At 38.0% G+C, this 125,930-nt stretch overlaps 19 protein-coding genes, 2 long non-coding RNA genes and 1 pseudogene across 29 annotated transcripts; 10 read left to right on the top strand and 12 right to left on the bottom strand.

Annotated features, from left to right (window-relative positions):
- Positions 1–2,653: 2,653 nt before the first annotated feature.
- Positions 2,654–3,857, bottom strand: LOC120004506 (white-opaque regulator 1-like). Its single transcript, XM_038853862.1, has 2 exons — positions 3,096–3,857; positions 2,654–2,948 (listed from the first exon to the last, which is right to left on the bottom strand). Exons 1-2 carry the CDS (start codon positions 3,709–3,711, stop codon positions 2,839–2,841), a joined length of 726 nt encoding a protein of 241 aa, XP_038709790.1. The 5' UTR covers positions 3,712–3,857; the 3' UTR covers positions 2,654–2,838.
- Positions 3,858–7,588: 3,731 nt separating this feature from the next.
- LOC120003425 lies at positions 7,589–8,477 on the bottom strand. The gene is made up of 2 exons (XM_038852412.1): positions 8,169–8,477; positions 7,589–8,092 (listed from the first exon to the last, which is right to left on the bottom strand). The coding sequence occupies exons 1-2, from the start codon at positions 8,332–8,334 to the stop codon at positions 7,695–7,697; spliced, it is 564 nt and encodes a 187-aa protein (XP_038708340.1). The 5' UTR covers positions 8,335–8,477; the 3' UTR covers positions 7,589–7,694.
- Positions 8,300–10,344, top strand: LOC120003424 (UPF0481 protein At3g47200-like). Of its 2 annotated transcripts, none has more exons than XM_038852410.1 (3): positions 8,300–8,439; positions 8,715–8,795; positions 8,953–10,344. In XM_038852410.1, exon 3 carries the CDS (start codon positions 8,974–8,976, stop codon positions 10,261–10,263), a length of 1,290 nt encoding a protein of 429 aa, XP_038708338.1. In that variant the 5' UTR covers positions 8,300–8,439; positions 8,715–8,795; positions 8,953–8,973; the 3' UTR covers positions 10,264–10,344. The 2 variants fall into 2 exon arrangements, with proteins under 2 accessions (XP_038708338.1, XP_038708337.1); XM_038852409.1 differs by having other exon boundaries at positions 8,360–8,487.
- Positions 10,345–16,990: 6,646 nt separating this feature from the next.
- Positions 16,991–18,096, bottom strand: LOC120004631 (sericin-2-like). The gene is made up of 2 exons (XM_038854006.1): positions 17,332–18,096; positions 16,991–17,200 (listed from the first exon to the last, which is right to left on the bottom strand). The coding sequence occupies exons 1-2, from the start codon at positions 17,960–17,962 to the stop codon at positions 17,091–17,093; spliced, it is 741 nt and encodes a 246-aa protein (XP_038709934.1). The 5' UTR covers positions 17,963–18,096; the 3' UTR covers positions 16,991–17,090.
- A 5,742-nt stretch (positions 18,097–23,838) lies between these two features.
- On the bottom strand, positions 23,839–25,006 carry LOC120004570. Its single transcript, XM_038853935.1, has 2 exons — positions 24,562–25,006; positions 23,839–24,482 (listed from the first exon to the last, which is right to left on the bottom strand). The coding sequence occupies exons 1-2, from the start codon at positions 24,866–24,868 to the stop codon at positions 24,091–24,093; spliced, it is 699 nt and encodes a 232-aa protein (XP_038709863.1). The 5' UTR covers positions 24,869–25,006; the 3' UTR covers positions 23,839–24,090.
- LOC120004569 (UPF0481 protein At3g47200-like) lies at positions 24,924–26,670 on the top strand. Its single transcript, XM_038853933.1, has 2 exons — positions 24,924–25,063; positions 25,237–26,670. Exon 2 carries the CDS (start codon positions 25,258–25,260, stop codon positions 26,575–26,577), a length of 1,320 nt encoding a protein of 439 aa, XP_038709861.1. The 5' UTR covers positions 24,924–25,063; positions 25,237–25,257; the 3' UTR covers positions 26,578–26,670.
- A 1,690-nt stretch (positions 26,671–28,360) lies between these two features.
- Positions 28,361–30,433, bottom strand: LOC120003921. Its single transcript, XM_038853079.1, has 2 exons — positions 29,554–30,433; positions 28,361–29,018 (listed from the first exon to the last, which is right to left on the bottom strand). The coding sequence occupies exons 1-2, from the start codon at positions 30,200–30,202 to the stop codon at positions 28,921–28,923; spliced, it is 747 nt and encodes a 248-aa protein (XP_038709007.1). The 5' UTR covers positions 30,203–30,433; the 3' UTR covers positions 28,361–28,920.
- Positions 30,434–32,555: 2,122 nt separating this feature from the next.
- On the bottom strand, positions 32,556–33,469 carry LOC120003922. The gene is made up of 2 exons (XM_038853080.1): positions 33,219–33,469; positions 32,556–33,145 (listed from the first exon to the last, which is right to left on the bottom strand). Exons 1-2 carry the CDS (start codon positions 33,436–33,438, stop codon positions 32,772–32,774), a joined length of 594 nt encoding a protein of 197 aa, XP_038709008.1. The 5' UTR covers positions 33,439–33,469; the 3' UTR covers positions 32,556–32,771.
- A 2,572-nt stretch (positions 33,470–36,041) lies between these two features.
- LOC120003920 (tubby-like F-box protein 3) lies at positions 36,042–39,433 on the top strand. Its single transcript, XM_038853078.1, has 5 exons — positions 36,042–36,932; positions 37,922–38,009; positions 38,268–38,397; positions 38,546–38,725; positions 38,883–39,433. Exons 1-5 carry the CDS (start codon positions 36,582–36,584, stop codon positions 39,349–39,351), a joined length of 1,218 nt encoding a protein of 405 aa, XP_038709006.1. The 5' UTR covers positions 36,042–36,581; the 3' UTR covers positions 39,352–39,433.
- A 3,078-nt stretch (positions 39,434–42,511) lies between these two features.
- LOC120004356 (protein TRANSPORT INHIBITOR RESPONSE 1-like) lies at positions 42,512–46,748 on the top strand. 2 transcript variants are annotated; one of them, XM_038853686.1, is made up of 4 exons: positions 42,512–43,205; positions 44,337–44,829; positions 45,083–45,893; positions 46,224–46,748. In XM_038853686.1, exons 1-3 carry the CDS (start codon positions 42,742–42,744, stop codon positions 45,878–45,880), a joined length of 1,755 nt encoding a protein of 584 aa, XP_038709614.1. In that variant the 5' UTR covers positions 42,512–42,741; the 3' UTR covers positions 45,881–45,893; positions 46,224–46,748. The 2 variants fall into 2 exon arrangements, with proteins under 2 accessions (XP_038709614.1, XP_038709613.1); XM_038853685.1 differs by having other exon boundaries at positions 45,083–46,748.
- A 1,576-nt stretch (positions 46,749–48,324) lies between these two features.
- LOC120004615 lies at positions 48,325–49,316 on the top strand. Its single transcript, XR_005469564.1, has 2 exons — positions 48,325–48,707; positions 48,972–49,316. It is a non-coding gene; the product is annotated as an uncharacterized LOC120004615 (long non-coding RNA).
- A 909-nt stretch (positions 49,317–50,225) lies between these two features.
- On the bottom strand, positions 50,226–60,652 carry LOC120003449 (zinc finger protein CONSTANS-LIKE 13-like). The gene is made up of 5 exons (XM_038852441.1): positions 59,882–60,652; positions 58,869–59,081; positions 58,173–58,453; positions 57,786–57,899; positions 50,226–50,435 (listed from the first exon to the last, which is right to left on the bottom strand). Exons 1-4 carry the CDS (start codon positions 60,437–60,439, stop codon positions 57,809–57,811), a joined length of 1,143 nt encoding a protein of 380 aa, XP_038708369.1. The 5' UTR covers positions 60,440–60,652; the 3' UTR covers positions 50,226–50,435; positions 57,786–57,808.
- On the top strand, positions 50,442–57,771 carry LOC120003450. Its single transcript, XR_005469350.1, has 2 exons — positions 50,442–50,691; positions 57,721–57,771. It is a non-coding gene; the product is annotated as an uncharacterized LOC120003450 (long non-coding RNA).
- A 3,884-nt stretch (positions 60,653–64,536) lies between the features above and the next one.
- Positions 64,537–65,177, bottom strand: LOC120004500 (glutaredoxin-C13-like). The gene has a single exon (XM_038853858.1). The coding sequence runs from the start codon at positions 65,032–65,034 to the stop codon at positions 64,726–64,728; it is 309 nt and encodes a 102-aa protein (XP_038709786.1). The 5' UTR covers positions 65,035–65,177; the 3' UTR covers positions 64,537–64,725.
- A 2,877-nt stretch (positions 65,178–68,054) lies between these two features.
- LOC120004180 (glutaredoxin-C11-like) lies at positions 68,055–71,141 on the bottom strand. Its single transcript, XM_038853452.1, has 5 exons — positions 71,026–71,141; positions 70,439–70,556; positions 69,956–70,134; positions 69,021–69,062; positions 68,055–68,864 (listed from the first exon to the last, which is right to left on the bottom strand). The coding sequence occupies exon 5, from the start codon at positions 68,736–68,738 to the stop codon at positions 68,430–68,432; it is 309 nt and encodes a 102-aa protein (XP_038709380.1). The 5' UTR covers positions 68,739–68,864; positions 69,021–69,062; positions 69,956–70,134; positions 70,439–70,556; positions 71,026–71,141; the 3' UTR covers positions 68,055–68,429.
- Positions 71,142–71,238: 97 nt separating this feature from the next.
- Positions 71,239–78,816, bottom strand: LOC120004179 (transcription termination factor MTERF15, mitochondrial-like). Of its 2 annotated transcripts, XR_005469464.1 has the most exons (3): positions 78,604–78,816; positions 71,943–73,669; positions 71,239–71,526 (listed from the first exon to the last, which is right to left on the bottom strand). XR_005469464.1 is itself a non-coding variant. In XM_038853451.1 (2 exons), the coding sequence occupies exon 2, from the start codon at positions 73,612–73,614 to the stop codon at positions 72,403–72,405; it is 1,212 nt and encodes a 403-aa protein (XP_038709379.1). In that variant the 5' UTR covers positions 73,615–73,669; positions 78,604–78,816; the 3' UTR covers positions 71,828–72,402. The 2 variants fall into 2 exon arrangements, 1 of the variants encoding a protein (XP_038709379.1); XM_038853451.1 differs by lacking the exon at positions 71,239–71,526 and having other exon boundaries at positions 71,828–73,669.
- Positions 78,817–79,274: 458 nt separating this feature from the next.
- LOC120004540 lies at positions 79,275–80,412 on the top strand. Its single transcript, XM_038853904.1, has one exon. It carries the CDS (start codon positions 79,654–79,656, stop codon positions 80,068–80,070), a length of 417 nt encoding a protein of 138 aa, XP_038709832.1. The 5' UTR covers positions 79,275–79,653; the 3' UTR covers positions 80,071–80,412.
- A 7,075-nt stretch (positions 80,413–87,487) lies between these two features.
- LOC120004541 lies at positions 87,488–89,322 on the top strand (annotated as a pseudogene).
- A 975-nt stretch (positions 89,323–90,297) lies between these two features.
- Positions 90,298–98,479, top strand: LOC120004234 (peroxisome biogenesis protein 6). Its single transcript, XM_038853508.1, has 16 exons — positions 90,298–90,738; positions 91,085–91,714; positions 91,818–92,061; positions 92,175–92,316; positions 92,502–92,685; positions 93,040–93,231; positions 93,708–94,136; positions 94,341–94,412; positions 94,733–94,819; positions 94,937–95,059; positions 95,201–95,311; positions 95,396–95,434; positions 95,536–95,657; positions 95,764–95,908; positions 96,535–96,615; positions 98,136–98,479. The coding sequence occupies exons 1-16, from the start codon at positions 90,469–90,471 to the stop codon at positions 98,223–98,225; spliced, it is 2,961 nt and encodes a 986-aa protein (XP_038709436.1). The 5' UTR covers positions 90,298–90,468; the 3' UTR covers positions 98,226–98,479.
- A 635-nt stretch (positions 98,480–99,114) lies between these two features.
- On the top strand, positions 99,115–109,179 carry LOC120003821 (cysteine-tryptophan domain-containing zinc finger protein 3-like). 2 transcript variants are annotated; one of them, XM_038852930.1, is made up of 15 exons: positions 99,115–99,681; positions 100,422–100,494; positions 100,598–100,728; positions 100,883–101,284; positions 101,375–102,723; positions 102,929–103,383; positions 103,474–105,422; positions 105,497–105,651; positions 106,243–106,394; positions 106,761–106,918; positions 107,404–107,986; positions 108,104–108,129; positions 108,258–108,367; positions 108,471–108,593; positions 108,822–109,179. In XM_038852930.1, the coding sequence occupies exons 1-11, from the start codon at positions 99,502–99,504 to the stop codon at positions 107,593–107,595; spliced, it is 5,196 nt and encodes a 1,731-aa protein (XP_038708858.1). In that variant the 5' UTR covers positions 99,115–99,501; the 3' UTR covers positions 107,596–107,986; positions 108,104–108,129; positions 108,258–108,367; positions 108,471–108,593; positions 108,822–109,179. The 2 variants fall into 2 exon arrangements, with proteins under 2 accessions (XP_038708858.1, XP_038708857.1); XM_038852929.1 differs by having other exon boundaries at positions 107,404–108,129.
- A 429-nt stretch (positions 109,180–109,608) lies between these two features.
- Positions 109,609–116,433, bottom strand: LOC120003822 (cullin-1). 5 transcript variants are annotated; one of them, XM_038852933.1, is made up of 20 exons: positions 116,150–116,433; positions 115,503–115,661; positions 115,301–115,400; positions 114,362–114,547; positions 114,137–114,184; positions 113,805–114,008; positions 113,625–113,702; positions 113,371–113,460; positions 113,194–113,274; positions 113,043–113,105; positions 112,294–112,323; positions 112,143–112,229; positions 111,903–112,052; positions 111,764–111,819; positions 111,517–111,637; positions 111,281–111,442; positions 111,006–111,149; positions 110,662–110,880; positions 110,382–110,549; positions 109,609–109,980 (listed from the first exon to the last, which is right to left on the bottom strand). In XM_038852933.1, exons 2-20 carry the CDS (start codon positions 115,634–115,636, stop codon positions 109,879–109,881), a joined length of 2,223 nt encoding a protein of 740 aa, XP_038708861.1. In that variant the 5' UTR covers positions 115,637–115,661; positions 116,150–116,433; the 3' UTR covers positions 109,609–109,878. The 5 variants fall into 5 exon arrangements, with proteins under 5 accessions (XP_038708861.1, XP_038708862.1, XP_038708860.1 ...); XM_038852934.1 differs by having other exon boundaries at positions 115,503–115,637; positions 116,150–116,432; XM_038852932.1 differs by having other exon boundaries at positions 115,503–115,674; positions 116,208–116,432.
- A 594-nt stretch (positions 116,434–117,027) lies between these two features.
- LOC120003820 (zinc finger protein GAI-ASSOCIATED FACTOR 1-like) lies at positions 117,028–120,258 on the bottom strand. Its single transcript, XM_038852927.1, has 3 exons — positions 119,864–120,258; positions 118,881–119,277; positions 117,028–118,480 (listed from the first exon to the last, which is right to left on the bottom strand). Exons 1-3 carry the CDS (start codon positions 120,069–120,071, stop codon positions 117,400–117,402), a joined length of 1,686 nt encoding a protein of 561 aa, XP_038708855.1. The 5' UTR covers positions 120,072–120,258; the 3' UTR covers positions 117,028–117,399.
- Between the last annotated feature and the right edge of the window lie 5,672 nt (positions 120,259–125,930).

Here is a 125,930-nt window from a genome sequence, read left to right as displayed (position 1 = left end):
GTGTGTTTGGATTGAGGGATTTGGGGAAAGAGAATAGAAGGAAAATAGAGTTTTCTTTCAATTCTCTTATTTAAATAGTTTTATAAAAAAAAAATTAAGGGGGGGGATTTGAGGGGATTTGGAAGGAAGATTTCATTAAAATTTTGTCACGATTCTTTCCTCCCAAAATGGAGTTATTTGAAGGGAATGGATGACTAATTAAGTTATTGATAAATTAAAAACCTATTTTAGCTCTGTACGTAATACATAAATATTAGAAGTAAGGATAAATTATTAAATTAAACCACTTTTATTTCCTTTCTTTTTTTATCTATCCAAACATGAGATAGGGAAATACATTCTCCCTTCCATTCTCTTCGCTTCCCCCAAGCCCTTCAATCCAAACACACTGCCAGACTTAGAAGTGGCGCCTTTTCCTCTGCCTTTCTCTGTAGCTCCAGCTTGCTGAGTGCTAGCTGCCAATTTGAATTGAGGGTGTTGCCTTTGCTCAATCGTCCGTACTTCACAGGAACAAAAGAAGTTGCGGCCAATTACACGGTCGTAATTGGCCACGTTAATGAATGGATCGGAGCAGTTCCGTCTGGGAATTCCTGCCATTCGTCCATGTCGCGACCAAGCCTTGTAGTCCAAGCTACTCCAACAATATAAGCAATAGATAGATCATCTAAACTAGAGTCATAATAAGATAATCCAGAGTCATAATCGCAATCAAAATCATATAGAGGAAACATTGTGCCCCTGTACACTTGGTAGCAAGTCCACTCGGTAGCTAGTCCAAGCTGTCTCCGAAATCCTTTGGCCCCGCCCACTCGAGCCGCCCACTCAAGTCGGGAACTAAAGTCGGGAGCCACATGGTTTGCCTGAATCTTGTATTGAAGGCCGTCAACCAAAACTTTTGGAGCCCAATCCGATCACCGTAATCTATCTCTCCGCGAACTACCACCATCTTTGAACTTGCCTTATAGAGTTCTATAGGTTTCAATGGACTTGGTCAGGACACTCTTCTTATCAAATAAGGGTTGATTATACTTTTGAGCACTCAAAAATCAAAAGTAGGGTTTTTTACCATTCAGTCATCATAGGTGCATTTGTTACAACAAAATGAGACGAGACAGAACACTCACTCGGACAGAATGATCACATTTCTGGACAGGCTACCCACTAATGTGGGCAGAAAGTCAATAACAGCTTATCAACAAATTTACTTACGTTACTGTAACTAATTCCATAACAGTCATTGAAAGATAAAAAAAGAAAATACAAACTAAGCATCGTATGGTATGTATGATGTGAAGTGCTAAATGTAAATATAAAGCAAAACCCCCATAAACAAATATTTGGGTATGGATTAACCTGGGTTGACTCAGAAATAATAGGTCTTTTAAATATTAGTTCCACAGAAGTTTCTCATTCCTAGTTTCCCTGAACAATGCACATGGGACTGTCCCTTAATCTGCAATTAATTTTGTAGGGTCGGTCATTAATAACTTTGTGCTGATATTAAAGAGTCTTAAAATTTCTAGGTTTGGTGACTTGCTCGCAATAGGTAGGTTTCCCTACTTGCCTTTGCAGTTGAAGGACCATTTATTGTTGAAATTGATTTGAGGATGTAAATCACATCCCTATTCACATTATAATCTTTTCACATTGTTTACTGTCAAGTTGTAATCCAATTTTGGCCTTTTGGGCAAATATCTTTAGATTAAGTAAGTAATTAAAAATCCAAATATTAGGTTGGGGTCTTCTTCTTCTTCTTTCATCATCGATCATCCACATCATACTGTGAGTTCATTGGGAAAATTAGATTTCAAGTGTTAGCTACTCCTACATCATAACAAAAAGTCAACTAAATGCATGCTTACGATCCAACGTTTATCATGACTTGATAAATTTGCCAGAGTGTATGTTTTGTACCTTTACATCCAAAATTTTGCGTAATCAGAATACCAAGCTTTGACAAGTATTGTCATGTAATGTGAAGACAACTATCATTATAATACAAGAGTAACCAATCGGGTCCTAAATGCGTTGGCACTAATATCATCTAAATAATGAAGCATATAAAAGAAGGAATTTCAAATAGTGCTATATATTTTCATTCGAAACGGAGTCTTCTGAGGATTCACAGGCAAGATGTCAAGGTTCAATTCCCATGTCCAACTGATTTCTTTTCTATGTATCAAAAACTCTATAATTGCCTGATACATAGGGGTTTACCATGTAGGGCAAGGTTTACTGTGACTAGGTCTTGGATGGATTACCCGTATTTAAAATAAAGCTAAATCATTCATTGCATACGGTTAATTTTGCACATACAAGTAGCAACGATTCATTACACTATAGTCTATACATGGGGGTATTATTATTTTTGTTTAATATAGGAATATGTGGATCAATTAAATATAGTCTTGGCATGCGCCGTTAATTCAGTACGGTGATGTTTCCATGTAATGAACAATTGGTTAATCTTGATAAAATCCTTCATGCCTACAGCCTACGATCCGACGACCCAACTAGGTCTATAGGCCCAATGTGGTTCCGGCATGGGCCCACGGCCCCAGAAGCACAATACCTTTGGGTGTGAGTGCGGATCCAACTGCGGCTCCGGCCCAAAAAATCCCTTCACAATTATGATCGACAGGAACAATTTTGTGTACTGACATTTTGATTAATCAAATGAAAGTTTTGATCTAACTTGAGTCAGGCTTACCCTTCTGTAAGGGAGATCCATACAAAACACAGAAATGGAAGAGCTCCATAAAATAGAACAGATCGAGATCTCAAGAAACTAGAAAGCATTATTGTACGAATAACTAACGAAGAACATCGCGTAAAACATTATGAATTAGAAGGCGGAGGAGGGAGAGAGGAAACTGCTTCGAGTATGGTTTGTTCACAACAATGCTGAACAGAGTTGCCGCAGTTTCTGCATTTGCTCCGCAAACGACCTGTACGTATATTTTTATAGCAACAAATATTAATTGTTTACATATTGATCATCAATAAATTAATTAATAAGAAATCAACTTCCTTGAAATCTTAGTCTTAATTTGCATACACAAGAAATCTAAGAGATTCAGTTAGATGAGATTTACCTGCGTCGATGGCAAGCTTGATAAGACGTTGCAACTTAGGGAAATCAGTGCTAGATATGCGCGCCTCCGATGACGATGATGATGATGAGGTAAGTTGTGGTGGGTTAATGGCGAATTTGAGGTTACTACTACTGAGCAATGATGGGTCATACTTTAAATTGCCGAACTGAAGCGGAATTGATAATGAGGAGGAGGAGGAGGTTGAAGGAGGTGTATTAATGGGTACGCTGCCACCATTACCGCTACCGATATTAGTATTAAGACCCCAGCCGTCACCATTAGCGTTGCCAATAGTAGTATTAGGAGCTCTGCCGCCACCATTGGCACTACTAATAGTAGTGTTAGGAGCTCTGCCGCCACCATTAGTGCTGCCAATAGAAGTATTAGGACCTCTGCCGCCACCATTAGAGGTGCCAATATTAGTAGTAGGAGCTCTGCTGGAGGTCGGGGGATTCGGATTCTGGTTCTGTTGCTTATTCATATCTTTTCGAACAACTTGTGCGTAGGTCCTGATGTAATCGGAATAAGGATCGGGAGATTTTGGTGGTCTTTGATGATCTGTGAAATCAAAGACTGCTCTCCTCTTATCTGGATCATCTCTATCAACCACTGTCATGATCAACCAACCTCAATCCCAGCTCTCTTTTCTCTGTTGAAGAAGAAAATCTCAATGCAGCAGAGCAGCTGATTGTTTTTCTCTTCTTCTTCTTCTTGTCTAATATCAAGGATCATAAAAGAAGCAATATTTTGGGTATGGATTAATCTCCCTTGACTCAAAAACAGGTTTTTTAAATACGAATTCCACAGAAGTTTCTCAAATACAATATTGCAAGTGTATTCCTAATTTCCTGGGAAATTGATGCACATGGGACCCTCGTTGCTCGACTTTTTCTTTTTTTTGAAATATCGGTGAGAAATATGTTTCTCATTGGAATCGAGCCTTAGTCATAGATATGCCTAACCCAACCGATTACTAACTAAGTCACCTCTCATTGGTCCCTCGTTTCTTGACTTAGTACATGCATTCTACACCTTGTATAATATTATCTATATCTTGAACATTATTTTTGTCAGTCTTTTTATATACGAGTCATTATTTATTAAAAACTTAGTTGAATGTGATGTAGGTTTAGCTACCGATGGGGAGCAATTGCACCCAAAATCATATAAAATCATGATCTAAAATGTGAACGCCAAAATTCAAGGTTATACATAAATCTTCAATTTTCCTATTTCCAACGGTTTTATGCAAGGATATTCTTAGTAATTGTTAATGCAACTAGGTATATAAATGATCGGTTTCGATCAATTTTTTAACAAGAATTTAATCAATCAATCAGTTATCGACGGTTATTCGGTCAGTTAACCGTTCGGTTCTCACTAAATACCTTTTGAGATAACCGACCGTTTGGTTCGATTTTTTTGGGTAATTTCTTAGAGCCCTAAATGCAACATGTTCCTATCCTCCGTACGCTATTTTCGCAGAAAAATATGATGATTTAACATAATTTTAAGGAGAAATTGCAGCCAATCGAAGTTGTAGCCCATCTACGTGTGATGTGGATGATAATATTGTAAATTTACTTATTTAATCTAAAGGTATTTACACACAATTGGATTACAACTTGATATTAAGCAATGTGAAAAGAGTATGATTAGTGAGAGTATGAACTTGAATTGTACATAAGATATATACTAGTTTTATTTAGGGTTTAGATTTAAATATGATCTACTTACTCCCATAATTCACATAAAAAGCCAGGTTGTCACAGGCAAAAGTGTTGACCAAAAACTTACTATAATTCCCAAGTAATAAAAGAAAAAACATTTTTTTATGAATTTATCTGCAGTGACTCAGAAAATATGTTTTTTGGGTATGCTGCACAATGCACATGGGAGTACATGTACATGCATCCTACTTGCTACCTTCTTTACTATTCTATCTTGAACATTATTTTTGTTAAGTCTTTTTAAATTCGAGTCTTTATTTATTTAACTTAGTTGAATGACTTTTTGTTATGATGTAGGTGTCTATAGGGATTCGTGGATGCAATTACATACAAAATCATATTAAATCATGATTTAAAAATTAATATTTTGAGTGTTCATAATGTTACAATATAATATAATAACCTTAATAAATGTGAATGCAACATGTTTCTATCATCCATATGCCGTTTTCGAAGAAAAAGATTGTGATTTAATATGGTCTTGAGGAGGAATTGCAACCAATTTCAGCCAATTGGAATTGCAACCCTCATTTGAAATCTAATTTTTCGTAATGAGGACTTCACAGTATGACGCGTAGGGGTGTCCATTCGGTATTCGGTTCGGTTTTTAACCATAACCGAAACGTCCGAATCGATTCAGTTATGATATTTTAAAATTCATGACCGAACCATATAGTTTGGATAACTAAACCGAAATAACCATATTTTTCGGATCGGATCGGATCGGTTTTCGATTTTTAAAGAAATGAAAAAGTATGAATAAATCTTAAATAGAGTAAAGAAATAGCTACGATCGACTCCAACTCCATCTAACAAAGTTTGATAAAAATTCATGATAATGATAATAAATATATTATTTCATCACAATTAAACAAAAATAAATTTACAAGACCGAGAGAAATAATATGATAAGAAAAAAAAAGAAAACATACATGAAAATGTCTCCCCACTTTCACTTTAGCAATAATCAATCTTAATTGATATGAATTTTAAAATGATAAGGTCACCATGAGTTTCAACTAATCAATCTTAATTTATAATTTGTGTAATGATTAGGTTAATTGGTATCTAAATTTATAATTTGTTACGAAGATATAATCAGAGTTTTAATCTAAATATGTAACTTATATATATATAATGTATATAATGTTTGGATATTTATATAATATATATAATAGATCATATATATCATAATGTTTGGATATTTATATAATATATAATATATATTAATATTTTTCATTTTTCGGTTATTACCGTAACGGTAACCGAAATAACCGTAACCAAAAAAATATCCGAAATTTTACTAAAATCATAATCATATTCGAAACTGTAACCGAAAAAACTGAACCGAAAATCGAATAACCACGGTTATGGATCGGTTTTCGGTTTGCAGATCGGTTGTAGACACCCCTAATGACGTGGATGATGATGAAATCAAGAGTTGAGCCAATCCAATATTGGATATTTAATTATTTAATTTAAAGATATTTGGGCAATTGGATTACAACTTGACAAATTAAGTAATGTGAAAAAGAATATGTTTAGTGAGAGTATGAACATTTGACTTGTACATAAGATAATATTTTTAGGGTTTAGATTTAGATCTGATCTAAACCAATAATTCACATAAAACTATAAAAGTCACGTTGTCATAGGCAAAAGTGTTGACCAAGAACATGATCTATTTTTATTTTTATTTTTTGTCTTCTCTCCATGGAGGAGTTTGCATTTCTCCTTCAATCAAAGTAAGTACTTGCCATAAAAAAAAAAATTTAACATATTGGCTTGGTTGGTACAAGCATAGGTGAAATTATTTTTTTTTTTAAACGGAAGAAGGATTTGAACCCTGATCACCAAGTGAAATATTTAATTCTTCTAAACAATTGTGATTTTAATTCTCTAGAGTCGTAGAGTTTGCATGATTTTTAATAATTCATCATCTAAGACAAAATTCTCTAAATTATGGGCCCATTTGGTAAATCTTTTTTTTAAAAAAACTTCAACTTGAGCTTATAAACCGTGAAAAATAAGTTTCCTTGTTAGGTGGGACTTGGGAGATAAATTGTTAGGTGTTTGGTAAAATTTATAACTGATGCTAATTTATAGTTGTCGGGAGATAAATTTTATGGAATTTATTGCAAGTCGCTACCTGCACTGAGTTTCTCTAAGCCAGATGATATTGCGAGAGGTTTCTACCCAGTGGAGAATGAATACTAGATGGGAGAGTCGTGTTTATATTTTCCAGTCAACAATTAACATTTTCCAATTTACGTAGTCTCTAAATAAAGCAAAATTCTCTGATTGATTTGCAGAATTCTTTGGTCGATTGAATGAAATGTTTTGGAAGTGCAAAGGTTATTGCGCAAGAAAATTAGATTTGGCAAAATTCTATCCGGTTCGGATGATCGAATTATTCAATCAGTATTAAACTATGTTTGGACATAAGTCATATGTCCGAAATCTGGGTCCAAACACAAAAAGTTTGTCCGGTTTATAACCGAGTTTGTGTTCAAACACAAAAGTATTGTCCGATTTACTTGTCCGAACCCTAACTCAGATTATATTATTGTCCGATTTACTTGTCCGAATTTAAATCAATTCGAATTTCGTCAATTAGGTACTTCAAAATCCAATATGTAAATATTTCATAAATACGTGTTACTATTCGACCCTAAACCTATTTTTTGCAACCCTTAAGGAGAATTGTGAATCAACGGCGATCATGATAATCTGTTTGTTTGTTGTGCGTTTCTGCTCAGTTAATTAGAAAAAAGTAGTCACAATCATAGCATTCAAGTTCAACCCAAACACACAACCAGAATCATAATGAGTAAAAACAGAGGAAAGAAAGCAAAAACAGAGGAAACAATCAGTGATCCTTGTTATCATGGGGAGACAGGGAACGAAGCTGAGAGAGCAACTTTTCTTGGGCGTCTTTCAATTGGATCATTCCTTCCTGTAAACTAATTACTCCTTTACGACTCGTCTGACTTATGTTGCCAATTTCCACGAATACCGGGTCCGAAGGATTCAGTGATTGGAGGAAATCGACTGCATCTGCAATCTCTTTTCCTACACTAGGTATCTGCTCCATCTCCGATAACTTCTCTAGTCGGCTAATAATCTTCGGTTGTAGGCGCTCTTTAAGTGCAGATCTTTCTTCAAGAGTCTTGCAGTGCTCCAAATCCCTGCGAGCTGAAACCAAGTCCAACGCCTCCTGAGTGCTCTTGTTCTTCTCCTTCCCGATACTGGAATCAGGTATTGGATCTGCATTCGCATACATACGTACACAATAATCATGAACATATGTAGGTATGTTAACGTGAAATCTGTAATGATTTACCTGGTGAAGTGGTTGGCACTCCGGAGGTTCCTCTTTGCAAGGACGAAGTTGAGGATGAGGACGGCTTCGATTTGGAGGAGGATTCAATTGATTCAATATACTCTGCGTAAGGATTTGATGAATTCTGATCGGTGGACTGCATCGTCTTCCCTCTTTCACCTTTCATCTGTTTAATGTCTAGATGAGTGGATTCAATTCTTCATTGAAGAATAAATAAAGACCATCATTCATTGAAGTTAACAATGGCCAACTAGAGAGAGACAAGTTAGAGGTGGGGCCCTTGCACGTAAAATGGGGCATCGCTCCCAAACCATCAAATGTAATCGTTGTATCTTATTTATTTTATTGTTCTTAAATGTCTCACTGACTGGTTTATGATTCGTTAAGGCCGTTGCATGTGAAACGGAGCATCGCCAACCCCCACCCCCATAGTTGACCGACGACTCGATGTCCTTAAAAAATAAAAAAATAAAAACAAGTTGTCACATGCGTTGAGAGTTTGGAGAAGCAGAAACAGAAACACTCATGTATGAATATCATTTGCAGACTGGTTTAGTTATCATAATTGAAAGGAAAGAGAGCAACTCCGTCGGAAACCTTTTGCTGCGGATCTTCCTATTATTCCAGGTAACTCAAATAGTTGTACAAGTCAAGTCCCTTGATCTTGATCTCACCATTGAAAGCCAGCTAGTTTCAGCTTTAGATTCTTGAACTAATTGTATATGAAGATCAATAAGGATGGAATATTATGTGGGATTGCTGAATTGTTTTGAGTATTTGGCAGGTTATTATTGTTTGATTTAATATGGGGGAACCAGAACCAGCTAATATGAATCCTCCTCCAATGAACAATTGGAAGATCGACATTATAAGGGGGCTCAGTGAAACACCTCCAATATCTTCGACTTGGAGCATCTGCAAAGTTCCCATGAACCTTCGATCGGTAAATGAAGACGCTTACACTCCTCACATTGTCTCAATTGGACCAATCCACCATGGAGAGAAAAAGGTTTTTCCTATGGAGGATCACAAACGGCGGTACGTACACTCCCTCTTCAAGCGTACGAAACAACCTATAGCAATTCTAGAGGATTGTTGCGATACCATCGTAGGTCTTGATGAAGATGTCCGTGCTTGCTATATAGAACCAATCCTGTATGATAAACACAAGCTTGCAAAGATCTTATTACATGATGCAGGGTTTATGCTTGAGCTTTTCTTCAGATACTCTGAAATGGGGTCAAAAGTAGAAAATGATCCCATATTCACGACTTCTTGGATGATCATGACGCTGCAGCGTGACTTGGCGCTTCTGGAGAATCAGATTCCTTTCTTTGTTCTAAAATCTGTGTTCCAGCATATAGCACCGCGTGGTGCAGCTGGTCTTCCAACGCTCAAAGAGCTTGCTCTGCAGTTTTTCAAGTCAATTTTGAATATCAGTGAAGAAGCATTCGTCGCAAAATGCAGGCAGAAGGGCAACCACTTGCTTCACATGTTGCACAATTGTTATCTTCCTTCAAATCCTATAGATTCAAGAAGCAAGGGAGCATGGGAATTCATACGTTCTGCAACATCACTCTCTCAGGCTGGGGTAGTGTTTCAAAAGGGTGCGACAAATGACTTGTTCGACTTAGAATTCCACAATGGCACATTCAAAATTCCACCTCTGCGCGTTCATGACTCTACTGATTCACTCTTCAGGAACCTTGTAGCATTCGAACAATGTCAACAGGACAGCAAACATTATATTACATCATACATCATGCTCATGGATAGACTGATCGATACAGCAGATGATGTCAAGTTGCTACAGCAGGAGCAAATCATTCTCAATGATTTGGGTGATGGAGATGATGTTTCAAATCTCTTTAACAATATCTGCAAGCAAATAGTTCTGAAAGACTTTTACTTTGCAGGATTATGCAATCAAGTTAATGCCTACGCTAAGACCCGTTGGCATCGTTATATAGCTTCAGCGAGACGGGACTACTTTAACAATCCATGGAGTATTACGTCCTTCGTGGCTGCCGTTCTACTTATTGTTCTTACTCTCTTGCAGACCCTGTATTCTTTACTTGCTTATTACAAAAGTTGATACTTGTTCTGCACTTTGTTCTGGAAATACTTGTCGTTTGTTCATGTTGAATAATCAAATGTTCAAGTCTTAGAATTTTTTATTTGTACACTTATGATTCCCTTATCGATGTTTTGTTGTACTAAGAACATATGGGTGAAGGTAGAATCACTGGAATTGCATATTCTAGAGGTTTTTAGGCTTCCGATTATTAGATCTAGTTACCAATATGATAATATCAAAATAACCTCCACTGAGATCTTGACATGTGACACATAAGGCTTGGGTCCCACTAAGTAAGGCAAGGTAGCATCCTCGGTTACCGACCAAGGTAAAACCGAGGACATCAACCGAGGAAAAGATATCCGAAGGTCCACATAAGGCACGATATACAAGGAGAGAGCATATCAACAAGACCGAAAGACCCCCTAATGTAATATAGAGCAATAGCATACCTCCTTCGTAACCCATGATGACAAAACACCATAAGAAAACCAAGAGTCCAAATGCCGACCAACTCCACTTTGGAAAGGAATCGGGATGTGATTCATTTTCTTGTGAATCCGTCAAAGATCAAGAAGAGGAAATATACTCCTACCAAAACTAGAACTCATCCGCCTCATTTAGAAGGAGAGGCCCCACTGCACTTTTTAGTTGCTTGAGAGAGAGCTCCAAACATTGAGTACTCCCATTTTATAACTTACTTACTTGAGAGTCGGAGAGGACCCCCTAGCACATACCTAGACCCCATAACTTGCATGTTCTCCTGTACATGCAATATATTCAACAATGATTTTAAATGACTATGGTCATCAAGTTAGCAATATATTCAACAATGATTTTAAATGACTCTAGGTAGTCTAGTTAGCAACAATAATTTAAAATGACTCTAGGTCATTTAGTTAGCAACAATGATTTTAAATGACTATAGGTCATCTAGTTAGCAATATATTCAACAATGATTTTAAAATGACTATTGGTCATCAAATTATTCTTAATTGCTCTGCTTAACCAAAAGACTTTTACAATTATAAGATGAAGCAAGACCAATGCCATAGTTGACCGACGAGTCTACAACATGGTTTTTGTCTCATAGATTTGAAGTACATTGTAGTTAACATAACAATGCTAATTATTGTAAATGCCCGAATCTACAATTAAAGAAAAGTCCAAGATAGATGATGTGGGCTATCAGCACTCCAACAAAATGAAAAGAAATGATGGGTGGTTGGGACCTGTTGTAAATTTTTTACAACTGGTCCCGCTGTAATGGCTCTAAAGTCATTATAAAATTTTATTTTTTCTTAAAAAAAATTATGGACATGTTTTGGTCAGGATTACAAGTTCAACTGTATATATTTTTTTATCCCAAACAAAAAATCAAATTGAACATGAAAAAGACATGAAAATTGCGAACCATTGAATATAGACTCGAAACATCCCATGTCTATTTTGTGATGAATTTAATTTTTATTTGGGACAAAAAAAAATACCCTCATACCCATAAGCACGATCAAAACTCAATTATAATTTTATTTTTAAAATTTTTTTAAATGATTTATATTTATTAAAGTGGGATCTGTTGTAAGACAAATTATAACATACCTCTAGCACTCAGAAATGACAGCACGTGGATAAGTTGATGATAATAAAAGACTAATGAATGATGAATACAGAGACAAGTCAACGGTGGGTTGGGGTGGGCCCATGCCCGTGACATGGATTTACGTAATAGTTTAAGAATTTCGTAGTCTGCAATTCATATCATACGACTAATATATTGCCACGTTTTATCATCCCAGAGCTATAAATCACTTAGTTTTCAAAAGGCTGCTGTTATTGTTATCCAACCACACCACCACTTCTAACCATTTAAGAATTAGACAACTCATCAAATCTTTTATTAATATATTTAATTTCTTTTCAAAAATAACTTTCATTTCCCTCTCATCCTTCCAAGCCTCAAAGTCCTTGTCATCGGTGAACAGCAAAACACAGCCACTTTATCTAATCTCACTCTTTTTCATAGATCTGAAATATCAGATATGGTTTATAGGTATTTTCCGGATCTGAAATTGAAACATTAGATGTGGGATTTATTCTCTGTTAAGGATTATAGGTTTAGAGGAGTTAACATCAATGAATTTCACCGGATTTGAACAGCAACGAAGAATCTCCCATAATATCACCGGCTTTCACCTCAAGTCGACCATAAAATGAAAGGAAGTATCAGCCCGCAATCACCGCTTATCGGCCGATCTTAAATATGGTAATCACCGACAACGAAAGATAGTTACTGAAAGTAAAAGGTACCATGTAGGTTGTAGCTTGTAGCTTGCCTGACTTGTATTTTGCACATCTATGTTTGCAACTACCAAACACACCATTTTTTATTTGAACGCCCCCGCGTTCGGACAAAAATTTGTTTATTCGAGTGGTGCATTACAATATCACCGCACTATGGTGATATCGAAGCTGAACTTGTAGGGAACTAATTCATTCCCAACGCAACGCGGTTGACTGCATTTTCAATGCCAAAACACAAACGAAAAGTCTAAATGTCCCAGTAAATTTGTATCCCAACTCTATTCCAGTCTATGTGACAAGCTTATGTCAACATGGCATAAATTAAATATAAAATTTATTTCTCATTTTTAATGACCCACATACCCTTTTAACCCTAACGCTCTCTCTCTCATTTCGTAGCTATCCTCTCCCTTCTCTGTCTCGCTCTCTCCCTCTGCTCCGCCCATCCATCGTCGGTGTTGATCTGTTGGGCGTTGATGGCCTACGGTATGCTACTTTGACTTTCCACTAGCGGTGGGGACTGAGATGGACGGTGAGTTGGCTGGGATGGAGATACAAATTGGGCATCGCACCAGAGTGAGATGGCGACGGTGTCTGTGATGACCCCCCTGGGCCCCCACGCATAATCCAAGGCCCAACCCTCACACCCACGAATGGGCCGGGCTGTGGCCAAGGCCCTCATGGGCAGGGATAGGGGGAAGAGAAGCTCATCCCATGAAAACCTTGGTTACAGTGGGAGGAAGGCTCTCCCACTTATATACTACACTGGCATGCCCACATCTTCCGATGTGGGATCATGACAATACCCTCCCCTTCAAGACCAACGTCCACGTTGGTCAAGCACCCTGGCCGGCCCCTCCGAAGCACAGTCGGTCCGAAGACACACCTCCGAGGCCCTCGCCTGCACGGGCCCTCACCTGTCCACGCATGGACCAGTAACCACGTGCCAGTAACCAGGGAAGATCTCCACTCCGTGGGTCGAGCACCAAGGCTGGCCACTCCGCAGACGTGGCCCCAAGGTCGGGGTACTGGACTCTCAATGAAAGCACCAAATGTGATGACCCCCCTGGGCCCCCACGCATAATCCAAGGCCCAACCCTCACACCCACGAATGGGCCGGGCTGTGGCCAAGGCCCTCATGGGCAGGGATAGGGGGAAGAGAAGCCCATCCCATGAAAACCTTGGTTTCTGGTGGGAAGACCGAGTCTCCCACTCAGATGTTAACGCTGGCATGATCCTAAGGGATCATGACAATTACCCGCCCCTCCAAGACCAACGTCCGCGTTGGTCGAGCACCATGGCCGGCCCCTCCGGCAGGCCCTTGCCCCCGTGGGTCGAGCACCATGGCCGGCCACTCCGTGGACGCGCCCCGAGGCTCGAGAACCGGACTCACAACGAGAACACGATATGGGCCTCCCAATCCTTGGGCCCCACACATACACACAAGGTCCAACCCACCACCCACGTATGGGTTGGGCTGTGGCCAAGGCCCGCTTGGGCAGGGATAGGAGGAAGAGACTCCCATCCAAGTCAAACCTTGGTTACAGTGGGAGGAAGGCTCTCCCACTTATATACTACACTGGCATGCCCACATCTTCCGATGTGGGATCATGACAATACCCTCCCCTTCAAGACCAACGTCCACGTTGGTCAAGCACCCTGGCCGGCCCCTCCGAAGCACAGTCGGTCCGAAGACACACCTCCGAAGCCCTCGCCTGCACGGGCCCTCACCTGTCCACGCATGGACCAGTAACCACGTGCCAGTAACCAGGGAAGATCTCCACTCCGTGGGTCGAGCACCAAGGCTGGCCACTCCGCAGACGTGGCCCCAAGGTCGGGGTACTGGACTCTCAATGAAAGCACCAAATGTGATGACCCCCCTGGGCCCCCACGCATAATCCAAGGCCCAACCCTCACACCCACGAATGGGCCGGGCTGTGGCCAAGGCCCTCATGGGCAGGGATAGGGGGAAGAGAAGCCCATCCCATGAAAACCTTGGTTTCTGGTGGGAAGACCGAGTCTCCCACTCAGATGTTAACGCTGGCATGATCCTAAGGGATCATGACAGTGTCAGTGGGGAGGAGGCCGCACTTGCAGATGCGATTACGTGTCTGGTGAAGTGTTTACAAAAAATGGAGAAGAGCATCCAATAAGCCAGGAATCTGAAGTTACGAGACTGGTGTCGAGTCTTTGTGCGCTTCGTCTTTTCCCTTCTCACAAAATAGGGTAAGCATATCAATGCCCATGTTAACTCATAATTTAGTCCACTATTGTTCTGATATGTAGTTAACAGAGTCGAATAATGAGAATTCGTACTTCAATTTAGTCCTCTATGATATTATTGTTCTGATATAGTATTGTATGATCTTGGAATTTGAGAAAATTACAGGCAAAGGAAGTGTGGACTCAAGTAGGTTTTATTTTCATTTTTTAAAATGCTTGTTATTACTTTTTTTTGAGTATTACATATTTTGTTGTTACATTGTTTTTAACTATTTAAGGTCGTGATTACATTGTTTTTGGGTGTTCAAGATTGTTATTACATGTAACTCAAAAATAATGTAATTACAGTATGATAATGAAAAATAATGTAGTTACATTGTTTTCAAAAACAATGTAATTAAAAACTATATGTATAACTCAAAATAATGTGATTATAGTCCGACAAGGAAAAAGGTGTAATTACATTGTTTTTTTGTGTTTCAGATTCTCATTACATTATTTTTCAAAACAATGTAACTAAGAAGAACTTGATAAAACATATCGACAATGGATCTTGTTGTGAAGAGTTTTATATGTTGATTTCGAATATATAATTTTTTTTAAAATCTAATATGTATTTTGAAATATAAAACATTTTTAAATTTCATTTAAAAAAAGTAAAATAAAAAATAGTGAGGTCATCATGGCAGTTTGTGTGAGAAAGAAATTAGACAAAGAAATAAGGGTATTTTTGTCTTATAAAAAATAATAAGTGGTATATTTTCCAACTCCGCCATCCAAATCAACATGACACATAGACTGCGCAATTGCTAGGATGAAAAGTGCTGGGATATGTAGCACAGCCGCAAACACAAATTTTTTTTCCATTTTTATTCACAATTAATTTTATTATTCTATTTATATTTTTTACAAAAAATAAATTCATCAAAAATTAATTGATATCATTGAAAAATATTCAATTTGACCCTCACCTCGCCGTAATATTTTTAATGACGAGACAAACACTTCACTGCAACTCACTTCACCTCACTTCATCACAGTTTCGGAACTCACCTCACCTCACCTCACCTTAGAAGGTCAAAATACACAAGACTCCTAAACAGACGCTATATATATATTCCTCATCCCTTTATTTCCTTTTCCATTATATTATTATTTCCTTTTCGAATTTTCATGACCAGCTTCTTGTTTCCCACAATATTATCCATAAGGATCAGGGTTTGTAACTCATGCTCCAAATCCACAGGAATGCCAAGCCATTTTTCGGGAATAAGGTAGTCTTCACCTAATAGGGGGAATAGGCTTCCTGTCAAACTAGTCGAGTGGTTTATAAGTAAAACTCAACTTCTCTCACATTCAAGACGTATTTTATGGGCCTAAGAATCAATATGGCGACGACCCATGGAAAATAAATTTGTGCGGGTTTGTAGCTCAGAGTGAATAATATCATCAATGTGTTTAGGTTGAGAATTTCAAAACATTACCAAATGGAAGAGACCTGTTGATATTTCTCATTCAACAATTATCTTATTGGTGATTTAAAGTTATCCCAATGATCACAGTTGCTAAGGTGTATTGACGAAAAATGAAAGTGCATGTGGAGCCAATCACATGCACTTTAAATGTTGTACATACATCTCAGCTACTGGCCAGTTGTTGGAATGTCTAGCAATGTTGTTGGTCATATCCGTGCCACAGGTGTGGGACAACGTTTTTTCTGAGCAAAGAGAGGTGTGGACCCCACACATTCAAAAATAATAATAATAAAAAACACTTTATCCCACACGTTCTCATGTGCGGGATCCCGCACCTGAGAAGTTTCATAGGGATAAGTATTTTGAAAGTTATAGAGAATTTAAAGTTAACACGTGTCATATTTTCATTGGTCATGGATACGTGTCTATCACCACGCCAATAATGATAAGAAAAAAACAAAAAATACATTTTATACATTTAACGGCCACGTCAACATCATATAACGGAAATAAGCAAAAGGCCCAACATTCAAAATACAAGTGTTTGTTTAGCTCAAAACAAAGTAGATGGCTTAGTTGACCCTTTTTTTTTTTTTTTGAAAGTAATGTGTTGTAGACGAGTCACCGGGAGCTGGCTCAGAACAGAGCTTCACCAAGGCAAAATTGTTAAACCATCCATCAGGCCGGACAACTTTTTGAAGTGAGTCTACCTTTTCTCTTTATTTCTCCGAACTAAATTACAATGTCCGCATCAATAACTACTGTAAATTACTAAATTTGGTCAGAGGCTGAGCTTCAGATTATAAAAAATATACCATACATACAACACTAATTACTAACACATTAAGAATTAGAAGGCGGAGGAGGGAGAGAGGAAACTGCTTCGAGTATGGTTTGTTCGCAACAATGCTGAATAGAGTTGCCGCATTTTCTGCATTTGCTCCGCAAACGACCTGTTATAGCAAGAAATTAATTGCGTACATATTGATCATCAATAAATTAACTAATAAGAAATCAATTTTCTTGAAATCTTTTTAATTTTCTTTCACAATTAATCTAAGAGATTCAGTTAGGTGAGACTTACCGGTGTCGATGGCAAGCTTGATAAGATGTTGCAACTTAAGGATATCAGAGCTAGATATGCGCGCCGCCTCCGATGATGATGATGATGATGATGAGAAGGAGGTAATTTGTGGTGGGTTACTAGGGAATTTTATGTGACTAGTATTAAACAATGATGGGTCATACTTTAATTTTCCGAAGTGAAGCTGAATCAATGAGGAGGAGGATGATGAAGGAGGTGTATTAACGGATATGCTGCCACCATTAGCGCTGCTAATATTAGTATTAGGAGCTCTGCCGCCACCATTAGCGCTGCCGGTAGTAGTATTAGGACCTCTGCTGCCACCATTAGCGCTGCTAATATTAGTATTAGGGGCTCTGCCGCCACCATTAGCGCTGCCGGTAGTAGTATTAGGACCTCTGCCACCACCATTAGCGCTGCCAATAGTAGAATGAGGAGCTCTGCTGGAGGTTGGGGGATTGTGGTTCTGGTTCAGTTGCTTATTTTCCCTATCTTTTCGAAGAGTTTGTACGTAGCTCATTGATGCTATGTAATCGGCGAAAGGATCGGTAGATTTTGGCAGTCTTTGATGATCTGCGACAGGAAAGACTACTTTCTTCTTCTCTGGATCCTCTCTAATGATCCTCCCCATGATCAACCAACCTCAATTCCTCTCTTTTCTCTGTTGATGAAGAAGATCTCGATGCAGCAGCTGACTATTTTTCTCTTCCTCTTTTTTGTTTTTTGGTTCTAATATAATGTAATGAAAGAATCAATATCTGGGTATGGATTCATCTCCATTGACCCAGAAAGTAGGAGACTCTATCAAAATCTGCCACTCGTTGGGCGACGCCTTCCTTTCTACGATCCGTTCCACCAAACGTGTGGGGGAGCCCTCCACCAGTGGGTTCGCTGAAAAAACTGTGGGGTCCACTGACATTTTTTTTTATCAGGGGGTCCACTGACATTTAACAATACTATTTGTATGCTCGCGCTTCGCGTGACACATAATTAATTTAGAAAATAAAGATTTTTGATAATTTTTCGATACTTTGTTACCATGATGAACAATATAGCTTGAATTACAGAAAATGAAGATAATTGTGAGATGAACAAATAACTATAATACATTTTTCTCAATATGCTTAGAAATAATTTTCTAAGAGGGAGTGAAAAATTTGATGCATAAGGAAAAAAATATGCTCAGAGTTTAGCAATTCTTGTTTGCGCTGCTTTTTTCTCCAAAGTGTCAAAGGTCACTAAGCATAGTAGTAAATGGACAAATTATGAATCTCATTCTAAACTTGAGTACTTAGTAACATCAATAAAGCGAAAATATATGTCCCCATTTATTCACGCGACTAAAAGGTAAAACTAAAAAGGTTTTTAAAAGTGACCAAGTTTGAAGTGCAATACACTTCACAAAGATTTTAATTATAATGCGAGTACATTCAGTAGCAAGATAATAGCACTTCTATATATAACATGACATTATTGAATGGTAACATATGGTTGATCACATGAGGCGGAAAATGCGTGATGATTGAAAGCGTTTCTTAATACAACTTCAATTTTATTTTATTTTATTTTATTACATATGGCAGCTTTTAAAACACTTTAATATTTTGTAATACACTTATCTTAATTATATGATTATGATTATGATTGTTCAATTGCATAGCCGTTACTTTTCATTATTTTACCTTTTTAATCACTTTTTGTTGTTCCTATTAGTATTTATGCACATTTAATTGGTGCTTAGCCGTTACTTTTCATTATTTTACATCTTTTTATCACTTTTTGTTGTTCCTAATAGTATTTATGCACATTTAATTGGTTATCATTGAAATAATATTGATTTTCCCGTAATTAACATCTTTAATATTATGTTTATTTAATTTTTTAACATCTTTAATATTATGTTTATTTAATTTTTGGTGGATCTTTATTATTAGCATTGATGATTTTTCCATAATTAAGGGGAAGCTTTTTACCCCTCTTTTTGTTATTCTCCACAATTCAAGGGGAAGCATCCTTTAGTCCTCCATTTTATATATATATAATTGATTGATATTTAGATTTTTTCTTTTGTCCATTACATTTTGTTTTTGTTTTTTAAAAATAATTCTCATTACTCAAGCTGCCAATCATTCCCTCTTATCAGTTTTGATTAGAAAGTGTAGGCTATTATTCAATATGATTTTAAAATTATTTGAATATTAATAACCGTATGTGGTTGTGGGTCTTAAAGTTATTCAATATATTTTAATTTTTTCTTGAGTCCGTTACATTTTGTTTTTGTTTTTTTAAATTAATTCTCATCACTCAAGCTGTCAGTCATTCATTTTTATCAGGTTTGAGTAGAAAGTGTGAGTTTTTTTTTGTTGCAGCATCCACGTGGCGCCGGCAATTGAGGAGAGAACTTTTGAATCCTCCGTTGTATATATAGATTGATTTTATGTTTATATTTACAAAAGTGGACCCTACTTTTGTTATAATTTATATTTAATGAAATAATTATTTTATAAAATAATATTCTCAGGATAATATAATAAACATATTTAAAATATAGTGTTATTAACTTTTAAATTTATTAGATTAAATTTAATAACAAAATAATAGAACAAAAATTGTAGAATAATAAAATATAATATTATAAAGTTTAAGATAATACTTTTGTTAAAATGCTTATAAACTAGCATTAGTTGTTAGTTCGTCAAACATCTCATAGCATATTACAGGCTTTTATTACAGGTTTTTTCCACATCTTTTAAGTTAGGGTTGAATATCAATCCAACCGCTCAACCACACAGATCTATTATTTATTTAACTTAATCGAGTGAATTTTTGTTATGATGTAGGTTTATCTGGGGAGGGGCCTCAGATAAGGGTCACCATTTGACCCGAGAGTTCGAACCCGACCCGATGCTTTGGGCAGGCCTGGGCTCCATTTATGGGGTCAGGCCCGGCCCAAACCCGACTAGGTATGATACATTATTTATATACATTTATAATATATATGTATGTGCACTGTCTGCACACATATATAGATATATACACATATATACATATATACATATACATCATATATATTTATATATTTTTAGGTACTGTCTATGTGTATATATATATATGTGCACTGTCTATGTGTTTATATATGTGCAATGTCTGTGTATATACATATACATATATATAATACATATATATTACACGTATGCATATATATAATACATATATAAATATTATATAGTCAAAAATCGGGCCTGACCCAAAGGCCCAAAGCCCGAGGCTCGAGACTTAGGGGCTTGGGCCTCATTTTGAGGGCCAAGCCCGGTCGGAAACCCGATTATCAAAATTGGGCGTGGGCCGGGCCGATACTGACCCCTAGCTCCAATTCAAAAAGGTCGGAATTGCAACAATTCTAACAAAAATCATATTAAATCATGATTTAAAATGTGTCATTTTTTATTTAAATTCAAATGGCCTATTTCACTCACATGTAACGCCAAAATTCAAGGCTATACATAAATCTTCAACTGTGCTTAACACGATTTTGAAGAGGAATTGTAGCCAATTCCAACCCACATTAATGTGTAGCTAACACTTGAAACAATAAATAATTTTCGCAACCACGACCTCATAGTATGACTTCGATCATAATGAAATAAGGAATTGACCCCAACCTAATATTGGATATTTAATTGTTAAATCTAAAGATATTTGTGCAATTGGATTACAACTTGACATTAAGCCATGTGAAAAGAGTATATTTAATGAGAATATGAATTTCACTTGTACATAAGATACTAATTTTAGGGTTTAAATTTAGATCTAATCAACACCAATAATTCACATAGAAATCATATTGGAAATCATATTGTCACACGCAAAAGTGTTTATCAAGAACATGAGACGTATTTTCTTTTCTTTTTTTGTCTTTTTTTGTCTTTTCTTTTTTCGTCTTCTCTAGATGGAGTTTGCATTTCTCCTACAATGTAATCAAAAAAATATGCGCGCATGGTAGAGTTTACTCACATGGGTATATTTTCGTACTTTTCGGGCAGAATTAATTGAGGTGAGTAGGTGACATTAAAAAATAAAATAATTAATTTTTTAATTGATGTGGCTTGTATTTGCCATATTTTCCAAAACAAATTTAATTACACATGGAAAAAATGAACAAAAAACAATCAAAATCCAAAATACCACATTTGACTTCTTCTAGAATGAGCCTCACGCGGACAACGGAGAGAAAGACGAAGAGAGGCACAACCCTCTCTAAAATTCAAGCACATAACAAAAGTGTTGGGCCGGAGGAGGTCGGAGGCAGATTTGCGAAGGAAAGAGGGATTTCGGGATGAGAGAGAAGTGGTGGGCTTGAGAGGGGGGGGGTTGGGATGAGAGAGAAGAGTTGTGCTTGACAAAGAGGGTTTTGGGATGAGAGAGAAGGATGGGTGGTTGGGACCTGCTGTAAATTTTTTATAGCAGGTCCCGCTGTAAGGACTCTAAAGGTATTAAAAAAATTTATTTTATTTTTAAAAAATTATGGATGTATTTTGATCAGATTTACGAGTGTAACGGTATATTTTTTATCTCATACAAAAATCAAATTGAACATGAAAAAGAGATGAAAATTGTGAACCATTGAATATAAACCCGTAACATTATATGTCTATCTTGTGATCAATTTGATTTTTTTTTTGGGATAAAAATTATACCGTTAAATTCGTAAACACGATCAAAACACATTCATAATTTTATTTTATTTTTAGAAAAATTTTAAACACTTCTTATTTATTAAGGTGGGGTCTGCTGTAAAAAAAATTACAGGGGACCCTCGACACCCGAGAAGGATTGGAACGAGAGAGAAGGGTTGGTCTTGAGAGACGGGTTGGGATGAGAGACAAGGGTTGGGCTTGAGAGAGAAGGTTTCGGGATAAGTCGTCCTCGATGAAGATGCCGACAGAGATAGCTGGTGATGGGGTTGGATGAAGGATGGGTGGAGGATGCCGACCGACGATAGGATTTTCACTTTTATGGATTTTTCATTTTTTATTTATGTGCCATTATATATTTTTTAAAATATATAATAAATATTCAACTCATCAATTTATGGGGGTACTGCTATTCACACCCCTATTTTTACTACTTAAACCCCTATTGACATGACAACCTAAAAGACAATATCTTACAGACTACTAAATTTGACTCAGATTCACCCATTGAGATTCTTGAACCTGAAGACTCGTAGCTTAGGAGCTGATTTTAACAATGAAATGGAAGAAGATTGGGTCTTGTTAATGGGTTCAACGGGGAGGAATTTTCTTTTGGAAATTGTTTCAGTCGAAGACACGGACAGGGTCTGTTGTGGGAGCTCAGTTTTAATGGCTGAATTCTTGAGTGGTTCTTGGTTAGAGTCAATCACTTTCTGGGTCATCGTTGTCGTTATTGTAGTCATCATTGTTACTGGCCGTGGTGGTTGTCTTCTTGTTGGTAATGGTGGTGTCAAAATCAGGAGCATTGAACTCCAATTAAAAAGCGAATCATACTCATCATGCTCTCTGTTCTCACCAGATGATTAGTAATTTTGGCTGTTCTCTTTGTGACTGTTGGTGGTAGTTCTCCAGAACTTGAGTAAGTACAGAGCTTCCATGGTTGAGACAGAGATAGAAACAGAGAAAATTGGATAAGCATTGGGAGCGTTATGTGAAGGGTTTTTAAAAAGGCAGGGTTTGAGAGACTTTAGAGAGAGAACGTTGTTGACTGTGCACTTTGTTTGAGGGTTTAGTAAGCAGTCAACCGTGACTTTCAATGAGCTAAGCTTTTGCTCAGTTTTTCAATATAATATAACATAAAAAAGGATAAAATATGGGATCATTTCATAGACTAGGGATAGACTAGGGGTGAAACAAGTAAAAAGAGGGGTGAATATAGTTTCGCCGTTTATGAGGCCACATCAACGAAAATTAGTTAAATTTGACTTTTCTCCGCCACATCACAGGTTTGATTGTCCGAAATAGTGAAAATATGTCCGTGTGACTTATTTGAAACAAATTCAATTTTTCGATTCTCATATTGGAACATTTGTAAATTGAGTGACTGAGTTGGAATTTGATTCAAATTTCAGTGACCAAAAGTTGTATAATCCCGTAGAGTTTATTTTTTAATTTTCAATGCTAATTTATAAGTTATGGAAAATAATCTAAGTTATAAGTTGTGAGGTATTTAATGAAACATTTATGATTTATCTCCAATGTAAACACTTGCCATGAAAAATATGCGCCTATAGTACATTTTATTTTTTAATTTTCAACACTAATTTATAAGTTATGGAAAATAATCTAACCAATAAACTCATGATGAAGTTTTATCGCAATGGTGGCTCAATAGCAATCATAATAATGGATTGGGTGAGGACCTATGTATTATGCATTGAATTTTTTTTGTAAAATTTTCAAAAATGACAAATATATAATATTTTGTGTAACAAATCCAACTATATATATTTTATTCGAAACAAAAATCAAATCATTCCAATTATGCTCTTATATTTGCTATAATGGAAGGGGAAAAAAATAGTTACATTCACACCATTCAAGTTTAACCCAAACATACACCCGAGTCACATAATTAGAGTGATAAAGATATGTGTATACTCTCATCACCTCACCAGGGTTCAAATCCCCTCCTGCTCGTTTAAAAAAAAAAAAAAAAATCAAACCAAACACACAATCAAAACCATAATGAGTAAAAAACAAGAGTCGAAAACAGAGGAAGCAATCAGTGATCCTTGTTATCGTGGGGAGAGAGGGAGCGAAGCTGAGAGAGCAGCTGGTCTTGGGCTTCTTTCAATTGCATCATTCCTTCCTGCAAACTAATTACTCCTTTACGACTTGTCTGACTGATCTTCCCAATTTCAACGAATCTGGGGTCCGAAGGATTCAGTGATTTGAGGAAGTCGACTGCATCTGCAATCTCATCTCCTACACTAGTTCTCTGCTCCATCTCCGATAACTTCTTTAATCGGCTAATAATGATTGGTTGTAGGTGCGCTTTGAGTGCAGATTTTTCTTCAGGAGTCTTGCAGAGCTCGTATGCCCTGCGAGCGGAAACCAAGTCCAACGCCTCCTGAGTGTTCTTGTCCTTCAAGTTGCTGAAATCAAGTATTGGATCTGCATCCCATACATACATACACAATAATTCATGAACATTTGTAGGTATTTTGATGTGAAATCTGTAATGAAAATTTACCAAGCGAAGTGGTTGGCACTCCAGAGGTTCCTCTTCGCAAGGACGAGGACGAGGACGAGGAGGAGGAGGACGATCGCTTCCACTTGGAGGAGGATTCAATTGAGTCAATATACTCTGCGTAAGGATTTGATGAATTTTGATCGGTGGTCTGCATCGCCTTCACTCTTTCACCTTTCATGGTCAGGTGTAATGCCCAATTTGAGTCTGCATTCAATTCTTCAGTGAAGACTATACAAGGGAAGGCTCGCGATGGCCAAATAGAGAGAGACAAGTTGACGGTGGGGCCCTTGCACGTGAAATGGGGCATCGCCCATAGTTGACCGACGACTCAAACTCTGAAAGACTGAAACCAAACAAGTTTGTCAAGTGAATTATACTGCAGAGTTTGGAGGACCAGAAACACCCATATATGGCTGACTGAGTGGCTTAGTTACCAGATCTGGAAGCAAATAATAGCAAATCCATCGGACCCTTTTTGCTGCGGATCTTCATATTATTCCAGGTAACTCAAATATTGTCCTTGTAGTGCTTTACTGGTTTGAAAGTTCCACCATTGTACGCTAGTTTCAGCTTCAGATTCTTGTTAATTGTATATGAACATCAAATTATATGAGATTCTTACCAATAAGGATAGAATATTATGTAATTGCTGAATTTGCTTTGCGAATTCGGCAGGTTATTATTGTGTGATTTAATATGGGGGAACCAGCTGATAATCCTCTTCAAATGGAAGAATGGATAATCGACATTGTAAGGGAGCTCAAGGAAACATCTCCAATATCTTCGAGTTGCAGCATCTGCAAAGTTCCCATGAACGTTCGATCGGTAAATGAAGATGCTTACACTCCTCACATCGTCTCAATTGGACCAATCCACCATCAAGACAAAAAGTTATTGCCTATGGAGGATCACCACCATGGAGACAAAAAGTTATTGCCTATGGAGGATCACAAACGGCGGTACCTACAATCCCTCTTCAAGCGTACACAGAAACCTATAGCAATTCTCAAGGATGCTTGTGATACCATCTTAGATCTTGATGAAGATGTCCGTGCTTGCTATGTAGAACCAATCCTGTACAATAAAGAGGAGCTTGCGAAAATCTTATTATATGATGCAGGGTTTATGCTTGAGCTTTTCTTCAGATACTCTGAAATGGGTTCGAAAGTACAAAATGATCCCATATTCACGACTTCTTGGATGATCTTGACACTGCAACGTGACTTGGCGCTTCTGGAGAATCAGATTCCTTTCTTTGTTCTAAAAGCTGTGTTTAAGCTTATAGCGCCGCGTGGTACTGTTGGTCTTCCAACGCTCAAAGAGCTTGCTCTTCAATTTTTCAAGTCAATGTTGAATATCAGCGAAGAGGCATTCCTGGCAAAATGCAGGCAGAAGGGCAACCACTTGCTTCACTTGTTGCACAACTGTTATCTTCCTTCAAATCCTATAGATTCAAGAAGCAAGGGAGCATGGGAATTCATACATTGTGCAACATCACTCAGTCAGGTTGGGGTAGTGTTTCAAAAGAATACGACAAACAACTTGTTCGATTTACAGTTCGACAATGGCATATTCACAATTCCAACGTTGCACGTTCATGACACTACTGATTCACTCTTCAGGAACCTTGTAGCATTCGAGCAATGTCAACAGGACAGTAAACATTACATTACATCATACATCATGCTCATGGATAGACTGATCGATACAGCAGATGATGTCGAGTTACTTCAAAGGGAGCGAATCCTTGAGAATGTTTTGGGTGGCGGAGATGATGTTTCAAATCTCTTTAACAATATCGGCAGGCAAATAGTTCTGAAAGACTTCTATTTTGCAAGATTATGCAATCAAGTTAATGCCTACACTAAGTCCCGTCGACATCGTTATATAGCTGCATTGAGACGTGACTACTTTAAAAATCCATGGAGTATTACGTCCTTCGTGGCTGCCGTTGCACTTATTCTTCTTACTTTCTTGCAGACCCTGTATACTTTACTTTCTTATTACCATAGTTGATACTTGTTCTGCACTTTGTTCTTAAATTCTCTGCTTAACCAAAAGACTTTTATAATAATAAGATGGAAGCCAGACCAATGCCATTATGAGCCACCGACAATCCTGCGAAATGAAGAGAAGATGACAGACGGAAATTTCTCGACACCGGTCAATCTTGGACAGCCTGAAAGTGGACAATAATTCTGCATGGTTTAGCTACTCAAATTAAGTTCTACTGCTTGCATACTTGCTTTTCAATTTATTATTAGCTTGTTCATGGATATATCAATGATTTAATAAAAGACTGTAATGACTAATGAATAATAGACAAGTCAACTGTGGGTGGGGTGGGGCGTCCCATGCATTTCCATCGCAGGTTAGAGAAGCCGTTGCTTCCTCACCGAATGCCATAGTTGACTGGCATTCAGGAGCCTTATAGTTGACCGGCTGGTTTTATATAGAGGTGGTAAAACTCTGTTAGGTCCACATGTTGAATTTGTTCGATCTATATTAAACCAAGTTTAAACATAAGTTATATGTCCGAAATCCGGATCCAGATACAAAATTCTTGTCGGGCTTAAAATTGGGTCCAAGTCCAAACACATAAATCTTTTCCAGTTTAGTTGTTTGGGGCATAACTAAGATTAGGTTATTGTCTGATTTATTGTCCGAATCTAAGCTAATCCATATTTGGTCAATTAAATATGTCCGAAATCAAATCCGAATTAGAACCATCATGTAAATATTTCGTAAATACATAATATTATTCGACTTGGAACCAATTTTTTCTACCCCTACTTTTACAAACCATTTACTCACTCCTTTATTTTTATCCTGGTTCATCATTATATATTTCGCAGTCCTTTCTTGAAACCAACCTTTTTTTTGGCAAGTGGAACTCACTCAATTATCCACTACATAATTGATTGATAAACCTTGGGCCGCATGGAAAATTTCGCAACTCTCATTGACCAGATAAGAGTATAAGACCATGATCAAGATAGGTGGCTTTCGCACATGCTAGACTGAGTAAGAACTTACTCGCAAATTGTGATAATAGGAACACCCACGATACTTAAACTCACAACCTTCGGCTTACACTAAGAGTTATCACGGTCAAGTTCTTAAGTTAATATTTCATAAATTTGTAATATTGTTCGATTTAGAATCGATTTTTTCAACCCCTACTTTTACTCTTTTACAAACCATTTACTCACTACTTTATTTTTATCCTAGTTCATCATTATATATATTGCGCAGTCCCTTCTTGAAACCAACCTTTTTTTGGCAACTGAAACTCATTCAATTGTCCACCGGATAATTGATATGGATAAACCTAGGGCCGCATAAAAATTCTACAACTCTCATTGACTAGATAAGACCTTGATCGAGACAGGTGGCTTTCGCACACACTAGGCTGAGTAAGAACTCATCTCACAAATTGTGCTAATAGGAACACCCACGATATTTAAACTCACAACCTTCGCCTTACACTAAGAGTTACTACAGTCAAGTTCCTATCTCCGCCAACGACCTATGAGGAACTTGCTTCCTTCCAACTAAGCCAAGTACTCTTATACATGGCTCCAAAACTAATCCGATACTACGAATAAAACTATCAAATCCGACGACTCCTATCCATAAGGATCAAGGTTCGTAACTCATGCTCCAAATCCACAGGAATGGCAAACGTAATCTTCATCTAACGGAGGAAAGGCTTCCTGCCAAACCGAGAGAAATTTGAAGCCAAAAACAATTCCCCAACAAATTCTGCTTACAGTACAATCTAATAAGAGATGATGAGTAAAAGAGAACAAATTTCTTGCCCTGGACGTTAGTTATCTAGATCCACGTATGCACAATACTAATGAAGCAATACAATGAAAGAAGAAGTTGACCTATCAATGGATACCAAGAGAGATGAACCAAGTTGGATCAAATGCTTCAGAACATATACAAATACGGATTCGAAGTCCGCGTAGCATCAGCTTTCTAGAATAAATATACAAATGTACACCCTCAATTCTAGTAGTTCAGATTGAAATCTGATGCCTCCGCAAATGTTATTCTGAAACGTCAACGCTCACTGGCATTCTAGATGAAAAGGAGCAGAGTAACAGCATATGCAGAGGAGCACAATCCGCAAAAAAAGAAGAAGAAGAAGCTTTATGAACAACATGAGAAAATGTAGTATTTCCCCTCAAACTCATATCATTTCCCCATTAGCCTTCATTGCCAGTATGACTGAAGATTTAGCATGGCCAACAATATCTCAGAATGCTACCTAATTAGTCTTTGTTATGATTTGGACAGGTCTTGCAGGCTCCAAAGTCCAAACCTCCTCCAGCCCATGAGGAATGCATTTTATGGGGCGGGAGGGATAGAGGAAACCGCTTCAAGTATGGTCTGTCCACAACAATGCTGAGAATTGCCACAGTTTGCACATTGTCTCTGAAAATTACCTGCATTTTTATCGTAGCAATCCATTAAGTATTCTCGAATAAATTAACGATGCTGCCCATTAATCGTGGCAATAGAAAGAAATTACTTTGCCTATAAATTATATGGTGATTTCTCATATGAAAATGTAAACATTACAGAACAAAGTAATGGTTCTCAGGCCTATAAAAAATCGATGCACATGTATTTATCTGGCCTAAATCCATGAAATCAATTAACGTTTCAATTATGTTAAAAAAATTTGCTAATTCAATTCACTAAAGCTAAACCTGTTGGCTCCAACAAATTATCAATTCCAACTCTCCAAACCCAAAAAGATTGGCGCTTTGATTGATCGAAAATCTCAAATCGGCCCGAGTTACTAGTTTGGAACAAATTCAAACTTCATGTTAAGTTGCAACTTTTCAACAATGAATTTGGAAAATGACCAATCTTTCGGTGACGAAACGTATACTTAACTTAACCCATGTATATATATACACACAAACTCAAAAGCAATATGAAATTGAAGATAATAGTTAGTTAGAAGAGACTTACCGGACTCCATTGCACGTTTGATCAGACGTTGCAACTCTTCTCTAACGATACCAGAATTGGATACGCGCGACGGAGAATAAGGAGGAGGAGGAGGAGGAGGGAGTTTTCCATTACTGGTAGTTTTCAGATCAGTACAAGTAGAAGAGAATTGATAAGGAAACGATTGGGGGAGTGATAGACAGCTTTTAAGTTTTCCAAAATACAAGGGATTAATTGAGGCAGAGGGATTAGAAGAGGGTTCAGTAGTTGCAGAAGAAAAAGAAGAATTAGGGAAATCATGAGCTGATGAACTGTTGTTGTTGTCGTTCTCTGTTGGGGAGTCTTGACTCTCGAGATCTGGAGACGAAATCGAGTGAGGCAGTGAAGGCGTGGAGGGTGCTGAAGAGTCAAAGGAGGGAGTCGAGTAAGATCTCGATAGATTTCCGTCCGATTGGAACGGAACAGCCGTAATCGTGCCGGAACCACCTAGTGCGGAATTCAGGCGGAGAATCTCCAGATTTGTGTGACCTAGTCGAAGAGCTTCGGCATAGGAAACTTTGGATTCCATGTATTTAGCGAAGTGATTGACGAAGGTGGGAGGTGATTGTTGCTTCCTGTCAGTTCCATTATTTCTCTTGCCATTTCTGCTGCCTTCGTCTCTTTCGACCATGATTAGATTACAGTCTGACAAACAATGGTGAAGGGAAGGAGGAGAGAAAACCAGTGATGTGATGGATAAGAACAAGGTATTTGGAATAGCTACTGAATAGAAGTTCAACCCACAAACGAAACCGTGGAAGGAGTCAAAACTCTGTTTGTGTAAGAAAGATTTGATGATATCCCATTTGGAAGCATCTTGCTGGTTTCCTTATTATGTAAAAAAAACTCTCTTCGTTCATGAATCTCTCTTTTTTCCTGGGATTTTTTATTTTTTATTTTTTGCATGATGTCGTATAAATGTTAATTTTCATCGCTTGCAACTCAGTCGCTTATGTTCTAAATGTTCCAAATTGATAATTGACCTTACTGATTCATTCCACTGTCAAATTTTGTATTATTTCATTTCGTCAACATATTGACCTGACATATTAACCAAACAAAAACCGTGAAAAAAAGGACATGACAAATGTTTAGCCTATTATTTGTATCAAAAATAACCCTTACACGTAAGTTGACACAAGACAGGATGTGGTGCATACTTGTCATATGCCAACCAATCCCCAATTGACATGTGGCATGAGTAGGACTTTCATATTTCTAATGTTTATTCATTTTATAGATTTTTTTTGTAATTATTGACCTGCAATCCAAGGATTAATTACTGAATATCGGGAATGTCCAAAGATTACAATCAAGTGAGTTATTGTCTTAATGGTTTATCCTCTCTCAAATTAGTTTGTTGAGGAATAACCGAGATTTTAACAAGATTATCTCAAAGAAAGTTCAGGAGAAATTGGAGTTTGTTAATCTTACGTCCCTAAATTTTTTCTCAAGCACGCCTCCAGCTACTGTACAATACTAAGAAGCCAAGGCAACATTTGTCCTACAACCTAAGGAAAAGGACATTTTTCGACCACCATTCGTGCAGGAGTATCAACAAAATGACAATTGTTAGCCATGTTTCCACAATTTCAAGCACGAAATCTGCAAACCAGGAAGGTGGAAGATGTCTTCCTAGAATTTCTACATCCACCTTGAAGAATGAGTGCGACTAGAGAGATGCTACCATCATCCCTATTTCTAGGGGAATGTTGCGGTTATCAAGACCACTAACCCAATCACTCAAGCAAACACCATGAAGGTAGTTTCCCATGTTTTCCCGCAACAAAATATGTGAGGAAAGTGCTTGAAAAACAGGAGGAGATATGTCACCATGTTCATCACAAGTGCTATAAAAGGAGAAGGAAGAAAAGTCTACAACCCCGAGTCAATCACGTACTCGGCGTCTTCAAATCTTTACTGTTTACTTAGACAATCACTCTGGTCACTTATGTTTTTAATTAGCATGGCTCAGGCCAACTAGTTTTAGATTTGTCATTTTCCTTTTCACAAAGTCCCCGCGACTATGCCTTTAATTTAGCTTGTAAAGCACATCCAAATACATTCCAAGATGCGTTCCTTTTCAATGAAATTCTTAATGCATTCTAACAATGTATTGTTTTTCATTTCCTTTCATTAGAAGTTCTTTCATTCCGGTGATAGTGTTCTGTCTCCTACTTTTTTCCAAATTGATATAACACAAATTTTAAATCATTTTCCAGGAAGGCAGCCTCAAGCCAACAGCTTTGTGTTCTTTAGCTGCACATAATCCATCTAGTGAAGAGGTTGGACTTGGTGTAAACCCTTATCAAAACCTTTGGACTAACAGCAAGTCTCGTCGTCCTGTCACACCTAAACACACATCATCCATAACCCCAACACTTATATTCCCAACAATCGGATTTTGGATATCTCCTATCTAGCACAAAGACATAGAACACCTATGTATCTCTGTTACTCACAACTTTTGTGTGGCATGAGTATTAGGGTTACACTTGATTGGCATACGAGGGAAAGACATATCAGAGACATTAAAGAGACAATTTTATCTGTAGAAGTTCTAACCCTAAATTGCAGGGTTGGTAAAAAAAAAGGCGTAGAAATTGAATCAATCAATTGGTTGATTACTTTAAAAAAAATTCACTTAGAGCTGATCGGAATAACTATCAATAACAAAACAACAAAACGTTGATTAAATTCATATAAAAATTAAAAAAAAAACCGTTTATACCCTATTAAGTTGAATCTCCATTCTTGCACCGTTGAAGAGGTTTGAAGACTGAACCAGGAAATTGAATCTCCATTCTTGCGCCATTGAAGAGGTTTGAAGACTGAACCATAGGAATTTAAGAACTCATTTTGAATTCACAAAATAAAGTGTCAAGCCCTTTTTTTTTTTTTTGGGAAACAAGAGAGAGGAATTCGAATCCTGATCATCAAAATGATACACTCAAATTTTACCACTCCAACTAATGATTTGAGAGTTTGGGTGTAAAGTGTCAAGCCTATGATTCATGATTCATCCAGATAGAGATAGGTTAGAACATGATTACAATTAATCAAAATATGCACATCTTTGGGACATTTCGTCCACAACACAAATTTAACCACAAAATTTTTTTTTTTTTTAAAAAAAAACACCCTAGAAAGACTGACCCAAGGCACAAATTCTGGAAAAAGAAACCAAACAGGTATATACATCATTCTGTAGCTGGAAGAGACATTTTGGCAAGTTCAGATTGCAATTTCTCTTGCGATTCCTTAATCCGCAACGTTCCTTCGTGCAGTCTAATCACTCCTTCACGACTCGTATGACTTATATTACCAAACTCCGCGAATTTCGGATCTGAAGGATTTAGTAACTTGAAGAAATCAACCAACTCTGCAATTTCAGCCCCTACATTACTCTTCGCTTCCATCTTCGACAACCTGTGCAAGTGATCAAGAATTACCGGTTGCAGACGCGCTTTGAGCTTCGCCTTTTCGTCAGAATTCTTGCAGTTCTCAAATTCACCTCGAGCGCCGGTCAAATCGAACGAATTCTGAGCAATTACATCTTTGTTTGAATTGTTTTCTGCAATCGAGATCAGATTAAAACATATATTAATGAAATCAATAAGATCTTTACTCGTTTTCACGAAGCTTACCAGTTGAGGGAACGGTTGCAGGAGGATCTGAAGATTGGCATGGAGGAGAAGTCGGCGATAACGCTGTTTTCAAGGGCACGTGCTCACTGGGAGATGACGATGACGACGAAGACGGCAAGGTAAGCTTAGATTTGGAGGAACCGACTGATTCAATATATTTTGCGAACGGGTTTGACAGTTTTGGAGGATCCGTGATGTACGATCTCCCAATTTTCACCATTTCTTGTGTTGAATTTGTAGCGACTAATGGCGGATTTCAAAACTTTTTAAAGTCTGAAAATTACTTGAACAGTACGTTTATTCGAATAAGCGGTCATTGTGAGGTCCCACGACGCACGCGGTATGTGCTAGTGGGTTGACGACGAGACTGTGGATGGTATTTGAATGTTTGATTGAAGACTTAATCACATTTCCTTAAAAAATAATTAAAATGACTTTTTTTTTAAAAAAATAAAAAAAATGTTGTTTTAAGGATAACCTAACCGTGTGCTCATAACTCAACTTGATTAGAGATTCTGGGGTTTGAAACAGCAATCTTGCTTTACAAGTTTGGTTGAGTTTCAGGTATTTCCAAGAACAAACAGAAGAACCTGTAGATGATTGAACTACAAGGGAAAAGGAAAGTTAAAAGTGGGCTACCGGTGACATGCAAGTTACGTGAACAAAGATAATCGGAGAAATCTTGACATCGTAGGTGTCGGTTAAAGAAGTTTTGACGGTTAAGTTAATAGGATGGAGTCCTGTGAGTGAGTATATTTCACGGTCAATCCTCCCATCTTTGGGAAGAAAGTTTGGTATTTATAGTTTATGTAAAGGAAATACGTACAGATGAAATGTATCAGAAAAGGGGTGAATGTGATTGGAAAAGGAATAAGTCTTTTATTATAGCTCTAAATAGGACGAATGTAAGTCTCGAGGTTGCTTAGGGTTGATAACCAAGCAACCTCATAGTTGAAGGTTGAGTTTTGATTGGTCGATCCCGGAGTTGTCGAGACCAAGATCAAGTCCAAAATAAATGATGAGGGTGAAATAAGGGGAACAAGTTGCCCGAAGTCGCCTGTCTTGGACAGAGGCACAGGGCCTTGATATGCATGTGATACAAGCTGAAAATATAGAAGTCTTAGTTGTCATACCTTAAGCGAGTATTAGTTAATCAAAATAGTTGACTTGGTTTAATCATACCTGATTAAATGGGCCGTGTTCATTTCCAGGTAAGGCTTGCTTCATGGTGCTTTTGTTGGCTTCAACTCTAGATTAATTACTTATACTGATTTTACCTTAATACTGTAATTGTTTTGCTTATGCTTCCTGGCTAGATAGTGAACTGCTGAAATGTTGGAATGTGCTGATAGTGTTGATTCTTGTTTGTGGTTTAAAAGCATTTTGTTTAGGAAAGAGGGTCTAGACTAAAACTAACATACAATTAGTCTATTAAAATTTCACACCCCATACAACTAACTAATTATATTGTCCGTTTTAAAGTTTCGATTCTCGTGGATACAGTGGATTACCCGTACGGGTTTGTTGTTCCTAAACCCAACTCACCAAGGTAGGAAAAATGTCTAACTAATTATAAATATGTGGATTTGTCCTTATAAAGAAGAAATAATCCACACATCTTGTCGATGTGGGATAACACACGCCCTCATTTATGAGTTGGGTTATGCCAAACCCAACAAGTGGAGTAGATGTCAGGTCCAACTAAACCGAATTGCTCAATGAAACTTGTAATTCCAATCTTGTGCAGGCAGTGGACTTCATTAGTTTTGATTTAATGAGGGAACCAGCGGCTGATGATCAGAATGCAGTTAAAGCATGGATTATCTCCATGATAGAGGATCTATCAAGATTATCACAATTATTTTCAACTTGAAGCATTTGCAAGGTCCCCAAGAGACTCCGGTCAGTGGAAGAATTGGATTCACTATGGAGAGAAACATTTGTGTTAAAACGAAATCCCACATCGCTTGGGTACAATTTGTTGAGTTTGTCTATTAGATGGGATGTCCCCCTTCTTTGTAAACTGGTTTGTAAAAGAAACATCGAGGCCACGTTTCTTTACATGGGTAACACTGGCCTCCAACTTGTCCATGGGGAGTATCGGTTCTTCACAATTTGCACCCTCCCGATGGGGGATCACAAACAGTATTACCTTCCATCTCTACTTCAGCAAACACTTGATGCTGTAGTATCTCTGGAGATTTGCTGCAGAACCATATTAAAGTCTCGATTCAAAGGGTCCGGGATTGCCATGGAGATCCCATTGAAACTAACAAAGCTTAAACTTGCAACAATCTTGTTACAAGATGCTGGTCTTATGCTTGAATTGTTTAATGTACTCTGAGATGGAGTCGAAAGTGCACGATGATCCTATATCCACAACCTCTTGGATGATCTTGACATTGAAGCGGGATGAACTTTCTTACTATCACCATTGATTTTGTACCAGTTTTGATGCATAGATACTAGCTTTTGTCAAGACATTCAGATATCTCCATATCTAGGTAGCATATGTTTCTTTCCATGGTGAAAAGTCCCGATGGCCAATGGAGATAAGTACTCGTTTTTTTGAAGGTCTGATCTGGGTTTTCTGTGCCAAAGGCCCAAAATAGTCACAGATTGGGCTTTGAGGTCTTCATGAAGGATTTATTGGTGGATCACGTATGTACCAGAAGCCTTTCACCTGAACTGCCAACAACTCAAATCAACTCAAGGTGTTCCACTGTTTCAACACTATATTATAATTCTACGAAAGAATGTATTTTTTTTTTTGTTTAAAAATGGGTATATTTATTATGAATTTAATGCAGATATGAGGTATTGAGTTATTTCTTTACAGAACACTTAGGACAGCAAGTGTTGGATAAAGGGCGCATGCGTCCCCTCACCGTCTTGTTGTCTCCGCTGCTGATTCCTCTCGAAAGAAACCTTTCATCCAAACGGGTCTCAAAATCTAAATGCAAGGCCGCATTTTTCTCATCTGGAGATCCATGTACAGTATTTCTGTTTAATTTAATTGTATAATCCTCTGTTCAATTGCTGTTTCTGGAAATGGTGGCTATTCAGTTCAATCGTTGGGAGACAGTGTTAGCTGTCTCTGATGGTTGTTTTTGAAAATTCACCGTCTGTAGATAAGTAATCGGTGAAGTATGCTTCTCTTTCATATTTTGGGGATCAAACTGGGGTGGTGGATTTCATAAATCATGGAGTTTCAGCTTTTGAGGTATCTGGGTTTCGTTAATTAGAGATTATTTGCTTCAATCAGATGGGTAAAAATTATACATTTGGGAGCAAATCCATGTAGATTTGATCAGACATTTCGAACTACTGGGTGTTTAGTGAGGCAACGATTGAGGCGGCATAATGTCTATTAAGAGTATGTTTCAAGACTTGAAGGCTGAGCTTGGGAGCATATCCAGCAGAGGATTTGACATTAAGTTTGGATATGGGGTTCGATCCAGGTCACAGCGTGTGGTACGGGATAGTTCAGTGACACTAGTTGATGCATTTAAGCAGAGCTGTTGGGCTAACATGCCACCGGAACTTTTGAGGGATGTGCTCATGAGGATTGAGGCTTCCGAGAGTTCTTGGCCTCCACGGAAGAATGTAGTTGCTTGTGCTGCTGTCTGTCGAAACTGGAGAGAAATTATGAAGGGAATTGTGAAAATACCAGAAATTTCGGGCAAGTTGACGTTCCCAATCTCCTTGAAGCAGGTTAGAGCTTTATCAATGATGTTTATTTTTAGACATTGTGGCTTATTAGTTGATTCAATTTTGTTTTCTTTAGTATGTTATGATTATGATGAGTATAAAGGAAGCATTGTTTATGCGGTAAAGAGCAAAAGGCCTGGTCTTCTGGACTATACATTCAGGGTTAAGAAATGAAATTTGTTTCTGTTAAATTTCTTAGAATAAGGAAACTAAGTTGTTTACGGCGTTAGAGTTCCTTTACCGCTAGAGGATCCTGATAAACATTACCCAGAGGCCTTTGAATAGCTAATCTAGGCTTCCAAAGTATCAAAATAAAGATAATTGATAAAACATTCAATCTTGTGTCTGCTCTCATCTGTTGTACTCATGGCAGTTAGCTGGAATGAGTCCAACCTATTCTCGCTGACATAATTTTGCTTTTAAATGTTTGGGTGAAGTGATTGTAAATGAAATGGGGGCTAGGAAAACCATCTTTTTAAATTTTATCACATGTGCAAACTAAAAGTTTGGGTTTGACTACATGAGTATATGAGCAAATCAACGGGGATCTACTACATGTATCCGCTTCCGCCATGGGATGATGATGATGACATGTGCAAACTAAACCATTCATAAGATGACTTCTGGACTAAGTATCTTCAATCTCTTTGAGATTGGTGCCAATACCGTGATTGATTTTCATAACATGTTGTGCTGTTTATACTGTCAACCTAAGGGCTAACTCTGGACCCAGTGGTAAAGTTGGTCCCCATGCTCCGGCTCTAATACGGTAGCCATGTGCAGTGGTGTCGTTTATGTTTCTTTATAATGTAAACCTCCGTTGTTCCGGTCACCAATGAATGCTTGAGATATTGCTCAGAATTTTCACTTCTATTTCCTTTTCCTATGGTATTTGAAAGATTGAGCTTAGAGTTCAATGGCATAAATAAATTTTAAAGCGTTTACTTGTCTTCTCCAGCTAATGTTTAGAACATTGGTTTTTTGTTTTGCAGCCTGGTCCTAGAGATTCCCTTCTGCAGTGCTACATAAAACGAAATCATAGCAATCAAACATATTATCTTTACCTAAGCTTAAATGGAGGTTAGACAGTGAAAACAATGTGTTTCTTTTTCTTTACTATGGTGTATTTCTCATTATATACAAGTTATTAATTTTTTTGTGCATTCATAAGTTTATGTGGTTGAAATTAGATGTATCGATAAATTAGTAATCCAACTGAATAAATGAAGATTTTTTTCTTTCTTGGTTCACCGAGTGAACTATTTACACATTTGTTTGGTTGTCTTTTTCAAGCTGCATATGACTTCAACCCGTTTGCTTTCTATGATGGTTTCACAGCTTCATATGATGATGGCAAGTTCCTTCTTGCTGCACGGAAGTGCCGGTGGGCTACTTGCACCGACTACATCATCTCATTAAACTGTGATAGTGTGTTTAAAGGGAGCAGCACATATGTCGGAAAATTGAGGCATGTTTAGTTGGCTTGTGATTTTACTGATTCATGCTACTCACTCGATCTTAGTTTATTTTCTTGAATGTTTATTTGTCTTGTGAATTGGATGGTTTTTACTAATCATGTCATCTAAGTTTATGATTTTCCTTTCTTTGCTTGGCAGAGCTAACTTTCTGAGAACTAAGTTCACAATCTTTGATGCCCAGCCTCCATATCCTGGGACTGGAGTATCCAAATGTCGCTCCGTAAGGTTAGTTAACATGAAACAAATCTCCCCTAGAGTCCCTGCTGGCAATCATCCTGTCGCCCACATCTCATATGCATTAAACGTCTTGGGTTCGAGGTAAGAAGAATGTTTGTACATTTTTTTTTTCATTGCAAAAGAATATAACATGGCCCCAAAAGAAGAAACTAGAATGGGTAGAGTCGGTAGACACCATTTGTTTGTTAATGCTGCTTTCATTGTATATAAACTTAACTGGGCATCTGTTGGTTATCAGAGGTCCTAGGAGAATACAATGTGTCATGGATGCCATCCCTTACTCTTCTATTGAACCTGGAGGAGTCGCCCCCACACCCACCGAGTTTCTACTTAGTAGTCTGGATACCTTTCCGTCCCTTCCTTTTTTCAGATCAAAATCAATCCGCACAGATTTTGAATCTGGACCTTTGCCTGTCCAAGGAGAGGGAATGCTTGTGTTGAAGAACAAGGCACCCAGGTGGCATGAACAGCTGCAGTGCTGGTGTTTGAACTTTAATGGACGAGTTACGGTTGCTTCAGTGAAGAATTTCCAGCTGGTTGCATCTCCAGAAAACGGGTCCTCTGGGCAGGAGCATGAGAATGTCATACTTCAGTTCGGAAAAGTGGGAAAGGATGTCTTTACCATGGATTATCGGTATCCAATCTCAGCTTTCCAGGCATTTGCCATATGTCTTAGCAGCTTCGACACCAAGATTGCTTGTGAATGACAGAAGCTGCTGTTTTTGTTCTCCTCATGTCTTGTCCTCTTGATCATCTACCTGAGAAATGTGGCTGCTTATCTATGGCTAAATTAAATGATCTTCGCATTCAAACGAATCAGCGAGCTTCCGTAACCACCGTTGCCAAGCCTTCTCTTTGCAGCAAGCTTTTGGATGAGTTGGACTGTTTTGGTTTTACAGAAATATGAACAATTAGGTTTTCTATGGGCCTGACCTGTATTACCAGTTTTCTATGGGCCTTATTTATGCATAAAAATGTTAGATTATGTAATTGAAGCGCTTTTACCTAAAATGTTAGTCTATAAATTACTAGGTTATTTAATCACGTAGGAGTGGTCGAGTTGGTTGGAGATAAATCATTTCGACTAAGAAACTCAAGTTCAATTCTCGACATCATCGACACCCATGCGACTTATCAAGTACTTGGATTTTATAATTATGTGCATGTATGGCACAGTGTGATCGCTAGTGGGATAAGTGCTGCCAAACAGAGGGGGCATTCGCTAGTGGTTTTCATTTGGATGATAACCTAGTCGTGAATCTCTCATGATCAAATTGTAGGGACTCGGAAGGTCATAAGCTCGATTCCCTCTAGGAGCACTATCCTTGTAGCCATGCAATGAGTTTTGGTCCAACTTACTCTGAAGTGTTAGAAGCTTCTATTTGCATGGATCTCATATCAGATGTCCACGGCGAATGTATTCATTGTTTCACAATTTATTGATTTCATTATTTTCTTCTTTCACAATAAACATTGGAAAAATGACTAATGTTATTAGATTAATTTATTTTAGTCTGCTAGAATTTATTTCCAAAAAACATTAATCACTTAAAATATAATAATAGTTATAGTTATACAGCGGAGTCCACGCTAATTCCACTCGTGGACTTAATAAATCAAATCTATAGTTTTAATTTTTCAACTAATCACGATTCCTCATGACTTAACAGTCAACGTACGTGCAGGCCAACTCAGCGTCCTATTTATTAATTCCATTTTATGACAAATTATTAAACTAATTAAATAATAAATACCTCAGAAAACTGTTTAAATTATTATAAAATCTATGGACTCCATGCCGAGACACTGTGATGAATATCCACTACACGTGATGAGGGTCCAAGTCGAATATTATAAGTTTGGGTCTAACTCTCTATTGAAAACCTAGATTGACAATATGAGGTTTGTCCTCCTTTATAAACTATACTCCAAATCCATCATCTTCCGATATGAGAGTCTCATCACATTGTGTTAATCCATAATACCATGGGCTATCAATGTTACCCCTTTTTCTTAAACAATTGACAACGATGACATATACGTTTGTTATTTGAATGTTCGATATTGGTTTAAATTTAGACCGTCAAACTCGTACACATAAATTTTTCACGTAATGAGATGGTAAGTTGGACAAAAACCCAACGAGTAGTTACAAAGATATTGCTTTTAGTGAGAATCAAACTCACAACATTCCAAATCTATACAATTTTGTTCCAGATAGATTCACCACTTGGGAATCACCCAAGTGATTGTATTCTGTCAAACATTACCCCTAACTACGGGCATTTACGGTCGGTTTATTCGGTTTTATCTATTTTTGATATAAATTTAACTGATCAAACCATGAATTTTTTTGGTCGATTTCGATTTTTAATATAGAAATATGTAAACTTTGGGAAAAAAAATTGAACAATCGATTCGGTTATGATTAGTTGCGGGTTCCGCAGTTTTTTTGAACTCACACACTGTTTAATAAGATGAGGGTCACTTTCGTCTTTCTATGCAGTACTGTCATATGCTATGAACGTGCACCTGATGTAATTGTGGGGTCACCTTTAGCTCCTTTTACCGTTGACAGCAAAAAACAAAGTGGTTTAATTTACCTAAACACCCTTTATGGGAGACTGTAAACTCTTAATCCGTACTCTGCAAAAAGAGTTGTCAATCTGATTAAGATGCTGCGGGCACTTATTTGTATGTTATTATTAACACAAAGCTTTCGCTGTGGTCAAATTATGAGGAGAAGATCAGGACTGTTGGGATAGATCAACGGTGAATGATAATCTACCTAATGATAAGCTCAGAATGAAAAGCGTCATTTTTATGTATGATTGGATTTTGACGTCTCTGATGTCATGATAACAAAATTTCCGACAAAAGAGTACTTTTCATCCCTCAACTATTGATCGGATTTCATTTTCATCCCTTAACTTTTTTTCTTCCCTTTTTCGTCCCCCAACTATGGGAAAGTACCATGTTTATCCCTCGAATAAATCCGGCCATTGAAAAATCCTACGTGGTATCATGTTGTTCGTCAGATCAGGTTTTTCCGTACCTCAATATTACTTGAAATGACGAAAATGATACTTTTCAATAGTTGAGGGACATAAATGGGAGAAAAAAAAGCTTAGGGACAAAAATGAACCTTACCCCATAATTGAGGGACGAAAAATATCTTTTTGCCCAAAATTTCCACATCTCTGATCATTCAGCTTGTGTGGTCCCGGAAATATCGAACCTCTCTGATCATGCCGTGCAATGCTAATCGTGAGATTCCCTCACCATTACTCTAGTAGGCATCATCGCACTTTATAAACTCTCTCTCACCCTGAGTTTTCCTATTTTCCCGATAAAGCCACCGGTGGGAAAAAAAAATGATCATGTATTTATAAAATATTTATATGTTTGAACCTTAATTTATATTGGATTGAATTTTAGACATAATTAATTAAAGAAATATAATTTAAATTCAGATAAATAAATCGGATAATAATATAATTTGAATTAGCATTCGGATTAATAAATCGAACAAAATTTTTATATTTGAATTCAGACATAATCTTAAAACCGTGAAATTTTTTTGTTTGGACTCGAATTTCAGATATATAATTTATGTTCAAATTTGATTTAATACAGATAGAATACATTCGATTATCTGGTTTGGATAGAGTTTTGTCACCCTGATAAAGCCATCTCACGCGATATTCTTACATGCACCCGTTCTCTGCGGCTGCCCTTCGTCGCCAGTGGATTAGATCATTCTGTCTACACGTGTCGCAATCATATCTGTTACTGAACCCTCCACTAACCCTAGTTAGAATCTAACTCCACCAGAGAATAACATGAAGCTTTTATCCTCTCTCGCTCGCTTTCTCCATCGGACTGCGTCACTCATTTTCTATTCAACAGCTCTCTCTGTCTCTCTCTCTGATTCTCTATCTCTGCAGCAACAGTGAGCTCCTGTCAAGCAATGGCTTCCCAGATCTGATTGTCTCAGATTCTCTGTTATTCACATTTGCCAGTCTGCAACACCGCTGCGATAGGTGTTTTTTTGGGACCTGAACGGAGTTTAAGGAAAGCAAGAAGAGGAAGCGTAGATGTTGAGAATGGCGAATTCGTTTCCGGAGGAGGCGCTAGAACATGTGTTCTCGTTTATACAGTCGGACAAGGATAGGAATTCGGTGTGTTTGGTGTGTAAGTCGTGGTACGAGACAGAGAGATGGTGTAGGAAGAGGGTTTTCGTCGGAAACTGCTACGCGGTGAGCCCAGGAATTGTAATCAGGCGATTCCCGGATGTTAGATCGATAGAGCTTAAGGGGAAGCCGCACTTTGCGGACTTCAATCTGGTACCGGACGGCTGGGGAGCCTACGGTTACCCCTGGATCGCCGCCATGGGCTCCGCCTACCCATTCCTCGAGGAGATCAGGCTCAAGCGGATGGTGGTTACCGATGAGGCCCTTGAACTCATTGCGAAGTCCTTTAAGAATTTCAAAGTTCTTGTCCTTTCCTCTTGTGAGGGATTCTCTACTGATGGTCTCGCGGCCATTGCTGCCAATTGCAGGTTTACTTCTTTTCTGGTTAAGGTATCTTTGGTCGGGGAGGAAACGGTTAAGCTGAAGTTCGAGTCTTTTTTTGTTTGACCCGTTTGAATCCAGTTTGCTAATTAGGCTTCTTTTTTTTGGGATCTCTTCTTGAATTTCTGAAGAACTCATTAGCCATACAGCCAAACTTGTTGCTATTTCAGAGTTTGATACTGTAGTCGAGATTACATTATTTTCGCCCTCCAGCTGAAAAGTTCACATTTTGTGACTTTTGTTGCTTTTGTCAGCTGTGCCCATTATTCGTCTCTTCGAGATTCCTTGAGTGATTAATGATGATTGTGGCTTTTTGGGATTTCAATTCTTTGTGTATTTTTTCAAATTGTTTCTTTGCAGCCAATTTATTATTTTTCTCTTCTCTGCTCATTCTGCTTAATTCTCCCCAACCCCAATCATCAATGAAGCCCACTTCTTGTAAGTGTGAGTTGGACTCTTGTTGACTTGATTGGCTTGCTTTATCTGAGCTACTATATGTTGCGAAATGAAAACCTGTTGATCTTAACTCTTTAACTTGTTTTTGTTGGAATATTTCTGCTTTATCGCTTTTAGGCCTTGGGCATATTTCTTCACATGGCCGCTGAAGTGCAAAAACTAGTCAACATCACTTTGCTTGCCTTTTTCTATGGCTTCTTTGTTTATATGGAGGAAAAGGATTGATGGTCTTCGTAGTTCATGTCTCGACCATTGTGGCTTTCTATTGGAATCCTTATCTAGATTCTCTTTTCCTTGCTATTCATTGGTTGTAAAGGAAATTAAACAATCCCATTTTATTTTGCTTTAGGCAATGATTTTTATACCAATTTGTTAGTTCAAGAAAATGTTGTTTTAGTTTTTGGCATTCTATTCACGATTTACAAGTTAGTGGGATGGTCTGTTGTCTTGACTTGAGGTCTGATTTCTTGGAGTCGTATTATGTGATAGAGGTTGGTGACTTAACAGAACATAGAAGAAACTTGTGAGAATGAATTTACTCTTCTTATATACACTGAGATTTTTTTGATCTGGACATTTCTGTTTGGCACACCTCAGCAGAACTAGTGCCTGTTTGCCAGGTTTATGTTAAATAGTGTGCTGATTGAGCCTGTCGCTTGCAGGAATTTGAGAGAGTTGGACTTGCAAGAGAGTGAGGTGGATGATCTTAGTGGCCACTGGTTGAACCATTTTCCTGATACATTCACGTCACTGGTGTCTCTTAACATTTCGTGTTTAGGCTCTGAGGTAAACCTTTCAGCCTTAGAGCGACTGGTCGGTCGGTGCCCAAACTTGAAGACCCTCAGGCTCAACCGTGCAGTGCCACTTGAGAGGCTCTCAAGCTTGCTTACACGGGCTCCTCGGCTGGTTGAGTTTGGCACAGGTACATGCTCAACTGAGGTGCGGTCTGATGTGTTCTCTAACCTGGCAGGGACTTTCTCTAGATGCAAGGAATTAAAGAGCCTTTCTGGGTTTTGGGATGTTCTCCCTACTCATCTGCCGGCTTTTTATCCTGTTTGCTGTGGTCTAACATCGTTGAATTTGAGCTATGCCACAATTCAAAGCCCTGATCTTATCAAGCTCATTAGCCAATGTCTGAGTTTGCAGCGCCTATTGGTAAGTCAGCCATTCTTATAATCTACTGCAAAAATTGTTTTTTTTTTTCTTTAATTTTTTAGTGCCACATTGCATGTGCCAATATTGGATACTGAGAAATGGAATAAAATATGGTCTCATGACTTGCTTTAAATGTTATATCCGTGTTGTTCGGATATGTTTTCCATCTGGGAAAATAAGTCTATGTTCACGCAATTGCAAATACTTGTCTCTTCCTGTTGCTCGTTTTATACTTAAAGTTACATGCTCACAGGTACTCGACTACATTGAAGATGCTGGACTTGAGGCTCTTGCATCATGTTGCAAGGACCTGCGTGAACTGCGGGTGTTCCCTTCGGACCCATTTGTTGATGTCCCAAACGTATCCTTGACGGAACAGGGACTTGTATCCATTTCCTATGGCTGCACCAAGCTCGAGTCAGTTCTCTACTTCTGCCGCCAAATGACTAATACGGCATTGGTTACCATTGCCAGAAACCGTCCAAACATGACACGTTTTCGTCTTTGTATTATTGAACCACGTACACCGGATTACCTAACACTTGACCCGCTTGATGTGGGTTTTGGTGCTATTGTTGAGCATTGCAAAGATCTCCGGCGTCTTTCCCTCTCAGGTCTTCTTACAGATCGTGTGTTTGAGTATATTGGGACATATGCTAAAAAGCTGGAAATGCTCTCTGTGGCCTTTGCAGGAGATAGTGACTTGGGACTCCATCATGTGTTATCTGGATGTGAAAGCCTCCGGAAACTAGAAATACGGGACTGTCCTTTTGGTGACAAGGCTCTCTTGGCCAATGCTGGAAAGCTGGAGACAATGCGATCCCTTTGGATATCGTCTTGCTCAGTAAGTTTTGGAGCATGTAAGTTACTAGGTCAAAAGATGCCTAGACTTAATGTTGAAGTTATTGATGAGAGGGAAGCTCCAGATTCCAGACCTGAGGGCTGCCCTGTAGAGAAGCTTTATATTTATAGGACTGTCGCTGGGCCGAGGTTAGACATGCCCGGTTTTGTTTGGACGATGGATGAAGATTCTTCATTGAGGCTTTCTTGACAGATCTCTTAATGGATGAAGCACTCTGATAGGCCCATTCCTTACTTATACAAGAGAAAGGGGCCTGCTGCTCAAGGAGGAATCATGTCAGCTTCTCAAGGAGGGATCATTCCTGAAGAGACACAAGGGTGAATTGCAGTGGAACATTTTTATTAGTATTTTGTTATTCTAGTATTTGTCCTTTCTTTTATAAGGTAGGCGATAGGCGTGAGAATAGCAGACTTATACCAGAATAACAAAATACTAATAAAAAGGCTACAAATGTTCCATTGTAATTCAGCCACGTGTCTCTTCCGGATGATCCCTCCTTGAGCAGCAGGCCCCTTTCTCTTGTGTAGGTAAGGAATGGGCCTATCACACTCTCTAATCTTTCCCCTAAGGAATGGAAATGGATATCGCAGGTATATGTTCCATATGCTTCTCATTGTTTCACATCTAATTGTGTAGCTTGATACAGTTGCAGTCCTAATTGGAATGGGTATGTGGTGTGGAGTGGGGTATACAGAGGCTCAATTGCCATTTCTTTTACGCATGGCTGAGCTATGGGATACCATTACTCCATTAATGAGGCAATGGAAATTCTTGTTCCTTACGAACATCGAGCTGTAACTAATTCAGAGGATAGTCACACTGTACACTATTTGCAGATTTTGAATCTTTATGCACTTTTTAAAACCATCCGTGGAAGTTTGTTTTGCGCTTAATTTTGTCATTATATTTATCCCATGTTGACGAGGAAAGATTCGGCTTAGTTTCCGAAAGGTTCTGCCGGGTTTCTTGTTAGAATTATTGCTGTGTCAATTGTGGATCTGAATTCAATGTTGAATTTGCAAGCCATATTGGTTCTATTACAAGACTCCTTTATATGTGCTGCACTGTCTCTGCCTGTACGGTCTTTGCTCATGATTAACGATGTTAGGTAGCTGGGATTCTTTGTTGACAAATTAGCATTCTCTCAATGATTATTGAGTGTACTTATCCATCTGTGTGGACCTACTTTAGAATCAGAGAAGAAACAGATATTTAGAACCAAAACAGAGAAGAGGTCCTCTGTTTCTGTTGCGGAGAGATTCAAAGTCTTGTCCTCATAGGGCACCGGCAACTTGCCGGAGATCACATAGTAGACAGTCGAATGAAAGTTTGATGTCAGTCTGATGTGAGCCGAGGAAGTTCCGATGGCCAAATTAGTGGAATGACACAGAATTTGTAGTGAGACAAGTAACTTTAGAGAGAGGGAGAACAACTGGTACCTCCAAACTGTGAGGGGAGGGACCTTGGTATTTATAGGCATCTGATCCACATGAGTGTTATGTTGGAATTGCAGAGGTCGTGAGTCTGCTTAGTTGACCTTTCACTTGGGTCATACGATCATGCCATGAGCCTGTTGGGCTCTTCTGGACCGAGGCTTCTAAAGTAGATTGCCCATGCCATGGGCCTGTTGGACTCTTCTAGAGCGTGGGCCTTTTTCGTTGGAGATAACCTTGACACACACACACACACGATAAGCATTAGAAGCGCAAATGTATGTATGGTGTGTACATGTTTGGCACAACAGAAGGTGTGATGGAAAGGAAACAGTCAATTCAGGCTCTCCGTTTATTGGCCTAACTAGTTTTAATGTTCAAACGTACGACGACGGGAGACTTAAGTCAAGTCTTTATGCCTAGGTATTGAGTATCGATTACTTCGGATCCTTTTGAACGGCATAATTGACTGGGAAACTCTTGGATTTCCCCTGTTCTGGCAACGCTAATTGTCTTTCTTGCCCTACAAATTTGAACACGTCGGTCAGTCTTGCCCTCCATTAAAAATATTAAAATTTTCCAATAAAGGACACTCAAATAAGGTTGTTTTTTTTTTTCCATAAAATTCATAAAGTTTATAATAATATTTCGTAAAAAAAAAAAAGTTATCAAATTTTGTTTTATTGAGATAAATACCATCATCTTCTCATCTCTCCCCATTTGACCCAAATATGAGCTTTCCTCCGGCGATTATTCCGGCCAGCCAATGGGTGGGAATGGTGTGCGTAAATCTGGGTTACACTCCCATGGTGATGGCTTGTAGCAGTGGCGTCTACGGCAGTTATCAGACACTTTTCTTCAAGGTTGCCGGCAACTTCAAGGTCAAAATCAAGTGGAATCAGCAGCTGACGCGCAACAAATGATGGCTGGGCGTTGGTTGTGGTGCTCTTGGTGGGTCGACGGCCTTGATCGGTTGTCGGATGGTGGTAGTCCACTGCCACAAATCTGTTAATTTGTTATATGTTTCAAAGTATTGATATGTTATTTGTTTATAATATATAAGTGTGATGAAACATATAACATTGTGGGAAAACATATAACATTTCAACATATCCAAATATAAATAGATCCAAAACAGATCCATCATAACCAGAAGAAAAGGAAAATACAAAAAATGAAGAAAGGTGATGCGCCCTTTTCAAATATAATACCAAAATAGATATAATATGAGAAGACTCAAACACACATATATAATTTCAACAGATGACGTTTCAAAATTTATTTATCCATTTTCTCTCTCTATAAGCGTAGATATGATTGAAGAAGAAAGATCTACAGGAAAAAGATCAATAGAGGAAGAAGAAGAAGAAGTGTTGACCCTCGTAGCAAGCAAAAAAAGAAGAAGGAGAAGCACGGGAAGAAAGAGATTGTGGAGGGCAGATCAACGAAAGAGATCTGATTGATAGTGAGTGTTCTTCGGCGTGAAGTTTGTCATCGAGATCTGATGGAGGGCGTTGTAAGGTTTGGTTCGCAAGTTTACAATGAGAGAGCTTTTGGTGTTTTACAAAGGAAGGGGTATTTAGGTAAGTTTGTCAATTTTGTAATTTTTTCGAAAGTTTTTTTTTTTTTTTTTTTTCATATTGTTATGGTTAGAATACAATTTTTAATTTTTGTCTTTACATGTAAAAAAGTCTTAATTATTATTTAAAATCAGCAATTATTACAAACCGAAATTGCAGCTAGTGAGCAAGACTTAATGAGAAGGTGACCCTCTAACATGTTCCACAAGTGAACCTGACCTTACGCCATGTCTTTATATGTAATCTTGACTACTTTCTTTCTTTCAGTTTCACCACTAATTTTACACAGGAAGAGAAGAAATCAGACACATTCATGGGGAAAGTCTGCTGTTCAGAATTAAGTGAAGGAGTTGGTTTGGATCTCATGGGACTATTCATGGCGCTTGTGATTGCTCTTGTGCTCCTAACAATCTGTGTTCCGCCACCTCGCTCTAGGTTCGTCGTGTATCGCGTCGCTTGAAGGTTCTTTATCCACCACAAATTTGTTCTTGACTCTGTTTTGAGAATCACTGAACTTTTTATTTTCCTTACAAAATGTTTGCGATCATATGATTTATGTAACGTTTATTCAGATATTTTATGCCTCTACACCAGTTCAAGTATTCTAAAAGTTTACATTAGGGTATATTTTATGCTTTGTTGGATTAGGCCAGGAAAAAAAAAAACAGATACGGAGATACTTGTAATTTTTGGGTCTGGATCTGCCCTGTCGATGTGAGCTCTTGGGGAAGATCAGTCTATTATCCCTATAATTTTTATCTGTCCAGAGACGGCCTTTTCAAAATGAATCAACCCATAAAATAGAAAATTTAACAAAATGCACAACCATAACCATAATCATCCTGGACTTGCCCATAACATCAGTGATGTTCTCCGCCACTGGAGCTGCCATGGCTGTTGGACTCCACGTAAAGTGGAACTAAGTCTGCAATGTGTTTGGTGCTTCTTTCCCTATTGAAATTGAAGCTCCACAAGAGTACATCAGCCTAGATTAGACTACTCTAATTGATTGGTCACTATTACTCGTAACTACTATGTACTTCAACTACCTACAGGGTAGTACCTACAGGGTGGCCATATTGATTGGAGATGAATTTTTTCAGTTAAATTCTGTATCAAAACACTCCGACTCGACTTATCAGATACTTGGAGAGAATGGGATAATTCAAGTATTCTTAGTTGTCCATGGTTTTTCGTCATTAAAAAGAAGAATGGATTCATGAAACTCTTTATTGTGAGTTTTGACATATTTTGTTTTTCAAAGGAGTAACCTTGGATTGGAAACAATATGAGCAATTTGTCAAAACAACTTATGTGCATCCAATTCCCTTTCCCTACAAACTCTCAGTGTCTCAACACCACTCAAACCATAATAACCAGCAGACCAACGATGAATGATCGTGCAGAACAATATTACAGCTAGAACGCAAGACTACAGCTTGTCCTGGTAGTAGCTCAAATTTTCTTAGTTTTTTCTTAGTTATATTATATATATATTCCAACAATCAGTACAAGGTGAAGAGAAACCAAACAAAATCACCATTCTCTACATTATGCAAAGAAAGCTGCAAGTCCATATTTGAGCTTAATGATTCCCAAATACACAACTTCTTCACCTGAACCCTGGCACGTAACATTTCAGAATGCAGTGGTCCTTCCAAGCAAAGAAATTACCCGATTCGAGCTGTTATCTAAGTCAAAACTCACAAATCGATAGGCCATGCTTGTCAGCTGTTATTTTTTTCACAATAAAAGAGTCAGTTTACAAGTTAAAAGTGGATTAAGGACGGAATGGTATCTAAAAAAAGGGAAGTGTGTCCATCTCATGCAAAGTAGGTGTGTTCTAGACAGTCCAATAAGGAAATCCAATTTTTCATGCACATGCAATGTTTCATATCAAATCCAGTGCACAAGAATCCCAGAGTATGGCAGGGATCGGGAGAAGACGAGAAGTATGCAGTCTCAGCCTGTCCTCCATCATAAAGAGGTGTGACCGACACCAAAGTGTGTGTGTGTACTTACCCCAAGTGTAGGGTATCGTCAAGTAATAAACCGGTGAGTCCGGTATCGATCCACGAGGAAGCAATGCAAATTTGAAGTGAATGATATGCAAATGACTAGCTAACACTAATAAACACAATGAATATCAAATAAAAGCAAGTAAAAGAAATGGGCCGAATGACTCGGTAGCATGAGCGATTTTGTAATCAAAGTAAGCACAAATTGGATTTAAAACAATTAATTAAAAACCTAGTCTCTAGTTCGTCCCGGTGGCTACTCGGTTCTCATACTCAAGGCATCATTGCAAACACACACAACCATACACAATGCATTGTGTGATACTATCGATCATACATATGCAAAGAGAATTGGGTTATAAGACTTCAATTCATACATGTAGGCCATCGGGTCTCTTAATCTACGATGAACGCAAAGGGATAAGCACCTAATATTATGAATTAATGTTCCCCCTTGGGGCTTGGCTTGGCTAACACCCTAGTTTCACACTCAAAGATCAATTAACCATAACTCTCCCATGCATATTCCTAATTTAACCCAAAACTCCATCATCAATACACATAATTAATAGCTATGCAATGAAAAACTCAATTAATTAAGGAAATCATGCAATGGGTTTAACAATTCTCAATTAAACACATTAGATGCAATCCCTAGACTAGACAATCCGAAAATACCATCAATATGTCATTTCCATAGATCCAATCACACAACTATCACGAAATTAAAAGAGAAAAATCGAAACTACGATTCTTTGAACATACCTTGAGTAATCGAAACCGAGCATCCACCATTTGGGACTAGAAACTAGAAAGGGAACTTAGCCACTCATCATAATGGGTATAAACATCAATTTTATAGATGAAAATCAATGTTTACAAACAAAATCACGAAAAACCAAGAAAAACTTAGAGAGAGAAGTAGAGAGAAAACAATGGAGGCAAGAAGTTGGAGAGAAGATGAATTGTTGAGAGAGTCCCCCAATCTTAGGGTTTTCTCCTCTTTTACAAGTATAATGACCTATTTACCCTTACAAAGCTTTCTCCCATTGGTTACATTTGAGAGATACCCAAAAACCCAGCTCAATTAATCATTCTCGGAATGCAGAAATCGGGCGACTGTCCTGACGGTTGAAATCTGTGTGGACAATTAAACCCTCTGGTTCTAACTGTCCAGACGGTTGAAATCTGTTTGGACAGTTTGTGCTGATTTTCATTTTTAGCTGTAGCTTCATGATTCTTTCACCTTTTTGCCCTTTGATTCAATTATCCGAACATCCAATGAAGGTGTCCGGACAATTCTTCATCTCTATGAACTTTTCTTCAATCCCGAGAGCTTCTAATTTTGTCGGTTTAATCATATTTTCTGTAAAACCAATGAAAGACAATCATAAGAGTAAAACTAACTTATTTAAACACAATTACATTACTTAAGATACTAGAACTCCCTAATTAGATGGTATTAGGATCTCAAAATAGAGGTCCGGTCACACCCCCCAACTTAGACGTTGCTAGTCCCTAGCAATGCAAACACTACCTAAAACTAAAAACCTAACTCACTGACGTAGGAATCACGGTTGCATTTAGCATATGCAACAAGCCTTTAAACCCCTAGGTCACACTAGTGGACGAGTTGTAGTCTCGTGAGGGCTTATCAGAGCGATACCCACAAACACTTGCCAAGGGATCCACCATTACTTTGAAAGCACCATAAATGATTCTTAAATTCTCACATGCAAGAAATAGAGCTAATCTCTCAATTCCCCCGCTTAGTCAAAAACATGCAAAATCTTTGGAAAATCACTCTCAATCCCCTTAAAAATGACCAAGAACATTTTATAGTATGAAAAATATATGTGCAATCAAGCAAGACAACTCAACACATTCACACAAGTAAAACCTTGTTATGGACCCTTTTGGTGTTCATAAATCCCCAATCCCAAATGTACACAAAAACATGAAAGCATTGTGCTAAGTGAATGACTTACACAATTGAATTAAATGTATGTGTTTATAAAAGATAATTTGGATGGGCATAGCTTTGAGAAAGAAATCACCTACAAGAGCAATTAATGCATCCACCAACTCACTTGCTTACCTTGGATCAAATTCATCAAAAGGTTAAATGGTTTGTAATGTGGCTAAGGGACAAGGTAGGAAGAATTTGGAACTAGGTAATAAGTTGCAAGGTTAAGTTCAAACATGTGAGCTAAATTCTCATTTTGTCACCCCTTCCATTGCACCACAAATCCAAACACTTCTCATCCTTTACACACAAAGGATTAACTTTATTATATACACCTCTTTTTGATTTTTTTTTTCTGTGCACCTTTTTTTTTCTTTTTTCTTCTCTTTTCTTCTCGAAAATGAACAACATTTGAACAACAACCCTCAATTTTTTTTCAACATAAGAAAGGGTAATATCACTACCAACTTATTTTTTTCAAGCTCCTACTCAACCTTGCAACCAAAGGTGGGAAGTATTTAAGGAAGTGGTGCACACGAGGCTTGTAAGTGAAATAAAAAGGCTTAAAGAAATTTAGGCTTGTAATCACTCACAAATGAATAGGCTATGCTCAAATCTCTCAACCTAATGAATCATTCAATCCTAAGTTCACAGGCAAGTGGCAAAATACAAAAATCACACTTCTCAGTAATCAAATGTAATGGATGCAAAGCTATTGAAGAACACGCGCATAAGATGTCAAATGAATATCAATGAATAGCATCACCCAGAACCCAATGTATATCAAGGAAGAATGGCTCAAAAGAATGAGAAGGGATAAAAGGTAGTTTTCCAGACAAAAGGATCCAAAAACGTAGTCATACAAATGCTTCAATGCCAAGATGCACACTTAATCACAGTTTTGATATCAAACTAGGTCTCAATCATCCCAAGAAAGATTGATCATAGTCATCCTACTCAATCACATGCATCGACTTCACAAAAGAAATCAAGAAACCTACTCTACACTTGCACGTTCGAACAAGAATAATAAATTAACGTTGAAATTGGTAGTGAATCCCAAAAGCATCTACCATTCCCTTCCTAAAGTCCATTTAGCATGTATGAACAACAAAGCACAACACAATAGGATAGAGGGTAGGAAATCATACCATACTCTTCAAAAGTGATCGGAATCATGAGAAACGAAGCATATCCTGAAAAAGTTAATACCAACCACACTATCCAAGCATGACACAACAAGAAATTAATTTTTTTTTCTTCAAATTTTTGATATTCACAAAAGCACACCAAAATAAAGCAAATTTCACAATGAATTCACAATTCCCTCACCCCCCAACTTAAATGAGATATTGTCCCCAATGTCAAGAATGGAAAACAAGGCAAAAACAAATTGTGAAATGCATTGTGAACATACAAAAACACACCAAAATTAAAGGGTAAGAAAATCAAAACATAACACACAACCATGTCACAATTCTCACCCCCCAACTTGAATAAGTGCAAAAGGAGCAAAAATTGTGAAATGGATTTTGAGTATACGAGACACACAAAAATAAAAGTGATCTCTAAACCAATCCTAAACATATATGTACAAAAGTGGATCAACCATAACACAAGAGAGGGATGGGATCCTTGAGATCCCAAGAACATCCTCAAAATCACTACTCCCACTTTGAGGAACATGACGAACCACACATGATTCGGTCCCCTTTTCCCCAAACTCACCTAAAACGAATTGTAATCGTGGTTTGGGATGCCACACTTTTCTAATTTTGGTAAATATTTTATGTGTGACATGATGTTTAGAGGATTCTTTAAATCCACTTGCAAAAGGTAACGTTGTCAATTCTTGAGGATGCACTTGGTATGCACCGACTTTGATTGGGAAGGCCTCTAATGCTCCTAAATGAAGGGGCAAATGTTCTACACTATAAATAGTCAAGAACTTCAAAACTTTTTTCATAATATCTCCCTCAATCAAAAGTCGACTACCTTTCTTAATCAAAACTAGCACACCCTCAAATGAATTCTTTGCAAGTGTCATCTCTAATTTATCCTCAACATGAGAGTGAATATAAAGCTTAGGGATGTACTCAATTGCCCTCCCACGGTCTAACTCATTCCCTTTTGGTCTCACTTTGTTCTCCTCTTTCTCTTCATTTCTCTTCTCTTCACTCTTTTCCTCAACCTTTTCAACTTGATAATTGTCCTTGTCTCGACATGATCTATCTCCAACTATAACATTTTTCACCTCACCACCCACTTCTTCCACTAATTTCTCATCCTCACTTACCTTAGGAGTCATGGTATTGTCAATTACTATTCCACTCCTTGAGGTAATGATGGGTTGTTCTTGTTCTTGCACATTCAACCCCCCACTTGAAGTTTCGAATTGAGATTCTAATGTTTGAGTGATCTTTGTCAATTGGCTTCTTAAATCTTCCAAGGCTCTATTGGTTTGCTCACGAAATTCAAATCTCCTTTGATTAACCTCCAATTGAGCTTCCATGAATATTTGAAGCGTATCCTCAAGTGATCTCTCTTGGGGTGGGGTGCATGGTTGGTAAGATGGTGGAGCTATACTTTGGTGTGGAGATTGTGCTTGCCTAAAGGGTTGGTACTCATGTGCATGAATGTAGTCAAAAGGAGGAGGAGGAGCATGCACATCATGCCCATAATATGCATATTGTGGAACTTGGGGCGCATGAGGTATATAATGCATGAGTGGTTCATTGGGATGTTGAAAATCATGTTGGGGTGAATTTTGAAGTACATGATCATGTGGAACATTTATGGTCACATTTTGCAAATGGTTATCCTTTTGGACAATTTGTGGCACATTTTGCAAAACATTACCTCCTTGGGCATTTGGTTCATGCCTAGGATTTGACAATTCCTTTATGTTCACATTTTGCAATAAACAACACAATGTATTCAAATTAATTTTGTTTCCTTGACCACCCCCCATATCATTAGCATGAACACTACTCCCTCTAGATAACGACATTTTGGCACAAAGTTTCAATTAAGCACAAGGAGCACAAGATAGTAATCGAAGAGTTTCAAGCAAAGAGATCTCAACCAAAGGTTCATTCAAAGCAAGAATTCATGAGAATAAGCAAAGGCAAGGATAGATCAACAATAGGTTTCCAAGAAAAGATAACCACACCAAGTATGATAGCAAGTAGTAGGGAATAAAAAAAATGTTCAAATCTCTCTCAAACAACGTTCCACTACCACAAAGCAAACAAGGTGGCATCCATCGCCCACAGGAAACTAAGTTAATCCCATCCGCCAAGTTCTCCTCACAATTTTTTTTTTCTCTCTTTTCAGCAACTATTCTAAATCAACTATTCTAGAAAGCAAGGAAAATGAAGGAACGAAGTTACCCTTGAAGCGTGACCGGGCTCCTTCCTTATTTGATGGCGTTTAATAGCATAATGCTAGCATCTACAAGCCACCCAGCTCCGTCTTTGACACTTGCTTCCCCGGCAACGGCGCCAAAAACTTGACCGACACCAAAGTGTGTGTGTGTACTTACCCCAAGTGTAGGGTATCGTCAAGTAATAAACCGGTGAGTCCGGTATCGATCCACGAGGAAGCAATGCAAATTTGAAGTGAATGATATGCAAATGACTAGCTAACACTAATAAACACAATGAATATCAAATAAAAGCAAGTAAAAGAAATGGGCCGAATGACTCGGTAGCATGAGCGATTTTGTAATCAAAGTAAGCACAAATTGGATTTAAAACAATTAATTAAAAACCTAGTCTCTAGTCCGTCCCGGTGGCTACTCGGTTCTCATACTCAAGGCATCATTGCAAACACACACAACCATACACAATGCATTGTGTGATACTATCGATCATACATATGCAAAGAGAATTGGGTTATAAGACTTCAATTCATACATGTAGGCCATCGGGTCTCTTAATCTACGATGAACGCAAAGGGATAAGCACCTAATATTATGAATTAATGTTCCCCCTTGGGGCTTGGCTTGGCTAACACCCTAGTTTCACACTCAAAGATCAATTAACCATAACTCTCCCATGCATATTCCTAATTTAACCCAAAACTCCATCATCAATACACATAATTAATAGCTATGCAATGAAAAACTCAATTAATTAAGGAAATCATGCAATGGGTTTAACAATTCTCAATTAAACACATTAGATGCAATCCCTAGACTAGACAATCCGAAAATACCATCAATATGTCATTTCCATAGATCCAATCACACAACTATCACGAAATTAAAAGAGAAAAATCGAAACTACGATTCTTTGAACATACCTTGAGTAATCGAAACCGAGCATCCACCATTTGGGACTAGAAACTAGAAAGGGAACTTAGCCACTCATCATAATGGGTATAAACATCAATTTTATAGATGAAAATCAATGTTTACAAACAAAATCACGAAAAACCAAGAAAAACTTAGAGAGAGAAGTAGAGAGAAAACAATGGAGGCAAGAAGTTGGAGAGAAGATGAATTGTTGAGAGAGTCCCCCAATCTTAGGGTTTTCTCCTCTTTTACAAGTATAATGACCTATTTACCCTTACAAAGCTTTCTCCCATTGGTTACATTTGAGAGATACCCAAAAACCCAGCTCAATTAATCATTCTCGGAATGCAGAAATCGGGCGACTGTCCTGACGGTTGAAATCTGTGTGGACAATTAAACCCTCTGGTTCTAACTGTCCAGACGGTTGAAATCTGTTTGGACAGTTTGTGCTGATTTTCATTTTTAGCTGTAGCTTCATGATTCTTTCACCTTTTTGCCCTTTGATTCAATTATCCGAACATCCAATGAAGGTGTCCGGACAATTCTTCATCTCTATGAACTTTTCTTCAATCCCGAGAGCTTCTAATTTTGTCGGTTTAATCATATTTTCTGTAAAACCAATGAAAGACAATCATAAGAGTAAAACTAACTTATTTAAACACAATTACATTACTTAAGATACTAGAACTCCCTAATTAGATGGTATTAGGATCTCAAAATAGAGGTCCGGTCAAGGTGGTTTTCAAAATTTGAACCCGTGACCCTTAGGGTTCAGTGACGCCAAAAAAAAAAACACTTACATGGCACACCTCCACACCAGTAGTCAGTTATCTGTCTTGGCAAAACGTCCTTTGATTCTCATTCTGCTTTCTGCCCGAGCCTTCCTTGACTCATATCGAATGTGCTTGTCGTACCTGTTGTTCTCCGAACGAAAGCAAAAAACAAAACAAAAATATAGCAAAACTATGAGGTAAAGGAGCCAGTTTACAATGACATCATAAGACCATACCCAGTGGTGATAGCCATACCTAGACTAGCGCTGACAATATATTGTCAACTTTATGCAAATAATAAGCAGTTACAAAGACTAGTTAATTAATTGCACACAAACTTAATATTTGAGATTTATGCGCCTGTCTAGCTAAAGAAACACATTCACGAATACTTGGGGAACGAGGATGTAATACCTTCTTGTTTTCTTCTTCTCCTTGTATCGTGAGATTGCAGAGTCTCTCTCCTGGCTGTTCAACTCATAATGAGCAAATTTTGGGAAATTTGACACGTTTTCAGTAGGAATGGAATCAGGTGGCTGTCCCTCACGAGTATTGCTAGTATGACATCCGCTGCCACCATCTGAATATTTCTCAGGAACTACATTATTTTCCTCAAAATGGTTTCCTACTAATGTAGAAGGAAAGAAACCCGGTGCACCCTCACCACTGTCACTCAACCACTGCAGCACATTATCCTGCACTAGAGGAAAAAAACATTACCAATTTGTGACAAATCGCGATAGATCAGTGTGACAATCATTGAACCAGACTGCAACAAAGTTACTATTCTTCCTTGTGCAAAACATGGTTACTGAAAATCTATGCAGGGTCAATAATTTCGTTGCAAGTTAAATATATTGCCCCAGCCCTACCATAAAGATCAACCCTAAAAACCATCAATTTCTCTCTTATAAAAATGGTCCATCCAAACCCTGAGAGGCACTTTAACTCTATAGTCTAAACGCATCACAATTTTCCATAGCACTAGTATCGTAGGGCATTACCTCATAAGAAAGCATTTCTTTTAGAAGTCAAAATACAAGAGAAGCATGCCAAACAGGAAAAAAAAAATAATTTACATGCAACACACAGAATGTGCATGAATGTTACCTCGCAAGTAGGAAATGAAGTTGGCTGTGCATCAGGTTTCTGGTCTATGTGCGTCTCTTCATGGTACCGAATTTGTCCAGTCTCCAGTGACTGAAATCCTCTAATCGGCTCAACATCTACACTAGTGAAATTGAAATTAGGTTCCAACTTCGCCAGTTGACGAAGCTGACGAAGCATTTCTTCCTTTTCTTTCCCACAAGCAGCATTACGATTCTGATTCAAGGACAATAACCTGATGTAAGTCAAAATTATAGTAGTCGAACGACAATCTTCATAAATATTTAACAGTTAAGACTTAGTTTCAATTATGAAGCCCTCCAACACATTTGAGCAAAAAAAAAGCTGTAAAACAGTTCAAAATATAAACAACAATATATCTCGTATTAAGGAGGGCTTTGAAAAGAACATGAATATCTACTTTCAAAAAGACAATTCATGAAAAATAGCCAACGACACAACTATGCAGTAAATTCCCCATCAATCCTTGGTTCTATTACAGAAACCTGGACTGGAACATCGCTGAAAAAGATAATGAACTTATTAAATGACTGGACGAACCATTTTCTTAAAAAAATTAGCAGGACAAGCAAGAACTTGAGCATCCCTAGAATTCGTTTTGCTAGAATAGAGCCAAGGAATTTTGTGTTAGAAATTTGATCTCAATAAGTAGAAATTCCATTGAAAAAAGCAGTATTTAGCTTTGGGAAGCAAGAATGCATGATCTTAGCAATGAATAAAATATAAGAGGATAAGAAAAAAAAGAGGCTTCAGCTGAAGTCTGAATAAAATATGGTTTTATTCCCTTTTTTGTCTAGATTACCTTAAGCAGTCCTCAAAAACAATGCAAAAAGCATCTGAACATGAGGAACCAATTACCTGACTTGAATTCTCCAGTTGGCAAAATTAAAATTATTGTCATGATTTCTTAATCTTCGCATCCCCCCTTTTTCCAACAACCAAATAAAAAATTCCAAATCATAAAAGGAACAGAAATAAACAAATCGACTACTTGCCTTTGGTAGAGGAGGAACATCCATAGCCTGAAAATCATGACTCGAACCACTGGAAACTATCATATCATCAACACTAACAACAGGGGTATCCCACACCAAGAAATCCAGATACCCATCATCCCCTAACCCACCATAATCACTATCTTCATTCAAAGATAGAGTCTTGCTATCAACATCGTCGAACCCAAAAATCCCTAGCAATTCACTCGCACTAGGGCACCCAGTAAACCCCTCAATCGGCCTCCGATTGTGCAAGGAAGATAAAGACAATCCGTGGCGATCCCAGTCGCAGTTTTGGCACAGAACAGAGTGCTCCGTTTCACAGAAGATTGAAGCAGGGGACTCGCAACAGGACTCACAGAGCTGCGACCGAGAGTGGTTAGAGAAGAGCTGGTTTGTGGAGTGGACCTCTCTGTCGCAGGAGAAACAGAGCTTCGCTGAGTCGGCTCGGCAATAGAGAAGTGCCGTACAGTCATTGCAGTAATCGCAGAGTCGATTCTGCTCTTGCTCCTGCCGTTGCTGATTTTGAGGTTCCATGGTTGGTGGTGAACCAGTCATTTGAAAAAGTATATATTTTTCAATAGATTGGAATAAACTTTCTATGTGGGTTGCTTCAAGTCCCAGGAAAGACAAAAACCCAGGAGAGATTTCTTTCACAAAATAGGATCTAAAGATCTAACATGCATATATATGGTCATAAAAATCTTATCAGTTTCTTGGTGTGCAAGAAGTATCTTTAATGTAGGGCAAGCTTTCATTTATTTTCCTTCTGTCTAAATTAAATGAGACTTTTTCACTATTTTGGACTAATGCACCTTTTCTTTCTTCAATTGTTTATGCAAGAGGGAATTGAATATTGGGATTTTATTTGAAAAAGTGAGTTTTGTCATTTTGTGTAGAAAAAATTGAGGTGGATGAAGTTATAACCAGTGATCACTCAATTAAAATAACAACCAATGAGAGAGAGATAATATGCCACATAGTCACTCAAGATGGTGAATCTCAAGGATTGATCGAGTTGATTCCTGATATGTATTACATGTTTAAGTTTGAAATCTCTCACAAATATTTTAGAGCCACATCCTCTATTAAAATGCCAACGACTTACCTGGATTCGTAGGTTCGATGTAGGTTTAGTTCCCAAGATATTAAAAAAAATCACTCTCCAAAAATGGTAAGGGTTAATTGGCCACTATTTGGCAGAGGAGACAAAAAACATATTTGAGTTTTGTGTTTGCCTTGATTAATGGAATTGCCATCTAAAACTAGAAGTTAATGATTAATGAACAGAGCATATAAACATGAAGTGCAAACCTTGCCGACTATGAGAAAAGAACATTTTTGTCGCGAGCTCAAAAAGACTTTTATCTTGTCCAAATACTTTTCTAGCAAAAGCAGATATTTCTGTTTGGTGGGGGGGTCACAAGGCCTGTTTCCATAGAAGTTGCTGGAAATTGGCTCATTCCATCCTGTCATGGAGAGACAAGTGTCTCATCATAAGCCTGTTTTGTGACTGTCAAATCAGGATTAGCTCACTAAATACCTCACTTTGTATGACCAACATCACAAGAGCAAAGATTAGGGAAAGGGATGGTCTGAAATTACATCTCATTGACTTGTGACACAGTGCCAAACCCAGTGATGCACTTGTTGTGTGTCCGCATCCTAGTTGACATTGGATTTTGGAAGGAATTAATTGATCAAATTCAGATAAGTAAATCGGACAATAATCTAATTCGGGTTAAAGTCCAGACAAGTAAATCAGACAAGATTTATGTGTGTGGATCCATACCCAGTTTTAAATTCGACAAAAAAAATTTGTGTTTGGACCCGGATTTCGAACATATAACTTGTGTCCAAACTTGGTTTAATCTGGGTCCGACAAATTCGATCATCCGAATCGGACGGAGTTTTGACAACCCATGTGAAAGGTGGTTCTAATTCCACATCAGGGTCAATACCAAACAACCACAATTTTCTCACTTTCTGGTCCCCTCTAATCAAAACTAGAGTGTGCTGCCCACCGTTCACATACAATTTTTCAAGGACAAACACCAACATATGCAAATTCTTGTTTGTTCTTAGACTTATCGCAGACATTACATAATAATGATGTGGTTCAATGATAACTTGAAACTCACTCGACCACTGTAGTAGAATAAGGAATGGGTATCTCGCTTTCTTCAAGGAAATTCGAGTTCTCTGTAGGTCTTCGTTATCTTTAGAATCTGTACACCAAAATTATCTTGGCAAGACTCTTTTGGGATACAACAATCCAACTCGATTGTATTACTAAGTCAAATCTGCACTTGCATCCTTACTTCCTTGTGCCCATAGATTGGATCCATATCCAAGTCAAGCACAAAAACCATTAAAAAAAAAACACCCAAGTTGTGTTCTTTCCTGTTAAGAGGTATTTACTTCCTCAATTATTCAACTTGGGATTTTAAGTTTCCATTGAATTTGAGAGATTACTTGTATATACTTATGCCTAAACATATCAAGGATATTGTCTACTTTGGACCACGGGCTCACACATATATGTTATTTTTCATGGGCCATCGTTATTGGTTTTTAAGTCTAGAAATAAAATACATTCATACGTGAAAAGTGTAAGACCTTTATTTATATAATATATCACACGATTGAATTATATCAATTCGATATGAGATATTAGTCTTGTCAAAAACACGTCTATAGGTGAGACGTGTAAGAACTTTACTCATATTTCTCGCATAGAAAATCCATTGATGAGAAAGAAAGTGAATGGAAAGAAACAGATCATAGATAGTTCCAGAATGATACCTTGTGTCAGGAAGGCACCGAAGAGAGCTCAGAAACCAAAATTTTTGATCCAATCACACGAGCCACGTGGCCCACGTCGTTCAGTTTAATGGGCTTGAATCACCATTGTCTCTTTCTCCACCTGGGCCATTGGTGGCCCATGATGTGATAGATAGTTACAACCCAAAAAAGGCTAATGACGATTAATGGGCTTGCATGCACAATAACAGCATCAAAGCCCATGTTTATAGAATATCTGATTCATCTGAAGAACTAGGGCAAGTTTTCAAGTTGGTATTACCTTCTAAAAAAAGAAAATTGCTTGTGAATTGTGATTCTGTGTTGGGTATGGGTGCTCAGTAATTCGCCTTGAAATGTAGAGTCTGAAATTACCATGACACATAAAATTTCAATTCTCCAGATCCAACAGTAGTTGGATCGTGAATCTGAAAATAAACTAAAAACCAAAAATAAAAAATAAAAAATGATACACTTGGGTACTCTAAATATCTCTGTCATTTGGATGCTGACCGTTGGATGAAATTTTAGAGTATGAACTTCCATAGAAATTTGAGAGCCCCTCCATGAAACTAGTGGGTGGGTGCTAAGTGTAAGGTTCTGCAGACCAACCAGCTAGCAAAGTACATATTCCATGCATGGAAAAGATGATCACCTAAGCACCGACCTATGTGCGGACAAATGCAGTGCATTAGCAAGACAATGACGAGAAAAGGTTCCAATCATTCAAGTTAAATGTGAGTCAAGATTCAGTGCCATTGCAGTTGTAAGCAACAGAAAGATGACAGAGAATTCAACTAGCAAGATAACTATGGCTGCCATAGAAAGATAGTGCAAAGGGAATGTAATTCCTAGCTTTATCTAAGATAAAATGCTCTGCGACAGAAAAGTTGAGAGAATTCTTTTTCTTCACAACTTTTTTGCATTTTGCTGCAATGCAATAGGGGAAGTAAAAAAGTTTTGAGACCACATAACTCTTATCCTTTTCTAAATTTGTTTTTCTCGATGTTTTAAATACCGGATTGAACCGGCCGGTCAACTGGTTGAATCAGATATTGGCCGCCTACTGAAACAATTACACATAAAATCGGGATTATATCATGCCGATCAAAAACCGGGTGAACCGGTGTTATATCGGTTTTCATAGAACCTAAAACTTTATATTTATAAGAGTCATGGTGGTAGCGTTCTTTCCATTTTTTGAAGTGAGATATTTGTTGTACGGGTTGAAAAAATATGTTAAAAATACTATTAGTGAGAATTGAACTTGTAGAAAATATTAACCTTAATTACTGTAACGTGATTTTTGTTACTCTTATCCTCTACAGGATATTTTATTTTTGTACTGATTGAACCGATCATATCATATATATACCAATCGCATGATTGTTATGATTGCGTTACCGGTACTTAAAACACTCACTTTTTCTTCCACCTTTTTGTTATAGCTAGGTCCTTCCAAGACCCATGAAGTGAATTTATCACATTTTCTAACATTTGAGATGCTCTTTTAGCCCTTTACTGCTGCCACAGGGTTTGTTGGAATGCAAGTTCAAATGGGGATGATGAACCCATAGTTTCCTTGACAAAGTGATTGTAAAGTTATGCATCAATAGTAGCAATAAAAAAAATCACATGATATTGCTTTTGACATACTATTGATGGTTTTCAACATCCTTTATACTTAACCGATGTGAGATTCCAGATAGTTTTTGATATGAAACGTTCGTGTCAGAAGCGCGCTGGACGTTATTACGCTAGTTGCGCTGCAACAAGCAGCAACTGATTGCGGGGGACGTTAAGAAAAACAGTAGGCTACAACACCTTAATCAAACACAAGAAGAAGCAGAATGTACATATAATGCTAATTTTCATTGCTTGAAAGGAAACAGATAACATTGCTATAGCTATGAAAAGAAACGATATGAAATGCATAAATGACTGGACATTGTACTAGTACAATTTAATTAAGCACACTATACTACTAATACATGAGCAAATGTTTTTTATTCTTCCAGCTTTGACATGTGGGATTTGAGATTTTAAGACATAGACTGCTGGTATGGCCTGAGAAGTTGATTCAGAGTTCCACTTAGGTGGAGGGACATGACTTCATTAGTCGAACCCATAAGCGTTCCGCCGATGAACACAGCAGGAACAGCTGCACTACCTACCAACCTAACCAGCGCCCTTTCCATTTCCCTGCCTTCAGGGTCCTGATCAATGTCATGAACATAAGGGTCCACCCCGAGTTCTTGGAAAAGAATTTTGACAGAATAGCAAAGACAACATGAGCTCTTGCTGAATATCACTACACCCTTCTCTGATGCAACCCTCTTCACCTTGTCCATGCCTGAAACTGTCCTGATTCGGAGCGTGTAACTTGGAAGTTTAAGACAATCAGACCGAATTCACGGGAATTCGATCCAATGGTGAAGAGGGATAGGGAGCTAGGTAAGGTATGATGAATCTTTAGTTTTGTTTGAATATTTTAAGCTAACATCGCTGGAGAATTTATAGGGACGGCTGAGGGTGCATGGATGGTCTGTAGTTTGAACAAAGAACATCTAAAAGATGGAGAGCTTTGCTTAGATGCTCAAATTGATAAAGTAGCTTTCTTAGATAGAGACTATACTGGTATTGCCTTGGACTGAGCAACTATTGGATTCTATTTCAGTGCAATAATGATAGGAATCCAAGCAGATGGTATCCCAGCTATTCCAGTCGCTGAATTGTATGAACGATTAGACCGATCATACAAGTGTTCTTAAGACAAACATTTACTTTGAATATTGATCATGTGTTCTGCTTTTCCAGAACTTATGGACAGAATAACATTCTCAATCAACACAGTACTAGAAAAAGTAATTCAATATAAGCCTTCCAGTCAGTCAATTTATACCAGATTCTCACAATCACCTTCTTTGAATCCTCATTTGCAGGGAAAGATCGCGAATGAGATGGCTTTCGGTGGCCGTGATTCTTCGATTTGCCCCCACCAACTTTCAGGATTCCCTCCTCTCAGACACTAGAACTTTGAGGCTCCATGCTTATATGTAGTATTCCTGCTATGAGCTATCTACATTGCAGTCACGTGCGAAGAGCATCTGAACATGCTCACATGCATGAAGAAAAACACAACTCTCTATTATCATTTGATCAAGAAGTGCAAGACTTCTCCTTATTGAACAAAAATATTCAAGCATGATTAATCAGCAACTCCCTGTTGCTTCCTCACGGGTTTATTCCACTTGGGTGTGGAGAATTGGCTCATACCGGTACCGGTGGAGATGTCCGGACAGATCCTCGATCCGCCCGGATAGTAGGTCCACTTTTGGAGACAATGTAATCCGTCCGAACAGATACTCTAGCCGTCCAGATAGATATCACAGATTTGCAGTACTGGGGACAGCCCTTATAAATAGGTTTTATTTGTAGTGTTTCGGGAGAGTCAACTTGAGAAAGTTGTATTGAGTTGTAAACACTAGGAGAGTGTCGTCTAGATCGAGAGAAAGGGATTTGGGTTAGTTTTTAAGTTCTAAGAGCTCATCTTTTTTGTAATCTTATTCATATTAGTGAAATTTTTCGTTGTTCTTTGTCCGATGACGTAGACAAGTTGTGCCGAAACTCGTTAAATCTTATGTCTTATTTCTCTCTTTTGTTTCCGCATACTTTCTGTATTCAAGTTTTGTTCGTTAATTCATTACATTGGATACTCACTTTCCCAAAACAAAGAGGTTATGGATTCGAGTGGGGGAAACGGATATTTCCTAGAATAAATTAGTGAGGAGAGGGTAAGAATGTCCGCAGAGATACCCCAGAGCGGACAATCCCTTAGATGCAAAAATGGATCCATAGAAATCATGCCTACATTTTACTTTATACGTTTCATATGCATGAAAATCAGGATTGTAAAGGTTCAATGAACTATCCCTTAGATGCAAAAAACGCATCCACAGAAATCATGCCTACCTTTTAGTTTATATATTTCATATGCATGAAAATCAGGAATGTAAAGGTTCTTGGCTTTTTAGATATGAAGAAATGCAAGTGGAATATAAAAAGTTACAGCATCATACTTTGTCTCCTTTATGCTAGAAAATTAAGCATGGCTTACTGTAATAAGCACTTAGTAGCAGACAAGTTAACTTACAACATTGATTGATGATTGTTTATGCTTAGGGTAACGTCCAAGTAAATTGTGATAAATATTATACCAAAAGGAGAAAAAACTATTGAGATATGCAAAATGCAATTCCCACTACCATGTTAGGGGGAGAATTTTCTGTGCCTTGATACGTTTTTTGTTGGAACACTTCTGGTTACTCAACATGAAGTGATGCCTCGGAAAATTTAGTTGGTGCTTGGGCTCACTTTCTGATGTAGGACTAGTTTTGCTATATTCACCATAAAAACCGTTTAGTAGGGTTGAAAACGCCGCGTCAGAATTGCACGAAATTCGATCGAGTGACTTAGATCGATGTGATGATCCGGACTAGGCACTATGCCTCGCCCTATTTTTGTGAAATTTCATCATTTAGGGTCTTAAATGGACCGTTCTATATTTCAGGGGGTATTGTAGTAATTTTATGTTTTTGCATTTTTCATTCTTTTAGGATTGTAAGCAACCACAATGGCTCCATTTTAAAGGGGCATGGATGCATTTTGTTGTGTCTTTTGATGGAGCATGGAGAATTAAATGCCTCCAATGGTGACAATTTGTTATCTCAATTTTGTTGGGAACAATATGGATGAGATGCCTCCATATTGGCTCCAACACATGGGCCCACTTACGCCACACTCACTACACCAAAAATCAATATTAGGTCCCAACAAAATTACACCATTGCAATTGCTAACTGGCCTTGGTGGTCATTAACTTTAATTTTGAGAAATATATTGAAAAATCTAGTAGATTTCAGTGTTGTATTGTTGATTAAACGTTGGTGTGATCTTCTTTGTTGTTTTCAACTGTGTCACTTTCTCACCTCCAAGACATCATGGGTTCTAGTGGAGGAGGCGAGAATGTTTTCTGAAATAAATACACAATACGTTAACGTTGGGTGCCGCTACATAAAGGTCGATCGTATTTAGCCCCCAACAATGAGGTAGTGTTGTTTAACTATCTGAATATTCTCACATAAGAACATTTTGGAATGCTGTCTGTCCTAATATGTAATTTTTGAGTATTCATGTCAATCCATGTGTACCTCTACATTGGTTGGATATGAAAGAATCCACAAAGCTAAAAGCAGTTCTATCTCCCAACAGGTGTACTGGTTAGAGATGCTTTCACAATATATCCATGAAAATGAAATCCATTATTAACATTCAGGTTGTGTTTTGCAGGAAAGATAAAAGAATGGATCAATGAAAGAAACTCACTAGAATTCCTCTTGAAACAAAGCATTGGAATAATTTCACATATTACAGTTCTGTTTGCAATCTTTTATGCATAGATACCATGATACCTAGACTCGGGTATGAGTACATATCAGTGTTCGGTTCTTCAAATTGAAAGTTGTCATAGAGAAAGGAAACGTAAAATGAAGAGTCCGGCTATCATACCAATACATGAGTCATACATACCCGACACGAGTATAGCAGGGTAAGTGAAGAGTCCGGGATATCATAGCATAGATATAGTCAGATTTTAACATACAAAAACCTAAACTAAGGGAACTTAACAAAAAGCATCCCTTAATACACAGTGTTGCTGTCATCAGGTAGTATTAGACCTATATCACTAAAACCAGATGGCATTGGCATCTATGAGCTTCTGCTTCAAAGACCCATCAAGATGAAGGGATAATACATCTCTTGCTGATCCTACAAATCTTCCACCTATGAACACAGCTGGTACGGTGGGATTACACCCCAGCGTTTGTAGAGCGCGCTCCATTTCCTTCCCCCTATCGTCGCGATCAAGCTCATGAATCGCAGGGCTTGCACCAAGGTCGTAAAACAGTGTCTTGATGCTGTGGCTCATGCAACATGTGCTCTTTGTGAATATCACTGCTGCCTTCATTGATGCCAATTCTCTTACTCTATCCATTTCGGATTGCTGAAAATGTGCTTGACTGCTTCTGAAACTGGAAACGAAAAGCTGATGCAAGGTCGCGGACTGACTGATGCAAGGATTGTTTGTAGTAGTAGTAGTACTACTAGTGCTGGGGCTTGTCTGGATTTTGTGATTTCATCAGCTCTTATTTATAGTGGGGGAGGTGGATCAATTGTTTTATCCATTAATATTTCAAAAAAGCTATAAAATGAAGGATAAAAAGAGACAGAAAAAAAAATTCCTTCAGATATTTGTTTGGATAAGAAAAATGCCTACCTATGATTTCCTTGATAGTGACTCTGAAACAAGTTGCCTCTCCTACATATCAACCAAGATCATGATCAGAAACTTAAACTTCCGTACCGCAACATTAAGTAATTAACAGTGTAGGAATCAAAAACAATTCATATTTTATCAGCAGCACAAAACAACTTTCGGTCCTGACTAGGCTAGCAGACCGATGTTTCTTCAAGCTAACCGGCCTAGAGAGAACCAGAATAATAATACTGTGTTGAGATCAGAAGATAAGTTCCAAATCCGAATATTTTTCATTACAGTTGATTCAATATGGAATGTCAACTCATAGAAGGTCCAAGAGTGTGAACTCTTCAGTGTTCTTGACAGGTTCTTGTGACAGATAAAGATTAATCAGAGATGATGGCAATCTGTTGACAACATCGTTGTTGTGGATGCTATTTTTGCATCCAAGTTATTGTCCGTTCTAGGGTACCTGTACGGACATTCCTATCCTCCCCACACGGTTTTATTCCAGGAAATTATCCCGCCTCAATCAAACACAACTTTTTTATTTTACATGTCAATATTTTATTATATGATGATGTATTGGAGCATCTGTACTGGCTGATGTGGAGATAGATAAGAGTTATCCACTTCCTTCTCTACTTTGTAGAAGTAGTGGTCCCATCTCGGAACCATAAAACCATGAAAGTTTTTTGTCTGAAACTACAAAAACAGTGAAAACAACATAATCATGCAGTGGAAATGGAAATTTTCAGTCTTATTTCTCTTATTTTTACTTCAATAACACAAATGATTAAATTCATCTTAAGTTTTTTTGAGGGAATTGATGATTTGACAGATTGAATCTGCCCTTCCATAAACATAGAAGGCCAGGCTGCCAGCATTCTTAGAATCTTAACTGTAATAACCAGAAGAATTCTTCTGCTAAAGTCCGAGAATATGCCACGTACCTTGATGCCTGCATTTGTTCCAATCTCCATAACCATCCAAGTTTATCAGATTGTCCAACATGTACACAGGCATCATCTGCAGCGATCGCATAATGTCTTACTTATCCATTACCAGTGATGATTCTTCTTCTTTTTTCTCATCATTGTCCTACAGTTGTTCCTCCATGTATGTTTTATGACTGTCAGTAATGACAAAAACATCAATGAAGTTGAAAAAATTTCGAAAAATAAAAGATAAAGATGTGGACTCTCTTATTTCATTTGAAGCCAATATATGTGTTGGCATCTGTTAAGAATTTCTAGTTTGGAGAGTCTCTGTCAAACATTGACATCTACCATTAATACACTTCATTGTATCCCTGCAATAGCGTCCAAGCACACAACATTCTTGCGAGTTATCACAGAATCCACCCTCCAGAATCTCCACTCTTTAGAGAGTCTCTATCATACATTGACATCTACCATTTAAGAACACCATTTTACCTCTGCAATAAGGTCCGAGCACACAACACTCTAGCAAGTTATCGCAGAATCCTCCCTCTTAAATCTCCACTCTTGCTTCTGCCATTGGAATATTGCTATTTGCTTGAGAATGTCACACCTACCAAACACAAGATTTCCATTAGCAACATTAAAGTCAAAACATTCGTATGACAAAAATACTGATCTTTTATTGACTCACAAAATGCAATCACAAATAGGGTGGCCAAGAAACCAAGCTTGATAGATACTTTCTCCATTACTTTCCCACTGGTTTGTAGTTCTTAGATAGATTTTAGCTTGTTTGATATGTATTTTACACCCGAATCACTAGTTGAAGTGATAAAAATTGTGTATATCACCCTGGTGAACCGAGTCAAACTAGCCCAAATTCATGTGAACCCAGTCTGCCAGCATTCATATGGGCTTTTCTGCTGCAAGAGATAAATGGGCTTATCTCAAAGGCCCAAAATTTTGGGCCTTTGTTTTCGTTACATCAGACCAGAGAACAAAATCTTGTTTGGCCCACGTAGAATTCTATCGGGTTCATTCATAATTCAACTAGTTCACGTGGTATTTACTTACACTACCTGTTTTTTTTGTCTTTTTGACCAAAGAAACACCCCGCATGCCCTTTGTACAGCTGAGTGAGCGTAAACCTGTGACCATCAGAACAGCCCGTAGACCCGCACAATGCTGACGACAAGTACCATGTTTCCGCTGTCGTGGAACATAGGTTATTGACTGTTGAATGTTGATATAGATATATTCACATAATCGCACATAACTAGTTTATTCCAGCAATATACAAGAAAACAAACACAAAAAGGGGAGGATAGAAAGGAATCCAGATACTTTAATAACTTATTAACTGAATAATTTATACCTCTCCACAGATTCAATGAATAAAGTTCTTACACAGCATTTTACTCGGATTTTCCCCCCTCTTCGCTTGAAAGAAAAATCTGAGCTTAAAGCAAACAGTAAATGAACAAGGCGTACAAAAAGGGTATCTCCAGACTGGGAAGTTGTTGAAGCATTTTCAAAAGCCCCTCCAATGTGCTTGTTGACATGAAAATGGATTTGTCAACCTGCAACCAAAGGAAAATTTTCAAGGAAGCACCCATGGGCATGCTTGATTACCAGTAAATATGTAACATAATGCAGCCAGACAAGTTGCAGTTATATTTCCAGAAAGGTTCAAAGAAGTAAAATGAGGAACTGAAGCAATTCCTTCACCAGCAAGTAACAACAGAGATGTTATCTTCTCTTGTACCACTCCAAATTGTAAGCAAATAGACCAAAAATGATCAGTAGCCACATCTGATAATCCGCACCCTTTGTCTATTGATTTCTCATCAGTAAAACCAAAAAGAAAAATAGAGAAAGAGAGAGAGAAATGAATCCAAATACTTTAATCCCTCATTATTTGTAAATTAAGTAACTTATATTTTTCAAAGATTGAATGAATTTATACAAACGATTTTCACTGATGAGTGTACTTTACCCATTTTTCTAATATTTGATTCAAGGAAAATTTTGGACTTGAAGCTAACAGTAAATGAATAAGTAGGTTCTCTCAAAGAAGGAAGCTATTGAAGCATTTACAAGAGCTCCCTCCAAAGTGCTTGTTGCATGAGAAGGGCTTTGTCAACCTGCAACCAAACAAAAAATTCAAAGAAGCAGCACCTATGAGCATGATCGATAACTTGTAACTGGTAAGATATGTAATTGCAACCGGATAAGTTGCAATTATATTTCCAGAAAGCTTAAAGCAAGTAACAGGCGAAAGTGAAGCCATGCCATCACCAGCAACTCGGTCCTTATTAGCTTCATCTATGTCTCCAAAATTACGACATTAACTAGTTTGAAAGCTAGATGTCTGAACAGAGTAGATAGTCAAAATGCACAAACAGAACTACACATAGAAGAGCAGGGATGATGTGATGAAATTGATATTCCTCATGCTACAATGGTGTCAATTCATATAATCCTTCAAATCCAATTCCCAAATCAGAGACTTTCATTTTCTCTTTAAATATATCCAACAGTTGGGGCTCCTGCTCTTGGTATCTATTCACAAACCTCTCCAGAAAGAGCTTGTCAATGGGAATTAAAAAACTTGATAATGGGGGTTTTTCCTTGATTAACCCTTTGAAAAGCAAAGCCTGAATTACTGAACACCTGGGGATGATCCTTTTCTCCATACTATGAACTAGAACACATGGTACTTTGACAACAGCTGCTGGATCCCAACCCATTTTGGTCACAAGAAATTCTATTTTTCTTGAGATATTCTCCTCAGACAAAGCCATAAAAGGGGGAAACCGTCTAAAAGCTAACAAGATCTCATCTTTGGACAAACCCCACTCCTTGAAGGCTTTCATTTTGCGTTCCCATGATTCACCACTCAATCCAGAAACTACCCTAAGTGCAAGGATAAAATTCTTATCCAAAGGGTCAAAGCCCATTCCACTAAGCATCTTGACAAATTCATCAAACTTCTCAGCCTTGAAGAACAGCACAGCAACATCATGTCTAAGGAGTCGTAATATAGACAAATGTGGTACTCCATGACGTTGTAAGAGTGAGATACAGGAAGCAGCAGTATTATGAAAATCTCTGACGCAAGCTGCACGCTTTAGCATAAGTGCAGCCTTCTTATCATCTTTGAGCAAGTTCTTTAAGAAATTATAATAAGGGACGATTCGATTCTTTAGGCTATGGCGCAAGATGGTCCGGCTTGAACATACCATGTCTGCAAGAGCAGCTCCTGAAATCCCCACAGACTGAAGAAACTCAAATTTGGGTAAAAGGGTCTTCTCCTTGTCGGCCAAAAGAAGCTTTGGTCTTATCTTGATGAGTTTGGAGATTTGGGCATTGGTGAATCCGTGGTCTCTGAGAACTTCATTAACAGAATCTGGTCGCTTAGGGTTTTCAAATTTGACATGCTTGGACAAGGATTTCGCACTCTCTAAGGAAAACCCACATGAGTTTATGAGGTAAGACAAAGTAAATGGCAGTTGTTTCTCTTCCTGGCCTGCTATTGTATTCTCCTTATTACTTGACGAAAACGATTTGGTGATAATAAGAGATTCCACGGATATCAAACATCCGAAATGAGTATTCAAGTTTCGTAAGGGAATTTGCAGTCTTTTGGTCCATTGATAACTTAACATTGCGAGAGAAATGGATCAAGCAGAGCAGAAGAAGATGATTAGAGCTAGCTCAGAACTAAAAGACTTGTTGAGATTGTTTGTATTTTGTCTTTTTGTATTTCATTCGCTGAAACTTTACAGAGACATTTATATATATATACACAAGCTATATGACCGTTGAACTAATGGTAATATTGTAACAATTATAGAGAAAGGTTTGCTTTGACCGTTGAACTAATGGTAACATTGTAATAATTATAGAGCAATGGTTGTACATCAGAGATAGACTAAGTAGATAGAGATACGTGTCATGAGAGCTTGGACTTGTCATTGTCTGAGTTAGGTTTGCTTTGACCATTGGTTTCTATACGCCCCCGCAAGATCAGGGTCCCATCGTGGAGATTGATCTTGGCACGTAAATCAAGAAAGCGTTGACGAGGTAATGATTTGGTGAGAATATCAGCAAGTTGATGCACAGTGGAGAGGTGACGAACTGCAAGGATACCTTTTTGAACAAGGTCTCTAATAAAGTGTATATCAATGGCGATATGCTTCATTTTGGAGTGAAGAACAGGATTGTGACTTAAATGAGTTGCACCCAAATTATCACAAAGCAGCAGCGGTCTGTGAATAAGAGAGATATGCAATTCACGCAGAAGATGAGTGATCCATACAACCTCAGAAGCAGTGGCGGTAAGTGAGCGATATTCAGCCTCAGTGGAAGACCGGGCTATGGCTTTTTGTTTTCGAGATCTCCAAGAAATGGGATTGCAACCTAGAAAGATAATGTATGAAGTGACAGATGATCGATCGTCGGGGTTCCCAGCCCAATCAGAGTCGGATTAGCCACGTAGACTGTGGGAAGTATTGGCACGAAGAAGAATGCCGTGATGAATGGTTCCTTTGAGATAGCGAAGTAGACGTTTGAGAGTGTGCCAATGGCTTGTTGTGGGATGCTGAAGATACTGAGCTAAACGATTGACAGCGAAACTGAGGTCTGGACGTGTAAGAGACAGATACTGGAGACTGCCCACAAGTTGACGGTAGAGAGTGACGTCAGAGAGCTTAGAGCCACTGTGCTGAGACAGATTGAACGAGGATGGAAGAGGAGTATCAACAGGTTTAGAGGCAGCCATAGTCGCACGTTCTAGAAGTTCCCGAATATACTTATGTTGACAGAGAAATAAGGTGTCTTTGGTGCGGATAGCCTCTATACCAAGGAAATATGAGAGATCACCTAAGTCTTTAAGTGAAAACTTGGACCCCAAGGCAGCGGTGATCCTGTGTATAAAGGAGAGATCAGAGCCAGTTAATATAAGATCATCAACATATACAAGAACATAAGCAATTACAGTAGGGGATTTGTAAATAAACAAAGAAGTGTCAGCTCTAGAGTTAATAAACCCAAGGTGAAGAAGAGCAGCGCGAAGGGCGGTAAACCATGCCCGAGGGGCTTGCTTGAGCCCATATATAGATTTGTGAAGCAGACACAAGTGTTTAGGATGTTGTTGATCAATGAAGCCAGGGGGCTGTTTCATGAGAACTGTTTCAGTGAGAGAACCATGTAGAAAAGCATTGTTAACGTCGAGTTGCTTCAGCGGCCAGTGATGCATGACAGCCAAGGAGAGAACAAGCCTAATGGTGGTAGGTTTTACTACCGGACTAAATGTTTGTTGGTAGTCTAAGCCAGGCTTTTGAAGATAACCTTGAGCGACAAGACGGGCTTTGTAGCGGTGGATAGTGCCGTCGGGATTGCGTTTGATTCGAAAGATCCATTTAGAACCAATGGGTTTGTGAGATGGAGAGGGTGGTACGAGTGTCCAGGTGGAGTGATGGTGAAGAGCATTGAGTTCTTCGACCATGGCTTGATGCCAATGAGGAGACTTAAGGGCTTCATAAACTGTGTGAGGTGCAGGGGAAGCAAGCAGCGGATGTAAAGTAGTGTGATTAAGGGTTTTAGGCTTGTAAATATTGTTCATAGACCTTGTGACCATTTTGTGTGTGCGAGGAGGAGTGTTCGAGGAAAGAGAGGGTGTAAGTGAAGGGAGTTGTGAGGAATCTGATATGTTGGAATTGGGAGACATGAGAGCTGGACACATGTCATGTTGAGGTGAAGGATTGGTGGAATGAGATGGGTGAGACGCAACAGGTAAGTCAAGGGTAGGTGAAATAGAGACGTTAGGAGTAGAAAAGGAGACATTGGGAGGAATAGGTAAAGGGCCTTGCACTGGGTCAGAATTGGTGGCTGTAGGTAAGTCAAGGGTAGGTGAAATAAAGACGTTAGGAGTAGAAAAAGAGACATTGGGAGGAGTAGGTAAAGGACCTTGCACTGGGTCAGAATTGGTGGCTGTAGGGATGGGCTGCTCAAAAGTAGGATAAGACAATCCAGGAAAAAGATGTTCTCTAAAAAGCACATGTCTAGAAAGATAAAGTTTGCCAGTACTAGGGTCATAACATTTAAAGGAGCTTTGGGAGGTTGTGTATCCGAGAAAGATGCAAGGGGAGGATTTGGGATCAAGTTTACTATTGGTATAGGGTTTTAACCAAGGATAGCATAGGCAACCAAAAGGCTTAAGTTTTAAATAGTTAGGTGGAGTTTGAAAAAGTAACTGAAAAGGAGAGTATGGTTTGGTAGTAGTTAAAGGAAGACGGTTTAAGAGATACACAGCTGTCTCAAAGGCAAAAGACCAAAATTGGGGAGGAAGGTGGGCATGTGCAAGTAAGGTCTTCCCAGTCTCCATAATATGTCGGTGCTTCCTCTCTGCCAGGCCTACATGTTGCGGAGTATAGGGTGGTGATTGTTTCCAGGAGATGCCTAGCTGGTTCAAAGTTGTTTGAAGTTTGACATATTCTCCTCCATTGTCTGTATATAATGTTTTGATCTTTGCATCAAATTGTCTTTCAACTAGTCTTTGGAACTGTAAAAATATATTCAGAACATCAGACTTATGGAACAAAGGATAGAACCAGGTGTAACGTGTAAAGTGGTCTATAAATATCACATAATATTTGTGTCCTAATATGGATGCTGGAGAACTAGGCCCCCATACATCTGAATATATAACTTGTAGTGGACGAGTGGTATGAACTGAAGACATGCCAAATGGAAATTTGTGAACTTTATTAATGTCACAAGAGTTGCATAAAACAGGAGTAGAAGTAGAAACAAGAGGGCATAAGTTTGCAGATTTTAACAAATAAGATAGTAGTACTGAGTTGGGATGGCCCAATCGTTGATGCCAAGTATCAAGACTGGACTTGTGAGCCACCATGGCTGACTTGTGCTGCACTGAACCAAACTGATAGGTGCCTTCAACGCATGGACCCCGAGCCAGAACATTTCCCGACTTCAAATCCTTAATGACAAAACAGTTAGGATGAAATTCAATTAACACATTGTTAGTTTTAGTAAACTGATGAACAGAGAGCAGATTACGTTGAATATGAGGAACACATAATGTATTTTCAAGAGTGAATGTCTTAGTGGGTGTGTGTAAGTGACAAGTGCCATGATGTGTGATTTGCAAACCTGAGCCATCTCCTATCTTGACTTCATCTGTGCCTCCATATTCAGAGTTGAGGGAGAGATTGCCAAGATCTGAGGTCATATGATGACTGGCTCCTGAGTCAACAAGCCAAGGTTGAACATTGGTGTTGTTGGATCCGTGGTGACTGGAAGCATAGTTGGCTTGGGGTGGATTTTCGGATGCATAAGCCTTGAGCTTCCTGCATGTACGAGCTGAGTGTCCTGGTTTTTCACAGATTTGACAGAAAATCCTTGGCCTTGGACGGTTGCCAGCATAGTTGGAGTATCCAGATGGTCCATTGGTTGAGTAATGGTTGTTCTGATATGAGGAAGAAGGTGGACGATTTCCTCCATTATTGTATCTATAGTGACCTTGAGACCTGGAGTTGGGCCCTCTTTGATTGTTTCCATAGTTCCTATACTGTTGAGGAGTTTGGTTTTGAGCAAGGTTAGCAGTGGCTAGCAGTTGTGATTGCTGTTGTTCAAGTCGCTGCTGATAAGCTTCTTGACTTAGGAGCAACGATCTGAGGGCCTCATAGGAAATGGGATTTTCTCTCCCATTTACAGATTCAACTGTTCCTTTGTATTCAGCTCCTAGGCCATTGAGTATGAAAATGACGAGATCTTCCTCCTCGATTGGATTTCCAGTTAAGGCAAGCTCATCAGCTATATGTTTTACATCACTTAAGTATTCTTCAATCTTCTTGCTACCTCTGTGCATATTGACCAGATTTTGTTTGAGTTGAATGATTCTAGATCTTGACTTGTTAGCAAAAAGACTATGAAGTTTTGTCCATGCTTGATGACTGGACGTAACATCCCCCAATAGTGGAAGAGTAGTTTCATGTAGTGAAGCAACTATTGCATTCACCAACATGCTGTCTTGGCATTTCCAGTGTTCCTTTTGTTCATCTTCAGTGTCGGGTGGACAGGTAAGACTTCCATCCACATATCCCAAGAGCTTGTATCCTCTCAGAACACTTACAAGCTGCAATCGCCAGGCTGTGAAGTTAGTAGTCTTGAGCTTCACCGCTAGTTGTGAGCTCGCATTAATGGCGATGACTGGTTTCTCTGTAGCTACCTGAGCTGTAGATGCACCATCCCCATTAAGCCCAGATGTGACTGTAGCCATGGAGGTAGAAGATGATTCAGTTGTTTGGAGTAGTTCTCGAACCTGCTTCGATACCATAAAAGACTTGTTGAGATTGTTTGTATTTTGTCTTTTTGTATTTCATTCGCTGAAACTTTACAGAGACATTTATATATATATACACAAGCTATATGACCGTTGAACTAACGGTAACATTGTAACAATTATAGAGAAAGGTTTGCTTTGACCGTTGAACTAACGGTAACATTGTAATAATTATAGAGCAATGGTTGTACATCAGAGATAGACTAAGTAGATAGAGATACGTGTCATGAGAGCTTGGACTTGTCATTGTCTGAGTTAGGTTTGCTTTGACCATTGGTTTCTATAAGAACGAACTCACCGTTGAAAATTTCCGACAAAACTTGCATTGCAAATGTGCACTAGTGCTTTCCGAACCCCAAATGAAAGGTTTTCTACTCGTTCACTAACAACTTCTGGATACTAAATCGAAGATGCAGAATTGCACAAATCGAAAGGCAATCATGGAGATGGGAATTTTAGGGTCTAGGAAATTTTTTTGGGGTGGGTCATGGAGATGAGGGAAAATTACATACATACTTACATATCCACGACATGTACGTATCTTATACACTCTAGTAGATAAATTTAATAATTTATACTATATTAAATAAAGTAGATACATTTATATTTTCATGAAAATTCATTAAATTTACGTTTTTTTTCCCCGAGTTAATCAGATACACCCTTTGACACTTTGATTTTGGATAAGAAAAAATAATGACTAAATATAATTTTTTATTCTCAATTATACACGTGATTTCATTTTCGTCCTTAAATTATTTTTACTCTAAATTTCAACCTTCAACTATAAAAAAGTACATATTTCATCATTCAAATTAAAATGTGATCAAAAAAATCCTATATGACATCCATGTGACGTATTGAAAAAACTATTGTATTTTTAGTTTTTACAAATGAACCAATAATGCAATGTACTCGCTTTGTGGGTATTATTACTTGAAAACGAGGGGGAAAGTTCATTCTTTTGCCTGGTCTTGTGCTTCTACAGTTCTACTACTCGCATAAAGGAACATAACTCTGACCTGGAAGTTGCAAATCAAAAAGTGAAACAGACCCAGTCTCACTCATAGAACATCAAACCAACCGAGCAACTAGTGGTGTTTCCAGATGAAGAAATACTGCTCAAATACGAGTCCTTTTTGCCCCTTGAAAATAAGTTCAGCCGTTGAGGTCATAGATTAGAAGAAGAGGAAACGGGAGCCGGAGTACTCGGCAGTATCCCAATTGGGTAGGGAGCAACTGGCCCATCAGCGAGAGACGATGCTGATGGATTATCTATATCTCACAAAAGTCCACATGTCAGCAATATGACTCATCATCATCGAATGCCTCCTCAGATATGGCAATTCCTCTCAAAGCTTCTTTCTTCCATTCACTACCAAACCAATCCCGCCCTGTTCCTATTTCTATGCTCAAAAGACTGCTGCTTTCTCATTATTATCTACACCAGAATCATCACTATATATTACAATCGTCTCCAGTGTCGAAGAATTTCCAATTCAACTTCAAACGCTCTTCTTGGCCTTTCTCGATCATTTCTTCTCGACCTTTTCGTGCTCACAGGGTTCTTGCGATGGCTGAACGGGAGGATAAAATGGCGTCGCATTCTCACAATTTAACCAATCGCCTTGCGGCTGAGCACAGTCCGTATCTTCTTCAACACGCCCATAATCCGATGAGACCCAAAGATGAATTCCTGAATCCTGCTTCACTGTGTGTAGAGATTAGGGAGAATTTGGAATTTTGGGTTGTCTAATTTTATAGAAAAGAATGTGAGTTTTAAAAAAATGAGACCGATAATACTCTTGGTATTTTACTCTGTCTGAGTTGCTCTGTTGAATTTCTTCTGATTTTGTGGTCTATGGTTTGAAGGTTGATTGGTATCCATGGGGAGAAGAAGCCTTCGCTGAAGCTCGAAGGAGAGACGTGCCTATCTTCTTGTTGAATCGAGTGAATATTTGTACAGTATTCTTTAGAATATTGTTTATTCTTTGAGTCAAAGATTTACCCAAGATTTACTTTCCTTGATATATGTAATTGAGGGAAGTAAAGTCATCCTTGATATATGTAATTGAAGGAAGTAAAATAATCTTTTTCTTGTTTTAAGAGATATGTACATATTATATATACCTCCGATTGAGAGAAGAATAATATTGCCATATTCATTCTCCTAAAATTAAGTTGGTATCGGAGTAGGTTCTCTTAACATACAACCTCACCATCACCGTAGCTACTAGGGGCCGACTGCTCCAACCAGGTCTGACTATCCGACAGAAGCCGATTGCTTCTTCCATAACAGGTGCCGATTGCACCATTGAACCAGAATCTCATCCAGAAATTACAAACAACTTATGGCTGAATCCGGTGCTCTTATAGTTTCACCTGTGGTGACGTGTTCGATATTTTTTATTGCAAGAAATACTTGCAACTCAATACCGACGGGTTTATCCCAATCGCAAGTGTACGTGCCTACTGACAGTATAATAGTGAATGGGGTCGAATCCACGAGGACTGTATTAATTACCAACTATAACTGCTAACAATAGTGTAAATAAATATCAGAGCTTCTAATATTAACTAGCAATAAAAATTTAACTAAATATCAATTGATGAAAAACTAGCTTGGGATTGGCTTGCCAACTACCTCCACCTATGCACACAGATTAATATGCAATCACACAATTTAAAAGTTTAACAATGTCAATTGAAAGGCCTTGGTCCAGCTGCAGTCAATTAGATTTCCCTAAACAACGATCCTGACTTTGGTCCAGTTGCAAGATCTTTTCTTATCAAAGGAGTCTTGGTTGGTCTATCCTAAGAGTTTCCTAAGACAAGCATAAGCACTAGGAAATCGACAGTTGCACAATCTAGGATAATGATCTATTACCCAATCAATTATGTCCTATGTTCCCAAAACTTGGATCTTACGCAAGTTCTCGTTACTTCGTCAAACACCGGGTCATGGTCAGCCGAATATGTTTAACTAACAATTCCTAAAATTATGATGTTGATCAGGCATGCATAAAAATAGGAAATAAGCAATCAATCCAGAGAACAAAGAATTAAACTTAGTCTGATTGTCAATCAAATCTGTGCACAAGGTTTATGGTAGAAGAATTACCAAACCCTAGCTAGAAAAGAGTTTAGCTACACATAATCATAATAAAAATCATAAAGATACTCATCAACAATGTTCAAATCAATGGAAGAGTAGAGATTTGCTGAAGAATTGATATGCCCAGCTTTGATGTTGCTTCTCCTCCTTCCTGCCGACACCCTCTCTTCAATATTTGGTCTTCGGCTGCGCAAAGTAAAGTCTTCCCTTTGTCTCAGCTTAACACTCTTTATATAGTCTTTAGCAAGCCCTAAACTGGCCCATCTATTCTTGCCACGTCAGCAACTCAATCACACAAGTCTGATTCCCGCGATCTGCGGCCGCACAGGTTGCGAACAGGTTACAAATTCTATCCAGTAATGAATTTATTCTCCAGCAGTACCTGTTCATAAAAATACCAATATGGGCAGTATTTTGCACTAATCAACATATAAAAATAATACTTTTAAGCCCATAAAACTATGTGTATTTTACACCTAACATGACGCCAACTCAAGAACCAACCTCTATTCCTTATGGGATCAAACTGAATGGTTCAAATTTCACTCTTTGGTCTCAGGTGGTTACTATGTTCGTTGCTGGACGAGGAAAGATGGAATATCTCAAAGGTACGACCTTGAAACCTACTGTTAGTGACTCTACATATAACAAGTGGATGATGGAGGATGCTACTATAAAAGGCTGGCTTATTGGCTCTATGGAAGCCGATATAATGAATCTTTTTATTCGTTTACCCACTGCGAATGATGTTTGGGATGCTGTGTCTCAAACATATTTTGAGGGTGCTGATAAATCTATTTTGTATGATCTGTCTCGAAAAGCTATGGCAACTAAGCAGACAGGGCGACCTGTGGCTGCATACTATTCCGATCTTAAGGTTATTTGGCAGGAGCTTGATCATCGTCGTCCAATTACCTTTACTCAGCCAGATGTGATTAAGACTCGAATGGCTGAAATTGATGAAGATCGAGTCTATTCTTTTTTGGCTGGGCTTGATGATATATATGATTCTGTTCGAGGAGATATTCTTCGTACTAATCCTCTACCTGGACCTGATAATGCTTTCTCAACTGTGAGACGTGAAGAACTTCGTCGGAATACAATGATGTCTTCAGAAGTTCCTCAGATGGCTATGGCAGTTCGAAAATATGGAACTCCAACAAGTTCTTTGTCACTTTCAGTACCTACTAGCGGTAAATGTACTCATTGCGGCAGCACCAAACATACTGTAGATACTTGCTTCAAAAAGCATGGATATCCTGAGTGGTGGCAGGCTCACAAAGAGCGATTACAGGCTCGAAAAGGCGGTAAAGTTGCGCTATGCACCTCACTGTCTCCCATAACTATTTCATCCTCATCTACAGTCCCAGTGGCACCGACTCCTTCTTCAATGGATACCATGGCTTCCACTACCCTAGTTGATATCACTCACTCTGTGGTAGATCCTACTCTTCTCCAACAGTCAGGTAGTGTTGGTCTAGCCCTTCTTGCAACAAATTCTGAAAAAGATCCCGGTTGGATTCTTGACTCTGGTGCGACTAATCATATGACCTTTGATGCGTCCTTATTACATGATACTTGTTTACCAAATTGCTCTATTGTCATCAATGCCAATGGTGTCTCATATCCGGTTACGGGTGCTGGAAGGGTTAACTTAACTGCTTCATTATCCTTGGAGCACACTTTATTGATTCCTGCTCTTTCCAATAATCTTTTATCTGTGCCACAAGTTACTACACAACTAAATTGTTTAGTATTAATATATCCTACTTTTTGTTTCCTTCAGGATCTCTGCAGCGGGGAGATAATTGGGCGTGGTACTAAGAGAGAGGGATTATATTATGTCGAAGATGTCTGTATGGGACGATCTCTATCAGCAAAAGGGTCATCTCGGGCATCAGAAGATCAGATTCGGTTATGGCATCATCGTTTGGGTCATGTCTCCTTTGGTTACTTGAAATATTTATTTCCTACTTTATTTTCTACATGTGAACCTTCCAATTTTCAGTGTGATACATGTGTTTTGGCCAAGAGTCATCGTGCTACTTATTCTGATAGTTCTAATAAAAGGGTTGTGCCTTTTGCGTTGGTTCATTCGGATGTTTGGGGACCTGCCCCTGTTACTACTTCTACTGGCTTTAGATGGTTTATATTATTTATTGATGATTGCACTCGTATGACTTGGCTTTACCTTATGCGTCATAAGAGTGATGTGGCTGCTTGCTTCCGCACGTTTCATACCATGATCAAAACACAATTCTCTGCTAATTTACAAGTCCTTCGATCTGATAATGGTGGTGAATTTGTAAATCAGGAGTTACAAGCTTATTTTCAGACTCATGGAATTTTGCATGAAACCACTTGTCCTTATACACCACAACAGAATGGTGTTGCTGAGCGTCGAAACAGACAAATTTTGGAGATCACACGTGCTGCCCTTATTGGAGCCCACATGGCACCACATTTTTGGGAAGAAGCTGTTACAACAGCTGTATATCTTTTGAATAGGGTACCGACTCGTGTTCTACAATTTCAGACACCACTTGATAAATTGGCATCCTATGTAACACTGCCATCGCACCTCACACTTCCTCCCCGGGTGTTTGGTTGTGTTGTGTTTGTACATTTACAGAAACATCTCCGCACGAAACTTGATCCTTGTGCCCTCAAGTGTGTATTTGTCGGTTATCATCCTTCACAAAAGGGTTACCGGTGTTTTCATCCTCCTACAAGTAAGTTCTATGTTACTATGGATGTCACCTTTTCTGAACATGAAATGTTTTTCTCTTCACCCAATTCCACGCTTCCGGGCCCGAGTGGTGATACTGTTGCTGAAGCTCCGAATTGGATGGAGTTGTTTCCCGATCCACTGTGTGTTGAAGTTCCTAATTCTGAAATTCCTCAGTCCACCAAAATTAGTGATGCTGCCGAAGCTCCCTCTCTCTCATCTTCGCTAGTACCCACTCCCGATACTCCTCGTACAGATCCTCCTGAGGTAAGCATTGAGTCTGATGTTAATACTAACAATATTTGTGATAATACTTGTGTCTCGATTGAAACTGACAGATATGTACTCCCACCAAGAAGTACTCGTGGTGTACCACCAGATAGATTTTCACCAGAGGCTGTGCGAAAAGTGAAATATCCTATTGCTCAGTATGCATCCACTCATCGACTGTCAAAGGAATGCCGAAGCTTTGTCAGTAATATGACTGCCATAGATATTCCTACTAAAGTACAAGAGGCGTTGTTGGATCCAAAATGGGCAACTGCAATGACTGAGGAGATGACAGCACTTGAGAAAAATCAAACTTGGGAATTGGTGGAGTTGCCGAAAGGAAAAAAAACTGTTGGTTGTAGGTGGGTGTACACCGTCAAGTGCAAGTCTGACGGTTCGGTTGATAGGTATAAAGCTAGGCTCGTGGCTAAAGGATTCACCCAGACGTATGGGGTTGATTATCAGGAAACGTTTGCTCCTGTTGCAAAAATTAATACGGTTCGAGTCCTAATATCCCCAGCTGCAAATTTTGATTGGCCTCTACAACAATATGATGTAAAAAATGCTTTTTTACATGGTGACCTACAAGAAGAAGTTTATATGTCTCTGCCCCCAGGATATGAAGCTCCAGGTGATCAAAGTGTCGTGTGTAAACTGAAGAAAGCCTTATATGGGTTGAAACAATCTCCTCGAGCTTGGTTTGGTCGATTCCGACTTGCTATGAGAAGATTCGACTATAAGCAAAGTAATGCAGATCACACTTTATTTTTGAAAAGAGTTGGTGATAAATTAACAGCTCTCATTATTTATGTTGACGACATGGTAGTGACAGGCAATGATTCTGAAGAAATGCGTAAACTGAGAGACTATTTGTCAACTGAATTTGATATGAAGGATTTGGGAGGATTAAAATATTTTTTGGGCATTGAAGTTGTTCGTTCTAAGCAAGACATATTTTTGTCCCAACGAAAGTATGTGCTTGACTTATTAACAGAAACTGGTATGCTTGGATGTCAGCCAATTGGATCTCCTATGGAACAAAATCATGGATTGGAAGAGTCTTGGAATCAAACTTCAATAGACAAATTACGATATCAAAGGTTAGTTGGGCGTTTAATCTATTTGTCTCATACGAGGCCAGATATTGCATATGCGGTCAGTGTTGTGAGTAGATTTATGCACAATCCTGGTAAACAACATATGGATGCAGTTATTAGAATTCTGAGATATTTAAAATCTGCACCGGGAAAAGGCTTACTCTTTTCTAAGAATGGGCATGCAGACGTATGGGGCTATACCGACTCAGATTGGGCAGGTAAAGGAGACCGAAGAAGATCAACCACCGGGTATTTAACTTTTGTTGGAGGAAATCTGGTTACTTGGAGAAGTAAAAGGCAAAAAGTTGTCTCATTGTCTAGTGCAGAAGCCGAATACAGAGCAATGGTGAAAGGTATTTGTGAGTTGTTATGGCTCAAACGGCTTATGGGGGAGCTTAGTTTGTCCATTAAAAGACCAATGAAATTGTATTGTGATAATCAGTCAGCAATTAAAATTGCTGAGAACCCAGTGCAACATGATCGGACTAAACATGTGGAAATTGATAGGAATTTCGTGTATGAAAAGCTAGAAGGAAAAATAGTTGAAGTTCCGTATATGAAGACTGAAGATCAGTTGGCTGATGTGTTAACCAAGGCAGTGTCAAATTCAGTGTTTGCCGATTCACTTGTCAAGCTGGGCATGTACGATGTCTATGCACCACCTTGAGGGGGAGTGTTGAATCGAGTGAATATTTGTAGAGTATTCTTTAGAATATTGTTTATTCTTTGAGTCAAAGATTTACCCAAGATTTACTTTCCTTGATATATGTAATTGAGGGAAGTAAAGTCATCCTTGATATATGTAATTGAGGGAAGTAAAATAATCTTTTTCTTGTTTTAAGAGATATGTACATATTATATATACCTCCGATTGAGAGAAGAATAATATTGCCATATTCATTCTCCTAAAATTAAGTCTTATCAAGTAGTCAAAGTGCCATCACCAAGATGGCTGATCAAGGGCAGTTGGCTGATGTTTTCTTGGATGCCTTTTCCATCACCAAAGATGTCTCATATTCCTTTGTAGCACGGGATATTCTTGATTACTTGAGAAGAGACATGATTGGTCCTGAAGGTGAAATCTTTTCAGCAGAAGATGTTGATAGCGCTGAGTCTCCAGGGGCTAAGAGAAAAAAGGAAGGTGCTTTCTATGTATGGACTAGCAAAGAGGTATATCCACCTTCTTACTATCCTTGGGACATTTTTAATCTTTGATTTGTTTACGTTTTTGTTTCTTGGCTTGAATGAAATGATAAAAGATCAATAGTTAAAATGTTCGTCACTCTTCTCTGTTGCAGACCTGTGGTATTCTGTCCTTTCTTTTTTGATAAGTTGGGAATCTGTGTCTTGTGTGTGTTCGTATCTCTAGTGCTCGAGAATAACCTGTTTTCCAGACAAATCTGTCAGGAGTTGGAAACAAAACTTTCAAAAAACATGTCCCCCTACGCTTAGAAGGACCGGTGTTTTTCGTCATGTTATTCTGCATTAATAATATTTATAACTTTACTCAACTTGCTGCTCTCTTTCCCCCACTACAAGAGGCCCTAATTCCTTATAGGATAATGCTTAAGACCCCCAAAAAGATATCCCCAAAAGTTCTCCATTTAATGTGGAGTGTTGGATGTGAAGTGGATCCTACATGTGTATTTTTAATCAATGGTTATTTTAATGCCACATAGAGTTGGGGGAGTTTTGGGGGTTAAATTTTGAGGGTCTCTAACATTGTCCGTCCTTATATTATTTGGCTTCAACTTGGTTTTTCTTTTTCTGCCTTGGAGAGAGAGTGGGAAACCAAGCTGATTTGAGAACTGCTCATATGGAGTTCTATCGCATATATCTTGACTACCCTCGTGGAATCTTCTGCAGACAGATAGTTATGCTTGTTTTTTACTTCAAATTCTGTGTGGCAAACAGATACGTACATCAATTCTCATTTCCACTTGGTCATTCAGATTGATGACATCCTTGGCGAGCATGCAAATATTTTTAAGGAGCACTATTACATAAAGCCTACAGGGAACTGTGACCTTTCTAAAATGAGCGATCCTCACAACGAATTTAGGGGGAAAAATGTGCTCATTGAAAGAAATGACTCTCCTGCTCTGGCATCAAAACTAGGCATGCCGATTGAAAAATATCTTGAGATACTGGGTGAATGCAGACAAAAGCTTTTCGACGTAAGGTTACGTCGACCAAGGACGCACTTGGATGATAAAGGTGTTCTCCGTTAATTATCGAGCTAATTTATAGGGTGCCTGCATTACTACTGTTAAGTTTCCTCTCTTGGGTATTAACAAACCAACTGTTTGCTAGGTAATTGTTTCATGGAATGGACTGGTGATTTCATCATTTGCAAGGGCTTCCAAAATCCTCAAGGGTGAAGTTGAAGGCACAAAATTCTACTTTCCTGTTACTGGCTGTGATGTAAGATTTCACAATTTTGGCTTGTGGAATCAGCAAAATTATTATCTTACCAACTTTTCTGGTATTATTATTGATACTTTTTGTGCATTTTATTCTACAAATTCCAGCCTAAGGAATACATGGGAGTTGCAGAGAAGGCAGCATCTTTTATCAGAAGGAAACTTTATCATGAGCGTTTGTGCAGGCTACAGCACAGCTTTAGGAATGGTCCATCTAAAGCACCTGGATTCTTGGATGATTACGCTTTTCTTATTTCTGGATTATTGGATCTTTATGAGTTTGGTGGTAGAATTTTTTGGCTGGTTTGGGCCATTGAGCTGCAGAATACCCAGGTAAGAAGTGCCCAACTCTCCCTTTCTTCCATTTTGTTTTCACCTTTGTTCCGTCAATCTACATTTAAATATTTCCAGGATGAAATATTTCTTGATAAAGAGGGAGGAGGTTATTTTAATACTCCCGGGGAAGAACCTTCAGTTCTTCTCCGCGTAAAGGAAGATCATAATGGGGGCAGAGCCCTCAGGAAACTCCGTTTCTGCCATTAATCTTGTTCTATTGGCTTCAATGGTGGCTGGCAGTAAATCTGATCATTACAGAACAGAAAGCTGGACATCTTCTGGTACTTTTGCTTCATTTGATGCACAAAATTTTATCATGACTGCTCATTGTCGTAACAATACTTGATACATTCCGGATCATGATAATGCAGGCAGTTTTTGGGACGAGATTGAAAGACATGGCTATGGCTGTACCTCTAATGTGTTGTGCTGCTGATCTGCTATCTGTTCCTCACCGGAAGCAAGTCGTCTCGGTTGGCCATAAGCCTTCTGTGGAGTTCGAAAACATGCTTGCTGCTGCTCATTCAACATATGATCCCAACAGAACTGTAAGTAATAACGCTTCAGTATGAAGCCAGCGGGACTTCTTGCTTACTCGTCTTTAGTTGTGTGATGCATTCATCACGTTGCTTACGATTTATGGCAGGTAATTCACATAGATCCTAATGACACTGAAGAGATGGAATTTTGGGAAGAAACTAATAGCAACATTGCTTTCATGGCGAAAAATAATTATTCTCCAGACAGCGTGGTTGCTCTCGTCTGCCAAAACTTCACCTGTAGCCCTCCTGTGGTAGATCCCAAGTCTCTCGAAACTCTCCTCTCTCAGAAACCATCATCTTCTGCAGAAGCTGTGCTTGCTCAGAATATCACGCCAATATGTACTACTAAAACTGCTTGATATCTACTGAGTACTGAGAGAGTAAGACGCTCAGAATTGGGCGATGGAATGGAAGGAACATCGTAACTAAAACTGTTTTAATGTGAAGCATGTCAGTTTCTGTAGAAAACTTCTCTATTTCACTGTTTTCCTATACTCCAAAAAGTGTATATATATATCATATTTTCATTTGACATGTCCTAGATGTTGCAATCTACTGAACTTTCCATCAGTGAGTTTTCTAACTTGCTCAAAGATTTCCACAGCTGCCCTTTTGTGTTCTTGGGGTAGCCATAAACTGTTGCGTGTTGCAATTATGCTTACTTCTCTCATATGAGTGTGATCTCACTGATATTGGCATCATGCTTACAACAAGATGTGGATTATTGTAGGCCAGCCGTGCATTATCTTAAGGTAAACAACATCGTTGCACAAACTCTTGCGTTGGACAGAAAAGATGTATGTAGACGGGTTAAGAGCATTTTGTACCTTAACCGGTTAGAAGTAATGGGGAAGAGGAACGAAATATGTAATGGAAAGACTCTACTGAGACAAAGATGCACTGTTAAGAACGTAGATGAGGTATGAGGGGCAATTGATTAGATTTGGTATGGATCGTACGTAGTTGGTGGCTCTCCTAAGGTTTCCTCATCTGGGATCTTTGGGGAAGATGATCAAGTTGACCCTTTACGAATAACTTGATGCACTATCTCCATTCAACTCTTTGAGTGAAAATGCAGTAAAAGAAGGAAAATTCATGGACCGATCCCATCATCTCCACCCCGTAGGAATTGTGAGGTTACTCGGTAATCTAGGGATCGCGGATCGACCATCAATAAGTGGGATGCATTAGCTGCATAGAAGATAATATTATGTGTTTGGATTTGGATTTGGATTTGGATTTGGATTTCCAACAAATATGGTAAATGGCAAAAATAGGGAATCAGTAGTAATCTCAATTGTCTACAAACCAATAAAAAAAAAGCTAAAAGCCAAAAACGAAAAAAGAAATATTCATAAATTGAGCCTCCAAGGTTCACCGGCCCTTTGTAAATTGGCAGCAGCGGTCCAATCGTAGCCCATTAAAGGAAGCCCAGTAGCCAGCCCAAAACCAAAACGGGGGATCCGCTTACGCTGAAACGGTTCATCCATCGCGTCACGAAAACCAGACGAACTGACAATTGACAACCATTTCGTTGATTTGCGTGCTTAACGTTCCCTGTCTTCTCAATTTATGTTTCGATGTATGCATGTATGTACTATGAGGTTAGTTAGGGTTTTGACTGTTGTTTACTGATAGAAGAAATGGTGGAGAGAAGGAAACCTCTGGTGCTCGCCTCCACCAAAGTTTTAATCGATTCGGTGTTGAGTTCGTCGCGACTCACTGGAACGGACAAGGTAGCTGAGAATAAGCTCACCGTCGAAATCTCCTCCCTGAAGTTGCAGTTGCCGGCAGGTATCCTTCGTTTTTCTAAAGACAATTTAGACCCCAAACAAGCTGCTCTTGACGACTCTGCTTTGGTCGGGCTTTCAACGTCTGTTCTTAAGAGACTCTCAGTAACTTCTGGATCACTGGTGTGTAAATATTTATTCGCCTGTACATTTTATCTAAATTGATTGATTTCAAGCCCCAAGGATGATGACTGCCTTTACTGGAAGAGTACTCATATACTGTTTTCCGGTTCATTGAAATTGGTTTAGAATTTTTTTGGTAATAATGTCAATGGGATAGCAAGCAATATAAAGAACTGACGTGATAGACTTTAGTCAACTTTTTGAGTATGTAGCTGACATTTCCTTTGGAATTAATCGAGTATGATATATATATATATATAGAGTAGTTTGCAATGCTTTATTCGGATTATGTTTGTAATTTAGTTCAAAACTGTTTTTATTTCTTTTTTCTTTTTGTTAATGCAAGGTGCTCATCAAGAATGTTGAGGCAAACTTGCAGAGAGTTGCCCAAGTTGTGGCATTAGATCCTCCCACTGCTTGTGCATCTGGCAGTAAACTACCCTTTTCAAGTTCTCCCCGGACAATGCTTATTTTTCCTTCATTTAGGTTTCCTCAAGAAGAGCATCCATTGCTGGATAAGGAAGTTGCCTATTTGTCTCCTCTCTTGGCTTTTAACCTTGATTTGCATACATCATGCTTGAAATCTCTTGTTCGCCAAGGGAACGAGACTTTAGCATCTCTTTTTGAGGCCAAAGGAGATGGTGTAGGATGTGGGGAAGGCAGTGATGATTCTGTTATTAATTTGGAAGTGGTACCTTTTACTCAACTGCCTAGATATGCCTCACACCTGAGAGCTTCTTTTGTGAAGATACCTGAATGTGGTACTATTGAATCTTTGAAGGGAAGTTCGTCCATTGAGGCTGAAGATCGTCAAAATATGATTGATTTGGCCCTCAATGAGTACTTTAAAGTTGATAGATACCTAGCAAGTGGTGATGTTTTTAGCATTCAGATAAATTGGACTTGCAATTCAATAATTTGCATTTCTTGCAGCCAAAGGTCCCAAAATAGAAGTGATAATATCATCTACTTCAAGGTAAGTTTTCCTCAAAATGCCTCCGTGTATCTCGGTCCCACCATTTAATCACAAAATGTTGTAATATGTGAGGCTCTTGTCTGAAGCTGATGCACGTTCTCAGGTTGTGGCTATACAGCCATCAGATGAGGCGGTTCTACGAATTAATCGCTCTCAAACTGCCCTTGTGCTGGGAGGTAGTGTTCCTTCTTCTGTTCCCCCAGATCTCCTAATTAATGGACACAAGGGTGTTATACCCTTGCAAGGTGACACAGTGAAGATCTTGGCCTCCATACTTACACCTCCTCTATGCCCATCAGCACTTTCTTCAAAGTTCAGGGTGGCTGTTCTGTTATACGGTTTAGCTGGTACTTTTTCCAACTTTTTCTTTGCACTGTAGAGTCACATTGATATCTATGGTTGAAAATTTGTACTACTGGGAACTCTGATTGGTGTACTAATGCGTAGACACTTTTTGCAGGATGTGGAAAGAGAACAGTTGTTAAATATGTTGCTCGTCGATTGGGCCTGCATGTAGTGGAATTTAGCTGCCATAATCTAACTGTATCCTCTGAAAGGAAAACATCTGTAGCACTAGCACAAGCATTCAACACAGCTCAAAGGTGAAGTTTGGTATGAGATATGCTAGTTGTTTTGTAAAGTATAAGCTATACTAATTGTCTTTTTTGAATTGTGGTTTTCCTGAATTTATAGTTAGATTATGTGATGTGGAGGTGGCATTGTGCTCTATTTGGTTGTCCATTGGGTTACTGCTACTTCATGCTCCTCATGTATGATCTTGTGGCAGATACTCACCAGCAATACTACTTCTTCGTCATTTCGATGTCTTCAAAAGTTTGGCTTCACAAGAGGGCTTGACAAATGATCAAGTTGGCCTCACCTCTGAAGTTGCATCAGTTATTAGGAAATTCACTGAGCCAGTTGCTGAAGATGAAGACAGTAATTCCAAAGAGAGATTGAACGGAAACTTAGTAAGTTGATTCTATTTTTTCCCATCTTCTTGTTTCTATCAAAATTTGGATCCAACAGTTACATGCCTTTCTGAAATTTTGAGGAAGGAGCTTCTCTGCGTTATCTTACAGAATTTCCTTTTCCTGGATGTCATCTGTGACTTTCTGCTTTATCCAAGTCCTTGTTTCTTGATCAATGTACAAGTCCTGAAGAGCATCTATATGGACTTTTGGTTCAGTTTGTCTATAACTAGGAGTACATGAATTCTAATCAAACGAGGAGAAACCAAAGTTGTTTACCTTATTTTCAAAAGCATAAGTTGAATGCAATGGTTTTCTGTCTGATGAGTTTATTTTTTTGATTTGCTGATGTAGCAAGGCGAGGTTGCTGAAGACATAAGCAGGCACCACGTGCTATTTGTTGCAGCTGCTGAGAGTTCTGAGGGTCTACCTCCTGCTATTAGGCGTTGCTTCAGCCATGAAATAAGTATGGGTCCTTTGACTGAAGAACAGAGGGTCGAAATGCTGTCTCAGTCACTTCAAAGTGTTACCAAGCTCCTCTCTAATGTAGGTGATCCTTCTCATTGTCCTGTGAATTTTGGCTAAATGCATGTTATCAATCAAATGTATACATCTGTCCATCACAGGCATCCAACTTTATTTCTTGATTGCCTTTTTATCATGTGCTGTATATGTCTGGACCCTGCATTCATGATGTGCTGAAGTAATATTTTCTTGTAATCATCCATCTGTAAATGATTGTGTGAGCCTTTGTTTCACATCTATTCAATTGCTAGAAACTGCTTATCTGATCCTTTCAAAAAAGAAACTGTTTATATGGTCACTTTTAATCCCTTCAGTTTGGAAGCATTCTGGACTATATCGGGAAAGGCGTTTATTTTTCTTTTTTATTATTCATGAGGCAATTAAGGTTCAAAACTTTTCAACCCTTCATTATTGCAAAGTAATATTCAATAGGAATATAGGATGATATGCTGATCATGGCTGTTGACTTTAATGGGTTTGGTAGTTGCTTCTTGCAGACTGTGTCAGAGGAAATTATAAAGGACATGGTCGGACAGACATCAGGTTTCATGCCTCGAGATTTGCATGCATTAATTGCTGATGCTGGTGCTCACCTAATTCTGAGGGATGATTATCAAATTGCGAAAATCCAACCAGAGGACTTGGATGGATCTTCTAGTGTCATAATGGGGCAGGACAATAAGTCAGGTAGAGCTGCGTCTCAGGATAGCGGGAAAGTTGCTGATGCTGGTGCTCACTTAATTCCGATGGATGATGCTGAAATTTTGCAAAGTGAATCAGAAGACTTGGAAAGATCTTCTAGTGCCAAAATGGTGCAGGATACTAAGTCAGGTAAAGCTGCATCGCATGTTAGTGGGAAAGAATTCATCGTCAAGGCATTGGAGCGATCCAAGAAGAGGAATGCATCGGCACTGGGAACTCCAAAGGTAAATGCTGTTTGATTAAATTTGATTCCGCGATCTGATGTTTAACCATCATTCAAACTTAAGATCCCATTGCACACTGCGGAATGAGGTTTTAGTGATTGTATATGTTGGCAAAATTTAAATTTTGGGTTACACTTTAAATTTTTGTTCCCAATCTTTCTTTCCCATATAGAAAGCATTATAAATTGTGGTTCTTTTTCATAGGTACCTAATGTAAAATGGGAAGATGTTGGTGGGCTCGAGGATGTGAAGAAATCAATTCTTGATACTGTTCAGGTAGGTTCTCTTATGAAATTGGTTTAATAAACTTGAAGACATGAACAAGAACGACCCTGTGATACTGGGTTTTAGCTTTTGGCGCTAACCTTAAGAAGATAATCAACTCTGACACTTTAATTTGAAAAGGTTTTTTTAGCTCAATGAATAAGGATTTTGTTGCTTGAGAAATGAACAGTATTCGCTACTGTCAGCACCTTGTATTACTTCCATTTCATGCTTCTTTCTAGTATTTTATTCTTTCTTATTGTGCATGATGCTGCATATCATCTTTCGATCCTGATTGTATCTGTATGAACTATTATGTGTTGTCTTTGCAGTTGCCACTCCTGCATAAGGATTTATTTTCATCTGGGCTTCGTAAACGCTCCGGTGTTCTCCTATATGGTCCTCCCGGGACAGGAAAAGTAAGTTCTGCTTCATCACATTGTTCGGAAAAAGGTTTCTTTAACTAGCTATCTTTTATTTTTACTAACCAAAATCCTGCATCGTCCTTCCTTTACATTCTTATTGTTGTTTCTCAGACATTATTGGCAAAAGCTGTTGCTACAGAATGTTCATTAAATTTTCTTAGCGTAAAAGGGCCTGAACTTATCAACATGTACATAGGAGAATCAGAAAAAAATGTCAGAGACATTTTCCAGAAGGTAAAAAATATTCATCCTGTTAAGACCATTATTCCTTACAGGATGCAAATCTAGTTCTCTGTAATTTGCATGACCTACTTTGAGTTACAAGCAAATTCAGCTTTAACTCAAAACTTTTGTAATGGCAATGCTCGCTTCCAGGCAAGATCGGCACGGCCATGTGTTATCTTCTTTGATGAACTTGATTCTCTTGCTCCTGCTCGTGGTGCATCTGGAGATTCTGGGGGTGTTATGGATAGAGTAGTTTCTCAGGTAGAGATATATCTGGACTGTTTTTCCTGATTGGTTTGCTTGATTCACCAATTGCCACATAACATGGTTACCCCTCTATTATAGATGCTTGCGGAGATTGATGGACTAAATGATTCTACACAGGTTAACTTCTACTATGTGATATGTTCATGCATCTTTTGTGCTAGTTTTCCCGTCTTCTTTTGCGTATAATCCAAAGGTGGGATCTGTTTTATGTTTTTTAGGACCTTTTCATAATAGGAGCAAGCAACAGACCTGATCTTATTGATCCAGCACTTCTACGGCCTGGTCGATTTGATAAACTCCTTTATGTTGGTGTAAACTCTGATCCATCTTATAGAGAGAGGTTAGTTTTCTTCAAAATTTCGTCTAATAGTCCAATTCCGTATTTAGATATGATGTGAGGTGGCATTCTTGAGTTCTTGAGCATCACCAATTCCTTTCCTTTACAGGGTCCTTAAAGCACTTACCAGAAAGTTTAAATTGCATGACGATGTATCTCTTTATTCAATAGCAAAGAAATGCTCCCCAAACTTCACTGGTGCTGACATGTATGCATTATGTGCTGATGCTTGGTTTCAAGCTGCAAAGCGTAAGGTATGTCGAGTCCTTGGACCTAACTAAAACCATTCTTTTGCCTAAGGGTCTAAACATGCTGAGCCAAGTTGGGCTTTGTTAGGTTAAGGCTTAGAAAGTACTTAGGTGGCTCTCAAGGGAGCTTGTTCAATCTTTAAGAGTCGGGCTCAATCTTGGCTTTTGAAAAAGTAATTGACACCAAGCTAGAGTTTTGAGTTTGAATTTTGGCTTGATTGAAAGCTTGAACCTATGCTTATAGCAAAATGAATTTGCATAAATGTTTAATAACTTGTCAAATCCAGTTGTTGATATTAAGCAAAAACAGCATATAGACATTATAAATTATATGTCTATTAGAGTAAAGCTGAGTATATCTGTACTCACCAGTCCGGAGTCCAGACCCCATAGTGGTAGCAGGAGCCATGTCCCCTGAGTTTGACTCTTTTTTTTTTTTTTTATTATATGAGAAAAACAACCCAATACACAAGGCTAAAATCATACTTGAGCCATACTCCCACATTGTGTGCAAGGCTTACTAAACTCGATCTCAGTTTTTTTATCAGACTCTGTCTAAAATAAACCCTTGGGATCAGTTTGTTTGTTTTGGCATCTGACAGAGATTCTGAAAAATCCTCTACCTCATGCAGGTTTCTAGTTCAGGCTCAGATTCTCCTTGCATGGATGATCAAATTGACTCTGTTGTTGTTGAATACGGCGATTTTGTAAAGGTATGACTAAGTGGCTCATTATATAAGAGATATTTGAAAGTTAAAGCATTTTATGACCCACGCCAGGACAATCCATCATGGAGAGGAGATATTTTTATTAAGGAAACTTGTGGAAATATATAGACGGACCTTCATTTAATATTTATAGACCTATGATAGGGTGCCTAGAGAAGTAATGTGGTGGATTTTAGAGAAGAGAGGGTTCCGATTAATTATATTACTATGGTCTAGGATATGTATAGGAGCCGTAGCTAATGTTAGGACTAATGGAGGAGTTACGTGAGAGTTTTTCATCCCAATAGGTTTGCACTAGGAGTCGGCATTAAAGCTCGTTCCTAATTGTTATAGTGATAGATGAACTCACACGATATATCCAAGGTGAGCTATTTTGGTGCATGTTGTTTGCTGATGATATATTTTAAGTAAATGAGACAATATTGGGAGTTAACTCAAAACTCGAGATGTGGAGCCTAAAAGATTGAAATTAAGTGGGACTAAAACATAATATATGAGATGTAAGTTTAGTAAGAGCATACAAGGGAACAAACAAATTATTGAATTAGATGGGAGAGAAGTAACAAAAAATAAGGTTTTTAAATATCTTGGTTTGATTTTCCATGATGACGGAGACATTAGGGAAAATGTAGTTATTAGCTAGTAGATTAAAAATGGGTCGATGAAGTGGATGAGTGCATACGAGATTTTTATGCGACTGAATGATTCTTTTAAGGTTGAAGGGAATATTCTATAGGTTAGTTATATGACCTATGATGATGTATGGTTCTGAATGTTGGCTATAAAGAGACAACATATCCTAAAAATGCATATAGTAGAAGTGCGAATGTTTTGTTGGATGTGCGGACACATGGGGAAAGATGATTAAAAGTGAGATTATTAGATTTAAGGTATGAGTAGCACCAATTGAAGATAAGTTGCTAGAAAACCGTTTAAGATGGTATGACTATCGACATCAAGATAGCGATGCGGTGGTGAGGAGAATCGATAGAATTTATATAGGAGAGAGTAGGAAGCGAAGTGAAAATGGTTTGAAGTAGTAAGAAATGATATAGATTCAATAGCATTGATGAAAGTATGATCTTAGATAGAAATGAATGGCGGAAATGAATACATGTAGTAAATTCTCATTGATTTTTCTCATAAACTCATGTAGCTGATCTCAAATTTTTTGGATAAAGGCTCGGATGATGATGATGAAGTACTTAAAGCCCCGTGTTTTAAGGTTGAATTATAAGAAGACTTGCCTTGTTAGGACGGCCTTAAGACACCAAATCCATATCTGGGAATCGGTTTTGTTAAAATCTTTAAGTTTACGTATCAGTCGTTACTGTTGGCCTATGAAAGTTCAGTCTAACCAATGTTGGCCCATGAATTTTATAATAAATCAGCATTATGTAATTTATGTTAGTGTTCAACTAACCCAACAGTAACAGAGTCTCAAGGGTAACGATATACTATTGACGTGATAAAAATGTCTCCTGGCTGTGTCCTGATTTCTGCAGGTCCTGTATGAGCTCTCTCCCTCTCTTTCCATGGCGGAACTTAAGAAATACGAATTACTACGAAGCCAATTTGAAGGAGCTCCAAAATGAATATCGCATACTCCCCGTAAAATTTATATGGCATATATATATATATATGATGATGGTATTTGGAATTCAAAAGAGACTTCCAAATGAAATTTTTGTGAACTGCCTGTGAAACTTTTGTACTGCATAAATAAGGTTTCTGAGGGAAGAACACTCTGACCTTCCTTTTCATGTATATGAACAAACGTATGTATTATGCAGCATAATTTCTTGATGCCATAATGTGCTGGGAAAAGAGGTCAATAGTGTTGTGTGAAGTATTATTGAATTTCTATTGACGGCTTCTCTGGGCTCTGGCATACCCTTCCTTGGAAGGACAGAATTGCTTCAGTCTTTTACTGCACCGGGACACGCAACAGCTAGCTACTCTGTGTTATCTACCATTCTTCTCATGAAAGCTTGGAACACCTATTTCTGGGGTGTGTGCTATGAATCTAGACAATTTTGCAGTATTTACCATCGCGTTTTTCCTTCCTAGCACATAATGTGGAGAGAGAATGTTTTCAAGAATTGAATGTGTATTGAATCTGTGACATCTCGTTTGCACACATGTAACTTTATACCATAATAATTGATTGTTGAAGTATACACTATTTGTATTCTATGATGTACCATCTAACAATGTATTAAACAATGTACAGATGCTGGTACTTAACTCTGTAAGGTCTTACAAACTATTGGATTTTAGAATTACTCAAATAAAGAAGATAAATAAAAGTTTGTTTTTAAAACTTTTTATAAAAGAAAAGCAATATTTAGTAAAAGTACAAACTATAGGGGCCAAATTATAAATCTCTAAAATTTATCTGATCAGATAATATATAATACATACAGATAATCAGATATACATACATTTGCTTCAAAGAGAGAACATGTTATAGGAGTAAAATGACTAATAACGAAAAATGTATTAAAATAAAAATAAAGGCGGCTGCTGTGTTCACCCGAAAAAACCAGAGAGACAGACCCTTGTCTCGTAATTGATTCCAGCTCTAGAGATCGCACGAAAGTTTATCCGTCAATCATCAATACTTTTGTTTTCGAAACATCTGGTGATTTTAATCAAAGATCATCGTTGGGTTCAAACGCTTTTATCTTCGGAATCTGTGTTTCTGGTCGGTGTTAACTGATTTTGTTTTCTTTGATCCTGTTGTATTTTGATAATTTCGAAGGAATATTTTGGTGGGTTTTTATTGTTTTGAAATGGGTCATGTAGAGTTTCGGGTTTGTGAAGGAACTTGTGTCGATTTTTTTGTTTGAATTTTGGGCTTTTTTCTCTATGATCTCTTTGGGACCTCAGAATGCGAGGGAGGGCATAGAATTAGAGTTTGGTGGTGGTGTTAAGAGAGATATGGAGGAGTCTGAGCTTGAAGAAGGAGAGGCTTGCTCCTACAATAACAACAACGACGACGACGATTATAATACCAGCATGGACCCTGATATTGATCTCTCTTACATTGTAAGAATGTCTGTTTTTGTTGTTTCTTGCTTTAGATAAGTTCCATTTTCTAGCTTGCGGTGGAATTTTTATTTGGAAGTGCGAAATTTTGTTGTTGTTGACTTTGTTTAGGTCGCTTTTAGATCCAATCCAAGCCACTGAGATTGTTTGAGTTTTTAAGCTTTAATCTTTCGGGGACTGTCGGTTATGTTTGATGAAATGCCTTCTAGGTTTTTTTGGGTCTTAGAAGGAACTTATGATTTGTTAAAGCAACTAAAACAACTACATCAGCTTTTAGCAGGAATTATTTTGCTGTAAAAGTGTCGACATCGTTTGTGATAGCCGCCAAATTATGGAAAATTTGTTTTCCTTCGGCTGATTTTGGAAGCTGTAATCATTTATAGAAATTTTCAATCAATGCGAAGAACTACTTTCTTTCCCCGCAGGGGAAATATCTATATGTCCTAATTGGTCCTGCACGGTAACGTGGAGCATCTAGAGGTCTTTGAAACCCTTGGGTGCCACTGCAGAAACAGTGTTCCCAGTTAGTTCTCCCTACATTTGATAATGGGAGAGTCTTAAAAAAGTTTTAGTTTCTGAATCTGAAATGTGGAACTCAAGATTATCCATTCACTTGTAGTAATGTTACGAGTAAGATGTACCCCATTCGGTGATTCTAAGCCCTAAGTTCTTCCATGGTATAACTTCATCTATTTGTACAAGTACTTTTACTCGTTTTTAATATAGTTACTACCTTGAAGGATGAAAAAATTCAAGATGTTTTGGGACACTTTCAGAAAGATTTTGAAGGTGGAGTTTCTGCTGAGAATTTGGGTAAGGGAATTTTTTTCGGCGTGGTTGTAGCAAGCTCAAAGAGCCACAATGAATTCATATAAACTGATTAGACTGTTAATTATGGAATGTTACATGCCTACAGGGGCAAAATTTGGTGGCTATGGTTCATTTCTACCTTCTTATCAGCGGTCTCCTGTTTGGTCTCGTCCTAGGACTCCACCAAAAGTTCAGACCTACAATCCATCTATTTCACCAAACAGCTTGCATCAAGCGGTACGTATTTGTAGAATAGAACATATTAATACACCCGTTGAATATCTACAACATATTAATACACCCATTGAATATAACGGAAAAACCTTTGATAAGATATTGGGTGATTTGGTAAAAATGGTTTCGTCAACCACTCATTGAAAGTTTTGTACAGGGTGTCCATTGTGACTCCACAGCATTATCAACTATGACTCAGTCATTGAGCATTGTATCTGCTTCTCATAATGGCTCGTCATTGCCTTCACTGAAGGCTTCCTCCATTAATGATATGTTTAATCAAGACGTATGCCCACCCACTCATTGTTCCGAAAGTTTTACCGCTGCACATGAATCTGCAAACAGGAAATCTTCTAATTCTTCAGATAAGAAAAAACTGAAGGTCCGAATCAGAATGGGTTCTGATAAATTGTCGACAGGAAAGAATACTGAAATATACAGTGGTCTTGGCCTTGATGGGTCACCATCTTCATCGTTTGGTGAGAGTCCTTCAGAAAGTGAAGGAACATCTCATGAACATCTTGAGGCACCTTTTGAATCTCCGACAAGTATCATACAGGTGAATTGCTTATGAACAGTTTGAATATTTTATTGTTTCTTTTTTCTATTGTGCATAAACTAATTGGAGTTGATTTCATTGCATGATCAGATCATGACTTCCTTTCCGGTGCTTGGAGGTTTATTATTATCACCACTTCCTGATGCTCTAATGCACTTGAAAGAAAATGAAAAGGTGCCAAAATACAGTGGATCCATGACTGTTCGAATGGTTGGTCCAAATGGTTCCAAGACTAAACTGAACGCTGCTCATTCTTCGCGGGGTGATGGGAAAGTGTTAGGAGAGAAGAAAACAAGATCAATAGAGAAATACGATTTTTGTGCAGAAACAGAACTTAAGACTGGCAGTAGTGGAGATGCTCAGAATGGCATTGGTGCTTTGTCAAGAAATAAGGCAGACCTTGACACATTGGCTCGTGAGGAGCTTGTTTCTAGTACCTTAAAGCTTCCACTCCTGTTTAATTCACATGTAGCAGTTGGTGGCTCAGCAACAGTCATGGGTAGGTTGTCTGATATGTCCAAAGTTGCTTGCAAGGGTATGATGAGGGAAAAGGTCTCCTCTGATTGCACAAAAGATGAACCTTCGGGGCCAATTTTCGCCCAAGAGGATGACTTGTTTGGGAATTCAAAGTCTGATCCAGTTCTGAAAGTTCGAGAAGACAGAATTGTTAGTTGTCTTGACAAAGGTTCCGGCTACCCAAGGAAGGACCTGGAAGGAGGAAAACCACACAACTCTGTCAAGACTGACTCAAATTTTCTCAAGGGAGGGAATGTGGACCTTACCGATCTTCCCAAGAAAAAGGCCTATCAAAAAATTGTTTCCCAGGGGGAAGAAATTATGCTACCTCCTGACAAGGAGCAACCATCCTCTGGGGGAAAAAAGAATGTGAAGGCGAGCAAAAGCCATAATATCCTCGATGCAGATGCGTCAAAAGAAAGATCTAGGGTTAGCTTTTCTTTGGTGCCAAAAAATAAGGGCTCTGATGATGGTTTTGCAACTAAAAATGAATATGAAGATTCAAAGCTACCAAAAACTACTGAAAAGGCTGAAGATACCTATAGAGAGATTTTTGGTGACATGTTAGAATTAGAAAAGGAAGAAAAACAATTAAGTTCACTGGAAATGCTTGGCGAAGAAAGGCTGAGGGATTCTATGGTCGCTGATAAAAGCACATATTTCCGTAGCAATGCTTTAAAAGAGAGGTCAAGTGGTAAGAAAATGGATAAGGCATCTACATCAGAAGCATATCATCCTCAAGCAACTTCGAAAGTCCATTCTCGCCCTGGAAATGGACCTTTTTGTGATGGGGCTTCTGCAGCAGCTGCTTCTGAGGATAATTGGGTCTGTTGTGACAAATGTCAGAAATGGCGGCTTCTTCCAGTTGGTAAAAATCCTAATGACCTACCTGAGAAGTGGGTGTGTAGCATGCTTGACTGGCTGTAAGTTATTCCCATTAAAATTTTGCATTTCAGACTTTTTAGTAATCCATATCATGCTGAAACCTCCCAACCAAGTTAGTAGTTTGGCATATTGTTGAAAAGATCCATATCAAAATGCTCCCCCCCCCCGGTCTTTTTCTCTCTCCCCCTCCCGCTTCGGCTCCCTCTCAATGCCTGAAGTTTGATTTATCTTAATTTTTGTTAGGCCTGGGATGAACCGATGTAGTTTCAGCGAGAACGAAACAACAAATGCCGTCATGGCACCCTACCAAGTCCCTGCTTTAGATACTCAAAAAAATGTTCGAAGTCATCCTGGTGGGGCTGTATTGGAAGGTATATTTGCTGATGCTCTGAACCCCAATCAAAATGACTTGAGATTTGGTATGCATACCATGGCTGCTGCTGGTGGCAAGAAGCAGCATGGTCCAAAAGAAATATCAAATGCAGCAGATAAAGCTGGTCCCTTTCAGTCCTCAAATTCTGTAAAGAAGAACGTGCAGACATCTGTCAGAAATGGAAGCTTAAATGATAATAATCCGTCTCCTGGGGTAAGCGAACCTTATTTTCCGCAGCTAAGCAGGCAAAGTGAGTTCGCTTCGGAGAGGCATAAACATAAGCAAATAGAAAAGCACAAAGTACATGAGAACAACTCTACTGGAGGTATTGCATTAAAGCAGACTTTAGTTGTGCTTGTGAAACTCCCTTATATTAAACTATGTTATTCACATCTTTGGTAAAACGTGTACACAGGTATTACCAAGGGTTCTAAGTTAAAAAGCAAAAGAGACTCCGATCATAATGGTTTAACAGCATCAAAGAAAATCAGGACCGAGAGTTTGCATTGTACAGATGAAGATGGGATGTCTGATCATGGTAAGGGTTGGATGTCTGATCACAGTAAGGGTGGGGGGAAGCTGGTCCATAGTTCAGGCAGTGGTTCACTCATTGTTTCATCTGGGAAGGATTGGCCTAGATACAATGAATGCTCTTCCTCTAAGGACTTGAAACGTGATAAAAAGGGCAGGCTACTCTTTTCTGTCAAACAACCAAAAGACCAAGTTGTTGCATCCTTGGATAATGGGTCCATGCGTGTGGAAAATAGTGAAGCTAGAGACATCACGGTGAAAAAGAAGAGAAGGAAGGAAAATCAGGATTCTGAGATTTATCCAGGGTCTATTTCTAATACAGGGCATCGTCTCCAGGACGACAGACTTTATGCCAAGGAAGTGTACAGTGAGAATGACAATAGGAAGGCAAAGAAGGTTCGTGTATCCAAGTCTGAGGAAAAACAGTCTATTGCAAGTAATGCCAATGGTAGAACAGACAAAAAGGCCAGTCACACAAAGAGCCAGCAAGGTATAGATTCTTTGAAAAGGGATTCTGGATGCATACAGCCTTCTGCAGCTGCTACTTCAAGCTCTTCTAAGGTTTCTGTTTCCACTAAAAGCAAAGCCAGCTTCCATGAAGCAAAGGGCTCACCTGTGGAATCAGTTTCATCTTCTCCAATGAGAGTTAAGAATCCAGAGAAGTTCATGTCAGCAAAAAAGTGTCTTACGGTGAAAGATGACTCTTGCAAAGCTGATCATTTTGGTGTAAGTAATCCAAGAAGACGCTTAGATGGTGAAAATGGAGGTGAGGGTAATCGATTAGGGAAAATAGGGAAGGAGAAACGTTCTGAAATGGCGCATCATGGTTCTCATGAGTCCTTTGCGCTTGATTTTCCGGACAAGGGCTTCGGTCACTTATCTGGTGTTAAAGATGAAGCACATACTGCACCCTCTTCTGATATTGCAAACCACCACTTCACCAATGGTGATGCTAATCAGATAGACCAAAATTCCCGATATCACAGTAAACCAACAACTTTGGACCAAGACCTTGATGAGGAAAGACGGAATGAAAATAATTATTGTGCTAATGGATCTGACCCTAGGAAGTCTGGAAAGGGTTCGTCTTTGCATTCTAAGGATAAGAACCAGAATTCTAATTCCAAGTTTGAGGTAATCAATTTCAAGCTCGCTGGTCCAAATGATGCATTGCAAGATCATCAAACTTCCTCTAAAGTAAAACCCAGGCATAAAACCAAACCTCAGGATAAGTTCGCGGTAGACTTTGATGAAAGTGGAGACAGATATCTTGGTAAAGACTCTTCTGGAAAATCGTTAAGTGAGAGTGGTGAAAGAGAGAGTCACTTAAATTTCGGTGGAAATGATGCTGCAGACATCAAATTAGATGCGATTCGCAGCCAGGATCAAACTTCTACACCAAAGCAGTGTCTGCTGCAAAACTGCAATGGAGAAAGATCTTCAAAGAGGATCCAGTCTCATGAAGCTGATAAAGTGGAGACAGTCTCTGGTCGAGAGAAGTCACTATCAGCAGAACCCTCTGAACGAGCTCAAAATGGGACGATATCTGGATTATCCGCTGCAGATTCTGGGTCCCAAAATGGAAACGGAGCAAACAATTTGCCATTAGAAGCCTATGAAGGGGAAAATGCATTGAAGGCCCCCACTCAGGTGAGAAATCCTGATCATCAGAGTAGGTTTCAGCAGATTATCCCAAGACATTCCACTACAAATGGGCACAAGGTTGGGGATACTGATGCCCCAAGTCCAGTTCGAAGGGATTCCTCCAGTCATGCCGCAGCCAACCTTATCAAAGAGGCTAAAAATTTAAAGCACATGGCAGATCGCCTCAAGGTTGTTACTGAATGTTAGTCTATCTTCTTGCTTGTCTATGTGCCCCAACTCTTAAATAGATTTCTCTGTTGCAGAATTCTGGGTCCAGTGAAGAGGGTACAGGGCTGTACTTTCAGGCAGCCCTAAAGTTTCTTCAGGGTGCCTCTCTATTAGAATGTAGTGGTGGTGAAAGCAGGCATGGAGAGAGTCAGTCTATGCATTTTTATGGTAGCACTGCGAAACTCTTCGAGTAAGTCAAGATACATCAGTTCATTTTGACATTCTAGTTGGATTTATTTCACTGAGAAAAATAAGTTTTTGGTATATTGGTGATGCATTGCATTTTCTCTGGAGAAGTTTGATGCTTTATGTTTAAACTCGCTGATTGTCTATGAAAGTTCATGTTGAAGCAATGGCATAGTTAGGTCATTTTTTCAATCTGGGAATCACTTTTAGTTCGTGTGACTTTCATAATAAAGTAAGGAATTGATGGTGTTTATCCTGTTCTTGCCGTTATACAATTGTATTTACTTAACTGTTTACGGAGGCCTTTTGTGGAACAAGTGACATTCTAGTGAGTTTGATACAACAGAGGTATCAGTGGTGTTCAATTCCTCCATGCTTTTGGCTTTGTACTTTAGGACACGAATTTTAAATCCAGAAATAATAAGTGCTACCAAGATTAATATGCCCATCTTTTTTTCTTTCTTTTCTTTTTCCCCCTTTTGCTTCCACCGTGGGTGATTTCATGTCTTTTGATCAGATTGAGTATTTTTTTTTCAGCTCTACTGATCTTTTAGTTTGTTCTCACTAAAACTTTCTTATACCATCTGCATTTCAGATTTTGTGCACGTGAATATGAAAAATGCAAACACATGGCTAATGCTGCTCTGGCATACAAATGCATGGAGGTTGCATACTTTAGGGTAATTTATTCCAAACGTGCCAGCGCAAACAAAGATCGGCGAGAGTTGCAGACAGCTCTACAAATAGGTTCGCCAGTTATCTAGAATAATTTATGATTTGGAATTATGATTATATACTTATTGTTGAACTTTGCCTGTTACTTCCTTATCCTGTCTAGTGTGTTAACCCAAACTGGGACTTGGGCTTCTGCTTAAAGGTGAATAATTGGCAAATTGCATCTACTCTTGCATATTTTTTGAGGTTCAAAGCCTAATAATGAGTAGGAGATGCACTCCACACTCAGAAAACACGGAACGCTTACAATTTCTTTTAGTCTTTTAGCAGTTGTCTTGCTCTGGATATTATGCTTGTTGTTCTGGTAGTGCTAATAACAAATGAGAATTTATCTGTGTTCTGGATATTGACATGATCTTCTTTTTAACATTTCATTAGGTGAGTCACCTTCATCTTCTGCGTCGGACATTGATAACTTGAACCAGCCAACAGTGGATAAGGTTCCCTTACCCAAAGGTGTTAGCCCTCCTCAAGGTGCTGGAAATCCTGTCATTGCTGCTCAAAACCGTTCACATTTTGCAAACTTGCTTGATTTTGTAAGTTAATTTATTTTCCTTTGCAAACTTCTTTATGTTATTTCTTGTATGCTGTCCTGCTTCAGAAATTCTATCAGAAAGGAATTTAGCTCCCAGCACAACTATGACAACATAGACTGTAAGACAACGCAGACTGTAGGATATACTGACATATTTCAATTTTCCCTATAATATGCCTCTGACGTGACACATTGTGTTTGCAACTTGCTACATGCATACATTGTAAACCTGTATCACTCATTGCCGACCATCATGCATGTACATGTCAAGCAGGTAAATCTGTTGTGTGGTCTTGGCTATAAATCCAAGGCTGTCCTTTGGTGAAGGATGTTGATGGTTAAAATTAAACTTAGATTTTCATTATATTTCTGCAAAACATGTTTCTAATGGCATGTTGAGCTGTATTAAACTTGTGTTAATCACATCTATGGCTCTCCATGTGATTTATACATGCCCAGTAGTTTACTAAATGGGTTGACTTGCAGGCTCAGGATGCAATTTGTGCCATGGAAGCCACTAGAAAATCACAGATTGCTTTTGAAGCTGCGAATGTAAACTTGGCAGGAAGTCAATACAAAGAGGTTATTTGTTCGATTAAAAGGGCTCTTGATTTTAACTTTCGAGATGTAGAGGGATTACTACATCTGGTACGACTTGCAGTGGAGGCCATCAGCTGATAAAAGTCCCAGTGTTTGTGGGAATTCTGTTATCCTTAGGAAGAAAATTTTGATTTTTTTTTGGTGTATTCTTGGGTATGAAGACTCTGAGGAGAAAAGAAGACTGAGCTGAGTTTTTTCTGCTGCACCACTTCTGTTAGAAATTCTTTTGCACAACTCGACGAGTTTTGTACCTATGTGCAGTACAGGATAAATCCGAATTTTCAGCATTTTCCGTGGTTTCTGCTTCCTTTGTGACATGAGAGAGGACGACAATTACTGAACCCATAACAACATTGGTACTGGGTGTTCATAAGGTTTCTGGAGAAATAATATTGTGCTTTGTACAAATAGTCAGATTTATAGTCAAGCTGGAGACTGGTTGAAGACGTAAATGTGCATAGAAAACCAGGTGAAACGTGTTGTGTTAAAAGTTCAGATACGTAGGTTGCCATCTTTGGGACATTTTTCAATGATACTTTTGGAGGGGAAAACCACCAGTTAACATTCTTTTGTCCCTTTGTGTCAGGAAAACATACTGGACGGCAGTCTCAGGTTGGCTTCCATTCTACTCTCACTATCTAGTAACTTCTTCTCCACACCGAGTCTTCTATCGATCCTTTTGCTTCTGTTTCTCTTCGTCTTATTTTGATATCAATCTTGATTTCTCTGTATTTGTGCAGGTTGTTGTATCCAGCTTAAATCCTTTTCTTTGTGATTTATAGAGACAATAAGGAAGAGGTTACATAGAAATATATATAGACAGCGGAATATTGATTTGTAGTCATAACAGGTTGGTTGAGTTTTGAGAACTGTGAATGATATATATATATATATATGCTCCCCTGTTATATTAATCTCTTAACCATTTTTCTCTCTCCTTTTTGACTTTGTAGCGGGTATTATTGTTGTATGTATATACAATCATGGACCTGCACTTACTCTGGAGTAGGCATAAGCTTTTCATAATTGGAGGGGGTTCGCACAAATATCATCCATGAGCACTCTTTGCTCAAGGGGTAAGCTTCTTCTTTCATTGTTTTCCTTGAGAAAATGTCCATTTTTCTTGATATTAGTCTGGTGAAATGATTTTCAATAGGTGATTATTGTATCTTCTAATTATGTTCAAATGGCTAGTAATGGTCCATCTAATTTTCCGACTTCGCTCGAAATTGAGCCTTTTGCAGGTATTTGAAACTAGTTAACAATAAGAGATCAAATTCTAACTAAAGATGTTTTCATTTTAGGGTTTGAGTGAGGAAGGCAGTTCCCGTGCCGGTTGTGTTGGTGTTTCATAAACGCCATCCAGCATTCAGCAGAGAATTTCTTCTTTCATTTATCCCCATTACTCTCATTACCAACTGTAAACTATGTTTTAAGACGAAATTGACCTCATTAGGCATTAGCTTAACCCTGCTCACAAACTGTTGTAAACTGTAATACAGGTACTGTAAAGCATAAACATTTGTTCGAGAATCACGAATAGTGCACGAGTAGTTTAGATGACACTCATGTGTTGTATCTCGAGTTCGAGTCTCTCCCAAAAGTGTAAAAACATTTGTTCAAGTTGTCATAATAAAATTTTGAAAGCTTATTATTACAGAAGCTTGTGCATTCATGAAATGAGCTTTATGTTGAGATAGCAGCAGCAGCAGGAACTCGAACTAATTAGCTTGTGTACTATGATGGCAAGCGGCACATACAATGGGCCATCTCGGTCCAGCAGTTATAAGGCCCAGAACTAACAATTGGGCCTGACTACAATAGGCCATCTTGGAGCACTTTTCCCGGACCATCAACCCATCAATTTTACTATCAGGTATTAGGCCCAAAACAAACAATTGGGTCTGACTACTATAGGCCATCTTGGCCCACTTTTCCCGGCCCATCAACCCATCAATTTCACTCCAGGTATACGGCCCAAAACTAACAATATGGCCTGACGGTGCCATAGGCCATCTTGGCCCACTTTCCCCGACCCATCAACCCACCAATCTCACTACCAGGATCGCAGGTCAATGGCTCACTACAGACTGCAGGAACATAAATATTGTTGCTTTATACCCGTAGATGCAGGTGATATAAGGTAACCATATCAGACAAAACTGGCTGTGTCAAACTGCAGAAACAAGAAATATTTATATAGATGGTCCAGGAAACAACTACTACTGGTGTGGTGTCACTGCAAAAACAATGGAAGCTACACACAATTTACAGCTATGAATAGTGGATTGAGCTTCTACAAACTCTCTCAGCCAAGTCGAGCCTGACAGTTCACCATTCAATCTTATGTCCACCCAGTGTTTATGCCAAATACTTGAATAAATTCGAGTTTTCCTTGTCCCTTTCCAAATAGTCTCGGGTGATTAGATCCTCCATCCGCTTTTTAATAGCTTTGATGTCAGGCTGCACATTCAAATTCCTCCCGTCATCATACCGGACAAACCAGGTTATAGAACATTAAGCAAAATGAAGCGTCTAACCGCACAAAACTTCGGCTTCTTTCACCAACCATACTTCTAAAAAATTTCTTTAAAACTTCTAAACACTAATTTTGAAATATTCAGAGTCAAGTCTTAGAAACTTCCCACACCATTTACCAGTATTGTTTGCAAAGAGTATCACGAAAAAAAATATCTATACTAATTTAACGTAAAAGGCATGCAAGATACAAAGATTTAGATGAAATTTTTTGAATGAAAAATATTTAGATGAAATGAAGGTTGTATGTAAAGCATATATCGACCAGAACAACTCCTTCACCATGATGTACTTAGGTTAGCGCCTACCAAGATGAATAGTATTACCTTGAACATGCGGCTCAACTGCTCCACACACTCTGAGACTAATTGTTGGTAACCTAAAACTTTCCTACTCTTCATTATGCGCACAAGTGCTGCATCTATAGCATATCTCCTGTCTTTGTCCACATCTTCAACAACTTTCTTTCTTTCGTCAACGGGAGGAAGAGGGATCTACAATTGAAAATTTTCAAAAGTTGGTATTAAATAAACAACCCAAAACATCATGACAACTTTGAAGTGAATGTGAGGAACTTTAGACATAAAGCAGTAACAAAGCTCAAACCTTAATCCTCCTCATTCTGTCTGTAAACTTGTGGTTGAACACAAAGTAGTCAGATTGGGAGATATTTTTCGTATTTGGTTCCTTTAACAGAATTTTATACTTGGCACATGAAAGTGAATGAAGCAATCTGACTACATCTTCATTGGTCAAATTTAACTGAGTCATGATCTCTGTGTAGCTTAGTCTATCTGAAGTATTAAAAAGCAACAGTGCCGCAGCCTGTAAAATAAGAAAAATCAATAGTCAACATAGGACCCCCAAAATACAACTTCTTCCAACCATCACCTCCAAAATACATAAACGCCAAAATAAAAGAAGAAATATAAGGGTATGTTAGACATGACCTGATAGGTTGATACAATAAGTTCGATCGTCTTCTGCTCGAACTTGCCATTAATATGGCAAGTGCCCAATGAATAAATCCAAGTCAACTTTCTGTGTTTTGTTTTTGTTTCATAAAATGCCTTGAAAACTTCTACACATTTCACCTGTAACATAAATTATTAGAACATTTAAAGAATGATAATGAATAAAACACTGACCCCATAAATTAATATTAAAATTAACATGGAAACTATATAAGACTACGCCTAAAAAATTAAAAACGAATATGGCTTACCATCTCGGCAGGGAGATTAAGATCAAAGGATTTATAACTTGGCCAGAACCCGGTAGTAAGAACTGTAACTGAAAAATCAATCCCAGGATTCACAGTGGGGTTATTGCTCAGATATTCCTCGAAGTTAGTCTGGTTTTCTCTTGCGAGTGTCAAATCCGTGAGCTGGAAGAAGAAAATATGTCAGGTGAAATCAAATAGTATAAAATAACTTCATCACAAAGTTCATTAAAACTGACCATCCCTTCCATCTTTGATGTGAACTGCCCACCACACTGCTGCTTTAGTTTTGATAAGATGCTCCTTTCATGATCATCACTTGCACTACGGTCAAAAAGCAAACGACGAGCAAGCTTTTTCCTGCCACAACCACAAATGTTAAAAGGTTGGCACCAAATAATATGCATCTACTAAAAGATTTAGCCATCTGCACACATTAATTGCAAAGGAAACAAACATCACCCATTTACAAAAGAAAGGTTTTACCTGTAGAACTCAGCAAAAAGGTCTTTATCACTAAGATATGCAAGCAGCTTAACTACCTGCAGAAATCAAAGCTGTGATCAGCTATTACCACAGATTTGGACCTTAAAGATGAAAAGAGTTCACATTTCAGAATGCTTACCTTCTCAATGGTTTCTTCAATAGCTTCATCACTCAGTTTCTCACTTCCGCCCTTCTTGAGAATATTATCACAGAATGTTGACAGCAGCTCAGCACTCGAACTGCCAGCGACAGTTTTATTGCAAAATACCTCGAAAGCCTCTTTCAACGCCTAAAAATTGACAAACACGATTGATAGATAAGTTAGACAAAATAATAGGACAAAAGCTAAACAGACACAATAATAACTCTTGACACAAACCTTGTGAAACAGCGTGTGGTTCATGAAGCAATCATTCACATACTTGATATACTTGTCATGCAGCTCGATAACTTTTCTGATAAGAGCCTGAAGACCACCATGATGTTAATTTTGAATTTTTCCAGCCACTAAAATGTAGTCAAAAGGTTACCTGTTCCTGCACACCAGCAGCATTTCCTCCCTGAGGAAGAAGTAGCACAGTCTCAGCAATTGACAATAGAATCAACACTTAAAACAGCAAGAAACATGTACGCATCTTAATATAAATCCTAAAATGGCTTTAGTTACTCTTGCTATCCCAAAGAACATGGCTGAGCCTTAAGATTTTCTAGCACATATTTAAAATTGCATTAAGTTTAAAAGGTTTTATTCCAAAATATGACACATATCCATATCCAGAAATAATCTCTCCATTTGAAGATGATAACACAGTTTAACATTGCACCAACGGTTGCAAAGGTCCAGACAAAATCTGTTATGCCTCAACAAACGAGGGCATACTGGTAGATAAAACAGAAAAACCCAGAATACAAAATGTCAGGTACTCATGGCGCATACTAACTTAATTTGAGGACAACTTTTTTTTAATGGAAAATTTGAGGGCAAAATTTGAATAATAAACCTCGAAATGTATCTTATATCACCACAGTTGAACTTTGAAACACACATAAACCAAATGAAAAGGGCCAAGCAAGACAGAGGTGGAGATGGAGGTTCATTCTACTTTATATAAATTCTAAGTTTCATCCAAATAAATTCCTTTTTAAGGAGAAAAGGAGGCTAACCACCTATAAATACAGTAAGTAATCTATTACTGTAAATAAGACTGAATGTGTTGCATGTGAGTACATATAATGAGAACATGGATATTTTCCTATCAAGAAGGATATAAAACCTAACCTGACTACTAGCAACAGCATCTTCAGCCTGTTGGACCAAGGCTGCACCATCGGCAGCAATATGCTGCGAAACGAGAAGAATCAGGTGAACAAAAAGGAAAAGCGCCTCTGTTTACTTGAAAAGAACAATTGTCAGGATAAAATAAACCTACCTGTTTGAAAACAGTAGCAACAGGATCCAAGCCTTTAGGTATCTTATTGTAAAGCCTATACATCCTCGAAAGATCATCCATCTAACAAATGGCAGATAAAAACAAACAATTACTTGCACATGCTTCGCAGGCAAAAGCGAACATTATTTACATGACAAAAGATGGAAAACCACAGGCCTTATCATCTTTGAGCAATGCACGACATCCAGAATGTTCCTTTTCAAGCAGTTGATTTTGATACACCACCAACAACTCGTGTTGCACTTTCTGCATGCAACGTGGGAAAACTTATAAATGAAATGCACAAGAGCATAAACATGTGCATATTCTTCAAACTGTAACTAGTGAAAAGTCTAAATTAGCTTGACATAAATACCAACTCACAACAATTCTGTTTGAGAGAAACAAATGTAATCAATATTTGAACTAACCTCCACCAACTTTGGCTCGCTGCTAGAATGCAGATAGTTAGCCACTCTCTCCCTTTCCTTCTTCAGACATTCTTCTGACTACATGATTCAATAAGAAATGTTAAGAACATGAAGGCTCACTCATAAAATTAACAGGCTCTAAAAAAATTTTGACACAATAAAAAGTAATCTAAGCCTCACCTTTGACATGTAATCTGGACAAGAATCAACCAGGATCCAATTGGATGCCTTCCTTGTGTAGTAATCACCGGTATCTTGAAGCATGTATGCTTCAAGATCTCGTTCATAGAAATCCATTTTTCCCATTCCAATCTCTACAAAAATATCCAAAACATTCTTCAACAATGCTCTGTCAATCTGCTCTCCTTCACGCTCTTTATCGATCTGATCCATGGCCAATCAGTTTTTTTTTAAAAGGTAAATTTGTTATCAAGATAATTAAATCGCTGTTAAGATTAATTATCTTTAATGCAAAGTAAAAAAAAGATCAAATTGTCAATCCATGAACTTACAAGAGCAATTACAGCATCTCTGGCTTTAGCGTGTAACTCCGTGTAGACCTAGAGTAAAAAGTATCAAATGAATGTCAAAAACATCCAACACATCTTCTCAGAAAGTTGACAAAAGAAAGACATATGAAAGGTCATATTAGATTTAGCCTAGAGAACATAGTGGATAATTTTTCGTTTATTTGAATATGAGAAAGAAACTTCTGTTAAAGGACATCAGAAACAAACCAGATCATGGAAGCAAGTCAGCCCAACTTCCTTCAGCGAATGAAGTGACCTCCGGGCGATGAAATAGCGATCTAGATAATGAAAGAAGCGTGACAACCACCTAACCATAACTTTGTGGTTTCTCCATCTTTTCACAAGCTCCCTCAGCATAAACTCATCATGCTTCTCTCTCAAAGATGGCAATACCTAATAAAGAAACCATGGTGAAGCCTATTACTAACAAAAAAGAACCGGTAAAAAGAACATACAGAATCATCTTATAAGAGGTTATATAAAACTTACTGTGAGAAAGTAAAATTAAAGAAAATGCGGGATTAGAGAGAATTATCATAAAACATATGGACAATCAACAACTCCCAAGGTTTTGCCCAGACGGGATCATTAAACGAGCATTTGCAACCAAAACTCTTGGAACATGCATGCACCCACTTTTCAATCCAAATCAGAACCAGTTAAATCACCTGTTCTCAATCAACGGAAATAATCAATTTATTTTCCCACAGATCTCCGAGTTCAATAGCAGAAGCATGTACAGAAAATAGACCGCACATTCCAGAGCCAGTGTCAGTCCACACATTCACCAACAATTATTTAGCCCTTCTAAAAATAAAAATACAATTGCTCCAATCCCAAACACAGCAGATGAATTTCTACGAATCTTAATCATTATAGATGAGACGGAAAATAACCATTTATCGATTCACCAGTTTCAAAATATGCACTTGTTCATCCAACAAAAATCTTACAGAGGGTTCCATCCTTGTCATACCATATCAAGGAAACCAGAGAATTAGTTGACGTAACTTATTAAAAAAGTGATCCAAAAATAATATTTTGATGTAATTCAGCAGATACATGGTGTAATATAAAGGAAAAGGTGCTAAACACACAAACTGGCAACCAGTATGATAAACTTCATGACAGATAAATCCTCCTCACCGAGAGCATAATGTATTCGTCAAATGATTCACGGTATTTGTCATAGAGCTGTTGAGAGTAATCATGAGGAGGCTTTTGGGTACACATATTATAGATAGTTCTGTAAAATAAATCCCAATGAAGTTAAACAGCGAAAAAAAAAAAGGAATTACAATATACATGTATAATATAGTCTATCTATCAACTGAAATTCAAGGTTTACGTGTAAAGCATCATGTATTCTTCTGAGCAGAATTGTGGTTCTCGTAATCCTTCCAGAATCTTCTTCAGCTTTGTGATCCCCTTCTGCATGTAATCCCATCCCTCGTCCAATTCAATAATCTTCCGCTGGTCCATTCTTAAACAAAGACTTCTCAAATATCTGAATCTATAATCTACATAAATATATATACAATAAACCACTAAAATCTGAAATATCAATGTCAGAAAAGAAAATATCATATATTGCATATTTAAATTCCCCATGAAAATGGAAAAATATAGACTCAACTTCCACAAAAAAACCATGAAGGCAATATGAAAAATTATGAATATCTAGTCATTGCCACAACTTATGAAGAAAGGCATCCTTATAAATTCATCAAGAACCTTGGATAAGGGCAAACTATTACGCACAAAGCATATATATATAGAGAGAGAAAGCGAACGATTTAACGACCTGATTGATACAGGACGTTTGATTATGAATGGGAAGAAAAAAAAAAGTAGAGTTAATTAAGCACTCCAAGATTTAACCTACCTAGGACCGCATAAAAAATAAAGTAAAAGCACAAAAACACACAATCAAAACCCTAACACACTATTCCGAGTAAAATAAACTAGAAAGCTACTGCTAATCAAGATTCATACCTTCAAAGAAGTTTCAGCAGAGAAACAATGCTAGAGAAAAACAAACCAAAAACCCTACGTTTCCCTCAGCTTAGGTCGAAAGCCGAAGAGCAGCGAACAGTAAACGAGTTCAGCAACACCAATCGTATGGATATTGCAGAAGCAATTTGTTCGATGGTGAGCTTTTGGGGAATCGCGATAGAGATCGTGCCTTCTATATAGGGGGGGAGAGAGAGAGATTTGCTTCTCCCCCTTCAATAAAGAATTGGCTGGGCAAGTTTTATTGGGGAAGATTAATTAATATGGAGTATTTTCTGAGTAAAATGAATTGAACGAAACAAATTCAGAAAAATAAAAATAAAAATCTACGTTATTACATTGTTTTTATTTTATGAAGAATTATATAATATAGTGTATCAATATTGAATCAAATACGTATTTTAGACATCATATATGCTAACATTAAAACGAACAAATCAAAAAATAAAAAAAAAAATTATACTATATTTCATTGTTCTTGTTTTATGAAGAATCGTATAATAAACTGTATGTAATTTGCTACATCAACCCGTCAAAATTGAACTAAATATTTATTTTGAACAACATATATACTAATATTTAATACACGATTATAACTTTTCAAATGTTTTATCAAACAGAATCAAATGAGTATATTTTAAAAAATTGATTATAGATTTAAATTGAAATTTAGGTTGTCTTAACAATTAAATAAGTAAACCAGATGAGCATATTCACAGAATTAATTGTAATAGTCTTAATAAATTAGAATTATGAGTCAGACTTTGCTAATTTTGCAGACTTCATTGACTTGTCATCATTTGATGTATTTTGATCTTCCAATTAATTTTTCTTCAAATTATATCTTTTGATGTTATCTATTAAAAGCAATTAAATTTTTTTATTGGAAATTTGGAATACAACAATTTCCATTTTCTTTGAACTGTGAATAAAAAGTACCCTGGGCCTGAAAGTTATGAGCAGGCTTATTCAAGGTCATGCCCAGCAGCAGATCTAAAGTTACAGGCCCAAGTTCAGTCCGCCGGTTTAAGTGATTAATGGGCATGAATCTGTCAAGCCCATTTGTTCATATCCGAGTGCCTTGCAAAACGATAAGAATCTCAACCGTTGGTATCTCAGTTATTCCAACTACTCTGAGATATACGCACAAAATCTATGTGATGTGTGTCCAACTCAACTGAGATACCAACCGCTGGGATCTTATCATTTCCACCAAAACATTCTAACAACTTTCAAACATCCCAAACGTTTTTCTGCATAGCAGATTCTGCACCATGTGAGAGCTGTTGCTGCAAATGATTCATCATCGGCTGCAATCTATGTTGGCTCATCGCCTCAAGTTGCTGCTGCTGATGGTGATGATGGTCGGGCAAATTCGCCGGCCTAGACCCTCCTCCAATCCCCAAGAAATCAACAGTCATCATATCATTACCTCCACGGGAACTTCCATTAAATCTTGAAGGTACTGTCAGGTTCCTCTCAACTTCATCTCTTCCTTGCATCAAACCGGACGTACTATTACTATCCGAATGTTGTTGCTCAATGTTTTTCAAGAACGCCTGGTGGTTGATCTGTTGATCATGACTAGTACTACTACTCATGAACATACCAGTGAACATCCCCATATCATTCATAGCAGAACCTCCATCAAAAAGATGTGACATCTGGTTAGCGAATCCTCCTGTCGCGCCTTGGATTCCGTCCATATTTGATTGTTGATGAGGATGATGATCAATTGAATTATTATTGATCTGTTGATTCGCGCGGAGAACATTGTATGATATTTGTTGTTGTGGTCTAATTGAAGAAGATATTTGGTCAGGACCAGCCATGCTACTAGTGAAGCTCTTCTGCATCATTGGAGAATTAATGCTGTTACTAGCAGTACTAGCACCCATCTGTGCTGCTTTCTGCAACAAAGCTGTCGCGGACATGTGCGCGGACCCTGCATCGTGGAGGTAGGTGAGGCCGGAGGAGTTGTTGGAGCTGAGTTGGAGATTGGAAGAAGATGAGGAAATGCTCCTTTGAGCTCCGAACAGACTCCCCGAACTGCTCGAAAACATGCCTTCGGACATGTTCATTGGCTTGAAAGGCACTGGTACTAATTCTTGTGGGATTGATTTGAGAGGGTTTTTGAGGTCGAAATTGTTGAATTCGGGGTTCGAGTTTAATGGGAAAGATGAGATGAGCTCTGGAGGCCTTTGGGATTGAAGATGTTCTGATCCCATGGTGGCCATTAGTCCTTGGTTTATTTTGCTGTTCTCTTCGGCTAATGCGTCGCAGAAAGCTCTGTGGGTTATGAAGCTGTCTCTTCTGCAAACAATGAGAAAAATCTTTGTACATATGAAAGTTCAAAGTAGTGTAGATCAAAAAAGAGAGTGTGAAAGAATCTATCCATTGTCGGCCATTCAACTAGCTTGTCCTTTGCCCCTAGCTAGAGAGTTCACTTAACAATCATGCGACTTTTTTACCATAACAAGACAACCTATACACACACACACACACTACAAAAAGCTACATTTCAACTATATGTAAATATAAGGTGACTAACGATGGGGTAATGTAAAGTTGATCAGGTCCGACTCGATCATCGAATGTTTGGACGTTTCTACTTGAGATTTCAAAGTTGAAAATTATTCTAATATATACACTCGAGCAGATTTTCAACTATTCGAACCTGAAAAAGATATAGATTAGGTAGAGTATTAGGAACCTGGAAAAGATGGTGCCACAATCACATTTGTATTCTCTTGTGCCACAGGTTTTCTGATGAGCTTTCCAGTCAGATTGTACGGCGTATTTCTTCGCACATTTATCGCATTTCCACTTCTTCTCACCATGTTTACGGCTGAAATGTTTCTTAATACCAGTAAGATCTCCTAATGCGCGAGCCGGGTTATGGTGAACGCAGGTTGGTTCAGGACATATGTACACTCTTTTCCTCACTTTAGTGCTGGTACTTTGCTTCAGCTTCCATGGTAGATTGTGACCTCTTCTGTGTAATTGAAGGTTTTGATCCCTTTGAAACCCTTTGTGGCAAATCTCACAGACAAATCGGTTGGTCGCCATTAGGGTTGTGGGCGATAGTGCAATAACTTCAGCATTTGGATCTAATCAAATATTCAATACATCAAAACAAAGAAAGGATAAGAAAAATTGAAAGTGAGGTCAAAGCAAATGAATTCCTGGACATTAAACGGTTAAAAACGAAACATCAATCTTATGGATCCCAACGTTTTTTGTTCCAGCTATCTTAAATATTGAGATGGATGTATATGATTTCACATGAATTATGTGCGTTCATCTCAGTATTTGAGATAGTTATGACGAAAAATATTGAGATGGTTAGCATTTTTGAAAAATAAAAGAAATAATAGTAGGAGTACATGATGCCTGATGGTCAACCCAAATGTCCTCATCAATTATTGAGATGTCATGTCATCCAAGCCAATAATCAAACACCCTTTTGTGTACCAATAATTAATACCCAATTTTTCAATAAAGAAGAGCCCAAAATTTTGAAAATTGTTGATCTTCTTTGAATGATCTCTATCATCATCAAATCATATCCCCCACCATGCATAATTTCTTTAATCATCAATCAACTACCAAAAAATACTCATAATCTTCTTCTAATCAATATTAGTTAATAATACTAATAAGAATATTAATTTATAGGATTGTTGAAATTATTGCCTGGAGTTCCTGGAAGATTTCTTTTCTTCTTAATCGGCTGCTGTTGAGAGGTGGAGTTGTTGCCGTTAGAGGCCGTCGAACTGGCGGTCGTGGCTGAGCCATGGAGGTGATTTGTTTGTTCCTTGTCTTGAATTTGAAGAACTTCTTCTTCTCCGGTGTTGCCAGAAGAGAAGCTACCACCATCATCATCACCAGTGATATTTGACATTAATCTAAAACTGAAAGTATACTAATTATACAAAGTATATAGTAGTATAGTTTAATTTGTGTCTCTTTGGGGGGAAGACAAAAGACCAGGGAATTCTCCTCTATTTCTGGTGGAAAGAGAGACTAGAAGAAGAGGATAGAAGGAAACAATGGCTGCTATTGGACTAACATTGGAACCTGGTCTTTCTTTGGCTTTATGTATGTATATTTATATACATATTTCATATACAAGACAATTTTGTTTTAGAGATATGCCCCTTAACTTGTTGTGTATTAGACTTGTTGCCATCGTATATTCCATTTTTGTTACTCCATACTAAATATAAACTAAGATAAATTATGTAATTAGCTCACAACCTCTCTTTTTCTTAACCTAGAACGACATCATACAAATTTGTCCTTTGAACATCCGGTATGGGCCTATACTCGGGCCGTCAAGTCTGTGTGCACAGTTCCCATTTGTCGACAGAGTAAATTGGGCAAAACTCAGCTTGTGATACCTTACTAGCAAGCTAGTGATAGGTTCTTATATATAAATGATACAAGTTTGTCCTTGAAGATCTTATATGGGCCTATACTCGGGATATCAGGTCTGTGTACACAGTTCCTATCTGTCGATAGAGTAAATTGGTCCAAAACTCAGTTCGTGGTCACTACTGTACTAGCAAACTAGCTATGGGTTCTTATATATAAATTTAACAATAAAAACCATCATATATAGGTAATTCTTGCAATTGTTTTCCATAACTCTCACAATGTCAGTCTACTAAAATCATCACAATATTGTAAGTGTATGCATATTGTCAGAAGGGTATTGCTCTTAGTGGAAATCGAACTCAAAAAATTGTGAGTTCATATCGTTTGCACCAGAGTGATTTATCACTAGACTATCATCCCAAGTGGTTACTCGTTCCTATCTGTATTTTGAAATACGCATTTGATCACATTTAAACTTCAGTGATAACATGCTTAATTTTCTAATTTTTCTTTAAGCTTTAATTGAAAAACTTACATAGTAATATTTAGTGAATTATAAAAACAAATTTTTAAAAAAAAAAGAGAGGAAAAAAAAAAGAAGGTTATCTTGTCACTAGGCCATACCTAGTTGTGGCTGTCATAAGCCGAACGGTGCCGAACTCCTTTTATCCCCGTTCGGTGCTAAGGACGAATCACAACCAAACAAGAAAATGAATGAAACTTATATGTTTTCTAGGTAAAATTTAAATTTATATTATATGTTCACATAGGGATAACGACGATAGCTAGGCACACAATTAATACATAAATTTGGATCAAACACAAAAGACAAGACCATAAACAAGGTTGCCAGTTGCCGACATCTATGTTTATATTATTGTAACAAGATAACAGTTAATTGATTTTCCATAAATTTGAAGATATTTACATTTTTTTTATATTCATACCGTGTGTTATGTATGACTGTCTTAAATCTAAAATCTTATACCTATGGTTTTTTTTTTCGCGATATGAGACTTAGAGCACTGCTCATTTTTGCTAAGTAATTAATTTGCTCACTCGAGCCGCGAGCAGCAATAAGCCATTAATATTAATTAGTTAAGTAGGTGAAATATTCCTCAAACAATTTTGCGCTTTTATTGCATTATGTTAGTTAATTAAGTTTGGTGTCATATCTTATTCTAAGTAACTTAAAATTTAATTTTACCAACGAGAGGTGGTTCGGTTGACAATCGACTGGATTAGACGTATGTGTGCCCAAGGTTTGATTATAATAAGAAGTAAATTTTTCAATGGTATTTTAAAAAAAGAAAATTTAATTTTGAACCATATTATTAACTTGAAGCAAAATTTTTCTTATATTTAACCCTTATGTACTCTTTTGACTATAGATAGTTTTACACTTTTACACACTTATCAAAACATATATATATGTGTGTGTAGACTCTTTTTGGCTTATACACATACAAATAGAGGATATACACGACAGAAGATGGACCATGCATATATATGTCTTATATTCATTAATAATTATGAGATTGTGTCTGCACTTTGCCGAAGAGACAATCCAAAATTTTGGAAAAGCAAATTGTGACAATATATCCGTACAAATCAATTTCTAAAATGACAAAAAAATTAAGAACCCAAATCTAATTTCATAATAATTTGGTAATACCATCTAACTTTACTTTAATTTCTAGCTAAGATATTAAACCAATTATACACATACAGCAAGACAAAAAAATATATAAGAATATCCTAGATCAACCTATAGGGTCTAATTAAATTAAACCGACAGTCGAATGTAAATAAAAGACCCTTGAATAAGTAATAATGTAAACTATTTTTTGTTTATTTTTTAAAATATCGGCTGAGAAATATGTTTCTCATTGGAATCAAACTTTGAGCACGTACACTTGTGTCTAACTTAGCCGATTGTCAACCGAACTACCCCTCTCGTTGGTTATTTTTTATTTGTTACACTTGTACATTACAAATGGTAATTAATAATTACATTTAGTCACGACAAAAAATTGTACTTAGTTATCAAAGTTGAGGATCGATGAAACTTATGATGGAAGCTGGCTAATTGCATCAACACAACAATGTGAAGACAATATATATGAGCCAAAATTAAACCAAAAGTTAATCCATCCATAAACATATATAGTTTATTCAATTAACTAATTAATGATGAAAACGATAACTAAGTAGGGATTTGGGTGGCCAAATGATTCATAATTAGGAGTCTCCCAAATACTAATTTACAATTAGCAAGAATTCCATGGATAAAACCAACACAAAAGATGGCATTATTGCTTTTTATATTTTAAATTAACATTCTATCAAGGTGATCATCTTTGTTTTATTACAGGAGGAGGGGATGGAGAGATTCGAACTCGAGACCTTTATGAGATACCTCTTTTGGATGAATGGGATGGTTTAGACGGCGCTTTCCAATCCACGGTCCCTCATAGAGACTTACATAAGTGTCATTTGAGCTATTCGTGGTTCTCTATGAAAGTGACCTTTGATCAAAGAGAAAAAAAAAACAATAATAAATATTATTTATGGTTGTCTTGTTGATATATATGCAGGTTTTCATGAGGAAAAGTAAAAATTTATTAATAATATCTATGTATATATTATAGGATACGTATAATTTATGTAGTGAAAATTGAATAGTAGCATTGAAATACCACGTTATTAGAATTGCGTGAAATTTGGTTGGGATACTCGTTTTAAAGTGGTTGACAAGACTAATCGCTATACTACTAATCTAACTCTATTTTTGGCAGATTCCACTATCTAGAGCCTCAAAAATGGGCCTTTCTAATGTTTTCACAACATTAGGTTTGTAGTCGGTCCTAGAGCTTGTCATCTTTCATCTTTGAAGAAATATACCAAAATCTGACATTGTGTTATCTCTATCTGTGAATTCCAGTGTTTATTCCCTTTATGAAACGTTGGTTTAGTCTTGTTCGTAGTTTCCTCCCGTGTCACACCCATTAATAGCAATGAAACTTCGGGCAAAGTTTCTTCTCATGATATGAGTTACCACCCCTTGATTATTACTTATATTACCCCAAATATCGAACTGCTTTTTCCGGCTAAAATGAAATATTACTACCGAAATTATATTGTCCATCCAGAATAATCCGAAGAAGATCATGACTCTCGTGTCTTGGATGATTTCCTTAAGATGAAGTGACAATTATTTGCCCTATGACCATGACTCTGTGTCCCTTTGTTGAAAAAGAAAAGGTAAACACACTAACACGAGTCTGCTCAAGGAGTGTAGGTGTGTAACATCAAGTAAGTGACTCAGCAGGCCGCATTACTATGAAGCCTACTACTGGCATGCAATAGAAAGATCGCAACTATCCGTCGGATAATTGATTGGTAAATCTTGAGTTATATGGAAGACCCCACAACCCCCAGAGACTAGTTGAGACCTGGGTCGAGACTCAGTGCGAAAGGATAATACAGGATGGCATTCGCACTCACTGGGCTAAACATATGACCCATCTCGCAAATTGTGATAATGAAAACATCCATGAGACTTGAACTCACGACCACCTGCTTTTGCTTAATAGTTCAAGTTCATCATCTCAGCCAACGACTCATTGTTTATTTTTCATTTCCTAGTAAATCATCGTAACAAATTGTACAAGTTTAAAATTAAAAGGCTCTGTAAGGTTCTAGAAAGCCATGTAAACCCTGTGAGAGGTACCTTGATCACTCCTATTTCTACTTGAGAGTTTGAACCCGGTCTACAAGTGAGGAGAAAATCGTTTTTGTGAACAGTCTCAAATTACAAATATGATTTTGCCTATTTGGCATATATGAGGCTGTGGTCCACTGGTCCGGTCCACTTCCATCTCGTGAACATTAAACCCATCAATGTTAAGCCCACCTAAAGAGGAGGAACCTCCACATTCCACAATGATAAGAGGTAGACTTGGGCTTGAAAGGAAATAAAAGTTGTGGACTATGGGCTTTGCAAGGCCCAAACTAGTTTGGTTTTATGAAGAGGACTGATATTCGGCCTTCAAAGTGCGTAGGAAGGAACAACTTATGGGCTTTACAGAAAGGCCCAGCATCATTCGTGTACGAAATTCCCTTTTCACCCCTTATTGTTTTCTGATTTCCGTCAGACCTAGCTATTAGTATTTTTTTTTAATCCAACACGATATTATACAAATTTGTCATTCGAACCTAACTATTATAACATAAGTTCGTTAGATTTAGAAAATCTAAGATCATATCAGACCAGCCAAAGATGCCCACTACATATTAAAGCACATTAATAGTCATTAACGATGGATATGGAAGGAGAATAGAAAGAAAATTAAAGGGAGAGGGATCGATTAAGAGAATCTGTAATATCGTGCTTTATTTTAGGGTTTCTCTTCATCAAGTCTCTTTCCGTACCTTATTTGAAGACTTAGTTACAATTTAGTCTCTCTTTTTTTTTTGTCTTTAATTGAAATGGAGAATGAAACCAAATTATGAAGTTGAATCAAAACATATATCTTAGATGCTTTTTTTTTTCTTTTTATAACCGAGAATGACACCATACAAACTTATCATTTGAACATTTGATATGAGCCTAAACTCGGACTATCAGACCCACATGCACAGAAGTTTCTCACCTGATTACATTACAACTTTGAGTCAAAACTTAACACATGGCTACAAGGGTATTGCTACCAGTGAGTTCCGAATTCAAAATCTTCATAGTTCTTACGATTTAACCTAAGAAAGATTCACCGTTAGACTATCACACAGTATCGTCAACTTATTGAAGCGTTATATATAAGCTGAGACATTGAAGAATAAAAAGCAACTTTACGTAGAAAAAGTTAGTAAGAGTTGGGGTTTAGAGACCCAAAACAAATTATATTTATTTAATTTGTATTGCGATTCCTCAGCTTTTGGTCACTAGCTGCCTAGTGATATAATATATATATATATATATATATATAGTACTAATGTAATTTATTTAATTAGTAAAGATGCATGGACCACAAATCATGTTCTTTGAACAGTAGTTTCACGCAGGATTAGTATGGTTGGCTGCCTAACTAATCAAGTAATAAGCAGCGACTTTCACGACTAACCATATATATTTAATCTTGGAACATGTATCAATATATTCTTCTGTTGATTTGTGGGTTATAAAATTATATATTCTGCAAAAAAAAAATGTAGGTGATTATGTATAGTTTAATTTCAAATTTGAGATTATTTGTGGATCGGAGTTATAGGAATTTATCTTATGCGGATTTAAAAAACGAACCTTAAATGCGGATTAAAATCTCAGCTGTTGGATCTCACTAACGACTGAGATTTTAAAACTGCAAACTACCCTTTCTACCCA

Source organism: Tripterygium wilfordii, chromosome 8, assembly GCF_013401445.1.
Source record: "Tripterygium wilfordii isolate XIE 37 chromosome 8, ASM1340144v1, whole genome shotgun sequence".
Lineage (NCBI taxonomy): Eukaryota > Viridiplantae > Streptophyta > Magnoliopsida > Celastrales > Celastraceae > Tripterygium > Tripterygium wilfordii.
The sequence above is the reverse complement of the archived record's forward strand: the minus strand, read 5'-3'. Positions and strand labels throughout refer to the sequence as shown.

Coding starts and splice junctions, on each gene's coding strand:
- LOC120004569 (XM_038853933.1), top strand. CDS start 25,258: ATGGGGGAACCAGCTGATAATCCTCTTCAAATGGAAGAATGGATAATC.
- LOC120003920 (XM_038853078.1), top strand. CDS start 36,582: ATGTCTATTAAGAGTATGTTTCAAGACTTGAAGGCTGAGCTTGGGAGC. Junction 38,010..38,267: donor TTACCTAAGCTTAAATGGAG/GTTAGACAGTGA, acceptor ATGGTTTCACAG/CTTCATATGATGATGGCAAG. Junction 38,398..38,545: donor ACATATGTCGGAAAATTGAG/GCATGTTTAGTT, acceptor TTTGCTTGGCAG/AGCTAACTTTCTGAGAACTA.
- LOC120004631 (XM_038854006.1), bottom strand. CDS start 17,962: ATGGGGAGGATCATTAGAGAGGATCCAGAGAAGAAGAAAGTAGTCTTT. Junction 17,201..17,331: donor CAAGCTTGCCATCGACACCG/GTAAGTCTCACC, acceptor TTGCTATAACAG/GTCGTTTGCGGAGCAAATGC.
- LOC120003921 (XM_038853079.1), bottom strand. CDS start 30,202: ATGGTCGAAAGAGACGAAGGCAGCAGAAATGGCAAGAGAAATAATGGA. Junction 29,019..29,553: donor CAAACGTGCAATGGAGTCCG/GTAAGTCTCTTC, acceptor ATAAAAATGCAG/GTAATTTTCAGAGACAATGT.
- LOC120004180 (XM_038853452.1), bottom strand. CDS start 68,738: ATGGATAGAGTAAGAGAATTGGCATCAATGAAGGCAGCAGTGATATTC.
- LOC120003822 (XM_038852933.1), bottom strand. CDS start 115,636: ATGGACCAGCGGAAGATTATTGAATTGGACGAGGGATGGGATTACATG. Junction 115,401..115,502: donor GAATACATGATGCTTTACAC/GTAAACCTTGAA, acceptor TTTATTTTACAG/AACTATCTATAATATGTGTA. Junction 114,185..114,361: donor TGACTTGCTTCCATGATCTG/GTTTGTTTCTGA, acceptor TTTTTACTCTAG/GTCTACACGGAGTTACACGC.
- LOC120003425 (XM_038852412.1), bottom strand. CDS start 8,334: ATGAAAGGTGAAAGAGGGAAGACGATGCAGTCCACCGATCAGAATTCA. Junction 8,093..8,168: donor AGTGCCAACCACTTCACCAG/GTAAATCATTAC, acceptor ATGCGAATGCAG/ATCCAATACCTGATTCCAGT.
- LOC120004500 (XM_038853858.1), bottom strand. CDS start 65,034: ATGGACAAGGTGAAGAGGGTTGCATCAGAGAAGGGTGTAGTGATATTC.
- LOC120003424 (XM_038852410.1), top strand. CDS start 8,974: ATGGGGGAACCAGAACCAGCTAATATGAATCCTCCTCCAATGAACAAT.
- LOC120004179 (XM_038853451.1), bottom strand. CDS start 73,614: ATGTTAAGTTATCAATGGACCAAAAGACTGCAAATTCCCTTACGAAAC.
- LOC120003820 (XM_038852927.1), bottom strand. CDS start 120,071: ATGTCAAATATCACTGGTGATGATGATGGTGGTAGCTTCTCTTCTGGC. Junction 119,278..119,863: donor AAATCTTCCAGGAACTCCAG/GCAATAATTTCA, acceptor ATATTTGATTAG/ATCCAAATGCTGAAGTTATT. Junction 118,481..118,880: donor TGTGGCACCATCTTTTCCAG/GTTCCTAATACT, acceptor CATTGTTTGCAG/AAGAGACAGCTTCATAACCC.
- LOC120003449 (XM_038852441.1), bottom strand. CDS start 60,439: ATGACTGGTTCACCACCAACCATGGAACCTCAAAATCAGCAACGGCAG. Junction 59,082..59,881: donor ATGTTCCTCCTCTACCAAAG/GCAAGTAGTCGA, acceptor TCCTTGAATCAG/AATCGTAATGCTGCTTGTGG. Junction 58,454..58,868: donor CTTCATTTCCTACTTGCGAG/GTAACATTCATG, acceptor CCTCTAGTGCAG/GATAATGTGCTGCAGTGGTT.
- LOC120004540 (XM_038853904.1), top strand. CDS start 79,654: ATGGCAATTCCTCTCAAAGCTTCTTTCTTCCATTCACTACCAAACCAA.
- LOC120003922 (XM_038853080.1), bottom strand. CDS start 33,438: ATGGTGAAAATTGGGAGATCGTACATCACGGATCCTCCAAAACTGTCA. Junction 33,146..33,218: donor TGCAACCGTTCCCTCAACTG/GTAAGCTTCGTG, acceptor TCTCGATTGCAG/AAAACAATTCAAACAAAGAT.
- LOC120004506 (XM_038853862.1), bottom strand. CDS start 3,711: ATGACAGTGGTTGATAGAGATGATCCAGATAAGAGGAGAGCAGTCTTT. Junction 2,949..3,095: donor CAAGCTTGCCATCGACGCAG/GTAAATCTCATC, acceptor ATATACGTACAG/GTCGTTTGCGGAGCAAATGC.
- LOC120003821 (XM_038852930.1), top strand. CDS start 99,502: ATGATCTCTTTGGGACCTCAGAATGCGAGGGAGGGCATAGAATTAGAG. Junction 101,285..101,374: donor CTCCGACAAGTATCATACAG/GTGAATTGCTTA, acceptor TTGCATGATCAG/ATCATGACTTCCTTTCCGGT. Junction 106,919..107,403: donor TTGCAAACTTGCTTGATTTT/GTAAGTTAATTT, acceptor GTTGACTTGCAG/GCTCAGGATGCAATTTGTGC.
- LOC120004356 (XM_038853686.1), top strand. CDS start 42,742: ATGTTGAGAATGGCGAATTCGTTTCCGGAGGAGGCGCTAGAACATGTG. Junction 43,206..44,336: donor GCCATTGCTGCCAATTGCAG/GTTTACTTCTTT, acceptor TGTCGCTTGCAG/GAATTTGAGAGAGTTGGACT. Junction 44,830..45,082: donor TGAGTTTGCAGCGCCTATTG/GTAAGTCAGCCA, acceptor ACATGCTCACAG/GTACTCGACTACATTGAAGA.
- LOC120004570 (XM_038853935.1), bottom strand. CDS start 24,868: ATGCCCCATTTCACGTGCAAGGGCCCCACCGTCAACTTGTCTCTCTCT. Junction 24,483..24,561: donor AGTGCCAACCACTTCGCTTG/GTAAATTTTCAT, acceptor TATGGGATGCAG/ATCCAATACTTGATTTCAGC.
- LOC120004234 (XM_038853508.1), top strand. CDS start 90,469: ATGGTGGAGAGAAGGAAACCTCTGGTGCTCGCCTCCACCAAAGTTTTA. Junction 92,686..93,039: donor AGAGATTGAACGGAAACTTA/GTAAGTTGATTC, acceptor TTGCTGATGTAG/CAAGGCGAGGTTGCTGAAGA. Junction 94,137..94,340: donor CGGCACTGGGAACTCCAAAG/GTAAATGCTGTT, acceptor TCTTTTTCATAG/GTACCTAATGTAAAATGGGA.